General features: G+C 37.9%; 2 protein-coding genes and 1 long non-coding RNA gene across 3 annotated transcripts; all 3 read left to right on the top strand.

Moving 5' to 3' along the window:
- The first annotated feature begins 11,799 nt into the window (after positions 1-11,799).
- Positions 11,800-14,799, top strand: LOC137008037 (uncharacterized). The gene is made up of 3 exons (XR_010892745.1): positions 11,800-12,079; positions 13,277-13,353; positions 14,466-14,799. It is a non-coding gene; the product is annotated as an uncharacterized lncRNA (long non-coding RNA).
- Positions 14,800-38,474: 23,675 nt separating this feature from the next.
- On the top strand, positions 38,475-78,507 carry cox10 (cytochrome c oxidase assembly factor heme A:farnesyltransferase COX10). Its single transcript, XM_067369310.1, has 7 exons — positions 38,475-38,609; positions 39,859-40,001; positions 40,292-40,580; positions 41,239-41,363; positions 67,178-67,248; positions 74,412-74,644; positions 77,196-78,507. Exons 1-7 carry the CDS (start codon positions 38,555-38,557, stop codon positions 77,618-77,620), a joined length of 1,341 nt encoding a protein of 446 aa, XP_067225411.1. The 5' UTR covers positions 38,475-38,554; the 3' UTR covers positions 77,621-78,507.
- Positions 78,508-83,531: 5,024 nt separating this feature from the next.
- Positions 83,532-103,118, top strand: hs3st3b1b (heparan sulfate (glucosamine) 3-O-sulfotransferase 3B1b). Its single transcript, XM_067369311.1, has 2 exons — positions 83,532-84,393; positions 102,355-103,118. The coding sequence occupies exons 1-2, from the start codon at positions 83,816-83,818 to the stop codon at positions 102,971-102,973; spliced, it is 1,197 nt and encodes a 398-aa protein (XP_067225412.1). The 5' UTR covers positions 83,532-83,815; the 3' UTR covers positions 102,974-103,118.
- The last annotated feature ends 41,061 nt before the right edge of the window (positions 103,119-144,179 follow it).

Raw genomic sequence — 144,179 nt, 5'->3', positions numbered from 1 at the left:
TGTTATTCATGATCTTGTAACATCACGATTAGATTATTGCAACTCTCTTTATTCTGGTCTCCCTCAGTCTTCATTATCACAATTGCAAGTTTGTCAAAATGCAGCTGCAAGACTTCTGACTGGGTCTAAAAAGAGGGACCACATCTCCCCTATTTCAGCATCCCTTCACTGGCTTCCCATTAAATTTAGAGTTGATTTTAAGATCCTTATGTTTGTTTATAAGGCGTTGTCTGGCCGTGCACCAAGATATATAAGTGATCCTCTTGTACCATACTGTCCCGCTAGGGCACTTGGATCTTCTACTCACTTGCTCTAAACTGTGCCTCGTTGTCGCTATAAATCAAAGGGTGATCGGGCCTTTACTGTGGCTGGACCCAAGCTTTGGAATGGTCTCCCCTATCATGTGAAGTCTGCTCCTTCATTGGACATTTTTAAATCTTCTCTTCAATCGTATTTTTATTCTTTAGCATTTGGAAACCTGTAATTATTCTTGTGTAGATCTGTTTTGTATTTTGTACAGCGCTTTGGAACAATCTATATTGTGTTTAAATGTGCATTATAAATAAATGTTGTTGTTGTTGTTTGAACACATTCGACCACATGAGCATTTACACTACGAAAGCAATCCATTCTAATGTGTTTTCGACTACCTCTGGAAGTGGTCGAAAGTGGACAAGCTCAAAACGTTTTACACCCCATTTACACCTGTATTTAGCATCTACTTGTGATCCGATCAACCAAAACACATCTTAATACCAGGTGGAAACAGGGCCTTACATTTGTTACAAAAGACTTCTATTTCAAATTAATTTTGGAAAAAAAAAAAAGTTTTTACTCCCTCAATAGCCATATAACTTTAGAACTCTATACAGTGCATGCAAGAATGTAAGGGCAAACAAGAAGAGGATTCTTTGCTGAACCTAAGGCATTTCCAAGAGCCATTAAAGAAGCTTTATTTGTAGGAGTGCAGGCCTGAAATGTACTCCACTTACAATCTCTTGGTGATCTTTTCCATTTTCTCTTCTCTCTTTTTTTTCAGATACAGAGATACAGAGTGAGCATGAACGAGAGAGAGAGAGAGAGCTGGAACGAGATGGAGAACATCCCTATAATTACAAGTGAGGTTCATTTGAGTGCAGTATGCATTTACAGTATATGTATATCACTCTGTAGATGGGATTACCCTCATAGCCCTGCATCCAATTAGATAAACTGCCTTTAATAATTCAACCTAACCCACCGTTCCAGAATAATGAGTGAGATAATGCTGCAGTATCTCAGACACAGATGTAATTTATTGCTGAGAGAGCAGCATTTATGGAGAATGTGATTTTCTACAGGCATAATGAGAGTTCGGGAGTTCACCACAAATGTTATGGACTTGATTCCTTTGGATGTGCAAAATGTTGCCGTGAGCTTCGTAAGTGCATTTAGATTAGATTGTTTTTAAAATTGGTTTATTGCAATAAGGTAATTGCTCAGATGAATCTGCTTAATAAAAAATAACCTTTTTCCTGATATTATTATTCTGTTGGAACATTTATGATCATGATTGTTAACAAAGTAGTTCGCTCTGTCCATAAGGACTTGCACAAAATATTTTGGCATGACAAAGGAAACTATAATGACTTGTGTGGTAATGATACAGTAGTGAGGGAGCACTTTGTATCACTTTAATATCAGAAAATCTGTTTTTCCATTTTCTTTACATCTTTTCATCTTTTTCTCTCTCTTTCCCAGTGTCCTTGACTGTCTGACTCCTCCTGTAAACAGCGCAGGAATCACATCTTGGCATTCCTGAAACAACACTGGATTTGATTTTACAACCCAATTAAAGTCGAGCTGTAAATCAGTGGGTCAGTAGAGCCTTTTCCCCTTCACCCACCTCCCCCTCCCCCCACCCCCTTTCGTTTACCACCTTCAGCAGAATTTAGTATCCCCGAAGGCTGTGAACCAATATCAGGACAGCTTATAAAAGCAACAGGGCTGAGAATAGAGGCAGGACTGATGAGGGCGTTTACAGGGCAGCCAAGGATGCCACCCTTGAGGTTCCTAAATCACAAAGCTGTGATGGCTAGCAAGTGGCTGTGTGGCTCTCGTCCATGAAGACTGGAACGCTTTCTGTCTTCAGCACTAAATCCTGGATGAGTCTGTGTGCTTTCGGCTAGATCTAGAAACTTAATAAGCAATATCTATAGTTGTAAAGGTCACTTTAAATATTACTATATGATAAATATGTTACAAAAGTTTTCTGTTTCAAATAAATGCTGTTCTTTTGAAAATTCAGCTTTGCCATTGCATAAAATAAGTTATGTTTTAAATGATACTAAAATAGAAAACAGTTCTTTTAAAATTGTAATAATATTTAACAATATTACTGTGAATATTACCCCCCTCCCTCACAAATAATTAGAAATGGACAAATTGTCCCTGTCCCCAGTATTTGAAATTCTTGCACTGCTCTGCTGCACTTCATTGCACAGCACTCTGTTGTTAGGAAGACAAAGTTACACTTTCAGTCTGCCTCAGCGGTCTAACAGCGCTCATCAAAATGATTGAGATGACCAGTCAAATCAAAGTAGGCAGGGTTTACATTCTCTTTTAGCTCATGCGCCATCTTCACACAGACGAGCGCGTCAATCTATCACTTAATGCCGTTGTAGAGACTCTATTCTTTCCAGTAAAATCACAAAACAAAATGCACACAAACTTGCTCTTGATATACAATTATTGATGAACATCTTTGATTTTAATGAGGGGGGAAAAAAAAACTATACGAGGGCAGATTAGAACCCAGGAACCTTTGACACGATTAACAAAAATTCTACCATTAGACCACAAGGGAAGTCAAATGCTAGTATTACTGATATAGTAAAGTTTATATTTTAATGCAAATTAACACAAATATTATTTGCAAATAGTTCCAAAATGATTATTTCCCAAATAGAATTAGACCTAAAAATTTCCTTCACTTTTTTGTTTCTTTATGCTTTATAAAATATATATATGTTAGTGTACATTTACCAACATTTATCCTGTTTTCTCTTTGTGCAGTGCTTAAACTACAATTAAACTGGAGAATGGTAAAGCAATTTTTTTTCTAAGCTTTTGGCTACATAAATCCTATTCGGGGCAAGACCATGGTCATGGTGGGATTCAACAGGCAGTGATACTCATGTGGCTTACGGATGTACAGTTTCTTCCAGCACACATCCGCTGGCAGATTAAACCATCTCGCTGTGTGGCAGTTGTTTTTTACACAACATCCGTCGCTAAGACAGTAATTGCCTGCTGTAATAAATCAAAGCTGTTACAGGCGAGTGTCATTTTTCATTAACGCAACAACAGGTCAATGCAGGCTCACGGCTATTAGTCAGAAATTTCTTCTAATGGCATATCAATAACTCTGTGACACCTAGCACACTGACTGACTGCATGATCTAAATTCCCCTTTTTTTGGCTTATAAAAGCCAGAATGAGACTCATTTCATTTTAAGAAGAGGCGTGATGTGCATTAAAGCTTTTGAAATGAAAATTTCTTCCTGGCATTCACTTAATTGCTTAGTTTATGTAACAGAAACAGAGGGTGGAATTTAAATAGCTTGAAGTCTATTTGGGCACACTGTCTTTTATACAAAAAGGCAGCACATTCAACTGAAATTTGCTTATTTTCATGTGGCCATTAATCTTTCTCTTGTCATACACACACTCATATGCACAAACACCCATTATGAATACGCATCTGGCAATATGCCGTTAGTGACAAATGCGAGGAACACCTCGGATAGACAGTGCGACAAAGTCAATTTGCCTCTAAGAGACATTTGAGAGAAATTAGGCCAGTGCAGTCATTCTGCCCTGAGTGTTTGTCTTCAGACCCCAATGAATAAAACCTTGCAGCGCTTTTTGTTCTTGGTCTTTGTCATGTCATTAGAAGCATTACAGATGGAGTAATGAGGAAAGGCAGCCCTTCAGTTTAACCTACTAAGCCAAGAAACTGCTTTGAGCCTTGGCGAATGATATGCACAGGCCTAAGATATCAAATCAGGTTAGTTTTGTCACTATGTTGTTGCTTAGTTTTGCAATAAGTGACGTGACTGGTAGCGATTAATGTGCTAATGATACATTTGGAGGCTGCTAAACATCACATGTGATGCCATTCACTATGGAAAGTTGGATAAATTTCTTTTTTTTTTTTTTTTTCTTGTCTATTTTCTGTGTACCTTCATCTTGAAATACTTTTTACGTGAGTAGCATTTTGGCTGCGCCACAGTTTTGGCATTTGCTTGTCTTAATTTAACTCTTGATTTAATGTCTTTCACAGGCTTAGCTAAGTATAACCATCAGGTCTTACACGTAAAGCTCTGAGATCAGCAAATTTGATCACTGTTATTTCTGACTTAAGTGGACAACGATTGATTGAGGTCTCTTGGGAACAGGAAGAATAACATTGTTTTTTGCACACCATGGCTTAGGCCTCAATCAAGCAACAATTTGCACTTGGCACACCAGGTGAGCTGATTTCACAGACAAATAATGACGACTGTGATTAGGGACAGAGTTGAATTTAAAGCAGTCTGTCTCTATGAACTCTTGGTTTGAATATGACTCCACATTCCTTAAGCTTGAGCTCTGAAGTGCTCCTCTCTGACCATAGCTCTGCAGCAGAGAGATCTCTACACCTGCGTGCTGCGTACTTGTGACATGTTGACGCAGCTGTGGTTTCGGTGGAGTATTTTAGATGGCAGACACACCGCAGTGAGCTTGCACCTGTGGGATTGTGGGTAGATGTTCAATCTGAGTTCAGAGCCTTTGACAGCTGGTCTATTCTCTACTATATTCGCTCCTTGGTTACGGTGTCAAAAGCTGTTGTTGTCAAATGCCAGGGTTTATACTGATGTTTAAAAGGTGAACGGAATAATTCCCCCTCCCCCATTTAAAAACTTTTACACCTAAAGAAATGAATAGCTCTTTTGACAAATGATTACACGAAAATGATTCATCAATACATTTGAATGCAAATTGTTCCTTGATTTACAGTTTTCTCTTTTTGGCGAAAGAGATGGTGGAAATTAGCTAGACAAACATAAACATAAACTTACTGAATGCACATTATAAGCGACCGGTAAAAAACGTCGAGGCGCTGAGCGCTCAGAGTGAAATAGACGCTCAGCGCCTCGTCGTTTTTTACCGGTCGCTTATAATGTGCATTTAGTAAGTTGGCACGCTGCTGCCATTTTCAAAACGCGGCACTCCCATTGAAAACAATTGGAAAAATATGCTAGCCTCAGGGAAAAAAGGCTTTGGTGGACACATGGTCTTACAGTACATACATTTTTTCTGTTAACTTGTGTAATATATGAACTGTAAAGCAGATTAAATCATTTTTATTGCTGTTTTATGGTTTACAGTGAATTGTTATCAGGGTGTTGTAAAATAGGATATAACGTTACACAGAAAGGTTTTTTCACACTAAAATTATGCTTATTGTTTATGTCTTGTGGATATTCTATTGAAAGTATTTTAATGTTATTGGCCCCATTCAGTTCAATTGCAAGTGCCTTGCTGTAGCCTCAATTTTTGCATTTTTTTTAAAGAAAATGACAAATGGAAAATATTTTTTATGACACAAATGCTGTAGATTAAGATTAACTTGTACTGAACCCAGATTGTTTCTTAAAAAAAAAAAAAAGGAGAATAAAAATGATCCAAAGGGATTGGCTGAATGAGCATCAACAAGTGTTCACTGATTTAGAGGTATATTTTCCCTGAAAAGCTATTAAGTAAAATTTTTCTGATCTCAGAACAGTGAAAAAAAAAAAAAAAAGCAGTACAGGAGGGGAGGTCAGCCCTGAACCCAACAGGAACAAGGCTGATAATGCTGGAACATAAATCACCAGAGCTTTCTGCAGGCTCTCTCATTCAACACATATGCCTCTAGTCACTGAGGTCTCCTGGGACGTTGTGATTCGTTCCTCAGCTGTGGCTCCTTACCTGCTGGGTGGCAAGGCTCTTTAGTAAATCGTATTGGGCTGATGAGTCATTAGTGGGTGCTTTTCCTCTGTTGTCGGCATTATGGGATATTAAACATAGCTATGGCCCTCGGTGGGTGGAGACGCTGGGCACAACACATTACATTCGCCTGTCGTTATGTGCTGTAATGACCCTGCAGCGCTGTGGAGTTTTATGGTGTGGTGATATGAGGCAAAGCGTAGAGGCAGTCAAGGCAGTAATGTAGTTTGATGTGGGCAAGAATGCTGGGATATAAAGGGTTTTCCAGATATTGAGAATAAAACTGATAATTATTATTTTACCATAAATGGGTTGCATGCAAAATTAAATAATCTGAAACAAAAATTAATTTAAAACATGGTGGGAATCTTTTCAAATTTAGAGATAAGCCATTTGTTTTTATTTTATTTTTTATTGATGCTGATGGTATATTACTTTTCTCTCTCTCTCTCATACACACACACACACACACACACACACACACACACACACACACACACACACACACACACACACACACACACACACACACACAGAAGGTTGATTAATGACTAATACAATTTTTGAAATGCATATTTTTTTCAAATAGACACTTTTCTTTTGAATTTTCTATTAATCAAAATCCCCCCCCCCCCCAAAAAAATGGATCAGGATTTCCACAAAAATATTAAGCAGCACAACTTATAATATTTAAATATAATATTTAAAAAATTACCAACCACAAACTTTTGACCATTTACAGTGATAAGAAATATAGTAACATTCAAAGAAAGAAAGAAAAAAATAAATACATATATATATATATATATATATATATATATATATATATATATATATATATATATATATATATATATATATATATATTTCAGTATAGTCCAAAAGTTTGGAACCACTAAGATTTTTAATGTTTTTGAAAGAAGTTTCGTCTGCTCACCAAGGCTACATTTATTTAATTAAAAATACAGTAAAAAGCAGTAATATTGTGAAATATTATTACAATTTAAAATAACTGTGTACTATTTAAATATATTTGACAAAGTCATTTATTCATGTGATGCAAAGCTGAATTTTCAGCATCGTTACTCCAGTCTTCAGTGTCACATGATCCTTCAGAAATCATTCTAATATGCTGATCTGCTGCTCAAGAAACATTTATGATTATTTTCAATGTTGAAAACAGTTGTGTACTTTTTTTTTTCAGGATTCCTTGATGAATAGAAAGTTCAAAAGAACAGCATTTATCTGAAATACAAAGCTTATACACTACCGTTCAAAAGTTTGGGGTCAGTAAGAATTTTTATTTTAATTTTTTTGAAAAGAAATTAAAGAAATTAATCCTTTTATTCAGCAAGGATGCATTAAATCAATCAAAAGTGGCAGTAAAGACATTTATAATGTTACAAAAGATTATATTTCAGATAAACACTGTTCTTTTGAACTTTCTATTCATCAAATAATCCTGAAAAAAAATATTGTACACAAATATTTTGTACAATTGTACACATTAAATATTTCTTGAGCAGCAGATCAGCATATTAGAATGATTTCTGAAGGATCATGTGACACTGAAGACTGGAGTAACGATGCTGAAAATTCAGCTTTGCCATCACAGGAATAAATTACTTTGAATAAATAGAAAACAGTTATTTTAAATTGTAATAATATTTCACAATATTACTGTTTTTACTGTATTTTTAATTAAATAAATGTAGCCTTGGTGAGCAGATGAAACTTTTTATAAAAACATTAAAAATCTTAGTGGTTCCAAACTTTTGGACTGTACTATATATATATATATATATATAAAACCAAAAATTATTCAGACATTTTTGATATATTTTTACTAGTGGGTGCAGGACACTATAGTTCATTTATATGTAAGTGAGGATAGCAAAATTAACTGTGACATATTTTACCCAAAAATTCCATACAGTGGACTACCAGTAAAATTGATAACAATTTGGAACCAAAAATTATTCAGACACTTTGACCTGACCATGTTTTGCTTAAGTGTTATCTGACATACTTAAGATTATTTTTTTCTGATACAGTTTAACTCTGAGATCTTGTAATATTTTATTACCATTTTTTAAACTATAGTGAATAAACTGTATTAATGAATGAAATGTTCAAGGTGTTAGAATAAATTTTGGTGTGACTGTATTGATTAATCCTTGTAGTCTTTAAGTACACTCAATAGGAAAGAAATTGACAGTGCACTATATTGTTTAAGGATGCCATCTGTTACCAGGCCAGGGCTTTGTGTTTACAGCAATACGGAACAAAAGTGTTTATGCGTTCGTCAATAATGCAGATCTGGGGTCAAGGAGTAATTGGCCCCTAATAAGCCAGATGAGTATCTTTGCAACATTTTTTCCCCCTCTGAGGATTAAACAGGCATTTTGGTTTAAACTGCACACTTTATACAGCTGTGTCACGTCTATATCAAGGAATGCTTCTGGCTAAATCACGTAAGATTGAAAAGCCTTTCCCATGTTTATAAAATCAAAAATATAAATTGTGCATGAAATATCAGCCCTGGAGTAAGAATTATATATTGTGCACTCAACACTTTTGTTTTATTGCTGTTATTTTTGATGACACGGCAAATTCACCACAAAGCCACCTCAAACTTAATTAACTCCTATTGTGACAGTCTATCCACGGCAACAGGAGGAAATTAAACACAACACCAGTAAAATTTGAGACTCCTTATGCTTTATTTTTAGGCAATGCCATTTTTGTTTGGTCAAAACAGAATTCCTCCTCTCTGAACTTTACCACAGATGCCAGTCTGGAGCACGAGAGAGAGGTCAGACACAAAAATGACAAAACCCTCTGGTAACACTGTGCTTTTTCTTTTCTATTATTATAAGTGTTTAGATGTAAACAGAGACTCATTTTACTGCAAAGTAAATGGTACAGTGACTACTTGAAAACTCATGCTTACGATAAATGATATCATAGAAATCCCATAAACTATAACTGAGCAACTTCTGCATGATACGGATTTCCTTTGGGGATGCATACGGATGTGTTTGTGACAGGCATTAACACTGTCCATTTAAGACTATAGTCAACTGTTCTTCATCCTGGAGGTAAATGTGGTGTAGCATACATGCAAATACCCACTAGGGACATTTTAAACCCCCCTCTGTTGCTGGGACGCTTGCCAGCAATGTCACACACAAAGACAGAGCTGTCCTCCTTGACCACGCCAACCTCTTTAACACATCTTCCCAAGGACATATCTTCAAAAACAATGTGATTCTCCCTTCCTCTGAATTTCTCTGTGTATCTCCCATTCTCTCTTTATCTACTCTGATATTGTGCTCCTCAAACACAGCGAATGAAGATTAATGTGTTTGCTTTAATTAATATGCGCTAGCTGATTAGGAACAGGGAGGTACAGTCTTGTTCTTGAGCTGGGGTTTTGAGGGAAGGCGAGGGACGTGTGTGTGCGTGTGTTAGAGGCAGACAGGTGGTGTTGATGGGGATGCCTGATTCAGTGTGCACCTTATTTGCATACACTTGCAGACAACCATCTGTGCTAATAGCCTCTGAGATGTCTCTATTAGGCTCTGAGCCACGTGTCAGTGCCAGGAGAACCGCACCCATGTTGTGCCAATGTTAAACCGGAGCCAATGTAGGTACCATCTGATGCCACCTAGTGATTGGTGGAGCTATGAGGAAAAGAATCATATAATGTTTCAATAAAATAGGGTATTGGAACTTTAAATTGATTCTCAAACCTGTATGACTGCATCCTAATTCACAAGCTTATACTTAGTATGCAAGATGGTTTAAGGTATGATGGTAAAGTACATACTTTTAAGTTATAATTTAATAATGTTTACTTTTATTATAAAACGTAATACATATTTATATAATATACAGTGTGGATGAGATTTTGAAAGAAATCTCTTATGCACACCTAGGCTGTACAGTTCTGTTTTTTAATATATTCATATAATATTTTAATATGTATATTTTTTTAAATTAAAATTTTATGTTTAATTTCCCGAAGTCACGTGATCCTTCATAAATCATTCTACTATGCTGATTTGGTGTACATGTCTTCTTATAATGGTTGTATTGCTCACTATATTTGTGGAAACTGTGCTGTGATACTTTTTTCAAGATTTCTGGATTTTTATATATATATATATATATATATATATATATATATATATATATATATATATATATATATATATATATATACTTCCCTTGTCTGCATATTATATATATATATATATATATATATATATATATATATAATATGCAGACAAGGGAAGTGCCGAAGGGGAGTCATTTCCATATACTAAATTAGATGGTTATTATGCAAATTGGGATTCAGTCTATTTCTCATTTTAGAAATAACTTTTTGTAGTTGTGTTGGACTGGACAGGAAGCCTCTGCCAGACCTCAAATAGGCCTTTTTATCCTTTGCTTCTGGCCAAACATGGGAAAAATACCAGTTTCGCCAGAATGTTCTTTGTTTCAGTTCATCAAACAGTAATTAAATAACGTTCATCTCCAGAGCTCATAGTATGCATGTCCGTTTTGGTCACATGCATTTCACAAAAACGCAGTCAGGCCAAGTGAAAATTCTCCAAGCCACACCAAACTCAAGCAAATTATTCTTATATTTTACACAAATTCCTCCATTTTCGCAAGCAATTTCTCAGTCATCAACAGTGACATGCTGACAGCTTATGTGAAACCGTTCAAAGGTCGCATCTGAGTGTTTGCGTTCCCAGCTGTGCACTGGCAGGCATCTTTCACCTGAGCAAAATCATAGAAATTGTCCAATTAGGTCCAATTATCAACCTGTAAAAATAGAGTAAGCTATGAACAAACATCCAAATAAATATTGAATCCTGCCCAGGAAATGAAGGCTATTAGCTGTAATGATGTTTTGAACGCACCAGGAGTCCATCCGTGTATGACAGTGAGAAGTGTTGTTTGAAATAAGCCTGTATTAGTCAGATGTCCTTGGATGGAGATTAAACTCTAGAAGGACATTTGTGTTCTATAAAACATTTTGGACATACAACAGACTCTTAAAGGGATAGTTCACCCGTCATTTCGGTCCAAACCTGTATGACTTTTTCTTCTATGGAATGCGAAAGAAGATATTTTATATGGTGTGTCTATTTACACCAAATGCAAAATAACCGCCTTGTTGGCAGATGCTATTTACACTCACTCCGCCCACCAATAGTCTGATTGAGCCAGACAAAATTAAAAACAAAATCCCATTGATAACAAGATCAGTGGTGTGAAGCGCAATGCGGGTGGCATTAACTTTTGATGCCACTGACCCAAATTTTCCAAACTCATTCTTTTTCCCATTGCAAATTCGCTCAAAGAGGATTTAATTTAAAATAAAAATGAAGAAAATATTTGAAAAGTGAAAATAAAGTGGATAACTTGTAAAGAATTGTGGGAATAAAGTGTTTAAGAGTGGGTGCAGGGATGGACTTTAGGAACAGAGTAATGTCCCGTGAGGCGGCATCGATTTATGATTTTGATAAATAAAATCATATGCACTGAATATGTTGTTATTATTGCATTTTTTATAATATACTAATACACTGAGGTGCATATAGTATCTGCCACTATTTGCACTAATATAAATAACATCTAACCACTATTTATGCTTAGTTCAAAGAAAACACTTCTATTTTCACTTAGTGTAAATAGCATCTATCGCTAGCTGCACTTTGTGCATATACACTCTAAAAACTCCTGGGTTATTTCTTTAACCCATTTTCTGGGTTATTTGTGTTGGGTTAAAATTATGGGTTATTTTTTCAGAGAGTAACCATTTTCTGGGTTATAGGGCTAATATTTTGACCCAATTCCTGGGTTGTTTAGGTTTCTGGGTTATTTTTCAAAGAGTAACCCATGTTCTGGGTTAACGCCCCTTCCCCCCGCCCTCGCTGTTGTTCTGGAATTTTCTCACAACAGTCGTTTGAAACAACCGTCACTTGAACTTGAACGCACTCGATCCGTTTTGGCCTGGGCTTCTTCGGTGCAACTTCATCGCGTGTTCAAGGTAAGCAAGTATTTTCAGTGTCAATGTAACGTAAACTTTTCTGTGTCCATGTCCCCGTTGCTAGTTTAGCACCATCTGTTGAAAAAATGACCATGGCTTACCGTGGTAATTCTGTGGTTAGCACGTAGCCGCCCACGGATATCGCGACAACATCTAACTAGTTTAAAGTCCGTGTAAAGTCAAAATAAATATGTGTTTTGAGTTTGTCAGACTAAATAAGAAAGTGTTATTAACCACCCAGCCAAATTTGAATGATTAAAAATAACGATAAGTTCATGAAATTAGGTGTCAAAATGGTTGTGCTTTTTACACATCGAGAAACGTATGATCTATTTAATGTGTTTAGAAGAAAATGACTGAATTCACTTTACACGGTCTTTAAATTCTATTTTTCATAAACTGTGCTGTACTTATCTCATTGTTATAATACTGGTAATAATACGATAAGCACAGTGCAGCTAGTGGCGACTTCATGCCGCGTTAAGGGGGTCGAACACCGGACGAGAAGCGCCGCGCTGCGCCGCGTCTAGGACAACTCAAGGTATCGCGTACTTTCTCAGTTTATGGCCAGCAATATTGTTATGTTTTAGGACATTATGAAATTAAGATAATGTCAGTAGTATGTTATGATTGTACTGTATAATTAAATACAACCGTTGCTGAGTCTGCAGTCTGAACACTTTACCTCAGAGCGTCCGTTAACTGAATGAATTGAGAATATCACCTGAAAATCCAATAACATCAGCAATTTTCATTCAAGCAGCTGATTTCTGTAAATTAATGTAAAACTAAATTTATATTGCAGCACATGGTGAAGTCAGTATATACATTAACGACGATTTGAGACAAATAAGTGTAAATTTAATATAAATCGATGTACATGGCGCTCTGTGGCGCTGCAGGATTTTGAACAAGGTCCCGAACCGTTGCTGGGCGCCGCGGACAGACGCCGAATGGCGCCGCCGGTGTGTGTACACTCATAGAGAATAATGTGTTTGAATTTTAAATACGCTTCTCTTCCGGTGTGCGACCCCCTTTAGCCGCGGCTAGAGCGACGAGGCTACACAATAGTTATGTTAACCAGCTGCGCTGTGCTTATCATATTATACAGTGCCCTACTGTCTTAAGTAGTGAGAGTTAAAGAAGCGTTTCAAGTCTTCAAATTGTTGCTAACCTCTATTGCTATGTTTTCTTCAGGTCATTATAAATGGACAGCTTTGTCGCTGATAAGCTAACTGAGTGGCGGATGTCTGGGCTGATAGAGAATTTTAGAGGTGAGCGTTTTACTCTTTTAAGGGATAATTCACCCAAAAATGAAAATATGATGTTTATCTGCTTACCCCCAGGGCATCCAAGATGTAGGTGACTTTGTTTCTTCAGTCGAACACAAATGATGATTTTCAACTCCAACCGTTGCAGTCTGTCAGTCTTATAATGCGAGTGAATGGTAACACAATTTATAAGAGTCAAAAAATATGCTTAGACAAATTCAAACTGAACCCTGCGGCGCGTGACGACACATTGATGTCCTAAGACAAGAAACGATCGGTTTGTGTGAGAAACCTAAGCGATTGCTGAACGCAGTTGGACATAGTGGTGTTTTAGAGGTAAAAAATTATATAAATACTGTTCGGTTTCTCGCACAAACCGATCGTTTCGTGTCATAGGACATCAATGTGTCGTCACAAGCCGCAGGGTTTAATTTGGATTTGTCTAAGCATATTTTTTGACTCTTATAAATTGTGTTACCATTCATTCGCATTATAAGACTGACAGACTGCAACGGTTGGAGTTAAAAATCATCATTTGTGTTCTACTGAAGAAACAAAGTCACCTACATCTTGGATGCCCTGGGGGTAAGCAGATAAACATCAAATTTTCATTTTTGGGTGAACTATCCCTTTAACTGCCCTCATATCATCTCTCTATACCTAAATATTTTTCTTGAATATGGCTTAAATGTGTCAGTGTAAGATTTTGTGACAGTCACAACTTCTTTGACAGTGGGGAATGCATCTCTATAATAACCCTTATAGTTAAAAGATACTTGTGCCTTGTCTTTAAGCTGTTATGCATAATAATGGGCCAGATATTCACCTTTGCATTAATGTCATTATTACACTTGTTAATGAAAGAAAAGATGGACAGTATAGACTGTCATTCACACAAAATGGGTAATGCTGCAAAAGAACCACATTAGTTAACTAGCAAATTGGGCCACGTTTTTTTTTTTTTTTTTTTTAAACAAAACAAAAAAAAAAAACCAACAGCATTCCCTTAAGAGTGATTATTTATTAGCTTGATAATCAAAGAGTGTCTGGTGAGTGGTTCACAATTGTCTCGACTTATTAACAATACTCATGTTGTCTTGTTTTCTGTCTTTCAGGTGAAGACATAGATGAGGAGGCATTTCTTCTCTTAGATGAGGACACTATCAAAAATCTTGTCCCTCAAGTTCAATCCAGTTATTGAATGTTGTCAAATGTTTGAGAGAAAATGAGTTGTTTATTTTTCTATTTTTTCTAATGTCTAATGTTATTACAGTGTGACCTAAGATAAATAGGTCCAAGTGTGTAGAGTTTAATTTAATTTAATGCAATAAAAATGTAAAAGTGCTTGAAGTGTGTAAGTTTCTGAAGTTTTATTTTCTGAAATAAGGCATACTGGCATAGTAACCCAAGTTAGGTTATTTTTGACCTTTGACCTTTGGTTAAAAAGGGACCTACTAATTTCTGGGATATTTCAACCCAGATATTGGGGTTGTTCTTTTGACCCAAAAGTTGGGTTATATTAACTACAATTTTGGGTTATTTTAACCCAAAATTTGGGTCAGGTATTTAACCCAGAAGTTGGGTCAAAAAGAATAACCCATTTTTCTGGGTTGAAATAACCCAGAAATTAGTTGGTCCCTTTTTAACCCAGGATTTGGGTCAAAAATAACCCATTATGGGTTATTTTTGACCCAGGAGTTTTTAGTGTGTAGCCACTGCCATATTTTAAATCATCTCCTAATGTTTTATTGTTCATTTTGTTCGCAACATTGTTTTTCATTGTATGAACAAAAACATTCTACAAAATATTTTCCTTTGTGTGCCACAGATGAAATATTGAAATATAATATTTGATGAAATATAATATTTGAATGACAGTTTTGCAGATTCTTCTTGGTTTTACAATCCACATTAATTTTATAGCTCTATATTCCAACTCAGTGCTAATAAGTGCTTATTTTTTTTGTTTGTGTTTTTGTTTCATGAGACACAACTTTGAGCCAAAATTGATAGATGAGCTATGTAAGAGAAACTTCTGAGCAGTTGTATTTTTCAGCAAAGATATTTTAGATTTTTATGACTTCTTGCAACACCAGTACTTCTTGGTTCATCTTACTTAGACAGATATGATGGACGACCTTCTCAGTGACTCTTAATTTGTCAAAACTGCACTCACATTGTTTGACATTTCTCATTCACATTAACGTTCATGTTTGTATTCCACAGGATTACATCAGGTTTCCTGCAAATGGAGTGTACTACACCCATATCAGACCTATAAACATATAATTGAACAGGGCAAAATTAATGATTCATAGGGCGGTGGACAGAAATGGGTAAAGCCATTATGTAAAGAGAGGGCAAAATAGAGATGTGTAGAGAAATGAGGGAAGCCTGCCAAAATCAGCACTTTATCTAAAAATGGAGTCTTTGCACTTACTCTCAAATTTCCATCAGCTTTGTGAAAAACGGCTTTTCTGCTGGAGCAACATTAGAGTTTCAATACTTTGAAAATTTGAGAATCTGTATTTGGGCTTGTCAGGACTGCTTTGAACCCTGGAGAGCGGCATAATGATGTCTCCTAACTTTTGCGAGAAGAAGACCAGAGGGACACAGAAAAACGCCATATCCTTCTGAGATCACTGATATGATGTGATGTGACACCGGGAGTATCTGTGACTGTTTTCGCCAATCTGATGGGTTTTGTTGGAAAACATTTTGCACATTTTTAAAAGACGGACACCAAGAAATGTGTTGCAGGATGACTGACTCATTGTTTTGATTGGGTTTCTGGGGAGAGTCACGTTGATTAAAGGATCCAAAAAGAATTTGACTTTGAACTTTGTCTGTCCTGTGATTGGTGACAGTCTGTCCAAAGAGAATATCGGAGTCAGTATTTGTTATGCTAAATGTGAATCTTATCAGATCATAATATGAAATTCGTTGTACAAATATTTCTCTTCTGGATCATTTTCATTTCTCACCCAGACTCAATGTAGAAACTGGGGATTTATTTGTGTTTGCAATGAGCGATACATACCTGCCTCTTCCATGTGGACCACCAAACAATAATCACCAGAGCAGTGTTGTTTTAGTATCATTTATATAGTACTGTTATATTTTGAATTGGCTTTTATTATTATATTTTCAGTATTCATTTTGATAGTTTCATTTTGAGTAATCTTGGTTTGTGTTTTTGTAATTTTAGTTTTTTAAATATTACTATTTCGATTTTTTTCAGTTCTAGGGCGTCCACTTTAGGTGTTCTACTAACTCTCATTAGAGTATTAGTAGACTTTCTGATCAATATCTGCTAACACTTTGTTTTGATGGTCCTCCAAAAGTTTTGGTTTGTGGTAGCAAACGTCATCCATCTTCTTTATTCACTTACGTTCTCACACATTACATCAGGACACAACTCTTACACAGTTCAGACTTGACTTCACTCATGAACACAACAGTTGCAAAATTACTTGTAGTTAAAACTTACTTGTCTAAAGTGGACCATTGAAATACAGTGTTGCCCCCCCCCCCCCCCCCATCAAAACAATGGGAATGCAATCAATGATTTCAATGATATTTTTAGCCCCTTCTTTTGCTCTATTTGATTTATTAGCAAGCACAGCATAATTCCTTTATAGTGAAACAAACTTGAAAATAAATGAGAGGCCAGTGGCAATATGTAAGTAAGACTGCAATATGTTATTTAATTTTTAAGAGAACAAACATCAGTCAGTGATAATTAAGATGCACAACTAAATCTCAAAATGAGGGTTGTTTATATTATTAGATCTTTAGCATAAACCTTTCTTGATGATTTCTCTCCTGCTTCCTCAACTGGTGCTCATATTTCTCCTTCATTCCATAATTTTCTGAAGTATTTCCCCCTTTTCCTTCTCTCTTTGTCTTCCACTTTCATTTGCAGAAGGGGACAGAATGAAAAATGATGGTCAGACACAGAGAGGACACAGGAGAGACAGTCAGCTAAAAGCAATTTCCTGTCAAAATCTGTCTGTCAGTTACAGTCAGCTGAAGGGCAAGTCGACAATAAATCATTAACATTAAACAGACAAGTGGCACTCTGATTAATCCTTTCATCCTCTTCACAGGCAGAATGAAAAGCAGAGTTTCAGTCTTCTCCAAAATGCAAAGAGGGATTTCAAGAAGTTTCAGCAATATACTCTAAATGAAGGTATGTTGTATAACAGCCAGGCAACTTTTATTATGAGCAATGAAAGTGAAAGTCGGTGTTGAATGCTAATTATCATATTGCTGTACACGTTGCACAACATGCTGGGATTTACTGAATGAAGGCACAAATCCTGTGTTCTAAGATATGTTATAAATTTACTGAACATAAAATTATCATAGCATGAGAAGTAGTTAGTTTTAGACCCAAGTAATGTCTTTGTCACCCTTAAAGGTGCCCTAGAACTTTTAAAAAAAAGATGTAATATAAGTCTAAGGTGTCCCCTTAATGTGTCTGTGAAGTTTCAGCTCAAAATACCCCATAGATTTTTTTTAATTCATTTTTTTAACTGCCTATTTTGGGGCATCATTATAAATGAGCCGATTCAGGGCTACTGGCCCTTTAATTCTCGTGCTCCATGCCCACGGAGCTCGCGCTTGCCTTGAACAGTGCATAAACAAAATATACACAGCTAATATAACCCTCAAATGGATCTTTACAAAGTGTTCGTCATGCATGCGGCATGCATGCGTCGGATTATGTGAGTATTGTATACTGTTATATTGTTTACATTTGATTCTGCATGAGTTTGAGGCTGTGCTCCGTTGCTAACGGCTAATACTACACTGTTGGAGAGATTTATAAAGAATGAAGTTGTGTTTATGAATTATACAGACTGCAAGTGTTTAAAAATGAAAATAATGACGGCTCTAGTCTCCGTGAATACAGTAAGGAACGATGGTAACTTTAACCACATTTAACAGTACATTAGCAACATGCTAACGAAACATTTAGAAAGACAAATTACAAATATCACTAAAAATATCATGATATCATGGATCATGTCAGTTATTATTGCTCCATCTGCCATTTTTCGCTATTGTTCTTGCTTGCTTACCTAGTCTGTTGATTCACCTGTGCAGATCCAGACATTTATACTGGCTGCCCTTGTCTAATGCCTTTCATAATGTTGGGAACATGGGCTGGCATATGCAAATATTGGAGCGTACACCCCGAGTTAGAGACTCACTGTATGTCATTTCCATGTACTGAACTCTTGTTATTTGACTATGCCAAGATAAATTAAATTTTTCATTTGAGGGCGCCTTTAATAAAATGGTGATTTTGGTTTGTCTTCACATTTCTCAACTTTCTTAACTGTATGTGACAGTTACAATAATACAACAATAACATTTTGACAAGAGAAAAAATATTTTTAATTATTAACCCATTTTCATGACTAAAAATGTAACGTTTAGTTGTATATGTAGCTGATATTTTATTTTATTTTAGGGGTATTTTAGAGGTCTAGGAGTATGATTCTCTCTTGTGGTGTGAGAGGTTCCGAGTTCCCGGACGAGCCCCCAATTTCATGTGAAATGAGAGAGTGGAAGCAGGGAATCTTTTGAGGGTTTTAATGACAAACCCCCCAAAAAAACAAATAAATAAATAAATACAGCAATCAAATAAATAGGGACATTTTCTTCGGGAGTTGAACTGTCCAAAATATCAAACAAAACATTCTTAATTTAAAGGTGCCCTAGAATTAAAAATTGAATTTATATTGGCATAGTTAAATAACAAGAGTTCAGTACATGGAAAAGACATACGCTGAGTTTCAAACTCCATTGTTTCCTCCTTCTTATATAAATCTCATTTGTTTAAAAGACCTCCGAAGAACAGGCGAACCTCAACATAACACCGACTGTTACGTAACAGTCAGGGTGTACGCCCCCAATATTTGCATATGCCAGCCCATGATTGAAGCATTACACAAGAGCAGTTAGTATTACACAAGGGCAAAACGTCTGGATGTGCACTGCTGAATAATCAGACTAGGTAAGTAAGCAAGGAAAACAGTGAAAAATGGCAGATGGAGCAATAATAACTGACATGATCCATGATATCATGATATTTTTAGTGATATTTGTAAATTGTCTTTCTAAATGTTTCGTTAGAATGTTGCTTATGTACTGCTAAATGTGGTTAAAGTTACCATCGTTTCTTACTGTATTCACGGAGACAAGAGCCGTCGCTATTTTCATTATTAAACACTTGCAGTCTGTATAATTCATAAACACAACTTCATTCTTTATAAATCTCTCCAACAGTGTAGTGTTAGCCAGTTAGCCACAGAGCATAGCCTCAAACTCATTCAATATCAAATGTAAACACCCAAATAAATACAATACTCACATAATCCGACGCATACATTCAGTATGCATGATGAAAACTTTGTAAAGATCCATTTTGAGGGTTATATTAGCTGTGTAAACTTTGTTTATGCACTGTTTAAGGCAAGCGCAAGCTTTGGGGGTGGAGATTGCGCGATTTAAAGGGGCCACAACCTGAAAACGTCTCGTTTCTAATTATGCCCCAAAATAGGCAATTAATTTTTTTTTTTTCAATAGGGTCAAAACACCAAACAATTTTCTACTTACAATTTGTAATGCTTTTTCAGAGAACAAACAAAGATCATCGTACTCTTAACAGTCAAAATTTGTATAAACAGTGACATCAGGGCTTTTAAGGTGTGCCTGGAATCGAATGCACCAATCCAGATGGGTCTGTCATTAGCCTGCAGGAGCCAATTAGTGCCGTCTCTGGGCACAAACACTTCTAAAAACAAAAGAGATTAAGAAACAAGAGAATACGAAACAAAGGGTTGTAACTATTTTATTTTATAGTTTAGTTTAGTTTAGTTTAGTTTAGTTTAGTTACAGTACAGCTGTCTTCTGCCACAATTTACTGTACACTGCATACATAGGTTGTGTTCTCAATTTTCATGCAAAAAAATGCTGTCTGAAGGCAGCTTCCTAGGTTTTGAGACAGCCATAATCTGAAATCTGTACTATTCTGTGTGTGCGTGTGTGTGTGTGTGTGTGTGTGTGTGTGTGTGTGTGTGTGTGTGTGTGCTTAAATGAGAAACTTCACAGGCACTTGAATCCCTTTGTCCGTTCCCCAGCCTCTGAGGTCTATAATGAGAGAGAATAAACACGGCTTTATCGCCAGGGAGGATTTAAACAGACAAGCGCGGGAGGAGAGCTTAACAGTTTCAAGGACAAGAGGTGTTTAATTTTTCAGCTGATAATCATCCACCCATTTAGCATATGTCATGCAGTCCGCTAATCATCAATCACCTTTTAATGAACTACACCGCATTTCCTGCACTATTCAATCGTCGTTTGTTTCAGAAAGCGTCTTTTATAATGGCCATCTCTTTATTGTTTTTGTGAATCATTATGTTAGCGTGTGTGTCTGTGTATGTGCATTCATATATGTGTGTGTTTATTGTTCGCATGCAAACCCAAGGAGAACAGGCTTACCAAGTGTTGAGATTAATTAGACATTGTGGTTTTCTGATGCCCTCCAAAAGGACATCTTACATCTCTATAGCTCTCTCTGTTTACTGAAGAAGAATAAGCAATTTGGCCTCACAAAAAAAAAAAAAAATGGAGGGCTTATTGTTTCTCTCTCACCTAGACCACACACTAGAGCAAAAACAATTAAGCATGACTGAATAATTACAGTGAGGGAGACTAGAGAAATCTGTTTAAAAATCCTTCTTGTCTCCGTTCCTTTACCCATGTGCTGACATTTTTCTCTGGTCAAAGGTCAGATTGTAATAAAAAATGTTCATTGACCTTCTGATGTGTCCAAAGAACCGTATGGCACCATAGTAATCGTATCCACTTTATGGCGCCAAGACCCATAGAGGAGAAACAGGCTTTTAAAAACTGAAATCCCCCTCCTCTCCACACCAACCCATATGGCGCTCCTATTTTATTTGCCTGCTCACTTCTTGATATATGAAAGGTATTAAACATGACACCTGTGCTGAATGAGTAGTCCTCCATGGTGACATTTAGCCAAAGTTTAACCACATTTCAGTTTATTCCCTGTTGTTGTTTATAGCAGATGTGAGGCATAGATTACCTTGAGGTTCAAGCCCACCCACGCAGAACAATATATGCACATTAGTCACATCTTTCAGTCCAACCTAAACTCTGACCATCCAGCAACAATTATTAACAAAAACAAAGAAGAACAACGACGCTCAAGAGATGTTCTTCAAAAATAGGAACCTAAAAAATGTTACTTTTTATAGATGGTTTTTAGAAATGAATTAATATTCTGTATTTATATTATATTTATATTCTGTATTAATATTTTTTTTGTTCCTTTGCAGGTTTTGTGAAGCCCTCAACCACCTGACTGTATTTTGGTATGGAATTGCCATTTCTACACAAGTCAATTAATTCTCATCCTGCAAATTTTTTTTTTCCATTTAATATCCTTTTTTAAAATATTTCAGAGTACTAAAGTAAAATGTTTTGCAAATGCCATTTGATGCTAAATTTAAAAATGAATAATTGATGGTTTTGCTGTTCCAGACTGGTTTGTATTGGTTTGGGGCTGAGCTGGTGGTCTTTTCTTCAGATTTTGGTAAGATTTTTTGATGGTTTTGAAAAAGTATCTTATGCTCACCAAAGCTGCATTTATTTGTAATACTGGGAAATGTTAATACATAAGTCCCATGGTCCTTCAGAAATCCTTCTAATGTGCTGATTTGGTGCTGAAGGAACATTTCATATTATTATCAATGTTGAAAACAGTTGTGCTGCTGAATATTTTGTGGAAACCGTGATACATTTTCTTAGGATTTTGAAGAGAAAGTTAAAAAAAAACACACATTTATTTGTAATAGGAATCTTTTGTATAAATGTCTTTACTGCCACATTTGATAAATTGAATGCATCTTTGCTGAATAAATGTATAATTTTTTCAAACATACTGACCCCGATATATACACAGTATGTTAGTTTTCAAAAAGGTTACATAACATGTAGCAGAGATGGTATTGATTCTGAAATGTAATTATTGATTCTGGTTGGGGCGCCTTTTTTGAAAAGTAGACTGATGTAAGAAGCAGCAAATCTCCTGTGGAGAATCTGACACAGGTCTTCCCTGAGGCCTCTCTTGGATTTCCATGGGAACTCTAGCTGTCAGAACCCTAAATATGAAGTGTCTCGGAGCCACAGATGAGATTCTCACATGGTGCTGTCAACAGAAATCCACCCTCAATCTTCACAATATCTCCCCTATAGCCCTACCAAACTAGGGCTTCCTCTGATATCGGCTGAATACCTTGAAAATAAAATTCACTCGTGTCACACAGGCAAGGAAAGACACAGTCCTCTTTTTTGAACACTCAAAGCTCTCTGCCAGATGCTTGTGGTCTCCAGTTTCATTGCAAAGAGTCTTAACATGAGGAGGGAATCACTTCTCTGTACACCTTCAGCCATGGCAATACGATTGGGAATGAAAGCTCTTCAACAAAGAGTTTGATAATACTCAAAGAAAGCTATTGTTTTCTAGACTTCAGACAAGGCATTCTGTTACATGATGCATTGTGTCAGTATGCGTTGAAATGGGGCATACCGCTTTAGGGTTTGTTTAGGCACCGTGCCACGTTCTCAGTCTGTGTCTTAAAAAGCAGTGCACGCTATCAATGTTATTCATTCATTCTCCCATCCTCTTGAAAAGCTTTTAAGAAGGAAGCCAGTTTGGAAGACAGCCTGCCCGCACAATACTTGGAAGATTCCAGCTCGTCTTTGGAGGAAGGGTTCAGGGGCCAGTGTGGAGGGCTTCCGCTAAGATTTTCAACCACAGCAATGTAAGGTTCCCTGTTTCCTTTTCACCAGCACCACGTTGACCTTTTAATTAGCTCTCTGATTGGACCGTAGTAAACTCGCTTGGATCAATTCAATGAAGTCGGCAGGATTTCTTGAGGGGCCCTATTGTGGTTACATAAGCTAAAAAGGCTCAGGTAATTAGAAGAGTAGTAGAATAAAGTACTTTGTCAATACTTGGACAAGTACAAGAGAATTTAATCAATATGAACTGCATACAGTGTCAAAAATGCATACAGTACACTCTTAATTAAAAATAAAGGTTCTTTATTGGCATCTGGTTCCATGAAAAACTTCTTAACAGCCATGGAACCTTACACAAAAGTTTCTGTATAGCTTCTTTAGATTATTAAAATATTCTTCACACTAAGAAAAACATAGCCGTTTTTCCACCGTTGGGCTGAACAGTTGGTTTCTACAGTTACGGTTCATTTTCCACTATGGGGCTGATAATGGCCACTCTTTGGAATTTAATACAAAATCGTCTGTCGTTACCTTGGTAATGCAACAGTTTACTGATGATATGAGATGTAAATCATGACCGAATTATGTCGGATGATCAGATATTTTAGACGGTTAGACAACCGTGCTGAGAATTCCGGTTTGTAATCGTGCCATTCCGTACCAGGCTCAAGTGGAAACACAACTGGAACCGTTCCTTACCATTCAAAGAACCGTTCAGCCCAACGGTGGAAAAGCGGCTATGATTCTTTTAAGAACTGCTCACTGAAAGGTTCTTTGGGGAACCAAATATGGTTCTACTATGGCGCCCCTGTGAAAACCTTCCTTGTGGAACCTTTATTGTTAAAAGTTTATGCTAAGATTCCGATCAGCAGTCAGAGGAACTGGAAAATAAAACCTCTGTGATGATGTCTGAGACTTTTTCAGTCACTTTAAACTGGTGAGTACGTCTCAAGGAATGATTGATACCATCACTCAGGGCAAAAGCAAAAAATATACAAACTTTGGTAGCATGAGAACAGCATTCCTGGAGCTGGATAAATCATACAGAGACATGCAGATGACAGACAGACCTTGTCCAGCAGGCAGAAGCTGAATCAGAGCATGAAAAATGCATAAAACTGCTCTGACTCCATCTCCTGGGACCAAAGAGACAGAGTAGACGCTCCCCTTGGAGAGTGATTTCCCATACACACCAGTGATGTGTGTCCACGTGGACCACACAGACAGCTAAAAAGCTTGGTTGATTCAAGGGCCTATTTCATTGTAGCTCACTGACTTCGTAGCATAGGTGTAGAAACATGTTCAGATACCCTCATACAACATCCACATGAAGTATGAGTGGACTTTGCAAATGTAATTTTAACTGAAAAAAGCATTATGTTTAGAAAAACATATACAGTATTGCATATGATATATAGCATATACTGTTCCACAATTCTTGAATAAATGTTTTGGCAAAAAAAGAGAAAAAATTAATTTTGTTTTCAACATTTGGCAAAAATGAAGAGACATCTCATCAAATACAAGTATGGTGTGCCACAGGGCTCAGTGTTAGGTCTTCTGCTTTCCTCCTTATATATGCTTCCCCCGATGTCACAATTTATCCTTACAGAGAATGATTGCCTTACAATATTCAGACAGTTAAAATACAGCATGGGTAGGGCATTTAAGAATGCAGATGCCCACAGGTGTCTACCAGGCCCGCCTGGCAGTCGTTTGTAATTTAAGAGTCACAGCATGCTTCCATTTCTGTTTAAATCAAATTAATCCAACATCTATTTATAGGTGCTTCCCTTAATGAACATGCTGGTGGATCCAAGAACCACATTGGTAGTGAGAAAAATAAAAAGACAGAAGAACATGAAATCTCCTTAATATCACAATTATATCTCCTATATAGACAGCAATGAAATTCAATAGAGAAATAGGACTTTTGCTGAAGATTATATTGCTGTGATTAGATTCGCAAAGATCTTTAAGGCATGTGTCAAAACTCAGATATCTCCAAATAAATTCTTGTCAAATTTTTCCAATGCCATAATATTATTATAATTCTACTATTACTCTATGACAACAACAGTCTAATTTATTTCTATTTTTATCTCTCCTTAGGAATTATAAGAGAAACATCAGAGATGAAGTCGATGCTTAAATGAAACAACTGTGCACTCCATTATGTCTCCTGAGCAATGAAAGACCAGCCTTTGACTGATAAAATGTTCCGCTGGGAAAGTCTAAGTGGGAAAATGAGAAGTATGATTGTAGATGGCATGCAGATTAAGACGGAGACAAAGAAAGAATGAAAGATGCTAATGTTGACCTCAATCCTCAGAACTACAACTGATGCCAGAATGTGCTATATCACTTCAAAGACTATTGCAGAAGTGCTTTCTCCAACAATTATCCCTCTCACTCAACGTCTATCTTTTGGTGTCATCATTGTTATTCAAGCGCAGTCTTGGAATGCAATGGTTTTTGTGGATGAACGATTTTACTACTGATCAAAGTCTGCCAGAAACATCTGGGCCAGCATAGCAAAGCTGCTTTAATGGCAAACTGCTTTTGAGGATATGAAACAATATTTTGACTTTTTACATCATACTGTTTTATTTGACTCTAAACTACTCTTGCATAGTTTGAACATTTTAAAATGCCATCAAAATGTTCCTCCTTAACAGGAGAATAATGGTTGTTCCAACCAGTACAAGCTAGTTTATGGCCAGGGGCCTTGTAAGTAAGGGCACCTATTCATTCAAATACCTGAGCTCTTACACCTTCTGTGTTCACACATTTTACTCAGGCTTGTTTAATATTCTTAAGTTGTAGATAAACACTTGGCATAAGGAAGCTTTTCACTTCACTTGAGAAAGTAGCGCCTAATTCCGAACAAACAGACAGACATGCACCCAGGTTGTTTCAAATGCTGACCTCTGACCTCTCTAGCGTACAAGTAGACTGAGCCATATTGCCACACATGGGCTATTTGACTCCTCTGAAAGGCTAGTTTTCTGACAGCTTGTGTTTATTATAACAAGTGCTGGAATTCAGTCTAATGAAGGTTTTTATTATCTATAATAAGGTCAACTGGAGCCAAAGCACCATGAGTGGAGCGTTTAAGAGAGGACAACCAGCGGAAGATTGACAAGAGCTGCTGGCACTTTTGTCTGTTGTTCTAACGTCTCATAGTGATGGTAAGATGACAGTGTTCTCTCACAGTTTACTTGTAGCTTATCATAGAGTGTGATTGTGAATAGATTTTTGACAGTTAACTTGATTCATCAACTGTTGTCCATATGTTTGCATGACACATTTTTTGGAAGCTCATATAACCATGAATGGTGCTTTAAACATTAGGATTTAACATTTAACATTTGCCAAAATCCTGTGATTTCAGTAAACAAGGCTTCGTTACGTCATAACTGTTTCGAAATTTCAATAGCCCATCACTAGAAATTGTTGAAAAAAAGTTTTATCGCTGTATAATATTAAGGTTAAACCACTGTACTCACATGAACTGTTTTAAATATGCTTTTAGTACTTTTCTGGGCATTGAAAAACGAAATGATCTTGCTCTCAATGCCTCAATGAGCCATTGGATTTGATCAAAAATATCTTAATTTGTGTTCTGAAGATGAACGAAGGTCTTACAGGTGTGGAACGACATGAGGGTGAGTAATTAATGACTGAATTTTGATTTTTTTGGCTGAACTAACCCTTTAAGATTTTATTGAAATGTAATTGTAACGATAATGACCATTTTAAAGGGAAAATAATCTCGAAACAACATATTCACCTTGTCATGCAAACATATGGGCGACAGGCGTACATCACATTAGAACTTAATACAATGGGTAGCTGTAGCCAGGTCTTTATAGAGGCATTGACTCGAGGGTCTATTCTAGATGGATGAAATCTGGCCCACAGCATTTTTCATTCTTCAAAGAGACTGCAGCAACACCAGCTTTAGTCCTCTAGTCGTGAACACCGGGGAGTAAGCATGCTGCCACACTGATATCCATTATAGTTAAAGAGAGAGATAGTTAGCACATGGGAGAAACGGAAAGGGAGAGTGAGAAAGAAACAGAGAGCCATAAAGTCTGATTTCAGCCACCTGTGCTCCTGTGCTCAGCTCATTCTTTGTGTGACACGCTGTGCGCAGATAATTTCACTTATGCAAATGTTTTTTGTTAAAAGGAAATTATTGGGCATGCTTCAGAGAAATGAGCTAAAGAACAAAATGAAGGAGAGGAGAATATAGAGAAGTTTAAATGAGAAAAAGTTGGATGAATTATGAAAGTCTTTTGCATATCCACCTTTTCCCCATTATGCCAAACCGGTGGACTGGTAATTAAAGTCATGCACTGATGGGATTGGTGCGTTCTGTGCCACCGTGCTCCTTTATTGCACTCTGTCATTTTGGCACATTTGAGACAGGAAGGGGGTTGTGGAACTAGACTGGAAAAATGAGCATAGGTCTAACGAAAAAGAGGGCAGTAAATAACGTAGACCACCAACGCTGGTGGGTTTCTTGATAAATGGGGATTTTTCTACTCTTGGTTCAGGTAGAACCTTGTCTGTGATGATTATTTAGACATTCCAGGAAAGTGAGGATTTTTTTTTTCTGTGATCTTTGGGAAGTTTATATTATAGGATAGAGACATGTTTGTTTTGTGTGCATTACATAGTGTACGAACAAGGCCAGACAAGATGAACTAGTGAATTGTTTTCCATGTTTTTTGTCCAAAAAACAAAAGAGCTTTACTCTTGATAGTCCCTCCCCTACTGAAATTTCATTGGTCAAAAATTGGGTCAAAATAAAGTCAATTTTGATTTCATGTGTACTTTAAAATCTGAAAAAAGTATCAGTAAAAATATTTTGAACATCCTACAAGCCTACAATCTGATTTATTATTGATAACTGACTGTTATTCTAGGTTGAACATGTACTGGGTTGTTAAATCATGTGATTTCAAGGCAGTATCATTGCAACTATGTTCTTTTTTCGAAAGAAATGGTATCTGTGAGGATTTCCAGTCAGGATTTAGACTGTAGCATAGTACTGAGACTGCTCTCATTAGAGTTACAAATTATTTGCTCTTACCATTAGATCATGGTTGTATCTCTCTTAGTGCTGCATTCAACACTATCGACCACAACATTCTTTTAAATAGACTCGAAAATTAAGTTGGCATAAGTGGAATTGCATTGGCACGGTTCAAATCATACTTATCTGACCGTTATCAGTTTGTAGCTGTAAACAAAGAGATGTCATATCGATCACAAGTTCAGTATGAAGTACTGCAAGGCTCAGTACTAGGACCATTGCTTTTCACTCTGTACATGCTGCCCTTTGGGGATATCATTAGGAAGCATGGGGTTAGTTTTCACTGTTACGCTGATGATACTCAGCTCTATATTTCTTTGCGCCCTGGCGAAACTTACCAATTCACAAAATGAAAGGAATGCATAGCTGATATATAAAATTGGAAGACAAGTAATTTCCTACTACTAAATTCTGAAAAAAAGAGAGAGATTCTAATTATTGAACCAAAAATTTATTTAAGCTGGACAATGACACCATTTTCTCTAAGAGCTGCTGTGCAGCCAAAATTATTTGCCATTTATCACTGTAAAGCTGCTTTGACACAATCTGCATTGTAAAAAGCACTATATAAATGAATATGACTATACCTGGCTTGACTAGTGTCAGTATAAAAGGGTTACAGAGATGTTAGCTAGAAAGGTCTATTTAATATGCCTGCAAACCATCAGTGTAAGACACCACCTCTTTAATGTATCACAGCTGCTGGGAATCACTCCTCACACACGACAGACAGTGACCTTGGTGTCTCATTAGAACGTTCGTTCAGTGTTCTTGTTCAGTGTGTCTGATGATTAACAGTCCTGCTGGGGCCCTCCTGTCCATTGTGTCCAACAGCCAAACAGCATGAAGGACCAGGGACAGTGAGATGAACCATTTCAATGTGACACCAACACACCTGCAGTTAGCGAATGTTTTATTTAATAGAATAATTTACTCAGAAATAAAAATTCTGCCATTATTTACTACACCCTCACTTTGTTCCAAACATGTATAACAATATTTGAAGACAAAAGGACAGACTTTGTATTGTGATTTTCTGTTTGTTCATCACTCAAAGCTATAGTATGACTTCAGAAGATTTGTACTATATAGAGCACAAGTCATTTGAAACATTTTTATGGTGCTTTTTGTTATTTTGGAGCTTGACAGCCTCAGTCCTTCTCCACTTTCATTATATTGAAAAGAGTGGCAAGGATATAATTTGCACATCTCTCCTTTTGTGTTCCACAGAATAATTTAAGTCATACAGGTTTGAAACGACAAGATGGTGAGTAAATGTTCATAGAATTTCCATTTTGGCTGAACTATCCCTTTTATTTGAGCAGCTATCATTCATGATTGGAGACTCAATGCCCAAACCCGGGTCCGTGGGGTAAAGTTGGCCTGTGATGACCTTAGATTTGGCCTGTCATCGAAGCCTTGGGGTGGGGATTTATGTTTTAAAACTTTTTATTTTTTATGTTTGCAATGAAATAGATTACAAGTCTGATTTTTGGCCCTTAGTAGTAAAATGTTTGGGCACCTCTACTGGTCTACTGGCCACCTCTACTTTCATGTTAGTGACTTTGGAAAGACGATATTATTTACCACATGACTTGTGCTGTTTTAAATCTGGCACACAGACTTGAAACATCTGCTTGTTTTTTGATATTGAAATTCTTAAGCAAAAAAGACTGCACAACATCTACACAATCGAGTTGAGTTTCACATCCCAAATCAATATAAAGTACTTCAGATGCCTGACCGTGTAATATATACAGTTACGGAGATGAAAACAGATGTTTCCGTCAGCCAGACTAAGATAAGGATTTGTTCCTTGTCTGTTTTTATTGATAGGAAATTTGAAAATTGCTTTATATTTTTAAAACAGCGATAAATGTTAGATAGGTTTGGAGTTGCGTTTGAATGATTTTTAATGTGCTTTCATGACTAGCAGATACTTTCTCCTGTCTATGTATTTGTATTATATTTTATCTGTTTTCATTCACTTACTACTATGTCTGTCATTCTGTGCGTGCGCCCTAGGCTCAACAACAGGTCATTTCCCAGGACAAGGCACAGGAGGAATCCACTTTGCTATAACATAAACAGGATTATTTTAAATCAAATTTCACAGCATTCTGAAGCAGAGCTGCACGAAAGCGTGCTCAGTGCTTTGAAAGGCAGAGGGAGAGAGAGCGAGAGAGATATTGAAAGAGTAAGTGGGAGAAATGTACTTTTATCTCTGCACAGGAATAAAGATGCGGCCCACTTTGCAAATTGACTTCGAAGGCCACAGTTCTGCAGTATTTCTGCACCCACCCGCCCCACACTTTGAGAAATATACAGCTGAAGTCTGATTCTGCAAGGATGCTTCATGATTTACGATGTAGAGAGATGTGTTCCCATCTGGGACTCCAGCCACTGCCGGACAGGAGATTTACGGGTGCAATGACACCACTGATTACTTTTGGACGCTGAGGAGAAATGGACACAGTTTGTTTTCACCCTTTAAGACCTGGACTGAGCATTGTAGAGTCCCTGAGCCTAGATTTGGGTCTTTGTCCGCTAGCAGCATCACTGGAGTTCGCTTATGGACACACACATGCTAACTTGGACAAGCTCAAGTCGATAAATAACATACACAGACTGATGGGAAACCCATAATGTATCTCCGTCGACGAGAAATGCAGAGACATTGTCATGACCCCAGAAACCACACTTGCTCTAGGAGCCGCTTGACTCCATCTGTCTCATTTTGACAAATTTGTGAGTCTTCCTGTGCGTTCCAAGGAGGCCAAACCGTGGACTTCCAAAGTTCAGCCAAACCCAATACAGTCTGAAAGCAAATGCTCGGGTTCAACTGACCTCACACTGGACTAAATGGCTTGATAGTTTTGTATTATGACTTCTGACAAATGAAATGCCTTCTTTTTCATTTACCAACAACAAGAGCCTCAAATCCATTAAGCAAGAAAAACGCAAAATGAAAGACAATGCTGCCTAACACTCTAACTCAGTCAATAAATCAGGCAGAAACAATAAGCGGAAACCATAAATGCAGACTGGATTGAAGTCATTTTTCCTCACATGGAAATTCTCAAGACATTTTCAATTTCATGCACAGCACAGAAACCATACTAAAGACATTTGTGTAATATAAGCAGGGAGAAACTCTTTTGATGATCGCGACAGGTCTGCGTTCCACCCAGCCTTACGCAAACAATGTGCCTGCCTGTCTGTCTGCCTGCCATGCATCCTCAAAGGGACATGAAGTGTCTCATATACATTTGACACAAAGAGTGGGTTATGTGACATAAACCAGATGGACTCTTCAGTAGGACCCGACATCGCGGTTTCTCAAAGACCACAGGCTTACTTGATTGCTCCACCCAGGGCCTGCTCACTGGCAACTGGGAGGCGACTCACTTTCATTCGTCTTCTCACAAGTTTGGGTGAAAAGCTTTTGGGAAGCTTTGTAAGATTGATGATCCATGGCCAATTACTGGCTTAGCCCCTCAGTCTCACAAAGAAAGCATGAGCTCGGACGTAAACACATGGGACAAAGATGCAGGGGCTGGGAATACCTGTGTCATGACAATATGTAAGTGTTTCTCCTAAAAAATCTGTCTGGACTGGAGTATCATCACTCTCACATAAAATCTGAATATTCTTCAAAACACATACAAAGGCTACTTCATATATGGTGACAGAAACCTGATTGTGATGCCATATTTGATGTAGCATGTGCAGGCATGCATTGAACAATATTTTGATTTGATTTGAGAGTGAATACAGGCTTAAATCTAGACCAGTCAAGTCACATAGATTAATTTCACGCTACCTTTACAGTACTTTTTCAAACGTTTGGGGTCAAAAAGAGTTTATTTTTTATTTTTATTATTATTAAAGAAATTAGTACTTTTATTCAGAAAGGACACATTAAATTGTATGGATGCTTGTTTCCACCACTGAATAAAACATAAAAAAGGTTTTTCTCATGCAATTGCAAATTATAAAGTTTGAATTGTGAGATATAAACTCACAATTGCGAGTTATAAAGTCAGAATTGTGATTTATAGTCAGAATTGCGTGATATAAAGTCACAATTGCGTGTTATAAAGTCAGAATTGTGATATATAAAGTCGAGTTTATATATCGCAATTGTGACTTTATAACACAATTGCAAGTTATAAGGTCAGAATTGTAAGTTATAAAGTCAGAATTGTGAGATATAAACTTGCAATTCTGAGGGAAAAATTGGACTTTAAAACTTGACTTCCTTTCTCAGAATTGTGAGAAAATGACAGAATTGTGAGTTTATATCTCGCAATTGTGAGTTTACAACGCACAATTGAGGGTTTTAACTCACAATTTTGACTTTATTTCTCACAATTGTGAGTTTATACAGTATCTCACAATTCTGACATTATAACTCGCAACTGCGAGTTTATAGCTCGCAATTCTGAGAAAAAAAGTTGTGGAAGTTTAGTTGTGGAAACAAGCTTCCGTAAAATTGATCAAGTGACAATAATGTTACAAAAGATTTCAAATATATGCTGTTCTTTTTTTCTTTTTCTTTTTTTAAACATTGTATTCATCAAAGAATCCTGAAACACAGAAGTCAACATTTGAAGTGGATCAAAAAAGTTAATCAAAGTTGTCCTAAGATCTAAGTTGTCCTAAGGAGAAGGTTTGAGGACGACTTTGATGAAAAGTTTTGATCTACTTCAAATGTTGACTTCAATATTTTTATCACGGTTTCGACAAAAGAATATTAAGCAGCACAACTTTTGAACTTTGATTTCTGAAAATCATGTGACAATGAATTCTGGAGTAATGGCTGCTGACAATTCTGCTTTACCATGACAGGAATATATTGCATTTTAAAATATAATCTAATAGAAAACATTAATTTTAAATTGTAACAATATTTCACAATATTACAGTTTTGATGTATTTTAACAAATGCAGCTTCGATGAGCAAAAACTTCTTTCAAAAACATAAAAAAATCTTGCCGACCCCAAACTTTTGAATAGCGTGTCCTTTTTGGATCTTCAAAGTTTTGGGCTTTATCTTTGGGTGAACTATCCCTTTAACATTTCATTTTATCTATAGATGAGACTTCAAGAGTATCTCTTAAAATAATCTCATTCCACAGCCTGATCCTGGTATTTCTGGATGGAGCCATCCCGAGTGAAGAAAGGAGGGGCCGGTGCATCTGACGCCCCATGGTTGACGAGCACCAGGGCGCCAGGCAAAAGCTTGTTAGACAAACTCTGACAACAAGACGCTGCCCTTGAAAATCAATTATAAACACAGGAGCTTCCCTGCATCTGTTTCTGCTCGCAGTTTTGTAGGGCTCTCTGTCTTGGATTTCGGTTTTATCCTCCCTCTCTCTGGGCAGCTTCCACAGTGGTTCAAACAGCCATCCCTGAAGGATTAGTGCGAGTTTTTAAACCCACAGGGACAAAGGGTGTAAATCATGAAGGGGTGAGCTAGAGTGATGACAGGTCATGGCATCCACTACTTATTGGGATGAGCAGTTTATGGGAGCAGTTGGGGTGTTTTTCATTGCATCTGCTTTGCCTGGCCTCCTGTTCCCAACAAGTAAACAATCGTAAAAAATGACTTTGACTGGTTAAAAAAGGGTGCAGACAAGTTTGCGCAGAGGACTTATGGGTTCCCACTCTTTAAGGTCCTCTAATGGCCCTTTAGGGCTCGGCTTACACAACCTGGGGCCCGTGGTTACTCTCAATTGTTTCAGCATGTCACCATTCCATTACACCAACAAATACCAAGTCCTGTGCTGATATTAACAAAAAAAGCTTAGTTCACTTCAGAATTAAAATTTCCTGATAATTTACTCACCCCCATGCCATCCAAGATGTTTTTGTCTGTCTCTCTTCAGTCGAAAAGAAATTAAGGTTTTTGAAGAAAACATTCCAGGATTTTTCTCCATATAGTTGACTTCAACAGTTACCAATGGGTTGAAATGTGTCCAAATTGCAGTTTCATTGCAGCTTCAAAGGGCTCTACATGATCCCAGCTGAGAAATAAGGGTCTTATCTAGTGAAACGATCTGTCATTTTCTAAAAAAAATAAAATGTATATACTTTTTAACCACAAATGTTAATGTTGCACTAGCTCTGCGATATGCCACACATTGCGTAATCATGTTGGAAATGTCACACGTGACGAAGGTGGAAGTACCGCAGTAGGGTGAAAAACTCGTTGTTCCGACATCGTTGTTTTACCTTTTTTATAAAGGCCATTTGACTTAGTCTTTGGACGTTCGCTTTGTAGACACTGGATCGGTATTTCCGCCTATACGTCACGCGTGACCTTTCCAACATGATTACGTAATGCGCGCCGCATCACAGAGCTAGTGTAAGATGAGCATTTGTGGTTAAAAAGTATATACATTTTATTTTTTTAGAAAATGACAGATCGTTTCACTAGATGAGACCGTTATTCCTCGGCTAGGATCATGTAGAGCCCTTTGAAGCTGCACTGAAACTGCAATTTGGACCTTCAATCCATTGATAAATGTTAAAGTCCACTATATATAGAAAAATAGTAGTAGGCATAGTTATTTGTTGCCTGGCAAGTCCAGAATGATTTATCTTCTACAAGATATATCAGTCTGGTCAGTCCGCCCTCTGTCGCGCCGAGTCAACTCCAAACCGTACCGTGCAATCAGATTCGTTTATTTCAGTGACGCAAACAGCGTCACTCTAGTGCGGCGAAAGTCTCTTCAATATCAACAAAGATTGCGCAGGGGAGATCCAAGAGTTTGTTCTATTCAGCCCTGAATTCAGTTTTAAATGACTTAATAATAAAATAATTATTTACTTTTCGCTGTTGACTCTCTTGTCGCTTTGCTAACGTCATATCCGTCCTTCTCTGATTGGTTTACTCCGCTTCCTGTTTGCTCGGATTTGCTCCACCATAGAAATCGAATTGATTCAATGGCCGACCAGACTCATCCGCTGGTACAGTGGTGAGGCTGGATTTTCCAGGCAAAGTTATTTGTTCAAACATGGGCACATTTTTATAAAGAGAATCTTACATCATATCGTATATCTATTCCATCAACGCATGACCCCGACAGAAACCCATCAATATATTTCAGTCACAGTCCCTTTGTTCATCTGTCTTCTTTTCTTTCTCCTTGTTTTGAAAGAATACAGTCTATCTCAAGATGCTACATTCTGCCATGATAAAAGACCACCACAGTGGATGAGACCTCTGTTTGTGTGTCCTGAAAAGCGCTGTGTGTTAAGCAGATCCATCCAATCAGCCTGCATTGTTCTGAAGCCCTTCAGACCATCTGCCTCTCAGGTTGGTCAATGCTGAAAACCTTGTGGTGAGCAGGATGTGGAGGCATGTCTAGCTTTATGACCTCTCTATATCTTTAGTCTTTACCCTGTGGAGCATCTAATTCAATTGTCATACACCTCTATATGACAATAGTCATTGTAGGTGTCTATTCTGAAGGCTGAGGGCAGCACTTAGAAGAAGTCTAAAAGAAGAAAGGGTGTAAGCATTCTTGATTAGCATCCTTGGTTACAAATGTCACTTGAGGACACAGTGAGAATCATTACCACATGTTTACCATACTTGTCCTGTGTCATTGTGAAGGCAATTCACGGTCATTTTTTTTTTTTTTTTTTTTACATAAATTCCAGTCTCTTCTTATAAATGATGAATATTTCTTGCTGATAATGTGCAAGTGTCCAATCAGATTTGTCACTATGGACATCTGTTATACTAAACAAACAATTTCCTGATCTTATTTTCTCATCCTCATTTTTCCATTCAGTGCATTGTCAACAAGCACACAAATTATGTTATTCTTGGGGAATCAGATTACATGAATTGCTGCAAATTGTGGAGCAAAACAATGAACTCGGCTGAATGACTTTTTTTTTTTGTATCAGGAAAGGTCAAATAAGTTTATCACAGAGACACTTAGTGGTCTGATATTATTTTAAATATGTTTTTTTTTTTATTCATTATTATTTATTCATTATTAAACATCAACGTTGGTCTGATTGGCTGTGAACTTTTTTATGACCCTGATTTGAATATTAGTTCAATATAAGATGCATTTTGTCTATTTAGTATAAGATATGCATGTACACACAAGCACATGATCTAAATCACATATAAAATAACATTCTAATGTTAAAGCCCCCCTGAAATTAAAATCTAAGTTTTTTTAGCTTTTAGTATGTATATGTTAGCCTTAATGTTATGAATAAGCTGGTTTGTTCCAAAACAATGACAAAATTCGCATTTAGGAGATCTAAGCATTCAAAACTTACAGACTCTCACTTCCACTAAAACGGATCACGGATTTTTATGACATCGCATCGCACTTCAGTTTCTCATCAAATATTCGGTCCAATCAAATGCTCTCTAGAATCTGAATCTCAATCTATTGGCTATTTTTAAAAAGGGCCGAGGCTGTTCGATATGTCCCGCCTGTCATCCTGTTTCAGTTGAAATTACGTCAACACATTGAATAATGTTGCGCGTTCCAAGACACTTCAGCGGGCCTTTAAAAAATAGTACACACACAAACACAACAGACTGTACTATTGTAAAGTGCTCCAAGCTCATATAGTCTACCATATACACAAAATATACACAAAACCTACCAACACAATAGCGTGCATCTCAAATCAAACCAGTCTCAAAAAGTTCACAGGGTCAAAGCTGCAATCCCATCTTGTTACACAACTCCTGTCTGTGGGAGAATAAAGCTCATGATCTGTGGCTGTTAGACATACCGCTGGGCATTGCTGACATTCATCAGTGCAGCATCTGGATAGGGGGTGAGATTAGATCATGTAATCTGCTAGGAGAGGATGGGAGGGCTGCCCAGGAAGCAGCCATAATGAATGAGATGAATCAAGGAAATGGGTTTGGATGCGGGGTTTCAACCATCAGACCTTTAATACTGGAGGAAGATATCCAAGATAATCAAAGAACGTCTGAGTGTATTTACTGATAAAATGGAAATGTATCTTCTTAGTAGATCTTTAATAGACATTATGAACCGTACTGTATTTCTGTTGCTTCTACAAAGGAAGCTGAATCATGTCAGATATCAAAAGCTATTGGTATTTGGAAATTATGAATCACACACAACATGTGCAATAAGATAGAAGCCCATTGCAGTTCTGGCCAAGAGTGTAATCTCAAACAAATAATGGAGCAGGCGGAGAGGCTGTACGATGGATAGGGAAGGGAAAAGAGGCACAGACCCTGAATTAGGACCATTTAGAGTTAAACAAATCCCATTTGTGCAACAGATTTAATGATACATTTAAAATGATTTAAATTGTATTTATTATCAGGTGGCAGAGATTTCATATTTGGGCCCTGTAGTGCAATGCTATATATATATATATATATATATATATATATATATATATATATATATATATATATATATATATATATATATATATATATATATATATATATATATATAAAATATATATAATATATATAAATAAATAAAAAAATATACAGAAGACCTGAGCTAATTGTAACACATTTTACTTTTTTGGGGTTGAACTTATTTTTAAAGTTATTTCTATAAGCTATAAACACATACTGTAGAGTTTTTAAATATTTCCTCGTTATTGTTATAAAAAATAACAACAAAAAATAATTAAATTAATTTACAATAATACAAGGCCAAATAATTCCCACACTGCTGTCAGTTACGCACCTAAAACCAAATTAATATTTTTAAACATTTATTTAGGTCTTTTACTTAATTTGGTTTATTTTAATTATTAATAACCGTTCAGATAGTTTTCTAGGAATGTCAGATACCTGTTACAGTCGACGGACACTGTAGCCTACACTGCTTTTTTATTATTGTTTTAACGAATTACAATTACAGTCAGAGGGGTACATTAAATAAACTTCATTAAACAGTCATAAAACAAATACATAAAATAAAAAGTTAAATAATATGAAAATGTTTACAAATAGAAGCACGTTTTACAGCTTTCGTATTTTTTAAACAAAACATTAGGTATTGTATTTAGGTATTGTTGTAATTCTGATGTCAAAATTAAAAACAAAGGCTTATTTCCCCCAAATTTAGATTTATGAATGAAACTACTACATGCGCGTGACACACAGGACACACGTCAGAGGAAACACATTGCTTACGAAAGCGAGGTCAAGATGGCGCGCTGCAGCATGTGAAGGGGACACAGCGGTAGCCGGTCGTTCGCCTGAAGAACATGTACAAAACACCATGTAGTAGACTGACGGGAATCTGGAAATGCCTTCCACATGGTATTAATAACTATACTATGTTAATGAATCATGTGTGATCTTTCGCTTTTTCCGGGGTGATGTTTTAAAAGAATGCTAGCCGGTTAGCTTAACCGCTGTAGCGCTACTGCAGCAGCATGACCTTAAAATAATAACACAGTTTACATGACATGAACACGTTTTTAAGGAATTCCATTAGTTACATCCACTGACATTGATGTATAAGTATTTTTCTGCAGTATATTCTGCTTGCGGCAAATCATCATTTGACTTACATTGCCCTTTATGTGAGAGATTTATTTATGTGAGTGTATATATATATATATATATATATATATATATATATATATATATATATTATTTGAATATCGCCCCTGTTTATATATGAGGAACTGATGTATTGTGTCCTGAGTGCTGCAGGAGTCATGTGGTGTGATGATACCATTTGTTGTTTGTCATTACGTCACTGGGAGGTTGTCAGATATATGTAGATGAAGATTAAATTCATGATTAAGACATAATGATACACTGGATTGATAAAGATAAACCATATCTTATACAATACAGTTGTTAAAATGAAATGGTCTGACTCCAAACCATTTTTTTTTTTTACTTTAGAAATGACTTAAAGGGTTAGTTCACCCAAAAATGAAAATAATGTCATTAATTACTCACCCTCATGCCGTTCCACACCCGTAAGACTTTAATTAATCCTCGGAACACAAATTAAGATATTTTTGTTGAAATCCGATGACGCAGTGAGGCCTGCATAGCCAGCAAAGACATTTCCTTTCTCAAGATCCATTAATGTACTAAAAACATATTTAAATTAGTTCATATGAGTACAGTGGTTCAATATTAATATTATAAAGTGACGAGAATATTTTTGGTGCGCCAAAAAAACAAAATAATGACTTATTTAGTGATGGCTGATTTCAAAACACTGCTTCAGGAAGCTTTGGAGCGTTATGAATCATGATTCGGATCGCGTGTCAAACCGCCAAACTGCTGAAATCACATGACTTTGACGCTCCGAACCGCTGATTCATAATGCTCCGAAGCATCATAAAGCAGTGTTTTGAAATTATACTAAGTGTTTTGACTATACAAGTCGTTATTTAGTTTTTTTGGCGCACCAAAAATATTCTTGTTGCTTTATAATATTAATATTGAACCACTGTACTCACAACTGATTTTTTCACCTTTTTTGAAGGAAAAAGACTTAATGTATCTTTAATGTTCTTTTATGTACATTCTTCTCTTTTTGAAGGTTTGGTAGGTGTCAACGTGCAGCGGAAGCTCATTGCAAATGCATCTAGGAGTCACATGAGTGCCAGGAGTCTGATTCAGCTCTGCAGGAAGAATCAAGCAGAATGGTTCACGTTTCAGCATCTCTGCTTTCTGAAGAGACAGGTATAACCTATGAAGTGCAGCCCTTATGCATGCATAATCAGAAACACACTGGCCAAGACAATTTGCTCAAATATATCTTTCTAGACATTTAAAAATATTATCTCATCCTTCCATAATACCATTGCAGGAGGATTATTATTTCTTTGTAATATTGTTTGCTTTCCTTTTAAATGTTTGCAAATCAAATTAGGGATATACAAAATTACCTGTATCTTAATCAGAATTAAGTGATTCAATTTAAAATCTATCAAATTTATGTATTCAGCCTTATTTTATATTTCTTCCCACAGTATGTGAAGAGCAGCGGTGTTCTCTGCCAGAGAGCGAGACCCAAGCAGGAGCCTGTTGCTTCTGCACTGGATGATCGAGATGATTCCGTGGTCAGACAGGTTCAGAAGATCCCAGCCTTAAAGCCTGAGCCAGGCACTGTTGAGCCACCATGTGACTCAAAGAACATCCAGGTTGAACCAGAGGCGACCAAAGCTGCCCGCTTGGAGGCTCGGCAGTGGAAAGAGTTGAGGGTTGAATACAATGATTTACCAGGGATTTACGCACGGCTCTCCAAAATTAAATTAACAGGTATATGTTTTTATCTTTTGTTTGTTTGATATATTATATATCATATAGCAATATAAGATGCGTATTGTTAGTTGAATATATGACTTTTGCAGTAATCAAAGCTAAACTGCTGATCTTGAAGTTCATAGAAAGTTCAATTTGTGATACTTAATATAAAAAAGTCAGTGCTGACTTGCCTAATGATTATTTTTACTAACTTTAATTGCTTTCTTATGGTTAATCATGCAATCAGTTTAAAAAATAGTCTTATTCCATTAAGTACTTTGACAGTTTTCATCCTTTTAAATTTTCTCATTTTTTAGAAATGATAATATTACATTTGTGGTGAGAATTCCACTTATATACTCTTCATAATTAACTTTTTGAGATTTGTACTTCTGAAAATTTTTTTAGAGAGAGCAAGTATGTATATCGGTGTCTAATACCCTAATGGCATCTAACCAACACTGTTCTACCTGTTTTTAACCTGATTCCTTATTTATTAGTTAGAAGGTCAATTACACACTTCTTTTTCTTTTCTTTTCTTTTTCTTTTTATTTATTTATTTATTCAATTTCTGATTCAGTTATTTTATTTACATTTCTTTTTTATTTACATTATTTTCATTACATTTTTTTGAAACTCAAGTAACCGTTTCAACCGTTCTTTTTGTCCGTAGCTCTTGTGGTTACTACGGCAGCTGCTGGCTATGCCATGGCTCCAGTGCCCTTTGACCTTGTCACTTTTTTGATGGCTTCGGTCGGAACAGGTCTCTCTTCATGCACAGCCAATTCCATCAATCAGGTCAGTCACCCTGTGCACATTCATGAAATAACTGCACACTCAGCAGAACGTGACTGGACCAAACACATCTTATAAAGCCCAGTGACCTGACATCCAGTTGGAACATGCTAGCAAATGTATTAGACCACTTCATTGCGTGTGTGTGTGTGTGTATTTAAAGGTGCACATGTCTGATCTTGAGTACCTTTAAATCTGAAATTTATTGTACATGTTGATACTGTGACCATGACCATGTAATTGGACATTGTGAGATTACTGGCACCTGTTAAGGCACATTAACATAAATGTTATCTGGGTCAATCTCAGGTTGCATTTCAGGTTACATTTCACTCCTGAAATGTGTGTGGGGGAAAAAGATTTATGTTTTGCCAAAATAAAATATTGTCTCCTGTTAGGATCTTTAAGGTTTTTTTGTATTGTACAATTATTTTAAGCACAATCCTTGATTTTACTAGCTTTAATTAAAGCATTGCAGAACACTTTTTTTACTGTAATAGATTTAAAAAATTGCATAATGAATTGTCATTCAATATTGAAACACAGTATAGTAATGAGAATTTGGAGAATTTAAAATGTGCTTAATTGTCCTTAAAATATCTTACAGTGCATTCTAATGCATTTATTAATCCTAAAAATACACATACCTCATGCAAAATGTTATTATTATTATTGCTGTCGGAGTGAAATGTGACCTGGACAATTTTTTTCATGAGGTTCACCCAGTTGCTGCTGACAGTTTACTGTCAGTTTTGTCAGTGGACTGGATTTTATTGAATTGAACGGAGTACTGTGAAGAATTTTTTTTCTCGGAACTCTAGATATCTCTGTTGACCACTAGTATTGCAAATTTGGTGACCAGAGTTTGGCTAGATGTGATGATGCAGACCACACAAATTCAGTTGTAGGTGCTTAGAAATGTATTACCCGCTAGTTTTGGTACTTAACCTCGACTCTGCACAAGCATTCCAGCCAGAGCAATTGCCTACTTGGCGGTCTGTTGATTTTTCTATTGTTTTGCTTGTGTACAGCTAGATGGATGAAGTCTCATTGCAGCGTTGGCTTGACTTCAGGGAGTCCCGCAATGCCCAGCAGAGTTTCATTGTGTGTTACACAAACACGGGACACAAACACTCGATATGGGCTCTCACAGTGCACTTTGTCATTCGTTTGGTGAGAGAGAGAGAGAGAGAGAGAGAGAGAGAGAAAAGAAATCAGTGCTTAAGTGAGCCAATTGTAGAGTCTTTTGCATTCCACTCCTGCTGTGTATCTAAAAAAATGCATTAGGCCAGATTAGCTGTGCTGCTCTGATGCTTTTCAGATGAAAGCATTTGCAGCGCTAGAATGAGAAGAAACAGAGAGCGAGAGACGCACGTTGTATACACTCTGGTTTGCTCCATCTGTAATCAGCTTTCTGCTCGAAGCAGAGCACGTTCTGTGCAGTAAGGCTATTCATGACTCAAGAGTATTAGCCAAATTGAAGGCTGTTACATCAACCCATTTCAACGCCCGCAGCTCCTTGACCAAAACACAGGTGTGGCCTGTAATTTGTTGAAGGTCACGATCACGATCTCTTGTTTTTAACAGGAAGATCCTATACTAGGCCTTTTTTAATCTTTAGTGGTGTCTCTGCAGTGCGTTTACTCATTACTGTGTTGTTAGATTAGCCTGACCTCATTGTGTCACAGCCTGGTGGCCTTTCATACCTGTGGACTAGATGGTGTGGAAACGAACAAGCAAATATTTGCTCCTTTTTTTCTGTGATATGCCTATGTCTCATAGGTGTTTCTGAAAGAAGTCTCACCAAGCCTGCTTTTATTTGGTCAAACAGTAATATCGTGAAATACTACAGTTTAAAGTAACTTTTTTAAAAAATTTTTATATATATATATATAAATATACTTTAAAATATAGTTTATTCTTGTGATGTGAAACCTGAATATTCAGCACTGCAGCGATAACTCCAGTCTTCGTTGTCACATGATTTCATGATTCTTTAGAAATCATTCTAATATGCAAATTTGTTGCTCAAGAAACTTTTGTCATCAATGTTGAAAACTTCATATTTTTAGCTTAATGTTTTTCTTGAATTGTTTTTTGTTATTATATAAAAGTCTTTACTGTCTCTTTTGATCAATTTAATGGATCTTTGCTAAAAAAGATACATTTTAAAAAATGACTGCCTTCAGACTTTTGACTTGTAGTGTATTTAAGTATTTTAAGTATTAGTTTTTAAAAGTATTTGTCATAAAATGAAGCCTAATTAAAAATGAACTTATATATATGTGTATATATGTAATATTTTATTTGACAGAAATTGTTTTCTTGTTTATTTAATCTCTGTAAAATCATAAATAGTCATGAATTTGGAAGTTTTGATTCTTTATTTAAAAGGTGTCAGAACCCTGTTGATCAGCACACTGCACATTTAAACTGATGCTAAATTAGTAATTCATAGATGAGTTAAAAACAATGGGGAAAATCTTGGATAGGCATGAAAGGTTTAAAGAAATCTCACAGCAAAGAAGCCAACTCATTCTCGAAGTCATTTTTGAAGTTATATAGATGGGGAAAAGGTTGATTAGGTATAATTTACTTTTTTGCATAGTTCAAAATTAGGGCTCACCTGGTCTTTAAGTGTGTTTAACAATGAAACTGATACAAGGTCCAAGAGGCTGAAGAGGCTGAGGTAATGGCCGAATATGGCGCAAGTGAAGGCACACAGATGGGCGCTCTGTAAATTTGTTGCGTTTGATGTGCCGTCTTTGAAGTTCTAATTGAGCAGGAACAGTGAGGAGGGATGGAGTACTTAAAACAGGTCCATCAATCTCATGTGCTTTTATATGCCAAAAAGCATGTTGGAACACAGGTATCAGATGTTAGTTTTATAATTGAAGTGGAACATGGGTATTTCTAATGCATACTTTGGTTTGCTCGGGTCTCTGCTGTCTAGATGGCCTTGTGACTTCCGCAAGTGTTTCTGAAGGTTCAGTCTGAGACTAATAGGCTTTCTCTGGCTTCAGAGGACATTTAATCCATAGGCCATGGAGCAGGCTTTCTTGTGGCAAGCGGTTGGCATTTGCACGAAGTCTTCACTCCACACTTTACAGTATGGAAAGAGACTATGTCTGGCCCCTCTGTCTCGCCTCCTACTCAAAGCTGTCATTTAGTTTCGCATCCGCTGATGAGTACATGTGTAGAAATTGAATTGCATCCATAGTAGTGCGTCATAGTAGCCTGTAAGGGTGAGCGGCCTGACCAAAATCTTATATCACTTGATCACATCAATATTATAATATAATTATATTATAATAACACAGAACAAAGTTAAAAATGAAAGACTCAATATTTCTTAAATTTCAACTCTGAATTCTGATTGGATGACTTGCCTTTTCAAAAAAGGCACTAAAATTGTCTATAAGTAGTTTGATACAACATTGCAGGTTTTGTTTGCCAACTGTACACAATCAAACTCCACTTTCCATTGTGCATAATACTTCCTTAACACATTTGTGTCTTTTCTTTGATGCATTTCGCTTTGTATTTTCACATTACTCCATGTTTCATTGTTACCTTTGCATATAAATAATGTTTAAAGCTGTCCAGTTCAGCAACACCTTTATTAGCTGACACATTCATAGGGTTATTCCACCCAAAACATATGCAGAAATTCTGTAAATCAGACCCTGTAGAAAACGGCACTAGTGACACCAAGGTCATGGAAAACACTGGTAAAACATCACATTGTAGTTGCATTCAATAAGAAATAAACGTAATGCAGAGTGTATTGTTTTATTTGTAAGTGTGGATTAAATTGCAAGTTTTGGATGTTAATTACACTGGGTACCTGATGGCAGATTTATTTACGCTGTTCAAATACAGTGCAACAGTATAAGAGATATTGTATGCAGGCTGTCTCATTGTTCCTGAAGCCTCAAGCACTTTTTGAAGTCTGTGTGCATGCAGAAACTGTGACGTGATTGTCATAATATCTGCTAGCTGCTTGTACAAAGACGAATTCCTGGTGTGTATACCCTACTGACACAGCTTTGCCTTACACTTGGCTAATGAAAGTCATTCTGATTTTATTGCATTTATTTGGGGTGCCGTCTATGCGATGAATGCGGTTTTCACACCCAGCTTTTTTTGTCGTTTCATAGTAAAACAGAGCAACTGGTTGAACGCCACAAATCATGTGCCATGTGGTCATTGTAGTAACTCTCTGATCTCATTCTCCTAGTCCTGACTCATCTTGTGTAATGTGACAGGTCTTGGGCACACCCATACCTGGCGGTAACTGATCCCCGCTCTTAACTCATCCTTTTGGTTTTTATAACTCCACAGAGGAAAATAAAAGAAGAATGACGTCCTTAGATGTGGTGCCAGTTTTTTTTTTCCTTCATTATAAAACATCGCTGCCACCCCCGTGCGGTTTGCTGTGATCAAAGATGATCCTTTTAAAGCTTGTAGAGTCCACTAAACATACGACAAACAAATCAAAGTTAAGGTGGATCCCGTTAAGCCTGGCTGTCTGTGGATTGAACATCAAACACCAAGCAGCTGATTTTTGGTATCTCAGAGGCCAGTCGAGTTCGTCTCTGTTTGTGTTTACTTGTGACCATGATGAGATTTACTTTGAGATGAGAAAGACAGGCCTGGGAATCAGTGGCTGTAGCTTTTAGCCTTTGGTTCCTTGGAGTATTTCCTGAAGTCACATTGCAATTTTGTGGTTTCTTATTTCAGTGTAACCTTGTTTGGAAACTGTCAGGAATGCTGTAAAAACCCAGAATCCCCTAACAATGGCCAGCCAAAGTTGATACTGCATTCCGCCAAGGGACACAATGTTCAGTTGTATCTCTATATGTCACATACAGTTACGTCTTTTGTGATTTTGGGTTTAGACCTTTCAATAATAACTAGGAAGAAAGTGTTTTTAAACATTTTTATGAGATGCATCCCCTGTTCTTCAATGGATGGGCAAACAGGTTGTCATTTCCATTATATTTACATATACAGTAGCGATGTTCGCTATCACGTACACAGCGTATAGGGAGCAGTGGTACTGACCACGCATTTTACAAGGTATTTGTCAGTGATGCTCAGGATCTGTTGCACACCAAATCCTCCGCCATCGTCTTTTCAGTCAACTCTCCTTACTCTCATCAGGTGATGGTGAAATCTGACTCCTGCTGCACTGTGCTACGACTCTGCAGCTCATGCCGTATGGAGCAGAGCAGACTCTTTTAGATTAAAATTGTAGTGTCTGTTGACCAACTGAACTTATTTCTATAAAAAAGCAAAACGACAGTGGGGGCGGTACCGCGGTGGCCAGGTAATGCAATCTGTGTACAGCCGAACACTGTGTAACCCTGGTGTAACAGACTACCGCAGCAAGCCTAATACACTACACTGTTCAGAAGTTTGGGGTATGTAATTTTTTTTTATTTATTTTTTTTAATGCTCACCAAGGCTACATTTATCTGATCAAAAATTACTGTAAAAATAGTAGTATTGTGAAATATTGTTGTAATTTTAAAATAACTTTTTTTTTTTTTATTGTAATGTTTTAAAATCTGTGATGGCAAAGCTAAATATTTGTCACATGATCCTTCAATAATCATTCTAAAATGCAGATTTGCTACTAATTATCATCATTGTCAAAAACATGTTAAGTGCTCCCTAATATGTTTTGTGGAAACCATGATACTTTTTTTTTTTTTTCAGGATTCTTGCATTAAGGGCCGTTTCATAGTCAACGCATCTGTACGCATACGTGTCCCCGAGGCTACGCATCGTTACGGTTCGGCCGCCATTATGCGTCGTGCGTAGCCAAATGTGTTGTCCTAGTTTTTGATACGCGACGCGCCGATGCATGCAATACTATGCGTTGTCGGTGGGGGCGACATTGCAAGTATAGTACATTAATTCAGGTATGTTGTGTTTACAGAAGAAGGTTTGAATACAATGGCGGGCGAAGAGGAAAAATTATGCGTCTATCTCTGCGTTACCTTTGTTGCCGCCGATGTAAAATCAGCAACAGAATACACTCCTCTTCAGTTGCCATTTTGATCTGAATATCACCCGACTCTACTACCCCCTGTTGCGTGAGCGGTGTATTGCATACACGCATCTCCCCTGACGCTTGCGTCCACTGTTTAGACTATGAAAGGGAGCGCGTCGCTCGCGTTGCTTGCTCGCGTTTCTCGCGTTGACTATGTAACGGCCCTAACACAGAACACTCTTAATCTGCTATTGTCAAAATGTAGCTTTGGGGTCAACCTAAATAGAGATTCATGGGTTTTCTGTTGATTGCTATGAAAACTTTAGCCTGAATTCCACTTAATTTGATAATTGAGTCCAAAGAGGCTTTTCTCCCAAGCTAAAGGTTAAAAATCAGCAGTCGCGTGAAGGGGCCACAGCAAAGAAAATACTTTTTGCCCATCCTCTTGCCAACGAGGACACAGTCAAATTTTTCCCACCGCCTTTTTTGTGAGGTGTCAACTCAGTGTTGTTTTTGTAAATCCTGTCCTGGTATTTTAGAGGTGGTTTTGTGTCATATCCTCTGTTGAGATAGACGGGTCTGAGTGTGCGGTGGGTCGTCAGAGGATGACAGCAAGAACAGCGTCTGACAAGACGAAAAAAAAACACATTTAGTTTCCTGACCCCCTTCTCTAGGCCTCAGCTTGCTTTTGTTGCCCGTCTTCTTTTAGGTATGTGCAAAAATACCTATTAACGTTAACTAGTGGGTGGGTTGTTTGTCTTAAGTAACCCTGAATAATTGCAAAGATTTAAGTTCAGGTCCAAACGTTTCTTAAAGTAATAACAAAAATGTTTTACCAGTAATAAGCCTACTTTCTTGTAGGGTATGATGATTCATTTGTACCCAAAAGTAGTGTAGTACTTAAACTATCTACAGAAACATGAATCGCGACAGGATGGTTAAGAATTATCCTGACACTCTACAGTTAATGATAGTTAATAATCTCATCTCTTTGTTGAAGATCTGAGCAGAATGAAACCTTAGTGTAATTATACTTGATTATTTAACAATCTTAATAGCCCCATCCCATCACAGTAGCTTAAATTTTGATTTTGGACCTTTTTGCAATGATGTTAATCATCTCAAAAACATTTAAATATGCATTTATAGTTAATTCTGGAGTTTCCACGTTGAAATGATCTTGGAAATTCCCTGCTGATATAAAATGATCTAAACCTTCAGGAGGTTCTGTACCTTCTACTTCATTTGATGAGCTCTCAAGAGATATTCACATGCAAATTTGAATCCGTGACTCCGAGAAGCAGCATATCAAATCACCCTTTGAAGTAATTTATGGCTCTGTAAAACATTAATTTCTGTTGTGTTCTGCATTTGATTGCTCAACATCCCTGTTTCTGCTTCCCTTAATAATGTTAATTGTAATAGTTCTCACATAATTTCTGATTTTGAAAAGAAAGAAAAAAACTATACTTTGGCTTGTCATTGTGTTATGTTTTTGTACCTATTCAGACTGATTGTGTCTTCTCTATGGATGCCTGCTATGAATTTTTAATGCCTTATCTATAAAGAAAAACGTCCTGGATAAGGGACGACCTAACGTCTTTGGATCAACAAGAGCAGAACTCATCACAAGAAAACCAAGTAATCACATCTCCATATATGACAGCACAGAATGTTTTTCCACATAGATAGGGGAAACACTATCCCATGAGGCTTCTTGTTCTGACTGTAGGCAACTCACCCTTAATCTTGTGTGGCATAGACAGTAGAGTGATTGTCGCCTGCTTGTAGTTTCCATGCATTTTTAAAATCCATATTTGCATGCGTAGGGTGGCTGCTTCAAAATCAATGTACTGTAACCGAGTGAGAGAGAAAATTGGAAGAAAATACTGGAACATAAAACATGATCTTTAAGAAGAATGAACGGCTTTATGTTTTGATGACTCATTAAATCTAACAATGATTTAGTCTTAGAATTGTTTTGCATATTGAAATTGCTTTAGAAACACATCTTATAAATCTGTATGCATTTGGTCCCTCAGCAAAGCAGCTTTGTTTTGAAATAGAAATCTTTTGCATTGCAACATTATAAATGTCTTTACTGTCACTTTTGATCAATTTAATGCATCCATACTCAAATCTTACTGAAAACAAACCTTTAAATGGTAGTGTATATTTATGACCCATATATGTAACTCATGCTGGCAAAATGAGTCGGAATGTGCACAGGCTAATTACGAGCCGCAGGCAAAACAATTTTTGTCGAATTTGAGGTTTTCACAAAAATGAGATCATTAAGCCATCATCTACCGACCCCAATGCTCCAAATAGCAATTGAACATCTAAAAATATATTTATTTGTACGTTTTCTAAGAGAAGTACTTATCCTTTGTCCATGAAAAACGTTGTTTTTCTCTGCTAGCTTCTGGACGACTGGTGCTGAACCAATGAAATGTGATTTTCAAACTCATGCTGATGTAAACAATGATCTCGCTCGCACTGACTGACACCTCAGACAGTGAGTGATCCCGATATACACAGAATTACAGTATTTCAAAATGACTTGGCGAGTATTCACGCGAACACTTATATTTTGAGTGAATGTTTGACATTCACTCAACATTATATTAGATCCGTGCAGCACAGTAGGTCTTAATATATAGGCTGTCTGTTTCATTAATGTTAATCAGACAATTGTGATATCATGGGGGGGAAAAGTTGAATATTTTTCCTATAGATATGGGTTTTGAGTTTGACTTGGTGTGTGCCAATTTTGCTGGTGTTACCAGGAATTTTAAGGTATGGTTACTCGATTTTTCTCAAAATTGACTTTTGACTTCTATCAACAAACAAATCATACATCATAATAGAGAATGTGAAAATAACAATAACTCACTTTTGAAAATTTGCTCATTGTGACTCATTTTGCCAGCCACGGGTCACGTATATAAATTTGTGTAAATATATTACATTTATTTAATATGTATTTAAACCATTACTACTTGAAGTCTATCTCATGTTAGCTGACAGCATCTTTCAAATCTTAATTTGGGCCACATGTCTAAAGTTTTGGGATATCTGTGTGTCGTAACCCCTCCCTCTCCTGACCCATCTGTTAAAGCTCTGGCATTCTTGACAGCTCTTTCTGTCCCTCAGGATCTGTGTTACCATCGTTCTTCACATTAGGGGTCTTACGCTGCTTTTCAGAACCTCTGGAGGAACCATAAGTTGTAACCAGATGCCCCCTAAGACATCACACCAGCCCGTCTCATTTTGAAGCACCCCATCCTGCAGTTTTATCTGTTGCCCCATGAGATGCAGTGACAGATGATACTTTTTCAAACGGGTTGCAAATTCCACCGGCATGACGACATTGTGGGTCTGTAGTTTTACTGCCAATGCATCCTCAAAGCAAGACCGGCTGGCATTAGAGCGGCTCTTTAAAGACGTCCTGTCCAATCCTTTTTCCTTTTTAATGTTTTTGCCTTTTTCTTGCATGGTAAGACTCGAAAACGTTAATGACAACTCTGTTAAGCTTGCCCAAAAAGTGCTTAGGGGTTCATGCTGTACTTTATCAATTATTTATGGATCTTTTATTTTCATCGGTAATCACATTAGTTCCATCGTTCAATGTGACCAACTCCTTGAAAGTGTGTTTTTGCCATCCTGGGGAATGAGACCACCTTTTTTTTTTTAGAGGTGAAAACGTGTCTGAGGAAGGAATTAACACCAAGGTCATCCCTCCATTTAATAGATGCTAAAATTAAGAGCCTGTTTTAACACTTCTTCTTTAACAATAGGGATGAGTCACCTCCGCTTTCATTTCTGCCGTAAGCTTTGAATCCATTGAGGAGGGTGGCGTGAAAAGACAGACTCTTAATCAGTGGGTGATCTCTGATCAGATGGCACGGTGGCACACAGGCTGTTCAATGGCCTATTTCACGGTGTTCAGGATAAGAATGAATATTTAAACAGAGGCAGTTGTTTAATAGTTAATTTCCCCAGTCTCTGCAATCCACAGGGTGTCAATCTATGTCAAACTGTACACTATGGAATATTACGCCACGGGCTCCATATGGACACAAGTGCTTGAGCTGTGGCATTGTTCTAGTAAATGTCAGCTACAAAACATGGTATTATCACATGGAATTTGATACCTTAATTTGTTCTCCAGTTAGGTTGGGTTTCATTTTCTTTTGCATATTGAAATTAGAGAAGCATATGAAGGATATTCCATTGATTTTCTGGTGTTAATAGCAACCAGGCTGTTTACTGAAGAGTTTACGAGATGAAGATTTTGCATCTCTTTCTTTCTTTGAATATACACGAGTTACCATGGATGCACCAATACCATTTTCACCAATATAACGGTACTGATATATGCGTCAATATACATTGCTGTCAAGCACTAAATAACCTGTGATAACCCTCCAGAAACCCCTGTAGCTTTCCAAGAATAGCTTTTCTCTCCCCAAAAAGCACATGAATAAAATATCATGTAATGTTACAGATCACGCCTTGGCAATATCGACATTGCACGTCATACGTACTGCAGCCCGTTTATTGTGAGTTAGGGGTTGCTTAAAGTTCTTGCAGATGCCAAATCAATTCCATGTCACGGCAATACGAATTAATTTAGGTCTTCAGAATCACAGTTTTTTTGGAAAGGATAATCTGCTCTAATGCTGTCAGTTTTTATATTCTTTGACCTTATTTGAAGTCTAAAGTCGTGGTCAGGCCAAAAAAATTAGTATTGTGCAATAACTATTGCCTTTCACCTTCAGGCATGTTACATTTGTACAGGGTTTGTCTTGCAATCTGATGAAGTGCTAGTCATAGTGGGTTTTGTTGTCTTGAGCAATAGACAATTTGTGGTCCTTTTGGTCAGCCTTGGGCTACTGTGTATTTATTCAGACTTTCAAGCGTTCTGGTGCTCTTGTGGTTTATGTCTTTTCTCATGGTCCTTGTGTTTGTGGTTCGGGCATTCACCCTTGCGAGACTTGTTTGCATGTCTGAGGCTTCATTGACTTCACATGTCACCAGCCACACAGGTAGAGTCAAAACCAGACAGGATCTTGACAAAGGAAAGACAACAAACCTTCCCCAGGGGTTTCGCTCCTTGAGGTGGAGCCATGCATCGTCGGCGCATTTGATCAAAAGGGGTTTTCACACAGCGCCGGCACCCTCGCACGCGAGATGTCTCACCCCTCACCTCATCGCTTTATCATCCTTTTATTTACCACAATCCTCTCAGAAGAGTACACATCAACACAGAGGAGAGCTTGGCAGGCGGATCATGTACATATTAGCAGAGGTTACAGGTCTAGACATGGTGCTGCTATTGCATGGTCTGTGTTGACCAATTAATCACCATTCAGTGGGTTTCAGTAAATTCAGGGGAAACTCCCATATAAGGCAGTCTCTGGTGATTAGGAATACCACAAATGCGGAGGCAGATCCTTGGGCAGATTTGTTATGCAATTCTTGATGCTACACTCATAAAAATAAAGGTTCCAAAAGAGTGTTTTCGTAGCAATGCCATAGAAGCACTATTTTTGGTTCCCCGAAGAACATTTCCATTAACGGCTCCATGGATGTTAAAAGTTCATGTAACCATAGATGCCTATAAAGAACGTTTATTTTTAAGAGTGTAAGGAGAGCTTTGACCATCCTTGATCAACTCCTCAACATCTTTGATTGTGTTTTGTACTTTTGAGGCTAAAGTTAATGAATGCTATATGTCATAATAAAATTTCAGTTTAGTTCCCTCTTAGACTCCCTGTTTTCCATGTTTCCTAGTACATTCATTGACATTTTCGGGTGAATAATTCAGTGCAAAATCTCAATGTTAATAGCACACACTCATGTTGGATATGAAGACTGTTCATTTCTATTTGATCACTTTTTTTTTTTTTTTTTAAATATTCTTTCTTCCAAATTGGGTAAGAAGATCCAGCCATTAATCCCCTCTGCATCCTTGTATGCCTGGTTGACAAGTTTTGGATGTTGAAAACCCCTCAAAACCCATCTGTGCCTGAATGAACTACATCTTCTTCTTTGTGGACTAATAGGAGAGCAGATAGTGGACACGTCTAAATTAGCTGCTGCTATTTTCGTGATTTCCATTTGCTTCCAATGTTCTTGCTTAGAACAAAATGATTTTAAAAATTAGGTGTTTCATTTGTAGTCCGCATGCTGGTCTGAGCACCCAAACAACATTGTAATTTAATTTAATAGTGGGCAGCGAAAAGATTGGAGGAAATTGAAATTAAGGGCTAGTGACGTCTGTCATTTGAGGAATAATGTAATCTTAGCGGTCATTTTCTTGTTTACATCAGTGGAGCATTTATATGATTTGAGTATACTAGTGTCCTTGGTGTGAGAGGTTTATTAATGAAATTGTTACCTGTCTTTTCTGATAAACATTATTTAAAGTGATATAAGATTATTAGCAGGCAATGCAGACTTTTTAGGGTGTAAACATAATGCATGAATTTGGTGCTTCAGTATTTAGTTTTTATGGTAATATAATATTTTATGGTATTTTATGGTAATTTTCTTTGTCTCAACAAGGATATAAGGTTGTTTACATATTTGTGTTACTATGTATTGCGCATAGTACTTTTTAGCAGTATTGTCTGCCAAATCTAGTGACCTTCAGAGATATTTTTTTCACCCATTTCAAAGGAGTTCTAGTTAAAACTAGATGTTTACTAAGTCTACTTTTATTTGAACCCAGATGGAGGTAGCAGCCAACAGCATTAGGAACACTTTGCTTAGTACTGGGATGCGTAACTAATTAACAAAAGCAGCCCTGTTAGCACCATGCTCACAAGCTAGTGTTGAATGCTAATTTTAACTCGCAAGAGTTGGTTGCATGCAGAGAACTACCAATACCACAAAATTGCAATTTAATGACAACTAGGCATCTACAAAGTGTGGGATTGCACCTTGCCCCATTAGCAAAACCTAGGATGTCAGTGGAGCTGTTAAAGGGACTGTTAGGCACACATTTGCTATAGATGTTATAGAACTACTACATGCCCAATTGAACTGCCAAAAGTAAATTGAAATTTGTCTTGACTTATAACAACTCATCCAAGTGTCACCGTGGCATTAGTGTGCATAGCAGGAGTAGCTTTGTTTGGTCTGGAAACCTGATTAAAAACAATTACCTTTTAAAAATATTACTTTTCATTTATTAATGGCTGCATTTTTCTGCACTTTTTTCAGCATATTGAAGAGCTGTTTTTGTGATTACTGTTTAAAATGATTCTGTTCTTGAAGTCTAAGGTTGCAGCCAGCTTACATACTTGGTCATAATTGCACACTTTGTTGTCAGTTACAGTTGTTGGTTTATTGTTTTGCACACTTCTTTTCAAAAGCAAGATTTTTGAATAATTGTGGGTCTCAACTTAAAGCAGTAGTTTTCCTGCTCATCTTCTTGACCCTTTCTTGGTAGCAAACCACTGAATTATCCTGCTTCAAACAACACTTGACTCATTTTAAAGGTGGTACATCCTTTTAACCCATTTAAAGAGTTTGCAAATGCACACTCTTAGGGTTTGAATTGATCAAAAGCCACCTGTATATGATTCAGTCTCCCTCCTCAGCTTGACATCCACTGTTAAAGCTCAATTTGCTTCTTTGTGCAGGTGATTTGTTGACATCCAATGTTTTGTCACGAAACGGTGTCACTTTTGACTGGCTTGAGTGGTATAATTGTTGATTACTGTCCGTGTAAGTGGCTTAAAAGGTGTGGTAGTGATTTTTCAGCGGAAGAGGCCATTGCTAGACTGTTTTTACTGCATGACTCACCTGCGGGCCTGTCTTTGTGGTGATACTTTGTGACTCCAGACAAGCTCTGAGTCAATGTCTGTTTCTCACATGCCACTCTAAACTATTATTAGCTAAGGGGAAAAAGCTTTTTAATAGAAACAAGGAAATATGTCACATTCAATGTACACACAGATAGCTAGGTATTTACTACTCAACATTCCTTCTTGACCATCTTAAAAGATACATGTACTCAATTATTAAAGAGGTTATTAGACTGCAGAGTTTTAAAGTCTGATGTTTTGAATGTTAATATTTACAATTGTCAGTCATGTTATAAATTATATCTTTTTCAGGCTGGTTTAGCTAATGTGTAGTATGTGCAATAGTTGTCATTATCAAAAAGATGGCTTTATTTTATTCTTACAGCTGCCATATTGAGTGTTACAATTCTCCAATAAATCTGCAATTAGACCATCCCTTCCTCCTTTTCTAATTGTTATTATAGCTTTAAAATACACTTCTTTTTCATATTTTTACTATTATTATTATTATTTTATTTTCAGATCGCTTCTATATTCTTTGTTAATTTTATATGCAACCAGACTGTGCTCTTATTTAGAGATTTGAAACGAAATCCCCTCAAGAAAATTTTCTCATCTCTTGTTCTCTTTTTTCCAGCTCTTCGCTAACTTGTGCATGTGCTAATTCCTTCCTGTGATCTTTGCAGATGTGACTTCGCGAAGCTTCTTTGGGATTATTGTATGACAGTGAGCAGGATCGGCTTCATCTCACTGTGTTTGGAGGACTTTTTTTTCCAACTACATGTCAAATGCAGATGTATTCGCCCTCTTTAGTGTGATGCATTGGCTGTTGCATTTTTCCTTTCTCATGTCTTTCATTTGAAGTAAAGGCAGTGTTCTTGTATTTATCATCTTTCTGCATCTTATTCACAGATGACACTTAAGAACTTAACATCTTTTACCATATTTTCCTTTTTCATGTTTTATATCTAAGAATTCATTTGGTAACTGTTTCTTTGAGTGTAATTCTTTGAAATCCTTCCACCACTTTCTTCGTTCCAAAGCCGAGAGGCTTCAGAGTGCTGAGCCATTTCTATTATTTTGCTCGTTTTGAAGGGTTTTCTGTCTTTTATCTGTTGTTTCACTTAATCCGGGGAACACAAAAGCACTATAACAGCCAGCTGTCATTGGTTTCAGGACGTTGCTCTCAGTACAGGCAGGTGATGAAAGCATTTTCGGGTTTCTCCATCTATCGAGGGGATCGGCCATGCTGTGCTTTTCCTCACATCTCTGGAATCTTCCCAATGGCACTTTTTCAACATGTTCCTCATTGATTTCATGACAGTGGTGTACTATAAAACAGCCTGTTTGATGAATATTAAATCATTACATCAGGGCTACAAGGCTGGAATCAAAGTCCAGGTTTGTAGTGTGCATCAGTTGGCTAACCATCGTGAAAGTCTTTTTGAGCATGTTCTGCAACACACCAAATTGAGTCCTTGATTATGATGCCAGTTCTGCTTATGATTTGCAGATTAACCATGTCCTGTGTGATGCTGAACTTTTGAGGTTTATGGAGCATAAATTCCAGTCCCTTAACCACTAGACCTATTAATTGAGTCCCAAAATAAGCCTCAAAGGTGGCTAACCTCAGAACGTGTGGGAGATGCACAATGCCACCAAGCATCCTGGCAGCTGATTTCTTTCATACGCCATATTGACTATTGCCATTTTTCACATCTTTTTTGATTCTTACGGTCCACTGTCTTATAGCTGGTCCCGTTTCCTTCCATTGTTCCAGAGTGAAGCATCATTCTGTCATCCCCGCTAATCTGCTTTCTCTCTGACAAGAACCATTTTGCTTCTTTTAATGGCGACAGATGGTTGACGACTTACTCAGAGGACTTGACAGCAGAGCTAACAGCCTGACATTGCTTTCGACAAGCCTGACTAGGGGATGAGAAGAAGAGCGGAAAGGGTCTTGAGGGCCGAAGGCATGAAGCGAGAGCAGACAGAGGTTGACAGGAACTTTGCACGTAGTCAAGCTCTTCAAAACCATCCTGCTTCCATCTGTTTTTCAGGCATGAATAATTCAAACGCTTCTCCAGTGGTGCCTTGATGGTTTAAGAATTGGTCCGAATAGATGAGCGCCCTTTTTCTTTTTCATGTTTTTGTTTTTTATATACAGAGGTTAATCTGAGGCCCCCATTAAAACAAGACTTGCATCTTTAACTCAGTCCATGCCCCATCTGTCAGAAGCCTTCGGGGTAATAACAGGGTTGGTTTCCATGGATGCTGCTGCTCGGCACCCTGTCATACGGGTTTGAAAAACCACAATTAGTGTCTGCTTTGTAATTACCAACTTTAATGCTGGAGAGGATGGCGATCAAATCCAAGTATGTTGGAGCTAGAGCCCTTCAGACAATCATCCATGTAAAAACCTCCAGTTTCTTATATATATCCTTGCTACAGACCGGTTTTGACAGAATACATATGTTCTTCTCTCAATATTTGGTCTTCAACATGTTCTTGTCTTCTTGCAGTGTCTACATGCATTAAATAGGATTGGAATGGCAGTCTTGAGCAGCTCAGCTGTCATCTTATCCCAGCAAATTATAGTGTAACTAGTAAATTTGAGACTAGTGTGCTGGATATCTTGGATACTAGTGATTCACAATGTATTGGTCAGATATATTGATAAATCAAATTTTTATTTATTTATTTTATTTTATATATTATATATATTTATATAATTTTATTTTAATTTATTATTTATTTATTTGAATAATGTATTTTTTTTTATTTAATTAAACCTAAAACCATTTTAGCATTTAAAAGGATTAATCATAGTTTGTTTTTTTTAGTTTGTTTTTTTAGAAAAAATAGGATTGCATTTTAAAGTCTTCATTTTATTGGTGTTGACCATATTTTTAATATCGGTGCATCCTCATTAGATACCTTCACCAGAGATTATTTTAAAAGTTTAAAACTCTAAATCAACTCTAATCAATAGTTGTTCTTGTCTGCAATCAACTCTTTCCTTCATCTTCCCTTCTTGGTGTCCTTTTTAAATTTTGCAGACAGACAGAAGTGTAGGGATGTGAAAAAGAGTCCTAATTATGGAATGCAAACACCGTTTGGGGTCTGGGTGTTCACGGCAGCCTGTGGTTTCGCAAAGATAGATGCAGTTTTAGCAGAGAAAACAGATCTTATGACCCATGTCCAGACATGTCTAAGCGCTTACCACAAACTGCTGATAAAGAAAAGAGAATAAAACAGGCAGATTAGACATTGAAAAGAGTTTCTATAGGTGAAATAGCACTAGGAATGTGTGTATGCCTTGCGTGTTATGCCTGTATCTGTCTTGCACAAAAACTCTCCTCCTCAAAATCTAACATCCCTGCCTCATGGATCATGTAGATGGGAGAGGGTGCTGACATGAACATTTTTGATAAGAAAACCACTTCTTTCAGATGTCCATTGTTGAGATGGCTTAATGAAGAATGTTTAGCCTTATGTCACATCTTTGTCAACTTGGTATGTTAAAAGTTCAAGCAAACCGTGTCCATCTGAAGTGAGACAGCCTCTCAAGAAGTAAACTTAGACGTCCGTTGGCAAGAATGTTTGGAGGAAAAGTGCATTTTCGCCACAGGTTGTTGATGGCGACAAATTCAACACAATGGAATTGAGGCGGTAGGAAATGGAGTTCAACCTCTATAAAGACATAAACTATAGGTCTGTATGTAAACACTTAGTAAGCAAGCATTTTAGGGTCATGCATTTGTGAGGCTGCTTTTCTCATGTGCCTTCTGCTGTCACACACAGCTGGAGGCACCAGATATAATCTAAACACACACTCATGTGTTCTTGTATAAACACATGCTTACTTGACGTCCTTACAGATGCTGATATTAAACGACTCAGTTGCACAAACAGTTCATGGTCTTAATGGTAATCTGGGAATGTCAACATTTAATCTTAACCAATGTATCACAGGTAAAATACACGTATGGCTAGCCGGCCCTATCAAAGCGAAACCTGGCCTTTTGGCGCATTGAGTATTTTTGCGTTCTTAGTAAAAATAAGTGTATGACTCAAATGTGTCTTTGTTTAGTTTGCCAGAGACTTAAATTGTGCTTTGATTATTGGGGTCAAGATAAATGAGGGTTCTTAGTAGAAATCTCTGTTCATAAACATGCCTATGCATGGCTGTTACTTCAGGGAAGTTTCTTCATTTAACATCATGAACAAGGAACTTGGCGTAACTCTCAAATATTGCTCAAATCACCAAATTTAAAAAGGCTGCCTAAACTTTTTTTAGGCCAGTTATTATTTTGATTGTTCCTTATGTGCCAGATCTTTTGAAGAAAGGCTTGTTTTGGCTTGGTTTTAAATGACTTGATTAACTTATAATTGCCTCATTTTTTTTCAGGGAGGTCTTGTTGTTTTTGTTGTAGCACAAAATACAAGACCAATAATGAAATTGTTTGAATTTCAATCCATCACAGTTGTCTTATTTCACCGCAACCAGTATCATCAGCTATTCAGGCTCTTTCTCTGTAACTTGAAGCCCCATCGCAGAAGGAGGCGCTGTGGTGTGGGATCACGACAGCGAACTACGGGCTCACCTTAGTGATGTTCTGGGTTATGTGAACTGACACTGGGCCAAAGATGATGAACTAGCTCATCATTCCCACGGGAGATTCTCGGCTTAGCCTCCGTCTCCAACTCCCAACCGACATAGACGGCGCTCATCCATCTTATGTCATCACCATGAAATACCTTTTAATGTTGTTGTAATAACTGGAACGAACGTTGCAAAAACATCTGCGAATGGTAGTGCTGGAACCAAACCAAGATGCTTTGGAGAAAGAAGGGCTGCAGTGCAGATCATGGCACTTTTCTTGGGTGTGAGTTGCTAACATGACCAAAATGCAAGTCTTTATCGTTCGATTAAACTGATGTTGCATAGATTTCCATATGCTATTTTATCATTTCTTCTTCAGGACCTCATCCCTAAGCATTCCCAGCCTCCCTATCCTATTTTGCCCTCTGGCAAAAGAACTAAATACATTGATTTGCACTGAGGCAGCGCTAGTGTAGAGCAGAACATTCATAATTGGCTGATTAGCATGTGGACAGTTTAGCACTCAACTCTGCTTTGCACGGGCCATTAATCAAGTCTGTCGCTGTGCCAGCTGACTTACTGCCAGGTTCCTTGCAGTGCTCCAAGCTGGAGAGGCCAAATGATCACAGCTTGGATACCAGTCTGGAAGAGAAGGACCTGCATCCTTGCTCTTGCGTGGAGATGGCAGGGAGTAGGGATATTAAATAGGGCTCAGGATGAGCCTAGACTCAATAGACTGCAGATATTTGAATCTAGGATTGTCAAATTCATTCAATCAGGATGCGTGCATTCAATTACTTTTTGGTTCAAACTAAAATTACATTTTTTTTTTTTTTTTTTTTTTGTCATATTTACTTTATTAATAAATGTTTGTTTTAGTATAATGATTTTTCTGTGCATTCTATCCCAAAATGGGGATGCACAATATACCACAATATGCAATATAACATATTGGATATTGAATTTATATTGCCTTTAACATAATCTAACTCTTTAAAAAAAAAAAAATTTAATAACACTGTTAAATGCAATTTAACAATTAAACAAATTTGTCATTATACTATTTGTTGTGATGCCTAAATTCACTTGAAGCATTTAAAACTATTTTATTTTAGTATATTTTATAGTTTGTTTTTTTACACAAAATAGTACATAATTTTAATTATTGGCCATTTATTAGTCATTGCAAAATAAAATAATTATCTTACTGGTATACGCCAAATATGTCAAATATGAATATCATAGCTCAACTATGCAAAACCCTGGTATAGCTTAATTTTAACTATGAATTTTAATTTATAACCGTTGACCTTGCCCTGATTTGGTTGTGAAACACAATTTAAGATTATCAAAATGTGTTTCCATTAGCTTTGCACTCATATTGAGATCCTCTTATATATGTTTGTGATCCTCATGAGGTTGAGTAATCCTCATGTGATCCTCATACAAATTTGAGTAGTGAAGAAATTGTTCAGAGGTTTGTAGTGAAGGCATTCTTTTCCCTGCTATAGATTAACACAAAATTATGCCTAATAAATGCTTGACAATGAAAAAAAATATGTTGACCCCAAAGCAACATAAACATCCCTGTCTGTAGGATTGGTGAATGTGATTTCACCAAGTACAACGTTCCTGGATCTGTATCTTTGTTGATCCTTGAACAACATTCCAATCAGATTTGAGGGAAAGTTTACAGTTTGTCAAGTTTAGGCTTACAACCAGTGTTAGGTGCTTCTACATCAGTGTTATTCACCTATCATTTCACTAATTTTAGGGATAAATTATGGGTAGCGTTAGGTTTAAAGGTGGGCATAGGATTAGGACTAAATTTTCAGACAGGAATATTGTTCCAGAATCATCAGATCAAATATGTTGATCCAGGAACATGTCTGTCTTGGCAAATTCAGGGTGAACCTGTAGGATTCATCCATTTACATCATTTCTTGAGATGTGTCAGGAAGGTAAGACTGAACTAAACTCATGCAGCTGATCTGTTGAATAATTGTAATCATGAATGAAGAATTCAGAGGTCTTTTCTGTTGGAGATGATGCTTTTTGCCTACCAAATTTTGCTCTCCTTCACTGAATTTCACAAAAACAAGGAAATGCAGTTTATAATTGTAATTTAGTAGACTGTGATCCAGTCTTGCACCTTTTTAAAGCATAATCTTAGTGCAGGCACTCTGTATAATTACTGCATGGCTGAGCATAGTGGTCTGGCGAACAGTTTCTGCAGGGCCCCGGCAAAATTCACGAAGCTCAGGTTGAACTTGAACCTCAGTGATTCAGCGGTCGCTGTCACTAAAGAGGAATTTCTCTTTCATAAGCTCTTGAGATAATTCGCAGCTGATGTTTTCTGCTGCCGTTCTTTAGAAATTTGTCAGGTAATTTTGTTAAATCGATGGATTATTACCTCTTCAACTCCTGAACTCTGGTTCTGCACCTGGACTTTGACAGCATGAGGAATTATCTTTGAATGCATGTACTTACAATGTACACAGCGCTGATTGAGAATCTGGATTGTACTTTTTGTTTGCAAAGGTGGAGGAAAAAAGTTGAAGTTGCTGAGTTAGGTGTTTGAGCAGGTGGTGTTTACTTTGACCAATTTCTACTGATCAACGCCGACGTCTTTCTCATATACAGCAGCTGTGTTGTAAATGTGTATTTACTTGGGCTCCATGCACATGCATTTCTCTCTGTGAGAATATTTAGGCTGGATTTTGTGTGTTTGTTTGCATGTTTATGTAAGTGTGTTTGTCCTCGGATGCACTTCCCTTCAGTAAACACTTGTCACTGTTGCAGTACGTTTCTCATCAGCGTTAGTTAGTACGGTCTCATAGTCCAGGCAGCGTTTGTTTGCTGTGCGTGTCATTTTGTCCTGCCTTGCTGCTGCAGTCACAGCGCTTTTCACTGTGAGTGAACCCAGAGCCCTGTCACTGCGAGTACAGTGAACTCTGCAGTATCACTCTTGTGCTGATGTAGCAGTTTTATAAATATACTGAGACTCTGTGATGTTGATAAGAACGGAATGAGGATTAAAGGGTTAGCTCACCCAAAAATGAAATTTCTGTCATTAATTACTCACCCTCATATTTTTACAAACCCACAAGACCTTCGTTCATCTTTGGAACACAAATTAAGATATTTTTGATGAAATCCAAGAGATTTTTTTCTCAAATAGAAAGCAACGAAATTACCACATTCAAGGTCCAGAGAAGTAGTAAAGACATGTTTAAAACATGACTACAGCGGTTCAAACTTAATATTATGAAGCGACAAGAACACTTTTTGTGCGGCAAAACAAAAAATGACAACTGTATTTAGCAATTTTTTCTCTTCTCTGTCAGACTCCTACACAGTTGATGCAGTGAACTTACATCCGGCCAATAATGAGCCGGTGTTTGGAGACAAACACAGAAGCTCTGCACTGCGTCAACTGCATAGGCTTACGTTGACTATTTTAACAATGTCTTTACTACTTCTCTGGACCTTGAATGTTGTCATTTCGTTGCTTTCTATGGGAGATTTAAAAAAAAAACTCGGATTTCATCAAAAATATCTATAATTTGAGTTCCGAAGATTTGGGTTTGGAACGACATGAGAGTACAGAAATGACAAAAATGTAATTTTTGGGTGAACTAACCCCTTAAATGCAATGGTTCCTTTATACACACACGTAGTGCAATGGAATCTTGCTGTAACATATCACTTTGCAGTGATTTGGTCTAGTGAAAAGTTTGGACACCTTATGCATTCAGCAAAAAATGTACTCTTATATTTTGAATCAAGATATGAGACCACTATAAGGGTTTCTGTGATACTGTCAATACTGTAAATGATACTGAAATATTTTTGTACTTGGTTGTCCTATCGCTCAAAAACGTATTGGACTAAAATGCCATTTTCAGAATTTAGAAGCAGAATTTGGCAGCCTCTGCCATGGTCAGGCCTCTGATCACATAGTCAAAAAAAAATTAGTTCCCTGCCCTCTGCCTTCCTCCCTCTTTTATCCCCTTCTTTGCCCTCTCATTTGGCCTTCTTGTCCAAAGAATAATTGATTGGTGGCGCTTTCCCTGGCAGTCTATCTGCTCTATACCAACACTGCAAATTCTCACTCACTTTATTTATTTATTTTACTTTTTTAAAAAGTTTTTTACATTTTATAGTTATTTTTTATTAATTTAATTTGCATGTATTTTTTTAAATTAAATTTTACCCAAATATACACTGCCCATCAAAAGTTTGAGGACAGTAGGATTAAAAAAACATAATACTCTTATTCACAAGGGCAAATTAAATTGATCAAAAGATACAGCAAAGTTATTTAAAATGTTTCGAAGAAATGCAGTTCTTTTGAACTTTCTATTCATCAAAGAGTCCTAAAAAACATGGTTTTCATAAAAATATTAAGCAGCAAAACTGTTTCAACTTTGATAAGAACTAAGAACTGTTTCTTGAGCACTAAACCAACATATTAGAATGATTTCTGAAGGATCATGTGACACTGAAGACCGGAGTAAGGATGCTGAAAATTCAGCTTTGCATCACAGGACTAATTTACATTTTATATATTATTATATTTTATATATATTATACATTTTACATAAGTCATTTTATTTTACATTATAATAATAATTCACACTTTTACTGTTTTTACTGAAACAATAAAATAGTCTTATATATACAGGAACTTAGATATTGAGATGTGACAGCCCGTACTTCATATTCATTTACACTTGTACTCACTTTCCTTTTTTAAAGGCGTGATCTTCACCAACAGTAAATGTACTGAAGCAGAAGTGGCAGGGGTCTTGGGGTGTTGAAATGCATGATGTACCAGTCTGAGAGGGGAAAAAATGTATAAAGATAGACTGAAATAAGTCAATTCCACAGAACTAAGTGGTTCTGACAAGCACCGAAAACATCTTGAACACTCAAAACCCTGGTTGCTTTTTCAGTGTCGCGGAATACGGTTTGTCGGTTTGCTTACTCTTATGATTGCTCCAAAGCTAGTGTTCAATCCCAGTCCGCATTTATACTGACTATTGGGAGACTTTTAAAGTAAACTTTGTCCTTTTGCAGGTTAACAAGACATTTGAAATCTCACAGGTCTAAAATGTGCAGTCGTAGCCAAGATAAACTCCGCAACAATCGTGTTAGCGTCCGGCTAATACTTCGGAGACTATCCCAGCACCAGAAATTCGCTCCAGTTCTCTCTGTGGCGACCATCTGACGCACTTCCTGACCCAGGAAATAGAATTAACACCTCGGCCCTAAAACTGCAGGGACCTCGGCTACGGTCACATCTGTGCCCTTCCCCATCCGGCATCTCGAGTGCAATAACACTAACGGCCGAGAGAATAAATTTGAGACTCAGCAGACCCTCCACTCAACTTTATACAACACACTTTGGGCTTCAACTTCCTCTGCACTGTATCAGGCTACTTCATCACTTTGGATGACATTGGTCCGAGTTTGAAAACGCTGCCAAAAATAGCTGAAACAAAATGAAATAACATCAATCTTCCATGACGGCTTTTAGACACGTTTGTCACCGAGTTCGTTTTTTTACCTCCTTGAGATGTTTTATTGACCTGTCTGTTTGTCGTACATTAGTCAAAATATGAGGTTCTTTTGTTTTTTCGTCCTTATCCTTATGTTAAGATGCCTGCTGGGAAGTATCATGTAATAGATGGATGTTATTATTTGTTGCAAATAGCACTAGCAGGGTTCCTCTTTAAACTCGAGGGGATGCTTAGAAAGGCCAAACAGACACGCACCGTCACAGATAATATGTATTTCCCCCCGTTGTCCATCCACAGTGGTACAGTCCTGTCCTCTAAGGTATCTAACAAAATATAAATGTATTCTGCGTGAAATGTATTACCTACCACAAGAACATTTTTAAGCGTGGCCTCTTTTCCAATGTCAAATGGACAGTAAATTAAGAGAGGAAAAGAGAAATGGATTATCTGTTTATTAGTTATTTTATGGGGGCCATATTTTAGAAGAAATGGATCCTGAAATTCTTCAGTTGAAAAGTAAGCTATCTGTTTTCTTCATTAGGTGCATGTGCTGTCTCTCACAGACTGAATAACCGGTTCCTGGGTTTAAACACCCCATGTGTTTGTGTTTTAGTCTCACATTGTAGATTCCCAGAGGTGAGTTTTGTGCAGACTCCCTAGCAGAAAGCCATAAAACACGATTTTTTTTTTTTTTTTACCTTAACCGTCCCCGTTGCACCTAAGCAACCTCTGTCGTTCTGTCTCAAACACATGCGTTCATATCGATCCATTTAAGGGTTTGAATTTCATGCGTGAGTTTGGATATCTTGAGCAGATGTTTCAGAGCAATTCTTTCAGAAATGTGTTTGAGGTTTTTCATATGCTTCAAAGAGAAAAGTGCAAACAACTATTGGCTGTGCTGATACTACAGCAGTGTGATTGAGAATGTGATTTATTTATTTTTTATTTTTTTTCAATTCTTTTTTTTTTTTTTTTTTTTCCCACAAAACCATTCCATTACAAAAGTTAGGGGTCAGTAAGATTTTTCTTTAAAGATATTAATACTTTTTTTCAGCAAGGGTGCTGAATAAAATTGATGAAAAACTAAAGACTTTTATTTTGTTACTGTTATATTTCAAATCAGCATTTAGACTGATCTGAAGGATCATTTGACTCTAAAGACAGGAGTAATGATGCTGAAAATTCAGCTTTGTCGTCATAGGAATAAATTACAATTTAAAAACAATTAAAACTGGAAACAGTTATTTTAAATTGTAATACTATTTCACAATATTTCCATTTTACTGTGTTTCTAATCACATAAATGCAGCCTCTGTGAGCAAGAAAGTTACTTAAAAAAATAATTCCGAAATTTTGAATGGTAGTGTATACAGTGTTTTTCTCTGCCAAAATAAAAAAAAAAGTGTAATACTATCGCTATGTAATATTTGATATCTATATATCTGTATATTGTGTATCTTTAGTGTAATGTGATTGAGAGATTGTGATGTTTTACTTTTTTTTCTCTCTGTCTTCTGTATTGGACTGCATTTTTTTTGTGTAATTTATATTTGAGGTCATTCTGAACTTGGTTTCAAATAGAAATAATCAAGTGTGTGTGTGTGTGTGTCTCGTAATAATGCCCCAGTACATTTCACAATATCACAAAAATATTAATGTGGAAAAAAAAAAAAAAATACAAAAAATATTGTTTCTTCTGTCTAAGGCGTGTTAGAATAACTGTTTAATTTAGCCTGGAAAGGATCTGGATTGGAAAATAGAGCGATATGCACATTTACATTTACGATTGTTCGTATGCGTTAAAGGGAAATGTATGCGTTAATGTATCTTTCATATATTAATTTCATCCTTTTTTCCCCCAACAGTACTTCGAGGTGCCCTTTGACTCAAACATGAATCGTACCAAAAACAGACCTCTCGTCAGAGGACAGATCAGGTAAGACCCTTCAACACTTATATCTCACTCTTGGGCAGTTTTAAAAATTAGTGAGCATCCTACCTAGACTGCATTTTCAGGCTTTGTATGTAGATTCAAAAATGCTTGTGTTTTCCAAAAATGTTGTCTAGGTAGGCAGCTTATTCATTTTTAAAACACATCCTAGATATGTGTAAAAAGCCACTGCAGAATAAAGTGGCTTCCTTGCTTTCATTATGTACGTCATTTGCTCTCTACATTGTTCTCATAGCCCAGTGTTTGTGTATAGCTGAGCCTGCTGTATCAGAAACTATACGCCATTGTCTAATATCTGTAGCGCTGGCCAGCCGCTTGCGCACCTGTCCTGTGTAACCTGATCCAGGTGTGTGTAGGTGTGCCTCTTTCTGTTCTTCCCGTCTCACTCCACTGCTGACAAAGGATGGTCCAGTATGGTCATCCATCCACCAACAGACTAATCGTATAGTGAGGTTGACTAATTTATTTTTCATTTAGCTTTGGGTGCTTTAAAGTGGAGGCATTTACAGTTGCAACTTCTTCATGCTGTTAGACTAGCATGCTAAACTGTTTCAGAGAAGTTGTTTTTTTTTTCTTCATTAGACTGATTGATATTATTAGGCTAAAAGACAATGAATAGAGTGCTGCACTGATTACATTTTTGTAGGCCAATTCGGAGATTAGCATCGCCCTGGTTCCTTTGACAGAAACCCTATAAGATTTTTTTCATTGGCTTTTGGATTATTTTAGAAAATAAGCTCCGTGACTAACAAAAGTTTGATTCTTACATGTTTTCTTCATCATGATAATTTTTATATATGAACACACATTTTATGAATTTTGAAGCCTAAATACAATCAACAGAAGTTAAAAAACTAAATGTAGGCTATAAATGAACTACACCACGGTTGCATGACTTTGGTACCACCATTAAGTTTCCGACAACTCTTTGAGTCTTTAATTGAAATCATTTTTCCTGAAAGATTGAGTTAGAATACGTTGCAAGAGCGTGATTATAAATGAGGATATGAAAGCGGACTAGTGATCAGTGACTAGTGAGTTTACCTGTTTGGCATAGTAATATTAAATGTCTGTGGTGACCATTTATTAACCTCTGTAGTGCCATTTTGCCACTTGTTAGTAACCACCTTTATAAAGACAAGTCAATCATTATATATTCTTATATATTATAAAATCATATATTGTAAAATCACAAGAGGGCATCACTGATGTATTTTATGTTGTAGAATAAAACTTGAAAATATCTTGAGCTTGTGTTCACCTCAGATCATTTTTCAGGCATTTAACCAAAAACCTATTAAAAAATAAAAAACAAAAAACAAAAAAACATGTTGACTCATTGAAAATGGAACCAGTAGTGCTAAAATGCTAACTTGTTTCCAGGGTTTTGCATACATGAATATGTCATCCCTGCAGGACTCACTCTATGGGGCATCTTGTAGGCTGGACTTGAACCTGCATAGCCCCATAGTGCAACATCTGTAATGGCTGCACTATAGCTCTGATTAAAGGGGACCTATAATGCACCTTTTGACAAGTCTCTGGTATCCCCAGAATGTGTCCGTGAAGTTTCAGCTCAAAATACCCCACAGATCATTTATTATAGCTTTGACCCTATTTGGGTGTGAGCAAAAACATGCTGTTTTTGTGTGTCCCTTTAAATGCAAATGAGCTGCTGCTCCCACCCGGCCTGCTTTCCAGAAGAGAGCAGAGCTTTAACAGCTCCTGCTTCGGTTGCTCAACAACTACAAAGATGGAGAATCTCACGCAGCCAAATTGATGATTGTCAGTAATGTATTCAGCCTTACATTGTTCAAATCGAAGTCGGACACTGATGGAGAGACACAGGAAGAAGTTACAACTTTTAGAATGCAACTGGATGTTTCTGAATAGTTATAAATTAGTGGATAAATTTATGTAGTTGCTGTGGAGTTGATTCAACTCATCGACTAGCATGTGCCATCATGTTAATCCTTTGTGCAAATCCAGCATTGAATTGACCCTCGTTTGTGAAGCAGTCCGGCGTAAAATGACGGCATGGCAACAACACTCTACTACAACAACTCTTCCTCTTCTCTAAAGCAGCCCAAAATGGCCTCACCCCCTTTGTTGCGTGTTTCCGGGGGCAGGGTTTATGTAAATTTTGGGGTTAGTAATGTCACCAACCCTGGAAGAAGTTTATTTGTAGTCCCTACCAGCCGGTTGTTGTAGTCCTTAAAAAGCAATTTCTGTAAAAGAAAAATCTCCCTTAGCATTAAACTTTGAGCATTGTAACTACAGATGTTGTTTATGCTCAAACAGCAACATTACACACTAACTGAAGTTAAAAATTTGAAATCATAATCAAGGACCCCTTTAAAATAGTCAATCATGAAGCATTCTGTGTCCATCTCAGGCATCTTTACACACGTTTTTGAGCAAGATAACACACATTTGACAGCCATTACTTCTTTTTAATTGGGTGTGTTAGTGGAATTTAACTGAACGGGACCCCTGCCCTCTCTCACTCCCTCGAGGGTCACTTTCCAACAACAAAAGGGGCAGATCTGTTGACATGAGGGTATAAGGAATGACTCGAGCAGTCGCAGTAATCCAAACAGTCCAAACCAAAACCCCGGCTTATCCCATTGTGGTGTGTGCATCTCAAACACACACTCACAGACGAAGATATCATAAGCGACGTTGCCCAGCTTATGATGCCATTTATTATCTATGTACCAATAAATCACAGTAAGCACAATAAGACTAGAAATCATTGTGTTGATTCATTGTATAGAAAAATAATGTAGAACTACATTTTCTTTAAAATATGCTACTGAGGCTTCTGGAGTCTGGCGTTTTACTTCCACATCTGAAAAATGCCAAATCGGAAGTGACGTAATGGGAGGGAGTGCTCTCAATATAAACAATAGGAAAACTATGGATTGCAATGACAGTTCGGACGCTGAGGAAATTGTAAATGTTTTTTCATACTCGTATGATGAACCACAGCCATAATTAGCCTGCTATGCAGCCAAGAGAGCAGGGACGGGCCAGGATTAGACAGAATAATGGCAGAAGAGACGAATTGAGTTGTATTGAGAACCAGTGGAGAACACAGCAGGAGACCAGTGTTAGCTTATAGATATACACATTAGCTAATGATATGTAACACTGAGCTCAGATCACAATATTGTACAGATTATCATCATGTATCAGGCAATAGCAAAGCTAGCATTGGTCATCTAGGAGTATTGATTACTAATAACACAAACTAATAAACTTTGATCAGGCATAGCCTGTCACACTCGTTAGCCTAATATCCGTCAACACTAACGTTACGTGATATAGCGGTTTCTCATCACGACTGATTTTGGGAGTTAGCAAGAAAAAAAATAAAGACTTACGGTGCGGAGTTGGATCTCCGTGACCATCATGTCTCCCACCGGTGGCCGAACAAACAGTAATTTTACTGTGTGTTTCATGTTATCCTTTATTATTAATTATGTGTTATGAGTTTATTCCGTGCCGATCACTGATAGTGTGAGGATTCATATGACGTTGTGAGTATGTAGTTGAGTGGACTTGAATGTACATACATGGCATGAATGAAATTGGAGTTACATTACCAGCACATAATTCAAAACTGTTTTGTGTGAGTGTGAGACAGTATGCATTTGTGAACATAATTTGTATTTATCACGTGTGTAAATTTATTCATTTAATATCATCATTTACAGTAGTATTACAATGTTGAACTCATCATATTGCTGGGATGATAATCCTCCGGTCTAAAATGAACGCGTTTGTCGAAGCAGATGCAGAAGTGAAGTCCAGTATCTTCACCTGCACAAAACACACCCCAGCACGGAAGATAGCAGCGTCCTTTTTCTTGTTTGTAAACCTTTGGACTCGATGTCCTGACAGGCTGAAGTTTGTGCAACCTCGACAAACACAATAACTTACCATGACGATGATAAATTGATATACAAAAACTACCGAAAACACGACCGCTGTTACTGAATACCAACCTACTCTGCACCGAGCTCGGCGAACAACTCCCCCTCGTGACGTAAAATGACGCGACGCTGAAAAAAAAAGTTTTTATCAGAGACCGTCACTTTATCTACTAAATTTGTGCCCTTATGTCCTGCAAAACATTTTTAAATCCTGCAGTACCTTTTCATATGGTATTTTCGTACAAGGTTACATATTCATCTCGATTTTTTTTTTTTTTTTTTTTAAACCTGCAATATGCCCTTTAAGCTGTTCTTGTGTGATCTATGTTTGCAGGCTATTGTTATGTCATGCATTATCTTGGTTTGGAAAACGTAAAGCTGTGCAATTGACTCCCTTTCAAACACAACATTCCTCAACTTAAATCCAGGCTCGTTTTCTAAAACCGTTTTGGAGCAGAAGATAAAGAGGTGAGCAGATAAATGGTGCTCTATTTCAAACTTCTGGAAACATGCCCCCAGAGCTGCTTAATTGCTGTGCGATTTAACCTCGCAGTAGCACAGCACTAATTCAGCTGCGCTGTAGGAGGTCTATGCAGGTGGATTAAAGAGCGGCATTTTTATGAAAGTAGATGAATGTGATTTGACATGCATCAAATGCACTATTTTTCTGTTACTCCAACAATGAAATTGCTTTCCTGAATGTTTACCATATGTCACAAATTCAGAATGACTGTCAGTGACAGGAGGAATTTATCTTTTGTTTATCATAACTACTTATCTTCACCTGACACCCTTGTAGACACTCTAGACCTGAACACAAATGCACAGCATGCCAATAGTAGAATGACCTACCAAAACGTGTCATTACATGCATTAGACGTGTCCTAGCGCAACCTGTTTATGCCCACACATCCACTCATACGTCTCTCAGTATGTTATTACACGGACTTGAGATGACACTGTCCTCTTTGATGTTTGCGTGCTTGTGACTGTCACATACTTATGATGTCAGCCTGAAAGCAGAGATGTGCATGAGAGAAAGAAAAGCAGAATCTCACAGCTGTGATTCTCAAGATCGCTGTGTGGAGTTTTTGTATATTTTTTAAATTATTTATCAGAAGGCTTTTTTCCATCTGTATTTATAGATCTGTATATCTGTATATTTATCGATCTTGAGAATGACATTCTGTTGAAAACAGTTAAGTACAATTTTTTTTTTCAGGATTATTTTTTGAATAGAAAGTTCAAAAGAACACAACTGTTTTTAACATTGATAATAAAGTTTTTTGAGCAGCAAATCAGCATATTAGAATGATTTCTGAAGGATCATGTGACACTGAAGACTGGAGTAATGATGCTGAAAATTCAGCTTTGCCAACACAAATTGCATTTTAAAACAGAAAACAATATTACTGTTTTTGCTGTATTTTGGATCAAATAAAAGAAGCCTTGGTGAGCAGAAGAGACTTCTTTTAAAAACATTTAAAAGTTCAAAAACTTTTGACCGTAGCGACACACAAGTTCACTCAAAATGTCAGTTCTGAAAATCATTTTACTCATCCTCATGACGTGTGACTTTTTTTTAATTCCTTTTGACAAGCAGTTATGCTGAATGCTTGCACTATTTCCACAAAATGAAAATGGAAAGTGATTCAGACTGTGAAGCAACAAAAACAAAACTGAAACTGATGTGCTATATTCCAAGTTTTCAGAAACCATACAATAGCTTGCTTGATGAACGGACCATAATTGACTTATTAACTTCAAATTTTCCCCTCTGTCATAGCATGTTTGTCAGTAATGATTCAGGCACACTTTTATGGAACTTTAATGGTGTGTTTTGCGGAAAGCACTACCCATTTTTACTGAAATGCTTGTTGCACATAATAAAGGAAATGATACAGTTGGGAACGGCATGAGGGCGAGTAAATAACCACAGTTTGTGTTTGAGTAATCAACTCTAGACTCAGTTATTGTTGTCATGATTTGGACCTTGTCTGGGATTCTTTTGTTTTAAGTGGCCCATCACATGAATAAAACCTTTGTAACACTAGATAAATTCAATAATGAACGAACTTGAAATATCTAGTTTATTATGGTGCATTAGAATAGCACTTTTTATTCATGTAGGAAATGCCAGTGGCTTTGCTCCTAACATTAGTCAGCCTTATCCCTCAAACAACTGATCTCACCCGTTAACTTATGGTACTCATATAGATTTTAAAACCCTTCCACCACATAAAACAGCCATAACAATGATAATAACATTAAAATGGAATCTCCTGCTGTTGGGCGGAAAATTTGCCCTCTTTTCCTCTCTGCTTTGGTCTTTGTCTCAATATTCCTCTAATTTATGGAGCAGTTAGCTGTGAATTTGAACCAGACGCCTCTGCAGGATTGGAAATGACTGCTTTTAATAAACCTTAGAGGAAGTGGTTGTCCAATGGGGCACAGAGAATAGCGTCTGTGGCCAGGAGAGGTTTAATCTGTAGCAGAGACCCACAAGCCTTTGTTTTGATGTGACTCATAGAACCACACTAAAGTTTATCTCACAAACTGATGTTATATACTGTATGCACTTTATTCCTGCTTCTTTTTTAGTCCACTCTTGTATGTGTACTGCATCAGTGCTTGCTAGTTTACTTTAAAGGGTCATACATAAGGAATTAAATCATTCCTTGATCTTTTGAAATAAAAAAGTTAAGGGTACTATGAAAACAAATTATATTAAAACTTACTGACATCAGATAATATTAAAGGATTAGTTCACTTCAGAATGAAAATTTCCTGATAATTTACTAACCCCATTTCCTCAAAAACCTTAATTTATTTTCGACTGAAGAAAGAAAGACATAAATATCTTGGATGACATGGTAAATTATCAGGAAATTTTCATGAAGTAATCCTTCAACACAGGACTTCCTATTTTTACAGTCAACATGTTTTGCTGTTCATTTTACTTTATAATCTGGCTCAAATTATGTGTCATACTTGTTGAATGTCCTGTTTCACTTCAGATCAAATTCTGTTTTGCGAAAACAATGCCTATTGTTTTGGTTTTGAAAAATAAATTATGACTGTATTTCACACACAAACTTTCATTAATAGTATAAGTGGACCTCAGGGAAAATAAAAGTATGATCTCTTTAATCCCTACGTAGGAATTGTATTTTGGTTGTTCTGAATTTGTCCTCCATTTCTTTCTTTCAGCCCTCTGCATGCTGTGTCATTCGCCTTGGCGTGTGGGATCCCAGGTGTGACACTGTTGACCCTGGGCGTGAATCCCCTGACAGGCTTCCTGGGCGCCCTGAACATCTTCCTGTACACGTGCTGCTACACTCCTCTGAAACGCCTCAGCATCACCAACACCTGGGTGGGTGCTGTGGTGGGCGCCATCCCACCTGTAATGGGCTGGACAGCAGCCACCGGCTCTCTTGATCTAGGTACAAAATCCTCTTACACGCATACAGTAGTGACTGCAATTCCTGCTGGAATGACTTGGATTAAGCAAATATACTTCTGTTTAAATAGTCTTAGGGGAGACTATTTAAACTGAATAAATAGTCCCCCCTAAGACTACTTAAAAGGAATAGGTTTGGTTTCACACTCAATTTGATTCTATCGAACCCCGGTTCATTTGTGTGCACAAATGTGCACGGCACATGATAAAAAATAGGATGCGGGTCAATATACTGTTTTATATTCATTTGGAGAGAGAGCGGTTAATCAGGTGCACCATTATGTGGTCGGATAATTTTCTTCTCTTAACTGTTATCAAAAAAAACTATTTTTTGGCTGAACTATTCATTTAAGCTTAACATTCACTGATTCTCATAGACCTTTTTTGACCTTTATGGCACTCTGGGCATGGACGATATTGTGAGTGTTATTGTATACCCTATCATTTGATATCTTCTCTATTGCCACATGTTAGTGTTTCAACAGGAACTTATTATCAGGCTCACATTGAGATGTGTCCTTGGTCTTAAACGCTTTTCTTGTGATAGTTTCAGTGCTAATACAGTTCGGGGTTGTGTAGCCATTCCAGAGTAGTGAAACTTCATGTTCCAGAGGGCACTTCTGACTTTTACTGACTTCTCTCCCAGACCCAAGGTCCCTGTCCACTTAAGAGTGTTGTAGTTACATATACATCCAGCATCCTGTGTTTTTTTTCTCCAAATACGTCTAGCGCTTGGATCAAGTGTTTGTGGAAGACAGCAGGGGGTCTTTGGCCTGTTTTGCAAACTATTAAAAGTATGCTGTTGTGGCAACCGTGAGATCTGTTTTCTCAGGAGCGAACGTCTGAAGTGTTTGTATGCATAGTTTTGAGAACTCTGCATCTCTTGTAGTAGTACCGTTTCAGTGACCTTTTCAAGCCTGTGTATATTAGAATGTACAAACTTAAATATTGTCCTGACCCCATCTAGGGTGAAGCTGCAACATGAATTGGAATGAAACAACTATGACTTCTTTCAATATTTTATTTATTTAATATTTTGGTTTATTTATTAGAACTGTCTCTCTGAGAAATTATCTTTAATATCAAGGGCGTAGATTTGGTTTCAACTTTGGGGGGGTTGGACATTGGTATGGTTGTATTGTATTGGGGGGGGTTGTAACTGATGGCTTTGAATATTGGGGGGTCCCCCCATCCCCCCCACAAACTACGCCTCTGTTTAATATATTTTAATATATTTAGTGGTAGTGTTAAAGAGGGACTAGTTGACCTCATTGATCAACTAGAGAACTTGTCAACCATCTTGACTGTATTAGGGCTCTATGAAATCCATTTTATTTTTCCCAAATTATGTATTTTTCATTTTAATTTTTCTGGATTATGTTTTAATAGTTTAATGAAATTTTAATAATCAAATAAAAAAGGATGTCTGATCAATTGAATTCATGAAACATCACCAATTCAATAATTGATTAAAATTTTAACAATAATATAGTTCAAAAATATAGGATCTTGTGTGATATTTCTCAAAACATGTTTTAATAAACTGTATTATTATTATTATTATTATTATTATTAGTTTGGAGAAGTATATTCTACTGTACAATAGTATTTTCTGGCATAATTTCATAAGGATCAAACTTTTATTTTGGCAGGTTGTAGTGAAGACCTTTGATTTTCTGTGTGTCTGATTTTAATAATGATTAATTGTGCAGCCCTGCATTTGATTTATTCATCCACATTTTGTCCAATTCTGTGACATTCTGAGTTATACAATACATTTTTATGACAGGATTTTGTGATTCTGTCCCCATTTATTGCATCACGGAAATAGGGCCCTACTGTGTGAATAGTCTTTAACTTTTTTAAACTCAAAGTTATAGCGTGAATAGCTGCATATTTATTTATTTATTTATTGTAATTTATGCAGCATAAACTGAATTGGAAAAGGTACTTTAACATTGTCAAAATTACATTAAGTACAAAACTACCCCTCAACCACACACCAGTCTCATATTTGGAGTCTCTGGTGTCATTCCTGTTTACTCAAAGCAATTTGTCAGGTTTTCTTGACCAGTTTCTTCCTTAAAATCCCCAGGTTCGAGAACGTTCAAAAACACACAGAGCTTAAAAAGATGACCCAAGTGTTTGAGGTCTCTGTCATGCGGCCCTGCGCTGTGTTTCCCAGAGGATTTAGCTACAAGTGTGTTTTCTAAGATCACACACACACAAAGGCAGCCCTACGTGTCATGCTTCACTGCCTCTGCACGGGCCGCTGTTTGTGCGGTGTCACCTTTCCACTCTGCCAGGTTCTGAATGCAGGTGGTGTTTGTTTCCTCCATAGTAGGATGTGAAGGAACTCAAGTCTTTTCATTGATAGAACGGAGAGTTCTGTCGTTCTTTGACTTGTGTAGTCTCTCCACGCACTCTCATTTCCTGCTTTCACACATGCACTTCCTCCACCAATGGTGTTTTAAATTATCTGGATGATCTTGTTTGTTTATTCACTATTTCTCTTCCTCTCTCTGTCTCTCCAGGAGCACTCTTACTGGGAGGTTTCCTGTTCTCTTGGCAGTTTCCTCATTTTAATGCATTGAGCTGGAACCTGAGAGAGGACTACTCGCGTGGCGGGTACCGAATGATGTCCGTCACCCATCCCAGCCTTTGTAAACGCGTGGCCCTCCGCCACAGCGTAGGCCTGATTGGCCTCTCAGCATTAGGCCCCGTGCTGGACGTCACCACATGGACGTTCCCTTTAGTCTCCCTGCCGATTAACCTTTACATCAGCTTCCTGGCCTTCAGGTTCTATCGCCATGGCGACAGGCAGAACGCCCGCAAGCTGTTTTTCTGTAGTCTTTGGCACCTGCCCATGCTGCTGCTGCTGGCCCTCACCTGCAAGAAGAGCCGCGTGTCGCAGGACGAGGCAGCTGTAGCTCCCAGCACGCCGTCTCTGCCTCTGTAGAGCAAATGCAATCCTCTGCCATATTCATACTGACTAGAAAGTTGCTGTCAGCCCCCAAAATTAATTATCTTGGTGCTAAAAGACACCAAAAGTTGTGTATCTTGGAGAGGGAAGTCACAGCCTCTTTCCATTGTTATAAAAGTTTCCTTCAGGGAAAAATAACATTGATGTACGTGTAAATGCGCAGCAGTGATTTAAAAATCCCTGAAGTCACTCAGGTAACTTGGACGCAAATCAATGTTATGTGTGTGTAAATACGTATATTTATTTGACGCAGCCCCCCTGTTGTCTGTACACTCATAAACTGTAAATTTCTGTAGACTGATTTGTGTCTATGTGCAAAATGGATAAGGGAAATTAAAGAACCACAAATACATTTCGCCAAGAATTTGCAATTAACGTCGCCATTACTGTGGATATTTTGGGTCGATGCGGATAATGGAGAACGGTTTGTCTTAATGCACCTAGCAAATCATTTCCAAGTTTTGCCTCATCTGATTACTTGCTAAATGACTTGCTAAAAACCACTGAGTCCTTGCTAGCCCAGAAGTCTTTATTCTACATAAAACTGTTCATCTGAGTCTGAGTTTAGATGTTGAAAGGCTGATCGTTTTAGAGAGCTCTTGGGTATCAGCTCCATCAAAGATCCTTTATTGTTTCAGAACTAGTCAAATAAACTCCGTCAACTCAGTTGAGCTCCCAGAACTGAATAACTGTTGATTCATTACGGAATGTAACCGTGCAGAATATCTTTGACTGCAGCCTTGCATTTTGTTACTACTGTACATTGTTACGCCTTCACATTTTAGCCACATCTGATCTCACTGTACCAATGACTTGTGTAAGACACAAAAAGAAATGAAAGTTCTTATTAATAAAATGTGCTGTGATCAAGCTTGTGTTTGAGTTTTGATTGAAATCATTGAAATGCAATATACTGTAATGTCACTATGCTGCCAGTAGAAGCACTTTTACATTTACTTTCTCCTTTTATTTATTTATTTATTTATATATACACACCGATCAAGGTTTCCCAGCACAACATTGCCCAAATAGTCACACTGCCTCCGCCGGCTTGCCTTCTTCCCATAGTGCATCCTGGTGCTATGTGTTCCCCAGGTAAAAGATGCACACGTACACGTAAAAGGAAACGTGATTCATCAGACCAGGCCACCTTCTTCCATTGCTCCGAGGTCCAGTTCTGATGCTCACGTGCCCACTGTTGGCGCTTTCGGTGGTGGACAGGGGTCAGCACGGGCACCCTGACTGGTCTGCAGCTCTACAGAACCCCTATACGCAACAAACAGCGATGCACTGTGTATTTTGACACCTTTCTATCAGAACCAGCATTAACTTCTTGAGAAATTTGAGCTACAGTAGCCCAGCCTTCGCTCCCCACGAGCCTTGGCCGCTCATGACCCTGTCGGCGGTTTACCACTGTTCCTTCCTTGCACCACTTTTGATAGATACTGACCACTGCAGACCGGGAACACCCCACAAGAGCTGCAGTTTTGGAGATGCTCTGACCCAGTCGTCTAGCCATCACAATTTGGCCCTTGTCAGACTCGCTCAAATCCTTACGCTTGCCCATTTTTCCTGCTTCTAACACATCAAATTTGAGGACAAAATGTTCACTTGCTGCCTAGTATATCCCACACACTAACAGGTGCCGTGATGAAGAGATAATGAGTGTTATTCACTTCACCTGTCAGTGCTCATAATGTTATGCATGATCATGATCAGGGATTATATAAAATAAATTATTTTATATAATATATATGTATTACTATTCAAAGGTTTTTGATTTGAAAAGATTTCTTATGCTCACCAAAGCTGCATTTCTTTCATCCAAAATACAGTAAATCAATAATGTTCTGAAATATTGTTACAATTTAAAATAACTTTTCTATTTTAACACATTTTTAAATGTAACTTATTCCATCACTCCAATCTTCAGTGTCACATGATCCTTCAGAAATCAGACTTTTCTTTTCATTGTTGAAAACAGTTGTGCTGCTTAATGTTTTTTGTCAAAACCATGATAATTTATTCAGGGTTCTTTGATGAATAGAAAGTAAAAAATATATATATTTATTTGAATATATACATTTATATCGTATATATAAATTTTATGTAAAAAGAAAAAGTTTCGTCTCAAAAGAAAAAAAATCTCGCCGACCCCCAACGTTTGTTGTATAAGTATTTGCTATGTCAATAATATTTGTATTTTATATCTTGACAGGTATTCTGCTGACTTTAGTTCACCATACAATGGCTAAGTTGAATTAGAAGAATCCCACTGCATCTCCAGACAGGCCTGGAAACAATGGCTGGCTGCTCCGGACACATTTGGCTAAGATATCAGCCTATATAATCTCCTAAGCATCGACCTCTGCACCTGTCCGGCTGCAACACTCGATACTACTCCGCTGTTTCTTTCCCAGTTGTCCTCTATGATTCCACTTCTCTCAGCACCTCCATTAGATGCCCACATATACTGTATGCTGAGATTTAGTCAGGGCGGCAGGGCGAGGCATTCCTCCCCTCGTAAAGATCTGGTCTGGATGCGGCCAGTGCGTTTCACATCAGAGGCAGTGGAGGGATGGAGGGGGCAGAAAAAGGGAGTGAAACAGCTGTTCCCAACATGTCAATAGATTAAATGGCAGCTCCAGCCCTCCTGGGGTCCATGGACTCTCCCACCATGATTTTACAGCTTCCGCTCTATAGGGTTGTCGTGGCGGACACCCTGTGTGGGACGAAGTCCACAGACTATCCAGTATCGGGATAGACGGCCTGCACGCTTTTATAGGGTATCGCTGTGGTCATTTGCATTAGCTTGTAAATATTACATATGAAAGTTGTTTAATTTTCCTGTTTAAATGCTTTATTTCCTCCTCTATCAGGCCAGGCTTGACGAATGCATCATAAATGGAGTAATCCTCTTCTCAAGAAAAATATTGTTTGACTCCGAGTGTCACGGAGAGAGTTTCTCACAGTGCGTTCATTCATTATGAGCTCTGTGAACCCTGAGGAGGTGAGCACATTTCCCATAATGATCTTTGGCTCTCTGTGGTTTTTCTCATCCAGCTTGGATTCTCATTACAGATTTAACAGCCTCCCAGACCTTCATTTGTTACAACAGCAACAGGTGGATTTCTCCTCTCTTTTCATTTACAGGCAACAAAATGCTTTGAAATCTTACACTGAAATGCGGGATGATTTAATTTTGAGTTGTTAAAGGAGATATATGGTTTAGTTTATGAAATGAAAGTTTAAAATTGTGTCTTTCTGAACTCTCAACTCTTGAGTGACAGCTATAAACAGTATTTTTCTAAAATACTCTTTAACTGCCGTTTAAGCATGTTAGGCAGAATGACAAACATTTTTGGCAGACGTTGGGCAGCAGTGCATCAAGTATTCCTGGCACGAAGTGTGCAAGAAAAACAGTATAGTGAAAGGCTTTTGAAATTGATTTATACCTACTCGCCACTTGCTTGAAATCAGTCATGTTTCTTGGGCAAAATATTCCCTAAGCTTCTTTAAACTTGCACAGATATATTTGTCTTAAGGGAGTCACTCGGTCTCGAACCCACAGTGACATCAATCTCAGAAACGTGGTCTAGTTCGTACGTTATATTTGTGAAAGGCGACAGAAGAGTCTTGAGGTCTGTGCTAGAGTCAATAGTGATGTTGAAAGAATGCTGATTTCAAAAAATTATTATTATTCAATATCAGTTTAACTTCTTCAACTTAGGTAATTTTGTCTTGTTTCATCTGATATACATTTACATTACATTCATGTATGCATTTTGTCGGTTGATGACCTTGACATTGCAAGCGGCGTGCCCTTCTGTTGGAGCTTCAGGAATTTTTGGAGACATAAAATCGAATGTAAAAAGCAGAATTTTCCAGACTTTTTCCAGTTTTGTTGGCACCGTTCAGTGGTAATTCGTTGTTGAGAAAAAGGTCTAGACTTTATTTATTTTTCTGACCCTGTGTTCTTTTTACTAAGAATATACTGACAAATGCATTTTTTCCCCCCCTCAACTTTTGTCCATGCAGGGCCTAATTCATCGCTCAAAACTTGTTTGATTCAAATAGATGCCTCAAACACAATTTTGCCTCAAACACAAAATTGCTGACATCTGTAATTGTTTAGAGTCAGAAATACTTTCTGAACATTCAGGAATAACACAAAATGCATATGACATTATATACTATTTATAAAATCTATATAATTAAGCATCTTTGTGTTCTCTCTCAAGATTCTCTCTCTCTCTCTGCATATATATATATATATATATATATATATACACACACACGCTGGGTTCCCAAGATATTGTAAAACCTGCAAGGACATTTTTAAACTCTGATTTCCAATCCTCAAAAACTCCATAGGAATGTTCTGTAATCAATTATAAATCTTTCTAGTTATGTTCGAAATATTTAGTCCGCTAGAAATTGTATACAGTAATCATGAACAACTGGGAAAAAGTAATGTCAGATGGCGTGGAAACGCGGAAAGTGCTGCGTTGTATAGTATAACACTCTTCTTCTCTTTTGAGGGAGTGTAAATAACAAGCTGCATGTTTACAAACCTGGTTAATAGCGAACTGAAGCGGCGCTTGTTTTGTTATTCAAAACGTCTCAAAAACGGACATATCCATTAACAGCATGACTGCAAAATATATAGACTACTGCAGGGAAGCACAACGTCCAGCATTATTTAAATATGGGTTAAAGTTTATTTTATTTTATTTATTGAACCCCTTACTTTAACATGTTCTTACAAAAGACAATGTAAATGCATATTACATAAAATAATGATGATAAAATAATTATTTGATTAGTTTAATAAAGTTTTAGTAAGTTTATTTGATTTAATTTAAAATTTCATCACAAACGCTAAAAAGTTTGCCTTTTTTTTTTGCAAAATTCGAAAGCGTTCTTTAGAATGAAGACATTTGGGGGGGTGGGGGGTTGGGGGGACGTTACTTTTTTGGGGACTTGAATCAGTTCACATTTCTCTGCAGATACACATTTAAAATGATAATATATTAAACTTCTGATTCCCATTACTGCGATTAAATTTAGCAGATTTTCTTGTTGCATTGCACATGTGGAAGTCGTTTGAATATTCATCGGGATGCTTTGTTTTTTTGTTTTTTTTTTTAAAGCTAAATGAACGTAGAACTATTAAAAACATTTTTAAAAATTGTTCATTTTACGTTTGTTTGATCCAGTTGAATAATAATCATTTTAAATTGATGAATTAGTTATTATCAAATTTGAGTAGGCTAGATAAGAAGTAGGCCTACATTGTAAAATAAATAAATAAAAAGTTAAACAAAGATTATTGGAGTATTTGCAAGAAAATACTATGTCGAGTCTATAAGGTTTTATTCACTGAAAATTGTTTCTATACCGTATTTTTATTTAGTGATCAGTGCGCCCCCACACATAGGTACACTATATATTTGTGTATTTTAAATATATTAAATTAAATATACAGTATATATAGAACAATGCTAAATTTATCAAATACATGCAGGCTTAGTTTGTAGGCTACGAAAACGTTGTAGGTCTTTTTTTTTTCTTCTAATCCTGGTTCCTTTCTAAACCGTTCAGTTGCGTAAAATTTGTAACACTTTGGAAACTCCCAAAAAACGGGAATAAAAGGATTCCAGACTAATGTTTCTCTATCCAATAAGAGCGTTTAATCGGCTCGCGACCAAGTGTCTTGTCTACAACCCCCGCCTATATCACCCTCTGATTGGCAGGCGACTTTAAACAACCACGCCTTTATTCAAATTAGTGCGCAGCGGTAGGCTCGCCCTGCTGTCAATCACAAGCACCAGCGCTCTATAAGGTCTACTCTCTCCAAAGCGCTCAGACACTCGAGGATGCGGCCGGGAGCAGCTTCTGCGGCTGGGAATCAAGTGCACCGGTCATTCTCATCAGTTTTCTCATTTTCTGTCGCAGATATGAACGAGAACAGCTGACTAAAATCGCTTTCCTAGATGTGCCGTCCACTTTGGGCTAGTTTGTTTCGCGTCTGAGGATTTTATTGTGGACTCCAATGGCGTTTAAAGACTTTTGAGAAGGATTCCTGAGCCTGGACCTGGACCTGGACAGAACTGTACCTACCTGTCAATATGTCCAGCTGGAGTGTGATGGTCTGCGTTCACAGGGCTTATGGAATATAGCCTGTTCTGTCACCATTTTTACGCGCTCTCCGTCAGTCCGGTGAAGAAGAAACTCGGGCTCCTCTTCATCATGCTGCTCCTCTGGGTCTACATGCTGTACTCCTGCGTGGGCTACTGTGCCACTATGCCACCAGGTTTAGTTGTGGACAATAATAATAATAATCGAGCGAAGGAGACGGATTTCCTCGGGAAATATGTTGAGGCAGAAAGTGGCCGGCCGGACCTGATGATGTCCAAGCTCCTGTCCAGACCGCAGAGCTCGTGGACGGACGTAGAGTCAGATTATGATGAGCCTACGGTCAGGAGAGCGCCCAGAGACTTCTCTAAAGATGAAGTGGACGTGGACCGAGCCGAGGAGTGGGACGACGGGCGGAGAGTTTCTTCGCTGTCAAGTTTCTCCAACGGCTCGGGCAATAAGAAGCTGCCTCAGGCGATCATCATCGGCGTGAAGAAGGGCGGAACGCGCGCGCTGCTGGAGTTTCTGCGCGTGCATCCAGATATTCGCGCGGTCGGAGCGGAGCCGCACTTCTTCGACCGTAACTATGACAACGGACTGGATTGGTACAGGTAAGCGCGTGAATAATAAATATACTAACTTATACATCCTATACGTCCTTTGACTTATATTGTTCTTCAGTCGAGTAGAGCATAATAACTAGACTACATATTGACGACTGACCTATAACGTTACCTTTTCCAAGTAGCTTTTGTTTTTATTATACATTCTTTAAATTTTTATTTAAAGCATTTATAGGTCCTATTTCTATTTGTGTACCTCAGAAGCTTTTCTGTGATTTTTTTTTTTTTTTTTTTTTTTTAAGCAATATTTGTGTTTGCATTTTCTCACGAGAAGAACGAGATTTGCGCTGAAGGCTAAATTTCAAGCTCATTAATTTTAACTTGCGTTTAATTTAGTCCTAAGTAAAATTATATCGACGAATCTACATTAATAACTTGCCCATTTTCGATAACTTTAAATTTAATTACTACGAAAATTCAGAGATGAAACTCTGAAAACCTTGTTAAGTCGTTAACCTAAATAAAACTTGTAAAATATTGAGATACGGAATGCAACTTTTTAATTGTAGTTTCTATAGATATATAAGAAATCATAGATATTCAAAATGAGAAAACGGCGTACACGGCTTTAGAATTCATACATTATATATATATATATATATATATATATATATATATATATATATATATATATATATATATATATATATTAGTTTGACTTCTGCATATTGCTTATCATTAATAGGCAACATTAATTAAACAAACAAACATATTATATAGGCGCCTTTTTCACTTTTTTTTTTTTTTTTAAGAATGCATCTTGTCCTCCGTCATGCTTTGGCCTTTTTGTTGTATCTGTCATTCATTAGCCTGTGTAATTTTACCCTTTGGCTTGATCTCAAGCCTTCCTTTTAAAACATCAGTTAGCCTATAGCTACTCCATGTTTCCTAGTACTTCATTCAAATTTAAATATGATGTAAAATGCATGTCCTGTAGCCTATGGTTTGCATTTAGCCATCTAGAAACTCAGAGTTGCAGTAGCGGTAGATTTCAGATTCCAGTTCAAACATTTACTTTGGTTTCACTGTTCCTGCTACCGTCGAACTGTTCGACTCGGAGTTTGGAGGGGTGAAAGATTGAACACGGTCCTTTAAATACACATTAATTCAGACGGATACTGTTCAAATAAACACAATAGTCCAGTAATGATACATTTTTGTGATTGTAATATCTTGACTCGTGTCCGATCGCATGATGACGCAGTGGTCTCTGTCGGACACAATGGATCATTGCAGGTTAACGGACCCCCTGCTTTTCAGTTCACTTTTATGACTTTTCTTTTTTTTTATTATTATTTTTTTTTAATCATACTCTACAATTTTCTTAAATAGCCTATGGACACAACAGAATTAAAGCAAATAGCCTATAAAAGCATGTAAAGTGAAATTTATTTAATGCCTCGGTTTTAACCTAAATCAAATTACTTTGCATTGCAGTTTTGGCAACTTTTTTTTTTTTCCTGACAACCCATGGGTGGAAATGGCTGAAATTATGAACTGTTGATTTGATAAATAATAAGAGCATTTTTAATAGTGTGATACCATAATTTTCGTTGCGCAAGTGTAGTGACAGTCTCAGTTAAAATAAAAACCATACATGTCAGAGTAATTTGACAGCGGGATCAATAAAATTAAAAGCTTGTGATTACTCTAGTTAATAATGTGTCAAAGTCTTGTATTCCGTGCGGCTGTGTTTTTCTCTTTGTTTCTTACAAATCGTAAAATTTCGGCTTGTATTTGAAAAAGCATTTCAATTAAGAATTACGCAGTGCTGTTTTGGACATTATTATTATTTGACCCATTTCGTTTTATCAACTGAAGTGCCAGAACACAGCGAGAGCTCGTAAACTCGAATTCGAGACATTTGTTTCAGATCAACTTTTTTTTTTTTTTTTTGTTACTTATATGTTGCAGTTATTTAAATGTGATGACATTTTGATTAACATTAATAATGTTCTACAGTAAAATGTAATGAAATAAATGTATAGCTGAAGAGAGAAAGGGGGATTTATTGCTCCAGAGTCTGTCCCTGTTTACCCCAGACACAGAGCGGAAAGAAACACTCAATAAGTTGATAAAACAGTCCTGGACTGCACGCCTGTCTCTCTAAATGGATTTGCAAAGGTTTGAGGGGGTGAAAGCCCAGTGCTTTTAAATATATGCAACATTTCAGGGCCCCTATAACAAAAAAACAGGACGGATGAAAGAATGGGCGTTGTAGTGAATGCTCGGTAGTCCAGCTTAGATGAAAAGGGAATTATATTCATGCATGTTGAGAGAAAAAGATTTATTTGATTAATTATTTAAATGCGGGGCCTCACTTTAGTCTAATGCAAATTCAAGCTGGTCCAGCAGAATCAGTCAAGACTGTCCCTAAAATGTTCAGATTCTTTAAACAACCTTCATTTTCTAAACTGAATTAATTGATTGCATGGATTTTGCTATTAACATTTTTAAAACACATGTAGAAAGAGAAAATAAGATGTGTTAATTTCAACTTTGATTATTCCTAGTAAAGTTGTACCAAAAAAGTAAGTCAAAATGAGTGATTTTTTCTTTTCTTTTTTTGGCAAAAAGAGCACCAGAGTGGTTATTATTATTATTTTTTTTTTTTTCAGCTTTTTTTTTTTTTTTTAACCTTCAAAAAGTAAACTTGTCTAGTCAGTGGATGTGGGATTTGAAACCAGAGGATTTTCCTCTAAAATGCTTTTTTAAATCCTATTTTTCCTTTTCGGAATTTTGAAAAATGCTTTAAATGAAGAGCAGAGCCTTCACTATGTTATATCGTTGATTGAAAGTAACTTTTCAAAAGCCACTGTTGAGTGAACCCAACCGATAAATTACATATAAAAATCCAGAAGATATAAACACTGGGTGTTGAAGGGTATAATGCTTGTTTTCCACTCATACGAGAAAGTTTTCTGTCTCAAGTTTTACAGGATTCACATGCCATTGCAGCTGGTCTGAGTTGGACATGCGATGCCACAGCGAAATTCTATATCTGGCCACTGCTGTTTGGGCTGAAGATAGAGGGCACAAACAAATGCAGACTTGCTTTTCTGCTCTCACTTTTTCTTGCTCTTTTCTGTCTCCGACGTCTCCATGTGACCTGATCTAAAACAGTGTTGGAGAGTTTGTGCAGACAGACAGAGCGCTTGAAGTGAACCCTCTGCGCTGACATGTCCGTTTGGTCTTTTCTTGTCTTTTTAAAGAAGTGATATGTTCAAAGTGTTTTTTTATTAGAATTGTTTTTCTCAAGGGACTGAACATGACTCTGATATTCAGGTTTAGAGTGTCCAATACTTGGCGAAGTGATTTGCTTTGTAATGGAAAAGAGAGTTCATAGTGCAGAAACCATGCATTTTAAAGTAAAGTCATGCAAGTCATTTTTAATAAGGTGGTTTTACTGTGATTGTTTTATCTTTGTTCATCAGGAAGTCATGATTGACCTTTTTAGACCTTTCTGTACTACACAGAGTCAGAGAAAGACATGGCAGATGAGCTTTTGTTCCTCGATACTGGTTAGACCTGTTCAGGCTGTACTGTAAGTATATAGTGTATGATTCATAGACATTCAAGGATTATCTGCAGGCACTTCACATTTTCTACTGTGTATTTGTTATGATCTTCTCCCAAGAACGTCTGGTTAATGTAAAGTTTATAGCCACTGCCAGTTCATTTGTCAGAGATATTACAGTATGAATATCTGAAGTCGTAGTGGGTTGAATTGTTGAGTAATAACTTTGGCAATTCTCCTTTTGCAGTTTTCAGTTTCAACTACTTTTCTGATTTGTGGGACCTTGCAAAATCTGCTGGTTTTGCTGCTTTTACAGATTTTTTTTTTTCCCTTTCTTTTTTTGTGGAGACTCTGATGATTTAATAAGCAGTTAAGTTGGCTTCTCAAAAATCCCACCCACCCAGACAGACGTTGTGGAGGCCATGGTGCTGCATTTGACTTGGTGTTACATAATTTGCAAATCTACCAGAGCAGTTTTTGGTAGTCAACCTACAGTACTTTTCATAAAACTGGTAATGTTTAGTCTCCAATTCTTTTATGCATCTTTCCAGTCTGTGTTTGAAGGTCAGGTTTTCTTTCCTTTCTTTCCTAAAAAGCTATGGAGTAGGAAAATGCAGTTCACTCTTTAGTTTGCAATCCCAGAGTCCATCCTGAGATTAAGGGTGTGTTTTCTGAATAGCCGCCATTAGACAACATGGTCCGTAACTGCCGACCATCAAAAGGAAAAGTGCAGCATTGTAAGAGTGAAATGCTCCACAGAAAATCCCGTTCCGCTTTTGGACCAGGGAACGTTCTCGGAAGCATGTCACTTGAAAGTGCTTGGAGGGCTACGACCCCCTGCCACCTTCTCCAGATGAGCAGTTCCATCCGTGGAATGGCTAGTTCTGGAAGGTTGCCTCTGTTTTTGTAACTACACTCCATGGGGTGTTCACACCACCATGTAGGTGACCCATACGGACGCTGTGGCCAGTGACCCCCTCCTTCCAGCTTGTACAAAGCAGGGACCGCATTGTCTAAGTGGTGCCGGATGAGATCAAACCAAATTTTGGTTGAACACATGGGATCTGTTGGTAAACAGTGAGCGGTAGTTGACTGCTAGGGCTGGGTATTGAAACAGATTTCCTGATTCCTTTTGATTTCGATTCTGATTCACAATCGCTTTTAAATCTAGTCTTAAAACATTTTACTTCAGGATAGCTTTAACTTGACTACTAGTTTCATTCAGTTTATTTTTTTATATATTTTTATATATATTTTGTTGTTTTGTCAGTTTAAAAGAGTCATTTGTTTGTGAATCGGCTTACATTGTTGTATGTTATTGCGTGCAGCCCATGAGGACAAATGTGTTTTCTTGCCACACTGACACAAGGTAAAAGGTCATTCTGAGGATTTAGGAATCAACGTTGAGATTGTTCAAATGAAGATTGCAAATAATTAGAAAATCTTTTTTACCCTACTGTTTTGTCAACTTTGTTGTAGTATGATTTATGTGCAGTATGATGGTTGGTGACTGCTGTAGCAGAAACTTGCACCTTTTATCCTTCAGATAAGCACAAAGTAATGACTCAAGCCAGCTTAGACCCTGTGGGACTGTGTATTGATTAGTTTACGCTGTGGCGGGCACTGTGTGGTGTGAGGTTAAAGGTCTTTGTGGCTCTGGTTATCTATGAATCAGTTGAGCAACATTGCCTCTGTAAAGACCATCTGCACTGCAGGTGAGACCCGATCAACCCCTCATCCTTCCAACACACACACTTCATTATTAGACCCTAAGACCAATGGGAATTAAATGCAAGAGCAAATCGTAAACATTTGTTTCAGCTTAAAAAACAAACAAACTGTATATTATATAATTTATTTTTTGTAATAAAATAAATTATTGTAAAAGTTTTGTTGTTGCCTGCAATCAATTTGGTGATTGCTGTAAACTAAAACTATAAACTGATCCCAGGTCCCAAGATTAAGGAGCAGCATCCATGGAAGTTGTTCAGTCTCATGGTAGAATAGACTTCCTCCACTCAGCTGGATCTGAACCTTGACCGGTCATCCATTCAGCAGTCAGCAGGTTGACATCCTCTATTGAGAGCCTGCGCAGAGCTGACTGAGGACATTCAAAGGACTGCCTCCAAATGATGCTTTAGTGTTGGCTAAACTGCTCAGCATCCTTTAGACCAAAGGATTACTCTGCTTTTGTGTTCGGCCTCAGCTTTGGAACTCATCTCTTACACTTCAGAGAAGTAAACCACTTGCAATGCCTATTTCGGTCCTGCTTAGTGCTTACCTTCTCTTCGTTTTTCTTCGTATGATGTGTGTAATTGTAGAAGAGCGTACATAATGACCCTTTCGTACGTGTCTTCTCTCCATGTATCCCATATTAGAGCCGGGCCCCACATTGAGCTTTGGTTCCCCTGTCAGAGGCGGGGCTGTTGTAGGCCTCAGTGCCCACATAAGGCCACCCCCAACCGGGTACACTGGTCAGCAAAGAGAGGAAGAGAGAGAAAGTGGGCCCCTACTTGAGCTGGCATGGCTTTACCAGTGGGGTAGACCAAGCAGGGAGGGTCTTAGTCTGGAGAAAGGGGCTTTCATTCATCAAATTACCACTGGCTAATTGTGAAAGGGATGACCTGGGGAGAGGCAGACAGTAGAGGCCCACTGTGGTGGTCTGCCATTGAGAAACTACAGTCTCCTCCAGAGAAAAGCAAAATAACATGGCCGCCCTCAGCAGGAACCTCCTGCTGAAGGATAAAATAGAGGCAGACAGGAACTTGATGTCAAACGCTTGTGTTTCTACCCCCCTACTGAAATAGTGTCTCTCATACACACTAGCGTTGTCAAAAATACCGATGTCGGTACTGAAATTTTTAAAATGTGACGCTTTGAGCACTGTTGAGCAGATTCGTAAACACCTCTGATTGGCCACTGTGTTCACGTGCTCACCAGTATGTCTATGATTGGCTATAATGATCAATGCGTGGGAGCCTTTGAAGGCACATGAAAGTGTTTGAAAGCGGGAGCTTTTGAAAGCAGGTGTCTAGCAGCGGACTGGTGTGTCAAAATTTTTTTGAAGCATTAATCATTGTAGCCAATCACAGACATATCTGATGAGCATGTGCACAAAATGGCCAATCAGAGGTGTTTACGAATCTGCTCAACAGCACTTAAAGCCTCACATTTTTTATATTTCAGTACCGACTTGGTCAGTACTTTTGACAACACTAATACACGCATACAAACACCCAACATAAGCAACAAATGACCAATAAGGTAAGGGGACTTGTTTATAACTGTTCATTTGACTTTTTTTCTTCCTAGTGTTGGGAAATTGTTTACATATACTTTCTCTTGTTGATTGGATAGCTAAAAATGAAGAAAAAAGAGGAATATCCAAGATAAAACCCATTCCCCCTTTTACATTTTATTTTATTTTAGTGGCCTGTTATGTACAGACCCACCCTCTGAGCTTGCCTTGAATTGGACTCTTTTTAAACGAGGTGAAAATTTGGATGTCAGATGTCAGAATAATGCTAGCCTTTCTCCTTCAACAAAGTAAATGCTCATTCATTGTAGGTAAATAAACCGCATTTACAGGAGCCTGGGGGCTACAGCGCATGGCTGTCTGTATGGTCCGGTAATTGTTGGCCCATGTCTCCCACAAGGTCCGTCTCCTCCCAAGTGCACATCATCAGAACTCATTTTCTTAAAGTTTGACACCCCGAGGAGGATAATTAGGGGTAAAAAAAATGTAGAAAGGAACTTGATGTGATTTATTATAAACACTGATTGTAGATATTTACTATGAGGCACTATGTTTGTTTGTGTGCGTCTCTGTCTGTCTCTCTGTGAAAAAAGTGAAAAGTAGAGGATCAGGCAGAAGTAGAGACCCCCTGAGGTTTCCATTAACCTCAGCGAGAAAAGAGCAGACAATTAAAGGAACACACACACTGCTGATGTGCCCAGAGGAGCACAGCATGAGCTGAGCACCAGGGCAACAAAGCCAGTTTCTCCCTGTAGCCCAAGAACTGTCACTACTTTTATCCTCACACTTTCTCATGTTAGCTTTTTGCATTGCTTTCTTTCTCTCTCACTCTTCTAGGAAAAGGACAAGCTAGAGAATAAGTAAGAACCGGTAAAACTCTGTATGTCATCTTTTTTTATATAGTGATTTTACTTTTTCTTCATTGTCAGTAATGAACAGATTTAGTCTTGTGTCATTCTCAACTTCATACAGGCTGTGCATATATTATATTATATGATATGATATGATATGATATGATATGATATTATATGATATTATATGATATTATATGATATTATATTATATTATATTATATTATATTATATTATATTATATTATATTATATTATATTATATTATATTATATTATATTATATTATATTATATTATATTATATATATTTCTGCTATTAGTTTTTATTTATCAGTACTTTTTGATATTGGATATATGTTGCCTGATTTTGGATAGTCAATTATTACAAGTTTAGATTACCTTTTCTGTCAGTTATTCTTTAAAAATACTAATAATTTAATAACACTTAAATCTTTAGAAAATATATAGTATATAATAATTGTAATTAAAAAAAAAATCTAATTTATTAATTTATTGGTCATAAGTCATGAGATGAAAATAATTATCATCTTATATATTGATCAGAATTTTAATATCATTGCATCCTTGATTTCATCATTACTCCATAGTACTATGTTTTTATATCAGAAACCAATAGGAATATCTTTAGTTGAAGTCAAACCAGGATCAGGAATGAAAACATTTTTTTACTATTTGAAAACAAAAGTTATTCTGTCACTTTTATTTCTTAGTTTCATAGCCCTTTTCTCAAATGTCTCTTCAAATCTGCATTATTTGGTTGAATGGCTTGTCCTCTTGGCACATTGACTTCAGATCTTGTTTCTTGTGGGACTATAAGGCCTTCTGGAACACAGACAGCAGAGAGAATGGAGAGCAAAAACATTTGTCATCGTATTCGCAATACATCAACATGCCTGCTGAAATAGCAACCCCTGAAATCAAATTACACCTGTGACATCCGCACTCGGCTGATTACTTTCAGCCGAAGCGTTTGACAGTGATCTCTTTGTGCTTCACGCCAGTTATATTGTCTTCAACGGGTGCTGAGATACCAGAGCAGACTGTAACTAGGCTATCGTCCAAAAAACGTTCGCAGAGTTGCCTTAGGAGAGAGCTGTACGCTCTTGTTAGTCTCCTTGTCTTATATATGCAGTTTAATTGTCAGCTCTGGTGCTATCACCACATAATTTAGCTAATTGTGGGTTTGCAATGAAGAATACTAGTCTGGAGGAATTTGTAAACCATTAACCCGAAGCGTCAAAGTAATGCAGCTGTGCTGTAAGCCTCTGATGTAACGGCTTGACAGACTTTGAGGAAATTCCCAGCTCTTTAAAGCTCACCTGTCTTCAAAAGCTCCTCAGCTGGAGGGAGACCGTGTGCCAAGCAAAACAGGATGTAATAGGTGCATGCATGTGTGTTCTTGTGTCTGAGCATGATGGCTTTGAAAAGTGGGGAAAAAAGTATTTTTGAAGTCTCCGTGCCAATTTTACAACAATTGAGTGAGATACTCTATATGCTGTCATATGAGATGATCTTTTTGGCATTCCAGCAGGACTTTTTACTGTCCAGCATCAATGAAACATTTAGATTTGCATACATCAATGATGTGCCAGTTAATTAAAACAAGTGGCAGATATAAATGATGAAACTTTTTAAATTCTAATACCCCCTGTCCCCTGTTTACTATTTCAAGACAGGCGCTTTGGCCTTGTAGCTTTGCTAATAGCCTTTATAGCTTGGTAAACAAGCTAAAACCTCATCATGGCTAGTTACACTAAACACCACTAACAGTCTAGAGACTCTTTGTGTCACTCAGTGGGAATGTAAATGAAGTGTGGGACTGAGTCCGTTAACACCCTCTACAAACACCCAAAGTAAACAAGCTTATCACTACGGATTAGCAAGAGCAAGATAAACACTGTGGTACTGACTTGATCACTGCTAATGACTCAAGGGTAGATTCAATGGGAATGTTAGTGTTTGGGGAATTACTGCAAGTGTACATTTAATTTTATTTATTTATTTATTTATTTATTTTTATTTTACAGGATTTCCACTTATTACCTAAGAGTTTGTAAAACCCTTGTTTAATATCAGCATAAATCCTTATCATTTCTTGTTGTGTGTGTGTGTGTGTGTGTGTGTGTATATATATATATATATATATATATATATATATATATATATATATATATATATATATATATATATATATATATATATATATATATATATATATATATATATATATATATTATATTATATATATATATAATATATATTATATTATATATTATATATATAATATATATATATATATATATATATATATAATATATATATAATATATATATATATATAATATATATATAATATATATATAATATATATGTATATGTATATATGTGTGTGTGTCACAGTCAGGCGATTTTGGCAGCTACTGTATGATACCTACTGGATTAAATTTGGGTATTAGAAATTCAGGTTTCTTTTTTGGGTCAGCACAGACCCCCTGTTCTGTTATATCAAACATCAAAACTATTTTTTACAGATGGTGTAGGGAGAGTTCTACCATTTTTCTATGTTCTGAATTTATTTTGTATTTATCAAAATGTTTTCCCTGTTTTTTTTTGTTTTGTTTTTTTTTTGTTTTTTTTGTCTTCTTTCAATGCAAAGTCATTTACAAAATAAGAATTTATGCTAATATTATCCAAAACATCACATTTTGCAGGACATTGTGTGCTAAATTATTACTTAAGTGATCAAATTTGTGATTTTCACCAGAAAGACATTAAAATGGGCAAACAAATCTCAATAAGCCTCGTTTGCATTAAAATTACCCAGAACAATTTGTCACAGGAACTTTTTTTTTAACAAGGACCTTTTGCTGTCTGCGTTTCAATAGCGGTCTAAAGTACCATGAAGATTAGTCCGGTGACGTAGGATTGTGCATGACTTTCCCGTTCCCGTTGGATTTCATCCTCCGCATATAAGCTTAAAACCTGAACCTCATCGTCGGTTCATTGGTCATATTTTTAAATTCTAATGTTGATTTGAATAGCAAACAACTCTTACTGCACACACCACAACATACTTTTAAAAATGGTGGTTGAAATAAAATGCTGCTTTGAGTCAACCAATCAAAATGCTGCATGAACCAATCAGCATGTTCAGCACCCAAGTCCCACCCCTGAAAGTTCCTGAACTTTAAAAAGGAACTACCTCGCAAGCAGGTATTTTTTGAGGGGAGAATTTTTACCCGGAACTTTTAGACCCTAGTTCCTGCGCTCGAAACCAAGTAGCACCCCAAAGTCTCTAGTTCCTGGGGAAAGTTCCTGCGGTGGAAACGGGGCTATAGACTTGTTTTGTAGAACAGACCTGTGCTACATCTAGAGATCCGAATATCATAGAGACTTGGGATTGGACTCAGGCCAGGTGAGCAGTGACAAATTCATCCTAGTTACGTTTTTAGATATGACCCTATGACCAGAATCAAACGGCTCTGTAAAATGCACACCTGAGTGAGAAGGAGAAAAGTGCACTATATTACCCCGTCTCATCCCTACATCTTTTATTCAGAGCTGATGGCAGCCTCTTCTTGCACAGCCTTGTCACTAACGCACAGTAATTCCACTCAGCTGGCAGAACTGTATGGCTGTAACTTAATGTGCAGACCGGACAGCAGAAAACACACCCTACTGTTGTTTTAAAGAGATTTTGGTAGGTGTTGAATGGCAGCAAATAAAGCTGAAACGGAGTCTGGGCAGATTGCAACGTACAGAGCCCGAGGTCTCTGTGATTTATGCGTGTTCTGCCCTTCTCAGAGGCTGCTGTGGTTTTGAATGAGTTTGAGAGCGAGAGAGAGAAAGAAAAGAAGAAAGAAAATGGGCCTGAAATTGTGGTTGGCACAAGTCAAGCCTAGACCTCAGTATGATTGCTGAGTAGATACCCTCTCTCACGATATTCACTTTATGTCGAATGTCTTTATATATACAGCACTGCAGGGAGACTTAAATATATTTTTCTGCCCTTGACACTCTAAAGCAGACCAGTCTTCTTCCCAAAACCAAAGCCCCCTGCTCAGAGAGAGAAAATATACAGATTAAACATCTCAATGTTTCTCTTTAGTGTTGGGCGGCCAACTGTTCAGTTTTATTCAGATGTTTTTCGCCTTGAAAGCACTGATAAAGTAGTTTTCAGAAAGTCTGAGCCCAGCCCAGCCATAATAATTTAATGAGAAACTAGATCAGCATTAAGGTATAACCCTCTTTAGAGACGACTCTAACGGAAGAGCCTGTCTATTCTCGGAGAAAGGCAGGTCAGAAGTGTCTGCAATCCTCCCCGTTCCTTCATTATTTATCTATCGGAGCAGTCACTCCACGTGAGAGAGGCTTTCTCCGTCCATTGAATGTGGATCCAGTGTCGTGATCCGTCAGCGAGAATGTCAGAAACTGAAGCTAAGACACACCAACACCTTAGACAGGCCCGACGGAGACGGCCATTTACACCTCTTTATGTTCATGTCAGGGTTACATGGCAAAGATCAGAGGCTGAGGAGAAACCTGAGGAAGAGCTAGACGGAGAACGAGAAAGGTTAGGTGAGGAAAAGGTAAAGTATAGCCATTAGAAGCAGGGATATTCATAAAACGCTCGTGCATATGCTATCTACAGGCTCTTGGCTCCAGCGTTGCAGGTTAAGAGGAGATCTCTGGCAATTTTCACTCAGGAAACCAACCGTCAGGAGGCTCTAAGTGGCTGTGTACCTCTTAAAATACAGCGGTAACTTAAAGCTGCTGCACACATGCTCATCCTGGCTCTGTCTCTCGCTATTTTTCTCTTTCTTTTCTCCCCTCGCTACCCTATTACCATTCTCTCGGTGCTTGTGCTATAAAACCCAGCTTTGCTCCATAGATTTACGGCTGCAGTTTTGCTCTGCGGTTAAATATAATGTCAAGGCTCCAGACTCCGCGGGGTGTATTTCAAAACTACAGCCTTGCTCAGGTCTCTATGACGACAAAGCACAGAAAATATTGTCTGTATGGAGCGACCTGGGAGGTGCCTGGATTTACCAGATGTAGCCACACGGCCTCCATTGAAGACAGAATCCATATTTCCCGGCATGCTCTCCAGACACGGTAAAGAAGTGACCCTGATCTCACTGAGTAATGTTCCAGTGGTCGCTTGATGTCAAAATTAGCTGCTTCAAACTAGAGCTACGGAACTTTGAGACGGTCAAAAACACTGTTGAGTCATAAAATGATTCAGCCTAAAGAGAGACAGTCGCTTATCACTATCGGCTCAGTCTCATTCGTTCCTGAAGCGATGGCGGTCTTTCTCCTTAACAAGCCCTCTGTTTCTAGTATTAGCCATCGTCTGTTCATGCATGAATGTCACGTTTGTTGTTTTCCATCCTCCACTTCTAATTGTCTAAAGTGCAAGGGGTAAGAGTGGCAGGGCTGGAAAGCTAGTGCTGTAGCCTTTGGGTGAAGTGTCACTCTAAACGCTCAGATCCTTGAGACACTGGTGGTCTGGGGTTAGAACACTGCAATCAGTAGTCTGATTATGAAACGGAGTGTGTGAACTCCTGGTTGCAAAGCAGATAACATTTTATATATATATATATATATAAAATATACTCACCCACATGCTGTTCTAAAACTTCCTTTTTTTTCACTTGGACCACAAAAAATATATATATCCACAAACACATCTGTTGTAGTTCATATAATCTTATATCGTTCACATTTCAAATATTCTTTTATGGTACTTTTATGGTAGATTTTTTTTTTTTTGTGTGTGCTCAAAATCATCCATCCAGTATCACTTTCTTTGTATGAGAATCATGAACATCTTTCTGAACTTCTTTCTCACACACTTTCATTCTTGTGCACAGGCAAACTCTCACACTACCATTCTGGCACAAGCACTGCCATTTTAGATCATTGTAACTGCTTTGCGGCTCTGGACTTTATCTTTCTAGCATACCAAGCCCAAGCAGCTGAGCTGTTAAACTCATTGGCAATTAATTTAAGTTTATTTGACTGCAGAGACTTTATTACACTGCAGCTTACTCAAACAGCTCTTCAGCTCACCACCACTGCAACAGCGACGAGTTCTTACGCTTAGGGGATGTCTATCAAAGATGCACGCACAGGTGTTCCAAAGTTGTCTGTTTTGACTTGCTCTTCAGAACCAAAGTACAGGTACGGCTGTGTTTCTCTGATCCCTCCAAGACTTTAAAGCCCTGGATATAAAACATGCTTCTAGTCTATATCAGTTATACAAAGGAAATACGCACAGCAAAAGAACAAAAACGCTGGCCAGAATATAACCATAACAATGCCAGAGTTGAAAGACAGATATACTACAATCCTTGTCACTTGAAAGCAATGAGATCATAGATAAAGCAGGCTTAGGGGCTTTTTCGGGGCTACTGTGTCTATCTTAAGCAAAACAGGCAATTCTTAACAAACCAAATTCGACAGAAGACAAAAACATTGTTATAAAAACTCCCTTCTGTGTTTTTTGTTCTCTCTTGTGCTTTAGTCTGTCATTTTCTCCTTTTGTCAATTTATCTCTGCTGGATAAAAAGTCTTTCAACGTGGCCCTCAGGGCCATTCTGATCCTAGAAGAAAGAGAACTTTCTGACTTATCGTTCTCTCCTTAAATAAATCCTCGACAGTACACTCCTAAAGTTGATCCAGAACAGCGATGTCCATCAGGCCAAGTGCAGAATAGTCATAGGCATGAATTAGGACAGAAAACCCAAGCAGCAGGAGCAATCTTTGACCTTGCCTTATCACTTGAGAGGACTGACCCTTTTTATCAGTAGAATCATTTCGAGCACTCATATCCACTTTCTAATCCCCGTTTTAATAATTGATACGCAGCGTATCTTTACCTGCTCCAGTGGCAGCGTGCGCTGTATGCCGGCGAGGCACTTGAGGCACACGTTCTGCTCAAGAGCTCTCCACAGCCTCCTCTCTCCTCACCCTGAGAGAGCTGGAGAAGTGCTTTCCACTCATCCTTCAATGGCCACCCTCCCCCTTTCCTCTCTGGCCTCTCCACGGCCCTTGCTCTTTCAGATCATTGAAGGACAATGCTAGGTTTTCAAAGAAAAGGGGAAAAAAGAGGGCCCCGGTGTCAAAGCATTGCCTGTTTGCTGGCGGAATGTCTAAAAAGAAGCACCTCATAAATCAAAACAGGCAAGAAAGGCTATTGTTCTTCGGAGAGCTTGCCTACTTGTCTTCCTTAACTCTCTCCCTCCCTCCCTTCTTCTTTTGCCCTCTTCCAAAGTAAAAGAAGTGAGGTGAGGGGATCGTTGCAGGCTTTTAAGTTTTTTTTGTGTCTTGTAACTTTTTCTTCTCGGGTCCAAATCCGAGATTGTTTCCATCTTCCTCCCCCCTGCCCCCAATAGCGGCAGCTGTTTAAAATTGTAGCAAGGTAGTTTTGTCCTTTTGCGTCATCATTAGTGGTTAGAAAGTAAGTCTAGATTGCACCAACCAAACCATCCAAATTCTGACGTGAAACGTCAAATCACAGTTTACTCAGCATCATGCTTTGCCAATATTAGTTTTGATCGTAAAAAAGTTATATGTATATGGGGGACCAAAATGGCAAAAATAATAAATAACAATATTTATGAACTTATTTAATTAATTTACATGCTAATAGTTTATTTATTTGTTGTTTGTAACTAAACATTTAGTTTTAGTCCTTTATACGTGTGTGTGTGTGTGTGTGCGCACTTTGCATTTGTGACATTTGTGTTTTTTGTTTTTTCTTTCCTCCCCAGCACAGTAGTTGTGGGTGGTTTATTTAACAGTAAAAGCCTGCATTATCTATCGCCTCATTAGCACCACACATGCACACATACAGCTGGTTTGCTCCTATTGTGCAATAATTAGTAAATACATTTTTGTTTAAAAAAAAAAAAAAAAAAAACATACTTGGAGGCTAAATATTAGTCAAACCAACACATTCATATTTTCTTCACACTAGAAATAAACAGTTAAACCCTGCAGATGAGGGTGTGAGAGTGCGTCATTGCATAAAAAGGCACTAACATAATCTGTTTTCATTTCACAGAGATTAATGAGGTTTTTTTTTCCCTGTGTTCTTTCCCTCAAACTCTCACTCCAGTGTTCTGACAGAGCAGTAATCAAACTGATATTATCATAATTGGATCTGTGGCCAGCTCTTTAGAGAAGCCATGTAACCACACAAATCTGCCAACAGTTTTCCATCATATAAATCAGCACGTTACCTCCTGCAGCTTTAGGCTGTTCTGGCTTTCTGAATTGAGCGCTGCCTGATTTTCACTTGCAAAACAGGGATTTTTCGCACATAGTTTAAGCTGTGATCTTCAAAAATCCTTTAGCGCACAGAGAGTTGGTGCTTTGCAGGTGCTGTGCAGCAAAAAAACAGCAGAATGCAGCAAAAATCTAGGTCTACAACAGCACCATAAAGTTTTGAAATGTATGTCCGCATTTGAAACGCTCTCCGTGGGTTTTGTTTATCATAACACCTCTCTCTGCTCTGGTGCTTAGGGGTTCTCACCTCTAACTAGTGAACCAATGTTAAAAATAGTCAGGCTTGTACTGAAGACTGCCTAGAGATAGAATAAACCATGATCCACTGAAGTGTGTGTGAGATATCCCTCAACAAATTGTTTGCAGACTCTTGAATTGCTCGTAGCCTTGTTTCCGCAAGGTGTAAACACGCAAAACAGGATTACACTAGATGCTGACAGTGCACTTCACAATACAGCAGTAAATTAGCCCTGGTGCTAACAACAGGGCTCGATACTCCAGAGACAACAGACCAACAAGAGCTTTATCTGTGTGCACACTGATACCCTAAAGAGGCTCATTCTGGGTCTGTTGACATCTAATTGTGGCTGAAATTCACACTTTGTTATCTTGAATTATCTTCACCCATTAAGTTAGTTGCTTTGTTATTTTCTTTGGTTTGTTTCTCATCACATATGAAATTTTCAGTCAGCGGAAGCTGAACTTTCTTCAGTTTCCATATATCTTAACACGTCAATGTTTCTGAGAGTGTGTGCCAATGAAATGGGATACACACCCCCATGTGTCCATCAAAGTCCTCTGTTATCACCTCCTCCAGTATAATCCACTCTTCCTGATCTGGCAGGGTTGTGAAACTCAAGCCTGTTTGGCGTTAACATGCATGTTCACTTTTCATTTAAAAATGTCCCTTGATTGCGGTCCTGCATGTACCCTATCTATTTCACCCTGTTACCGGCTTCTTTCTCTCTTTAAACAAGGCTGAAGAACTTTCATGTGGAATGTTTTTGCTTTGCTTAGTGTATGGTCATTTGTGTTACCAAGTATAAATCATTGTTTAGATCTGGGTGGTCAGCAGTATAATGCCATCGCTGAGGTCATATATTGGAGGACTATTGGAATCAGACTCAGAATGTGCTTTAAAGCAAGGCTGGATATGTATGGAGTGGATTAACCAATTTGCACCAATCTGTAACCTTATTTTTTGAGTGCCTTACTAGTTAAAGGATTTTTTCACTTCAGAATTAAAATTTCCTGATAATTTTTATTTTTCTTTAGAAAATGACAAGTCGTTTCGCTAGATAAGACCCTTATTCCACAGGTAGGATCTTGTAGAGCTGCAACGAAACTGTAATTTGGACCTTGAACCCGTTGTACCCTGTTAGTCCCCTATATGGAGAAAAATCCTGCAATGTTTTCCTGAAAAACCTTAATTTCTTTTTGCCTGAAGAAAGAAAGACAAACATCTTGGATGACATGGGAAAATTTACGAATCCTTTAACATGGCATTAGAAAAGCTGTTTAATGTAAAGACAGATTTAATGGAAACATTTTATTCCAATCTGCTGTTCACCAAGAAGAGACAAATTGATAATCAAACATATGTTTTATTGTTTTTCTTGTTGTAGTAGTATTAGTAGTAGTCTGTATCAATATTTGTTTTACAAATGCAATATTGGTTGATTTATAGCTGTAGGCATAATCAGGAACATGATTTTAAGAAGGAACATAACCCAAAAGATCTCCTGGATAACATTTCTCCGAAGCTTCTGAAAGATTTTGTATTGTATTAGAAAGCTATTGGGCAGCCATTTAACATGGTTTGTGCATCTGTGTCGTTTGAATGCATGTTTTGTTTAGCCACCGATGCTAATCACATTTGACCCAAAATCATGGCCTTGAATTGGCTCATTGATTGAGGAGCGCCACATGCTCCATCTGTTTGATTGCGTTATGCAAAATTTTTTTTTCATTATACCTCCATCTTAACCCCCTTTCCTTTCTCTCTCTCCATAGGGACCTGATGCCTAAGACCCTGGAGGGCCAGATCACCATGGAGAAAACACCAAGCTACTTCGTGACCCGCGAGGCTCCGGCCCGAATCTACGCCATGTCCCGCCACACCAAGCTGATCGTGGTGGTCCGGGACCCCGTCACACGAGCCATCTCTGACTACACACAGACGTTGTCCAAGAAGCCCGACATTCCTACTTTTGAGAGCCTGACGTTCAAAAACAGGACTACTGGGTTGATCGACACCTCGTGGAGCGCCATTCAGATCGGCATCTACGCCAAACACCTGGACAACTGGCTGCAGTTCTTCCCCATGAGCCAGATCCTGTTTGTGAGCGGAGAGAGGCTGATCAGCGACCCTGCCGGAGAGCTGGGCCGCGTACAGGACTTCTTGGGGCTCAAGAGGATCATAACAGACAAACACTTCTACTTCAACCAGACCAAGGGCTTCCCTTGTCTCAAAAAGGCAGAGGGCAGCAGCAAGCCCCATTGCCTGGGTAAAACCAAAGGGCGGACCCACCCAAACATTGACCCTGAGGTCGTGCAGAGACTTCGAGACTTCTACAGGCCTTTCAACATGAAGTTCTACCAGATGACTGGGCATAACTTTGGTTGGGATTAATCGTGAATGGAGGACCCGTTGTTTTCTTTTTTTTTTTCTGTGTATTTGAAATGGCAAAAAGACATTGAGATGATTGCTATATATATGTAAAATGTACAGAAATCTATTTTATAATAATTTATTTTTAATTTCTAAGCAATTAATTCACTAAGCTGCCTAACCATACTGTACATAACGTCCGGCCCAACTCAAGTCTCACCACACACATTCCACGTGATTTTGATTTGCTGTGCTTGTTTTCATTCACAATGAATTTAATGGTGCTTCCGAATTTGAAAATGGTTTGACAGACAAAAAAAAAAAAACAGTTTGTTACGGGTATCGTGCATTTACAAACCAACAGCGTCATTTGTGATTCGTTAAGTTCTGAATGTCCATATCTACCTTCGCGACAGAGGGTAATGAACTATATTTCTCTCTCTGATCGCATTTCGTGTTTCATTACACTCCATATTGGCCTGGGTCCTACTACGTTCGGGTGATAAGCAAGATAGCTGATTCGATGTGTCCCTTTACTCAATAACATGACGATCAATAACCCTAATTGCTACTTACGGTGTCACTCATGTTTAGAGTCGACCGCTGGCCTTTCACTCGCAGGTTCCTGTAATGAATGACCAATCCATCGATGGCTAAATCGTATCTCGGACAACAGCAAGGCAGCATGTCGACATTATGTTAATCGCATAACACATCTGAACTGATCGATTGGGTTTCTCCAGCCTCAGAAATGGCTTGCTGCCCTGTCTGAAAGGTTCAAAGGTCAAGATAGCATTGAAAGGAACTGGATTTGTTTAAAAAGCAAGAGCCAAATGACATGTCATGCACCTCATAGATGGCAGGCCCATATTTTTATTAAGAAGCTTTACCCAAATGTGACTCATACTAGAAAATAAAGGGTAACGTTTCTCATTCATCCCATCGAAACGCGTTTTCCACTACATCTCAGTTCTCCTCTTCTTGCCAAATTTTAACAAGCTTGCATTGAGATGCCTCATTGTTCATCTTTTTCTCATGCAAGCCTCCATGTGCTTTTGTTTGTCTTTCTACTTGAAAGCAAGGAGAAACAGTCGGTTGCTCTTTATCTGTGAAATTCATCCTGTGACCGCTGAGATGGCGGCTGCCTCGAAGGCAAGATGAATGGCTGGGCTTTAGTGCAGCTCTGGTTACTGTTCATTCAGAGCACCTGATTCAGGATCAGCTCTCGATGTCAGGTTAAGGTGTAGGGTTTGAAGGGTGCATGAAGCCAACATTTCACTTTTTAGGCCTCAGCTTTAACATCAGGCTGAGATGCTATACCTGGACCAGAATGCAAGGGGTGAGGTCACCGGGAGGTTCTAAAGCAGAATTTAGCATTACGAATGTACTGAAACTTCGCCTTTTTCACCCCTATTTAATATACTGGAAAATGAAATGCAGAGGGAGATGTTTGCCTAATTGTTTTTTTATAGATGGATGCATTTGAAAAGAAAACAAACAAAATGAAAGCGTTCCCTATCAGCTCACTGATTTTTGTTTTGTTTTAAAACATGCTGTGCCTCGAACCAGTCCTGTGCTATGCTAAGCCAACTTCCTTTCGTTTAGAGAGGGGACTGTAATATTTATCAGCTGTGAGAACACAGCCGTACGATTCTTGTTGGCCTTCGAGTCTGAATTAAGCGGTGGAATCTGAGGGACGTTTCCCAGGGCATTTTTCCTACTTTATTCAATTCATCAAGTAATCAAATGTTCTGAGGAGGCAAAAGGGAAACAATGTGAAATTTCTCTTACAACTGTAATCAAATCATCAAAGCGTGTTTCTTGCATTCACATTGCATTTAAAAGCAAATCAGTTGGATTATGGAAGTGAAATAGGGTCAAGCAAATTGACATCAAATGCTCACCCATGGGGCCTCCTGTGATTTTTACCAGTGCAATTGTTTTTTTGCTTATTTTTGGTTCAGAAATGACTGTCCCAGGATGTCAAAGAGGAGCTTTATTGTTCAGGCATTGTCTGGTTAAAGTTTGTCACTGATTACATGTGAACTGCATATGAATTCTGATCTGTCAAAAGTTGTTATGAGTAAAGTTTCATATCTTCGCTCATGGTCAGGCAGTGTGCGCTGATGCATCTGTTTATTGGTTGAGTTTTATTCAACCTCATAGAGATATCCAGATGTTAGAAATGTTTGTCTTACTCTGAGTATAACACAAATAAATAGACTAGAAATGAGCTTTATGTACAAATGATGAGGAAGACATGTAAACCAAGTATTTTGTGGTATCAAAAATTAATTTTACACAATGAAAGAGAAAAATGGAACAGATGTTTCTAGATAATTAAATACTGAACATTCATACTTTTGCTTTGTATGAAGAATAAAATAAAATATATATTTTACCAAACTAATTGACTCTGTCTTGACTCTGATATTAAATATGTCTTCTTGTAGTGTGAGACATGAATAATTGACTATATGACTATGAGAATGTGTTTCTGACAGAATTTTTTTTGGGGGGGGGGTCAATCTAAAAAATAAAACATTTTCTGACTTCAAAAATGTTTGTTTTTTTTGTTTTGTTTTGTTTTTTTGTGAAGCTCCCCCTACAGGTTCCTTCAGTCACATTTCAAGGTAGGAAGGCATCAAGGCACGTCCGAATCCAATGTTAGCTTCACTTCCTGTCTCATGAGAGACCTTCATCTGATCGATTTTTTAAGGAAGCATAGATGTATCCTTAGCTGCCTTTGATATCCCGCAATCCTGTGCTTTCCATTCTGTGACAGTTGAGCTAGAAAAATAAAGATGGCGTCCGGAAGTTGCGTTTGCTGCTCAGTTTGTGTATAAACGTACGATTTTGATCAACATATTTCAATTTTGATATCATTTCTAGCGAGAAATTACTACTGTAATAAATATTTGTTTAGTTCTCACCAAAGCTCGCGCTGTATTGCTGTAGATGTAGATCATTAAACTGTTACGCTGCCTCAGAAGTCTGTCCGAAATCAATTTCGTGAGGTGCATTCATGCACAAACACTGCCGTACAAGTCATTCTCTTATAAGGCAGCGAGGCATGACAGCTATAAAAGTATTTATGAAGGTAAAAAAGTTACTTAGTTCTGCTTTAAGTTTTGAATTTGGGCAGTCCATTTTTTCCTTTCATATAAACCTTTATTTTCATTTGACAAATATCTAAGAATCTAAGATGGTCTCAATACCATCTCTCTTTTTTAATTTTTATTATTATTATTTTTTTTTTTATGAATATCTTTCACATGGCTAATGGTGTCAAAATGAAGTGAGCACATCCCCATGTTCACGTTTTAATAGCCTCTTCTTCATCTGAATGTTGACCTTGAACGCTCCTTTCCACACCTTTTTGTATTCAGTTACCGCTTTGATTCAGTCCAGTAAAAGATTTGTCAGAAGATTCAAACCGGTATCTTTTCTTTTTGAACTAAAGAACCTGCTAATAAGGGTCATTCGTTTGTGAATCGGTCAACACTGGGCACTCCGTATATTTTCGATTCACTAAACAGAACCGACTCTTAAGAGTCATTCATTTGGGAATCAGACACTGGTCGCTCTCATAGGTCGTTCTGTATGTTTTTGATTCACTAAATGAACCGGCTGATAAGTGTTCATGAATCTGACTACCCTGGTCGTGTTAGCTATGTTGTTTTTGCTTGTATAATCCGCGAGGAAATTTTATTAGAAATGCGTTTCTTGACATTATTTTGTGGTGTAAGATGTTTTCATTGCCTCACATTCAGTAGAGACAACGAATTCAAAACTCAGGTAAGATATGATTTCTTTTGCCGTGATGCTGAAGATTCATTAAAGCGGAACGCAGTTTTTCTTAATATGGCTTGTTTTGTGATCCATTTTACTGTTTGAATTCATTTTGTGGTTTAAATGTGCTGTGACATTTTGTACTAAGTGAACTGTATCTTTTTCCTCTGCAATTACTGTGATTTTGTTTTTAATTATTATTTTTTTTATTTTATTGATCGATCGATTGATTGATTGTAGCCATATAGTATGTTTTCTGTTTTTCTAAAATGTAAATACACATTTGAAATGACGCAAACACACCTCTTAATAAGAGCAAGAATCTCAGGAAGTTGATTTTACCAGGCTGTAGCATTAAAAGGTCTACTGTATTGTAGTTTTTTTTCCAAATGATTCAGACTAGGATTTGGGTATCATCTAGTAGTTCAGCACCTAGTACAGCTTCTTTCTCCATATTGCCTCATATATAGAGGAGACAGTCAGTGGATACATTCCTGTAGCCCACCCACTGACCCTCTAATGAAAGGAGATCTCTGTCCATGTACCTGTGGTGAGATCCTCCACCAGCACACTGCTGTGTTTATTGCTGGTCAGAGCCACCAGGCTATCAAACAAGACTGCAGTTCTTCTTTTTCGGGCAGTGCAGTCTCTGGGGACAGGTGATTTGCACCTGGGTTAGAAAGTGTGGTGGAGCAGCATCTGCCATGGACACTAAAGCCTCACAAAGCCCTATATGGGTCACCTGAGGATGTATGAGGGATCTTTTTTTCGTTATGCTGGTGGTGCAGGTTGCCTCAAACTACTTTATTTCCAAAAAAAGTTTGTCCTTGAAATGTATGTGCTATATAGGCAGACTGAAAAGTTCAGAAGTGGGAAACCTTATTGTACATATTACTGGTCAGCTTTTGCCATCAAAAGCTATGTTTCCATCCAAGTTGAATATTTAATTTGTGAATTAAGCAACATTTACTTGTTCAAGACAACGAACCGTCACATTCAGACAGTTCTGGGAACTCTTAGTAGCCAATAATCTGAGCAAATTATTCAGTCACATGACTTGACTTCTTTGATGCATATTTAAAAAATAATGATAATAATAATAGCATCTGGGATGATAAAGGTCAAAGTAATCATTCTTTTTTTTGTTGTTGGTATCCAAATGCTTGTATAAAAAGTTAAAAACAATAAGTTTAAAGACCGTTACCTTTTTTATTGTTTTAAGATTGTTTACAGCCCTTTATTTTTGGATCAAATACTTGCTCTATTCCCATAGTGTCCATTGCCACCGTCTGTGTTTCCAGCTTTTTTTTTTCCACTCTAAGGGCCGGCTGACACTCTGTAGGGTTGACATGAACTGAAAATACAGCTGGCCCCAGGGACCCCCTGTGGGGCTGAGGTGTTACCCGATCTTAGAGATCCTTGGCTGGAATAGAGCAAAGCCGAGCCTTGGGTGACTCCTCCGTCCTCCCGGGACCAAAGCGTTCTAGGGAACGGAGACGAGAACAAAACCCATATGCTGTACTGTAAACAACAGGGAGTCTGTGGCCCACACGTCAGCACTTCCATGTTGTTATTGTGCATCTACAACAATTGTGATTTAATCCTAAAACCGCTCGCCCACTTATTGTTGCGCTAATTGCTAGGTGGAAGGATTGTGAATATTTAACTCAAATCATTCCTGCTAGAACTTGTCACGCATTTAGCTAATTGACATCCTCCGTTAGAGATAGCTGAAAATGACGCCATGAGGGAATGAACTTGGCCTTGTGAAGAGCAAAACATGTCTCAGCTTTCCATTTTTCTGCATTGTTCCATAATTGTTTTCCTTTCATCAAGATAACAGACAACACCGGCATGTCTGAGACTGGATAATTGCTCCTCGCCAGCCGAAGTGTAGACTCTGTGATTCCGGTTAGTCTGTTTACACCATTCTGACTTTACTGGCCTGCATCCAAAACCTCATTCTGTTGGCATGGCCCAAACCGATAAATGATGATCCTGATTAGGCCTCTCCCTTCAAGACATGAGGGCTCGGAGCCAGTACACCTTCAGAGGAAGTGTTTATGCTGCTGCTGTTAAGCTCTGGGCACTGAATGGTATCCAGTAATTGCTACTTTACTCTTAACACCGATGACTTGCTGTCGTCACAGCAGCCGCGGGGCTGTTGTGGGTATGGCTGCTGTTGTTTTCAAGGTTTGGATGGGTGCAAACACCTGGCCTTTTCTTGACACGCGAAGACTGTGGCTGCTTTGTAGCATATTTGATCTGGCTGCTTCAGACTAAAACTATTGTTGAAGGTCCACTGCAGAGGAAAATATGGGGAGGAATCAACTCAGCCCCCTTGATACTGGGAATGTAACTGACTTTGTCTTTGTGTACACATGTGTCAAGGATGGACAAAAGAAAACTGTCTGTAAATTTGGAAAGACCACACCAGGGTTGTGCACCATTCAAAATTGAATTGAGAATGCCTTTTAAATTCCAAATAATTTCTAAATTTAATTTGAATTGCAATTTTAATCCAAGGAAGTAAAATTAAAATGAACTAAAATGTTAGGTGGTGTGTTCGAGTCCAACAGGAAAGTTTGCATTTACGTCTTGCGAAGTCGTAATTATGACGATGGATGGATGGACACTTAATTTCTCAGAATGTATCACGTGATGAATTTCTCTGAAATACAATTCAGTAAATTCTTCTTCCTGTCATTCAAATTTGAAGGTGCGGCTAATTCAGTTCTAGACCTTGTGGCTGCATTTGTCAAAATTGAAATGTGCTAAATGTCTTTGAAATTCCATTAGAAGTTTGTGTGTTTTGTGATTCAAACTTAGAAGTAAAGGAACTACTCTCTCAATGTGACATTCAACACCCTCACAGGTGTTTCCTTAGATTTGGCTGTCTCAGAATGTGTGTTAACATTTAATATTTTTGCGTGCTTCCTTTCAGAGGATAGAATCTACACCAGGTCATTTTGCCAACCATGCAGATTAAACAGCTCTTACTTATATAAAAATATCAAATCTCAATCACAGTCCATGTACAGTATATGGGGCTATTGAGAACCATTTGGCCAAACTGATTGACAGATAACAGTGTATGTTACCTGTGCAGGATCTCACTGAGGTTTAGGATAGGGTAACTATTGCAAGAAGCAGCATGCTGGATCATGCAGCTGTCTTTTATATGGTGGCGTTGGTTTTAGTGCAGACATAAGAGAGGAAATAAAAACATATGGCACGGTATGTAAGAATGTAGGGACAGATGGACAAAGAAAAAAGAGAGTTTGGAATTTGATTTTCAATAGAGACCCCGGACTTTGAGCATGAACCTAACTGCTGAACTGAGAGATGCTCTTACTATTTTTCTGTACTCTTATTGGGAACTAGACACATAACTTGATTAGCTTTAAGTGTGTTTGGTTAGGGTTTGAGCTAAACTGCAGGAAAGTGGACCTCAAGAGCCAGAGTTGAGATCCCGTCGAAATTGTATGTAATAGCATACTATTCTTAGTATTCCTGCATAATGTAGTACTATGCAAAGTATATGCACATTTTTTGTTGGAAATGAATATCATGGATCAATATTGTTGCTATTCTGTACTTGTGTCTTTAATCTGTGTATTTTAATATTTACTGCCTGTTTTCTTCCGTTGCAAGTGCCTTACGGCAACCACAATATTGGTTGAGGGATGAATCAAAATTATTTTCTGTATGCTGTCAGTTGAACCTTTACATAAATTAGAGTATTCCTTCAAGACATTTTGTCTAAAAGGAGTGCTTGATTATGATTTCACTTTTTTTACTTTAGTTAGTGTGTAATGTTGCTGTTCGAGCATAAACAACATCTGAAAAGTTATGATGCTCAAAGTTCAATGCAAAGGGAGATATTTTCTCTTACAGAAATCGCTGTTTAAAGACTACAACAAGCAGCTGGTAGGGACTACAGCGAGCTTCTTCCTGGGTTGGTGACATCACTAACCATAACATTTACATAAACCCCGCCCCCGAGAACACGTAACAAAGGGGTGAGGCCATGTTTGGCTGCTTTAGAGAAGAGGAAGAGTTGTTGTAGAAGAGTGTTGTTGTCATGCTGTCATTTTACACCGGACTGCTTCACAAACGAGGGTCGATTCAATGCTGGATTTGCACAAAAGATTAACATGACGACACATCCACAGCACTCCACAGCAAATACCTAAACAGGGCTCAACGCTAAGGATTTTTTCTGCTGGCCCGGTCGGGCCAGTGGTTCAAATTTTTACTTGCCCCACCAACATTTTCACTGGCCTACAACAAAAAATTAATAAAAGTAAAAGACAAGAAAATGGGCCCATAAAATAAGCATAGCTACTGTTTTCGTTATCTTTGTTACATTTAACCTCAATAAATAGGGTTATGACACCAAAAGCTACTAGATTAACTTATGTTTTAAATGTTGTTAGACAAATAAACAGTAAGTAATAAAATAGTAACAAATAATCAAATTACGAGTAATAGCATAAATAAATACAACACAACAAACATAAATGAAATAAATGGTGCTTTTCAAGTTTTCTCATGTAGGTTTAAACGGGAGATTTTCAGTTACAGAAATTGTAATCTAATGTATAACTATAGAATAGATTAAACTTTATTAAAAGTTTATCAGTCAAGAGCAGTTACAGATGCATAAAAATGTTTTTAATGTTGAAAATATAAAACGTTAAATACTGTTATTTGAAATTATAAAAAAAAAAGACACTTTAAAGTAAAAAAATTAAATTAAACCCGCCAGTAGGTGGCAGTGAATCACTGTTAATGAGCAAATCATTGAGATTCAACCGATTCATTCAAACGGCTGATTCATTCAGGAAGTGTTGCTCAGAGACGCAAAACAATTCTGTGGACTTTGGAACTATTTTCGTTGGCGAAATACAGCGAAACAGACGATTTGGTGTCTAAAATGTAAGTCACTTGATATTAAGTTCTTGTTCATTAAACTGTACGCTGAATAAAATCAATATCATTTGTAATCATGCTAATATTTGGAGAAAAACGGCGCTTTTTGTGTAATATTGGTTAACATAGATATTAAATTATATAAATATAAAATATATACTGGGGCATTTTTGCCCCTTATCTTGAATTCTGGGGAATTCTAAATGTATTTTAATAAACTAAATCACGCAGTGAATTCGTGCACACTAAATATGCACGCGCACTAGTCTAACCTACTAGACTACGTCACGTAGTGCATGTGTGCATTCAATGGGTGTGTTTTTGTTTGTTTTTTGTAAAGTGAGGGACATACTCGATAATATCATATAATTAAATATACAATTACGATATAATAAACTACATATAACGTACACCCTACAGCACTGGCCCGATCGGGCAAGTGACCGTTCCATCTACTCAGTCCTTATTGTCGAGCCCTGATAAATTTATCCACTAACCATTCAGAAATTTCCGGTTTGCATTCTAAAATATGTAACTTCTGCCTGAGTCTCTCCATCAGTGTCTGACACCGGTTTGAACAATGTAAGGCTGAACACTGTTACTGACAATCCTCATTTTGGCTGCGTGAGATTCTCCAGCTTTGTTGTTGTTGAGCAACCAAAGCATGAGCTGTTAAAGCTCCACCCTCTTTTGGAAAGTGGGCCGGGAGCAGTAGCTCATTTGCATTTAAAGGGACACACACAAAAACGGTGTGTTTTTGCTCACACCCAAATAGGGGCAAATTTGACAAGCTATAATAAATGATCTGTGGGGTATTTTGAGCTGAAACATCATGGACACATTCTGGGGACACCAGAGACTTCTATTACATCTTGTAAAAGGGGCATTATAGGTCCTCTTTAAAAAAGTACAACAATTATTTTATTTTCAAGATGATAATTGAACCACTCACATGCATTGTGATGAGGTCATGTGACAAAAAATCTAGTATACTACATTTTAAAATGTTTATCATCGCATAGTGCTTACTGCTTAACTCACTATCTTTAAAAACAGTAGTAGGCAGTATACATGTGTATACTGTGCATAATCTATTCCATTCATAGCCAGAGAGATTCTGTATGTGCACATACACAATTATCTTATTAGATTAAGATGGCATACTTAAACACATGTCAAATACAAGTTTAATTTTGTATCCTAATCGCGAACATCAATAGCAACGAGTGGCGGTCATAACAAAAGACGATTGAAGATAGTGAAATGACCAGCTGTGCTCGTGTGTGTGCATGTGTGTTTTGATTGCTTTTGGACCCCCTGTGGAAACACTTAAACGTGGTCAGACACACTGACTGACGTCCATCAATAATTCAGAGTGCAGGAACATTTTGGTTGTGTGTGCGCACGGCAATGGGACAATTGACTTGTGTCCCCGCAGGAAGTCTCTCTTGCACAGACGAATGGATGAGTCTAATTTGCTGTCTGATGAGACTCTAGTCATTCTTAAAGGCCGGAGGCTCAGCAAAGCCCTAATGAGCAGATCGAGTGGACTGTGTGCTTCATATTCGCACGTGTGTGTGCGCGTTCAATGGTAAAAACGTTCATAGGTATTAGACAGTCTATCGAGCACATTATCGCCGCTGATGCATTTCAGTCTGTGCATGTGTGATAGGTAAGGAAACCCCGCCGTTCCATTAGTTCATTGTCCATTATTGTTCCTGATTTCACTTGTACTCATTCTCAGTAATGGTGATCACATTATAAGATGTGGTTGACTTTTTTACACTTTCTAAAGAAAATGTGAGTGGTGTTTACACATGAAAAATGGGTTGCCTTCATGTTCATGTGGGTGTTGTGGGTAATCCTAGGTTGATCTGAATAGTTGCACTGCTATGGTACAATGTCAGGTTAATTATTTATGAGATTTTAGAGATTTTACACTTTAAAATTTACACTACCATTCAAATATTTGAGGTTAATAAGATTTTTTGTAACAAATTAATACTTATATTCAGCATTAAATCGGTCAAAAGTGACAGTAAAGACATTTATAATGTTACAAAAGATTTGTTTTCATACAGTCATCAAAAAATACTAAATAAAAGTATCACGATTTACACAAATATTAAGCCGTACAACTGTTTGCCATCACAGGAATACAATACATTTTAAAAGATATTAAAATAGATAATAGTTATTTTAAATTATAATATTTTAGGGTTTTACTGTTTTGTATTTTTTGCAGTAAATGCAGCTTTGGTGAGCATACGAGACTCATTTCTTAACATAAAAAAATCTTACCAACCCCAAACATTTGAATGACAGTGTTTCTGTATTGTTTCATATTGTAGGCTATATTTAATTGTGAAAAAAAGAAGAAATAAAAATACTGTAAATCTGTTTTGAATGAGATGCATCATAAAATTTCATAGTTTTACCCCTGTTCAGATTATAGGGTTTTAAAAAACACTAACCGTAAGTATTAGCTATAGCTATGGAGGAGACTCTACAAAAATTGTGAAAAATAAAACTGTTCTCTTAGTGTATTAGAATAGAATATCTAATGATGAAATCAGAATAATTTTTGTTCACATTTGCAGCATAAATGCAAAAGAAACAATGGTTGTAAACTATCATTTTCAGTCACTCTCCTTTATGTTCACTCTCATTGTATGGCTCTTTGTTCCTGCATTTTAATGCAGAACATCCCCCAATCCTTTGTAGGATAGAAAGAAATGTGGTGTACAGTTTCTCCAGGTGATTGTGAGGTTATGCATTTTTACTGGAATGTTTTTTTTTTTTTTCCTTCCGTTTTCAACTTATAACTATTACATCAATAGATGGTTGAGAGTGTGAGTTTTAAGGTCATTGCATTAGTGTAATAAATTTATTCATATATTCTTGTGCCCACAGGGCTGGTCACCCCCCTTTAATAAGCGACTGACATGGGACTACTGGGATTGGCAGACGAGACGTTTCACTGCTGGAAATGGGGTCCAAGAACCTGTGTTTGGGTATGTCTGGATATATATATATATATATATATATGTGTGTGTGTCTGTGTGTATGTGTCTCCCAACGCTCCCCATCCTGGGACCATGGCATGGCTGTGTGCCATCAAAATGCCATTTCAGGACAGAATGAAGTCGATATATTACCTCCAGCCATTTAACATCTGCATCTCCCACCTGGCCTTTATTGACCAAACCACCTAAAGCAATAAGGGGACAGTTTGCTGATGTTTACAGGCTGGGTGAGATTGTGTATTCAGTCATGTGTAGGTGTGTGAATATTACAGAAATGACACGTCATCACTCAACCAAAACCAGTTCAGGCATGCATCATTACATACCTGCCATAACTATAGCACACGGCCAAAGTCACTTTAGATATGCATAAACATTTATGATAAGAGTCCGTGCTGGCAGGCTTCCATTCATGCAAAAAATTGGACATTTTTGAATCTTCCAAGTTCCAAGCATAAATACCCTGGTAGATTTTAATAATTTATTACAGTTGTAAGATACAGAAAAGATTGGATGTTGTTTAGAATGGAAATGTATAGAATTCCTTAACCATATTTCATCTGGCTGATGTAAGCAGTATGTGATGCAGTATTGGGATTTTGGAGGTGAGGAATCCCAAATAGAGGGCTTATGTGATATTTATATATTTTTTTAGGGGTGTGATGAGACGGGTATCTCACGAGACGAGACGAGACAAGATTTTTACACACTATTTTTAAGAAATCATCAATGGCGAAATACATGACTAGAAAAAATATTCTGCAGGTGTATTTGAAATTTTTTAACTAATCATCTTATAATGAATGTCATTCAGTTCTACTTTCTGAGTATGAATTATCATATGCAGTAAAAGACAACAGTACTCAAGTACTGTAAAAGGTTTTGCCACTAACTCAACTGACTGACTTCTCTTCTGTATGATTTCAGTCTCTTCAGACCTCAGAACTGTACATGATTTATGAGCTTCTACAACCTTTGACCTCCTAACTGAACTCCTCTCCACTGAACTCCTCTTATTTCTGATCATAGAAATAAAACAGTATAAATAAAAATGGAAACACTTTACAATAAGGTCTCATTTATTAACATTAACATATTAACCAACATCAACTAACAATGAGCAATATATTTGCTACAGTATTTATTAATCTTTATGTTAGTTAATAAAAAAATAGTAATTCATTGTTAGTTCATGATAGTTCACAGTGCATTAACTGATGTTAACAAATGAAACCTTACTGTTTGTGCTTAAGATTAAGAGAAAACTGTAATTCATTTTTTATGGTAACACTTTACAGTAAGTGCAACCACAATCACACTCTCTCAATATTTAAAGTGCAAATAAGACCAACCTTTTCTTTGATACAGAGCTAAGACATGGTTACAACTACACTGCCCAGCCTAAAATAGCTTTCATATTGAGAGATATTTGCATTCATCAGCGAGCCGCTTTTAAAATGTGGAGTATTGAAATGCGCGCGCGCGTTTACTTTCACTTTCAGCGATCGCGCGTACTCTTTAAAAATGGAGCGGCGGCGACCGTTATCCAACTGAATTAAATGTTTTAAACACAAAGCAAAAGGACAGTGGAGGTGTAATGTAAACGTAGCGGTGGCATATTCTTTCCTAATCATCCTAACACTCTGTCATGGCAACATCACGTGACTACTTTTCGCCTCGACGAGTATATTTTAAAATGTAATTGAGTGAGTTCAGACCTCAAAACTGTCATTAAAGAGCTCATGAGGCTTGTGAAATGGCAAAAAGAAGAGAAAAACTTGATTTGTAGAAGAGTGTGGAGAGGCTCTGGGTGGCCTCATCCCTCATGTTGTGTCTCTCACTGAGGGATTAGTCTCACCAGGAACCATGTGATGTGTGTGTGTGTGTGTGTGCGTACTGACAGCTGGACTCACACTCCAAACTATGATCAGACACTAACGCAGGGAGTTAGTAAACACTATACATGGCCGTTTTGGCCTAATGGTTAGAGAGTCGGACTTGTAACCCGAAAGTTGTGGGTTCGAGTCTCATTACTGGCAGGAAATGTAGGTGGGGGGAGTGAATGAACAGCGCTCTCTTCCTCTCTCATTACCCACAACTGAGTGTTACACACTGGTTGCAGTAGAGAAAGCTCAGAGTCGGACATTTATTGACAGAGAACCAGAACAACCATACATGTAGCCAAAATAAACCAGTTATACAATAACAAAGAACGGACAGGGAGTGCTAGGAGTCAAACTTAAAGGGAGTGCTGACGATGACAACAGGTGCAGGGAATCCAGGGAGAAGCAGGAAGATAGATGAGGAAGTGCAAACAGGTGAGGAACAGGGAGGATTCTGGGAAACGGAGTCCGGGACAGGGGTGGATGTAACACTGAGGTGCCCTTAAACAGCAAAAATGGCTGCCCACTGCTCCTGGTGTGTGTTAACAGTGGTCCTGTCCCAAATGGCGCACTTCATGTGGACTTTCGGTCTCATGGACTTAAATTGCGCGTGCTTGCCGAGTCTATGAGTCCGTAGGCCGTCCCATTCAGCATTTTAACGCTCTGAAGTGTGCTCAGCAGCACCCCCTTTGTACTCTTGAAGCGGTCTTCCGCACTTTAACTACCCAGGAATCCTTGCGAAATGCCAATCAGACAACGGATGGGAGGAGATTTCGCTCAAGAGCAATTGATGACATGGCTGAGAAGAAAATATTTAAGTGTAGGTATCATTACGGTTTTTATGACCTAGGTGTACATTTTACCAGTTGTTACCTACAGTTTATACAAACATTATTGCCATCGACCAGTGGTTGATATCCCAAACATAATAATAGCGCGTTGAATAATACGATCGCATTATGATTCATTAAATAAATAGAACCGAATGTCAGGGCTTTACTGACTCATATGTAAACCTAGTATATTTAAACCTGTAAATTCATCTGAAACTCACGCACATGTTTATTATGTGTTAAAATTGTAATCTTAGTTCAAATGGAACATTATGTATTATTACAACTGTATACATTATTTAAATAAGCATGTATATACTGTCTATGCCCAGGTGGCATAAGCAAAAGAAGGCTGTGTAGTTGACATGGAGATAATATTTTGCAAAAGAAAAGAAACCTGTTCTTGATGCTAAATATTATAATATTTGTATAAGATATTTTTGATATACAACAACAACAATAGACAGCATATTCCCCAAACCTGCAGCTCCTGTCAAAAAACAACCATACCGTTATTTCCGGCGTGATTGAGTCTGTCCCAAAAATACCTCTCAATGCACCCTCATGGACTTGCGCCAAGGGCCCTATAGGTCTGCACTACATGACGTCGCCAAAGTGTGGACTCTGAGGAAGTCCACAAGTCCGGAGTGTGCCATTTGGGACAGGGCCAGTGTGTGTGTTCAATACTCACACACTCAATACTCACTCAATACTTGTACTTGGATGGGTGAAATGCAGAGTGACTATAGGGACTATATTTACAAGTACAGAGTTAATATGCACCACAACGAAGTATTAAAGTCACCATGAAACGAAGTTGAGATTGAAAGTTACTTAAAGGATTAGTTCACTTTCAAATGAAAATTACTCCAAGCTTTACTCATCCTCAAGCCATCCTAGGTGTATATGACTTTCTTATTTCTGATGAACACAATCAGAGTTATATTAATCCTGATGGCAGTGAATGGGACCAACGCTGAAAGAAAGCTGAAGAAACTGCATCCATCCAAAGCAAAATATATATTTATATCAGAATATATCAGGTATAGTCAGGCTTACGTGATAGTTATATTTTTCTTAACTGATGATTTAAAATATGCTCCCCCTCTTTTGATCACATAGAAATTTCATTTGGATGAAGCTCAGTCAGATCACTTTTTTCCAGTTGGATATTTTTCCATTTTCATTGAGTCTGAATTTTAACAGATTATTTGTATTCGTGTAAACATAGCTATTGTGTGTGAGATTCCTGTCTTCACTGTCTTCCCTTTCAGTAGCATCTCTCATTGTGCAAAATTTCTTGCTTAGTAGTATTTTGTGGCTCACTCTCGCATCATAACCCGAGGCGTTTTTTTTAAGCGGGTGAAGTGTCAGTAGATGCACTTTATCCAGGCTCATAAAGCACATCTTAGGTGTAGACCTGACATGCTTTTACACCTACCATTTTAAATATGAAAACAGAGGCTTTATGGGTCTCTCAAAAGAGGAGGCCACAGAGAGAGAGGCTGTTGATTTTTTTTCTGTGTTGCTGAGTGCAATATAAACCTGCATAAAATGTGGCCTATAAAACCAGCCATAAGAAAAAATGCTTGACCATGCATACTTAACTCTGTCGGTAGGGTTCAGCGAAATGGATTCACAGGCTTCAGGGCTTCGGGGAAACGGAATGAGAGGAACAAACCGCTCAAAAACACCCTTGAAAACGTGTTCTTCTTTACCCAACTGGGTTTAGAAGAGAGAAATATAACTTTATAAACTAAGTTTTAGCTTAAAAGCCCTCACATTTTAAATTTTATATAAATGAAATATGAAATTGTTCATGAAAATGGCCTAACAGAAGTTAACGGCACTCTTCCAAAAACTACCTACACTAACCGGTTTCTGTGACTTTTCCAGTTGTGCTTTCTTTCATATTTTAAATAAATAAATAGATCATTTAAATTAAATAACTCATGATTTTTCCATGTCTCTTTAAGATTTCTTATATTTCCATGTCTTTTCTTGGAAGTCTTAAAAATCCCTTTTTAATTCCAGGATTAATGGCGACTCCAATTGCCAGATTCTCTGTTTAAACGAAATGTCTGCAGTAATCATGTCTTGGTTTTTCCGATTACGTCGGTTTGCAGTGGAGTGGGTGGGCTAATGGTGATGAGGAAGATGTGAGGAAGGCAGATGAGGGTTTGTGTTGTAATTAGAAAGACTCATTGTGAGTTATCGGCTGATCTCCAATGCTGCTCTGCGCCATGATTCTGGAGTTTGAGGAGTGAAATTACAATAGCGGCAAATTGCAGGCCTTGTCTTTCTCCCACACAATCTTTTCCACTGAGATAACAGGAGAAATCGATAATGTTGCTATGCTAATATTGGCTTTGCTCCAGAGATTAATGTCAGTTGATTAGCACTGAAAACTTACCAGCCTTCTCTCGCTAACTCTCACTCTTTCTCTGTCTCTCTTTCAGTGCTGGAGTAGCTGACAAATTTTAACTATATATACACAGATCAGGCATAACATTATGACCACTGAGAGGTGAAGTGAATAAAACTAATTATCTCTTCATAACGGCACCTGTTAGTGTGTGGGATATACTAGGCAGCAAGTGAACATTTTGTCCTCAAATTTGATGTGTTAGAAGCAGGAAAAATGGGCAAGCGTAAGGATTTGAGCAAGTTGGACAAGGGCCAAATTGTTATGGCTTGACGACTGGGTCAGAGCATCTCCAAAACTGCAGCTCTTGTGGGGTGTTCCCAGTCTGCAGTGGTCAGTAGCTATTAAAAGTGCTCCAAGGAAGGAACAGTGGTGAACCGGCGACAGGGTCATGAGCGGCCAAGGCTCATTGATTCACTTGGGGAGCGAAGGCTGGGCCGTGCGGTCCGATCCAACAAACAAGCTACTATAGCTCAAATTGCTCAAGAAGTTAATGCTGGTTCTGATAGAAAGGTGTCAGAAAACACAGTGCATCACAGTTTGTTGCGTATGGGGCTGCATAGCTGCAGACCAGTCAGGGTGCCTGTGCTGACCCCTGTCCACCACCGAAAGCACCAACAGTGGGCATGTGAACATCAGAACTGGACCTCGGAGCAATGGAAGAAGGTGGCCTGGTCTGATGAACCACGTTTTCTTTTACATCATGTGGATGGCCGGGTGCGTGTGCGTCACTTACCTGGGGAACACATGGCACCAGGATGCACTATGGGAAGAGGGCAAGCCGGCGGAGGCAGTGTGATGCTTTGGGCAATGTTCTGCTGGGAAACCTTGGGTTCATCCATGTGGATGTTACTTTGACACATACCACCTACTAAGCATTGTGGCAGACCATGTACACCCTTTCATGGAATCAGTATTGCTTAGTGGCTGTGGTCTCTTTCAGCAGGATAATGCATCCTGCCACAAAGCAAAAATGGTTCAGGAATGGTTTGAGGAGCACAACAATGAGTTTGAGGTGTTGACTTGGCCTACAAATTTCCCAGATCTCAATCCAATCGAGCATCTGTGGGATGTGCTGAACAAACAAGTCCGATCCATGGAGGACCCACCTCGCAACTTACAGGACTTAAAGGATCTGCTGCTAACAACTTGGTGCAGATACCACAGCACACCTTCAGGGATCTAGTGGAGTCCATGCCTCAATGAGTTAGGGCTTTTTTGTCAGCTAAACATTTTTTTTTTCTCTAAAATGAATTGGAATATAAAAATATATATATATTTTTTTTTTTCAGTTTGCTTGGTTTTCAGCTGAATGTGTATTATGAAACCCACTCTTATGAGAAGTTGAAATGATTTGCACGAGATGGCAAAACAAAAATGTCACTACTTTAATAAGCTACTTCACAGCAATGGTCTCCCCGTGTACATTTTCACTTGTAATGGATGTCTTTTGAGGGAAGAGAAAAGTATAGAGAGTGAAAGTTGTGATTTGGTTTTCAGAAAGACACTGAAAATGGTTTTATGAGGAAAAAGCAGCTGAGTTTGATTTAGAGTTTCATATTAAAAGCAAAAATGAGCTGCTCTTCTAAATCATAAAAATGATCTTCATCTACAGTAAGTGCTCAGTTGGAGCCATTTTCAGTATGATAAATGATGTATTTATGATTTGTCAAGAGATGGGGGGGGGGGGTTCTCTGCTCTTGGGTTCAGGAAAATTAAGAGCATGTTCTGCCTTTCTGTGAAGAAAAAAAAAATGACGACAAAGAAGATATATGGCTGTTACAGGTGCGAACCCTTCCAGTAAACCTGAAGAATCTATCCTTTCATCCATAGGAATTTAACTGAGCAACCTAAACCTAGCATATTTTTTCCCCCCATTTGATGAGCAGGAGAACAGGAAGCAGATGTCTTCATGACAGCTGAACTGAATGATTCTAGTTACCAGAGCAGACTGGTGCCACATAACCATTTGGCTGGATCTTGATGATCTGATATGTTGTTCCGACTAATGCACGGTAAAGCTGCTCAGAGAAAAAGACACTTCTATGCCTCAGGGAACCAAAGACAGAAGCAGAACAAATCCAACTAGGGATGCAGTTTCACAAACACACATATTACGTTATGTCTAGTTGAAAACTTCCATTCGGTTTCTGTTAGGATACGTGTTCCGATCCATAGTGCCCTGGAAGTAGACTTCAAAGTGGATAATAGGCCATCTTAATTGAAAAATATGTATATATATGAAAATAAGGATCTTGTGAAGCTGAATGCAGTGTGTCTGCTGAAGGGAAACTAAACAAACGCAGATGTGTTTCAGTGACCCGGTTGCCTCTCCTCAGGGCTCAAGGCCTTGTCCATCATCAGCGCAGAGAGAAGTGTAAGGTGTGCAAGTGGGCGTGTGTTTCCGACAGAGAGAGTGAGAGGAGAATATGAAACCGTAAAACTGCCTGTGCAGACTGTTGTACGTGAAGTGAGAGAAAAGTGTAGAGCAGAGATGTGAAAAGATGGAGAAAGAGCCTCTCTTTTAACCATGAAAATTTCATGATGCTAAATCTAGGCAGACTTTTAGTGTCGGCCAGGATTACAGCGCAGCGCTGAGCACACATGAATAATTGAGCCTGGAGTCTCAGAATCTCTAAATATGTGGATGCAAAAGACACGCAGAAGATCAGCACAAAGGAACAAAGACATAAAAATGAACCATTAAATACAGCCATTCAACAAACAATTCAATACTTATTTACTCCTTTAAAGGGATAGTTCACCCAAAAAGGAAAATTCTGTTATCATTTACTCACCCTCATGTCTTTAAACCTGTATGACTTTCTTTCTTTTAGGGGTTATTTATAGCAGAATGCCCAAGCCGTTTTTTCCATTCATTAAAAGTGAATAGTTGCCATGGCTGTCAAAGATTTTCAAGGCAAAATGCTCAATTCCTTTCTCACAAAAAGCTGTCAGATGGTTTTAGAAGATGACACAAGTCGTATAGACCAGTTTATTTTTCTGAAGCTTGAGCTTTCTGATAAGAGCAGCATAAACTATTTTTGGTAGAATTTTGTAATTTATCACTCACCCATCGTTCATCTTTGGAACACAAATTTATATCTTTTTGATGAAGTCTGAGAGCTTTCTGTCCCCGCCACAGAGATCTAACGCAACTACCCCTTTTAAGGTCTAGAAAGGTACGAAAAACGTCATTATAGTACTCCATGTGACTCCAGTGGATTAACTTCTATTTTATGAAGCGCCGCAAGTGCTTTTTTTGCCCAGAAAACATCATTTACCACTTGCAAAAATATCTATCTGCAACGCGCATTCACAAGAGCTTCACAACGCATGTGTGTTGTGTTCAGACTCGCACGTCAACTCAACCCACATGTGTGAGTGTTCACAAGAGCATCACGACGCATGCGTTTTGTGTTCACAAATCTTTACAAATCTTGTTTCGAATCAGTGGTTACATCATAAGTGTTTAAAAATTTCAATGGTTCACCACTGGGGGGCGTGACTTTGGCAGTTTGATGCACGCTCTGAAACACTGATTTGAAACCAAAGATTCGTAAAGCTTCGAAGCTTCACAAAGCAGTGTTTTGAAATCGCCCATCACTAGATATTGTTGAATAAAGTTATTTTGTTTTGTTTATAGGCACACAAAAAGTATTCTCGTCGCTTCATAAGATTAAGGTTGAACCACTGTAGTCACATGAATTGTTTTAAATATGTCTTTATATTTATATGTCTTTTATATTTTCTTTAGATTTTATACTAGCTTTCTGGGCATTGAAAGTGTTAATTATCTTGCTGGCAATGGAGGCCTCACTCAGACATCGGATTTTATCAAAAAATATCTTAATTTGTGTTCCGAAGATGAATGAAGGTCTTATGGGTGTGGAACGATATGAGGGTGAGTAATTAATGACATTATTTTCATTTTTGGGTGAACTAACCCTTTAATGTTACTTAATGAAATTGTTCATGTTCATGTTCACAGTGCATTAACTAATGTTAACAAATATAACTTTTGATATTAACAATGAATTATTAAATGTTGAGATTAACATTAGCTAAGATTAAAGGTACCCTAGAACTTTTTTTAAAAAGATGTAATATAAGTCTAAGGTGTCTCCTGAATGTGTCTGTGAAGTTTCAGCTCAAAATACCCCATAGATTTTTTTTATTTCATTTTTTTAACTGCCTATTTTGGGGCATATTTATAAATGAGCCGATTCAGGGCGTGTGGCCCTTTAAATCTGGTGCTCCACGGCCCAAAAGCTTGCGCTTGCCTTAAACAACATAAAAAAAGTTCAAACAGCTAATATAACCCTCAAAATGGATCTTTACAAAGTTTTCGTCATGCAGCATGTCTAATCGCGTAAGTACAGTGTTTATTTAGATGTTTACATTGATTCTGAATGAGGCTATGCTCCGTGGCTAACGGCTAATGCTACACTGTTGGAGAGATTTATAAAGATAAAGTTGTGTTTATGCATTATACAGACTGCAAGTATTTAAAAATGAATATAGCGACGGCTCTTGTCTCTGTGAATACAGTAAGAAACGATGGTAACTTTAACCACATTTAACAGTACATTAGCAACATGCTAACAAAACATTTAGAAAGACAGTTTACAAATATCACTAAAAATATCATGTTATCATGAATCATGTCAGTTATTATTGCTCCATCTGCCATTTTTTACTATTGTCCTTGCTTGCTTACCTAGTCTGTTGATTCAGCTGTGCACATCCAGACGTTCTGCCCTTGTCTAATGCCTTTCATCCAGACGTTAACACTGGCTGCCCTTGTGTAATGCCTCAATCATGGGCTGGCATATGCAAATATCGGGGCGTACACCCTGACTGTTACGTAATAGTCTGTGTTATGTTGAGATTCGCCTGTTCTTCGGAGGTCTTTTAAACAAATGAGATTTATATAAGAAGGAGGAAACAATGGAGTTTGAGACTCACTGTATGTCATTTCCATGTACTCTTGTTGCCGAGGTAAATTAAATTTTTGAATCTAGGGCACCTTTAATAAATCGTCGCTGCCCGATGAAAATCAGGTATGTCCAAAACGTTTACTTTTCAGGAAGTGAAAAAAAAAACACTGTATTTCAAAAGCAGTTGAATGTAACGTTGTCATACTTGGTACGGCATCTTTACATGTAACCATATTCTTGCCAGTGTAATGATATAATCCACATTTGACCAAAATTGAGTTTAAATGGACATACGTGCATATTTTACAATAACGGTGGTCGATACGCGTTCTTCCGATCATTAATTAGAATGGCCAAGTCGCGTTTCATATTGACAGATGAATACGCTCAGTTTATTAAATAGCCTACGTCTTAGTTTATTAAATATGCTTATGTGGCAACCAGGGCGGACGAGAGCCGTGAGGGAACGGCGCGAGGCCGGTGACGTTAGTGATAATGAGCATCACCTGGGAGGCGCACCGGCCTTGAGTCCCTCACGGAGGAGCTCCGGGAGCATAAAAGGAGGAGCGACTACAGTGAAGGACGAGAGAGGACCAGGCCTGGACTTTATTGTATGTTTTATTAAGTTTGTGTGGCCGGCAGACGTCCGCGAGGGTCTGCCGGCATTACTTTCGTTTTGTTCTTTGTTTATTTTGAATTAAAGTTTTGTTTGAATGTTCGCCGGTTCCCGCCTCCTTCTTCCCATATATACGAACTACATTACAGCTTAGTTTATTTAATATTAATTATAAATTTATTAAATGTCTCTTGCAAACTATGAAGGGACAATGAATCAATACACTGACAATGCTAGACAGATACTTTGTTTGCACAGTCCTACCGTAATTTTGTCACTCCTAGACGTACGTCTGGCGTCAGGGGGGAAACGTTTACCTCGATAAAGGAAAGTCATTGTCTCACCAGGCTATGTTTATTTGGCAATGTAACCTCACAGTGTTATTCGGCTATCCAGTGCTGAGCTTCGATGAAAACTTCAGGAGACCGGCGAGATGCTTCCACAGGGCGGGAGATACGCGGCGTGATTGACAGCTTTGACACCAAATGGATATACGCGAAAATCAGATGACATGATTTCACAACTTTTCATTGGCCATTTAGGCTACGTTCACACTGCAGGGCTTAATGCTCAATTCCGATTTTTTGAAAAAATTCGATTTTTTTGCAAGGCCGTTCACATTTTCAATTAAATGCGACCTTTTGTGATCTCCTGTGTGAACGTGAAATTACCCAAAAGTGACCCGCATGCGCAGAAGAGTACGCAACGGTCAACGACGTCACTCGTTGTTTGCGGAAGTAGACGGCCACCTCGTTTGTTCCATGCTTTAACCTCCTTGTATTTGGCTCGGAGGCTTTTTATTTTTCGCTGGCATTGGAGCCAGGATCATCTGTAACCACGCTCGGCCATTTTGCTGGAAATGTTTTCGTAAACCGCCCGGTTCCGATAAGAGCCCTCGAGTTTGGCCTGAATAGAGCTGTCACCCCAAATATTAATTAAATCTGTGACCTCGCTACCCTTCCATTGACTGGTCTCAGCAGCATCGTCCGCCATGGTTGTTGTTTATCTTCTCGTTCCCGCCTACTTCAACGCACAATTATGACATTTGTAGCGTATCAATGACGTACGGGTCGGATACATGTGGTCTGGCCGTTCAGACGGAGGTCGCATTTCAAAAGATCGGATACGTATCGGATTCAGGACCACATACCCAAGTGGCCTGGGTCACATTTGAAAAGATCGGATCTGTGTCGTTCAGACTGTCATGAAAAGATCAGATACAGGTCGCATAGGGGCAAAAAAATCGGAATTGGGTCGTTTCAGCCTGCAGTGTGAACGTAGCCTTAGATATGTGAAGCATACTGTATACGGAAATGAACCTGGACATTCAATCCGTCGAAAAATCTCAAAATCGGCAAAATGGACATACATGGTTTACATCAGACAGCGACGAAATGCTTTAGAAGTATTGTTTATGGTAGTTCATGTTAACTAATGTAGTTAAATATCTAGTTCAGTCATGAAACTCTAGATGGCACAGGCTGATAGGTCCAACACATGCAGCTTGTAAGCAATCACATCGTTACCCCAGGGCACAAGCTGATTGGCCTCTGCTGATCCTACATCCAATTAGATTGCTTGCTCAACATTTAAATAGTCTGGTTCATTGTTTGCTGTAGGCTAGTCCTGCACTAGTTCCTCTGTTACCCTCCACCTCCCCCAGCTCCACCTGCCTAGATCTGCTACCAGATTTATGTATGTCTATTTAATGCAGCAGCAGCAGCACATCCTACATGTTCAAAGCAGTTTGTCTGTGTATCTGTTAGCAGTAGCAAGTCCATACTTGCTCTGCAGCAGCAATAATCAATAGCAGCAGTGTAGCAAATCTAGTCCACCAAGACCAACAAAATTAACATTGCCATATTCAATTACATTCTAAAATTATTCAGAGAGTTGTCACGATTGAACTAATGTTAAATGATTCCTTATTGTAAAGTGTTACCAAAAATATTTTTGTGGCAACAGCATTAACAAAGGAAGGATATCCAGATGGAGAACCACAGCCTATATTTTCACATGTAGTATCTGTTTTGAAAAGAAGGACACTGGGTTACATTCCCTCCACGCTGGCAGACTGAAGCACCCACTAACAGTGTAACAGTGTAACAGGTGGCTAAAAGAAATCACTGCTAATGGCTTTAACAGCTAAGCTAATATTTAACATGCCACAAACATTACCTCAACCCTGGGCCACCTCGATGAACTAGGTGAAACACACTCTCTCTCTTTCACACACACACACACACACACACACACACACACACACACACACACACACACACACACACACACACACACACACACACACACACACACACACACACACACACACACACACACACTCCTGCTGTCAGTAACGTGAGGGGTGTTGACCCAGCCATAGCTGTCATTTAAGGTTTAGAATTCCACTGGCCTTCCCAGCCCCCCTCATCTACTGGCTAGCCCTGTCCAGCGATCGACCTGGACCCCAGCAGTGTGTGACAACAGGTGCAGAGACACCAGCTTTCTCTCTCTTCTCACACAGTCATCTTTTTTCAAAGACATTCTTCCCATGTTTCAACTCCCACTGGCCTTGAAGATAATGTTGTCTCTTCTGGACTCCTGAGAAAAAGTCAGGGAGGAAGGGATAGCAACAAACTGGGCATTTTGTTTTGAATTTTCCTCATTCATAGTCTGAAGACCTTGGAATAAAATGAAACTTTTGTTAGTCTAGATAATAGCTTGCATCATTCCTGATCTTGTTTCTTCCTCTTTTCCTCATTATTATGTCTGCTATCCTTGAAAAGGTATAAAATATTTAGGTTTCACTTTATTTTACAGTGCTGTAGTTACATTGTACTTACTCAAATAAGTACTGAGTAATATTAATTAACTACATGTACTTACTTAGGGTAACGGTTAGAGTTTGTTTTTTGCTTAGTTACTTGTAATTATGCATAATTTACTGTTATTACTATAGTAAGTATAGTAATGTGTAACTATGTCACCTTAAAATATAGTGTTACCAATATTTCTAATATATTTATTTAAAAAAAACAACGAAATATTTAAATATTTTATTTTTCCTGTATAAATATCTCAAAGTCCTTGACATATCATCTGTATCTATTTTGAGAAGCACAGCATAACATACAGTATTAAATCTTATTTTCATAGATTTGAATCTTAAATGAGTGTATTCTGTCATACTGCACTGCCATTTTTCACATGTTTTTAAATTAAGACTAATTACAAAATATTCCAGTACAATAAGACAAAATGCACTGGTCCCACTTTATATTTTGTGTCTTTAACTACTATGTAAATAGTAATATTTTGTGGGTGGTTTCTATGCGGATGCTAAGGTTATCAGAGTGGATTTTAGCATGTTGCTGCTAGAGAATTCTTGGTCTTGTAGGGTGTTCTGCAGGGTTGCATATTGGTGGGGCCAATATGTCGGGCAGATTGCAACAATAAAAGTGATGCTTGTCTTAATGAGCATTACTAAAATGAATCGTTTGGGTCCTATACTATAGGAGACTATAGCCATATTAATAGACTTTATAGCAGTTAATATAGTTTAGAATTATAACACAGACCCAGTCATGGCATGAGCACACATGTCTGTAGTCCTAACCATCTGTTCATGTGATTGTACTCATTTCCAACTGATTGTGCAATGGGCTAGTGGTTCTTTAGCGTGTCTTCTCTTCTTCTCATCTTTTGATTTCCATAAGACTTCATTTCACATCCTTATGAAAGTCATTTGAAACCTTTTGTTTTTCAGGGCCCCTTAAGACAGAGGAGGCATTTATGACAAAACTTAGGCCCTTCTCCCCAGCGATGTAGCCGTCTGAGGTCAGATGGTTCTCATCTGTTTGATGTGCTCATGTGAGTCGGAGGGCGTGTTTTCCGCTGTGCTTATTTGCATGTAATTGACTTTTTTCCATTTGTTGTGAAATGCATGAAATCTGCTCTGTGATTTCTCAGATTGGTATATGTAATAGCGTGACAACATGACAAGGGAATTCATGTTCTGTGTCTCATAAATACCCCGCTCACATAGAAATTAGTTATTCCATTAATGTAACTGAAACTCCATTCTAATCTGGTATGATGTGCTTGACGTTCACAATTTCAAAGCTATACTGCACAACCAGAGACTGTACAGTCTGCGGCCTACATTGGCAGCAAATTTATAAGGCATCTTAATGACCGTTTTTTCCAATACAGTTGTCAGTTAGCATGTTGCCAAGTGTTAAAAATACATTAGTAGACAATTAGGCTAATAGAATATTCGATAAAATAGTCAGTTTGGCTAAATTAGTAGACATGATGCCTTAAAATGATGTCTTGGTAGGCAGCTCAATAGGTTTTGGAAGAGATCTTAAGTATCTTACTATGGAAGCTTGTTTCATTTACATTTACATTTACATTTAGTCATTTAGCAGACGCTTTTATCCAAAGCGACTTACAAATGAGAGTAGTAGAATCAATTAAATCAACATGAGAACAACAGTGTATAAGTGCTGAGTGAAGTCACAGTTATGTCAGTAAAGTGCTCATAGCGAATTTTTTTTTTTTTTTTTTTTTTTTTTTTTTTAAATAAATAAATACACAGATAGGAGAAGAATATTAGTCAAGGTAAGTGCTACTTCTACTGGGTCAAGTGCTGACGAAAAAGATACGTCTTTAGCATTTTTTTGAAAATGGCTAGAGACTCGGCTGCTCGGATAGAGCGTGGTAGGTCATTCCACCAGCCAGGAACAGTCCCGGAGAAGGTCCGTGAGAGTGATTTTGTGCCCCTATGTGATGGCACCACAAGGCGCCGTTCACTTGCAGAACGCAGGTTTCTGGAGGGCGCGTAAGTCTGAAGTAGTGAGTTAAGGTATAGCGGTGCAGAGCCAGCTGTCGTTCTGTAAGCAAACATCAGAGCCTTGAATTGTTTCCAGCATGAAATAAAAAAAGTAATTGTGACTTTTTTTTTCTCGCAATTGCGAGTTTATGTCTCTCAATTCTGACTTTTATATCAGAATTGCGAGTTATAAAGTCAGAATTGCAAGTTATAAAGTCAGAATTGTGAGTTATTTAAATTTGCAAATTGCGTGTTATAATGTCCAATTGTGAGGGGAAAAGACTGACTTTTTTCTCAGAATCTCACAATTCTGACTTTATATCTCACAATACTGAAAAAAGTGAGAATTGTGAGATATAAATTCTGAATTGCATGATAAAAACTCGCAATTGCGAGAAAACAATTTTGACTGAATTGATTTTATAACGCGCGATTCTGACTTCTGACGATTCTGATTGTGAGATAAAAAGTCACAATTACCCTTTTTTATTTTTATTTTTTATTTAGTGCCAGAAACAGGCTTTCATAAATAACACACACACACACACACAAAAAAAAAAAAACATAATGTAATGAATGCTTTTGTTACTTTCATAATTTAGAATAAATTCGAATGGTATTTAAGAACTAAGTGTACTCAGATAAAGCAGAGAAGATAAAGCAGAGAAATAAATGCATTTATATAATAATTCATAAATAATGTATATGCTGTTAATTTAACATTAATTAAATGGGATTATTTAGAGAGAAAAAAAATATGATTGTCTGTCACAATGATTGTCTTTTGAATTGAGGGCTTTTCTCAGCAAATATTTATGATCAATTCAATTATTTTATCTGCATATGTCATTAATTTGATTTAAAAAAAAAAAAAAAATGTAATCAAAAATGTAATCAGTGATGCCCCTTAAAACATAAACTTAACTCCAGTAGGAACTTCTTTGATTATAAGAGGATTCTTGTTTGATCTAATTAGAATTGGTTCCAAAATATAACCAAATTTCAATAGCATTCCTTTAGTGTCAGATTTACTCTTACATTGGGAATATACAACAAAAGTGTTATTTAGACATTTTCAAATTGAGTTTAGACAGGTGAAGCAGGTTGAATAAACATTGCGGAGACGTTTTTCAGTCTGTCTGGAGTTGCTCGCCGTCTCTGGAGTCCTGCAGGGTTTATTGGTGTTAACTGATCAATTCCCAACTGGAACCCTGTTGTTTGCTAGACGCAGTCTGTTCTCTGCATGGTCTAACACATACACACACACTCTCACTCTCTTTATTGGCTCGCTCACACTTACACGCTCAATCACCCGCTTGCAAACACGTGTGGACTTGCTACTTTGCACATGTTGTTGTTGCAGGGCCTACCCAGTAACTGATATCAGTGCCCATCCTGACCTCAAGGGGCGGTGCGACTCGTGCCCTGGGTGCCCCATCAGGCCCCGAACAGCTTGAAGGGTAAATGACTGATCAATAGATTATTTATCATTTGCATATAAAACAAAAACAATGGCACAAGAAGAGGCGTGTGTGGAGAATGCCTGCATTTACATAATCATTCTTCAGGAGCTCAAGGGGTCTGGACGGGCTGTCAGCATCGCACATGACAGCTTCTGTTTGGATGTATAGCACTATTGTATAAGAATCACCTCAACATGTTTGGGTCATATGCTACAAACCATCCATCTGCAGAACATGCATTGTTCATGTGGAGAACTGGTTTAATAATCAATATCCTCTTTCTCAAAGTTGGCATCCCTCCAGAATGCGTTTTCCCTCTGGAAGTTAATTCTTTGACTGGTAGGAATTTGTTGAGATGTGTTGTTTGCTCATGTTAACCTCATGCTGTTGGACAGAAGAACTTGTAGCAGATCTGATTAGATGAGTAACTGTTAATCTGTCCTGCTCAGAGACCTCAAGCCACATTCATTAAAATCCCAAGCAGGTAATTCATACCAAACCTCTGGTCAGAAAAGCTGATCTTGATGCATATTGGGTTTTTGGGTCACGAGACACACAAGAGCCAATGCCATTTCACAATCAAAGCTACGTAACACGTAACACTTCTTCTGGTGGCAATTTTTGAATGTATGGATCTGAGATGGTGATTGCTTTTGGGTCTGTCCCACACACAAATCAATCTTTTGATCTCAAAACACATTGAATATTTGTACTTTATAAATAAATTGTGTCTGTAGTCGTATATTTCTGTTATATCCTGTGTTTTATATTATATATTATACAAATGGGTAGGTTTAGGGGTAAGGCTGTGTGCCCAAACATGTCTAAATAGTGTAAATAAAAAAATAAATAATAATAATTGTAAATAAAATTAATTCCCTGGCCAATTCCCATGACCAAAGGTTTCTCATTGAAAGCAATAAAGTACCCTGCACATCGAAAAATGATGCTAAAGGGGTTCCTAGTGCGTTAAAAAATGACTGATCAGGCGTCAATATGTGACGAGTTGGGAGTGAATGTATTCATGTATCAGCTATTTTACAGCAGCTCATTCAAAGAGACCTGTTTTTGAACAGATAAACTGTTCCAAAGTAGGTTAGCATAGGTTGTTTAGATTAAAAGATAAATAAATAAGGTAAATAAACAAGCAGAATCCTCTTGTTCCTAAAATTGAGCAAAGTAAGGCAAGTGTTCATGCCCTTGGGTAACTCCTCACAGTGGCTGTGATGACTGGAAAGTGAAGCGTCTCATCTAAAACACCATATGCTGAATATGTTTCCCACTTCATCAGTTCACAGCTCTGCCTGGGTGGTGTGGACTCTGTGAAGAGCTCTCCAGAGAGAAACTGAGAGACGACGGCTTGATGCCACTCTGCTGACACTCTGTGAAAACTGCCTAATGGACAGAAAAATATGGACCAAAGAATCCCAACAAGGAAGACACACAGGTTACAAAAGTTAGTGTTGTTTCTGCTGATTTATTTAAAATTTCCCCAATGGACTTTTTTCACAATAGATTCTGAAAGCTTAAAGGGTTAGTTTACACAAAAATGAAAATTCTGTCATTTATTACTCACCCTCATGTCATTCCAAACCCGTAAGACCTTCGTTCATCTTCAGAACACAAATTAAGATATTTTTGATGAAATCCTATTTGACCCCTCTGTAGACAGCAATTTAATTACCAATTTCAAGGCCCAGAAAGGCAGTAAAGACATCATTAAAATAGTCCACGTGACTACAGTGGTTCAACCTTAATTTTATGAAACGATGAGAATACTTTTTTGTGCGTTTCCAGGTTCTACGTCAGAATGCCGACTCATCTTACGGGTTTGGAACGACAGGAAGGTGAGTAATTAACCCTCTGGAGAAGTTTTGACATGCCCTGACATTTTTGCTTTTTTTATTTGTACACTGTATTCAACACAAACTAGGCTACCATAATATATGAGGAACATGTATGTACATGTTTGTGTTTTTGAAGGAATAACGTTTATGCGTGGTTATTGAAAAAACTAAAAACTTAAGTCACTGAAATAAGGCCAAAAAAAGTATATTAAATCTGTGTTCATAAGACTTCTGGGTATTGGAGGTTATAGACTAGAGTTTTTGCTTCAGAATTATGTAAAAATTGTGCTGCCTACTCCTTCATATAAAACAATATATTGATTTTGTTTTTGTAAGTCACTTTTTGTCAAGAAACACAGTATGCGTGGAGGCGCGGATCATCATGAATAATGGGGCCATTTATACCTGAGAAGACAAAAGAATCACATAATAATGACCTGAAATGACTTGCATATTAATGACAGAATTATCATTTTTCGATTATCATTTTTGAACTAACCCATGTTAGTAACTTGTTTGAATGAGATTTCACATTAATATATTATTTTACAGTAGCAATATTAACTTTGGTGTTTTTATGGAAAGTATGGTTATGATGGGTTACTAGGCGAAGTAAAATCAACACCATTGTCTTGATCATTTTCGTCGCCTCTTCTTTTGCATACCCTTACACCCTGAGCCAGCAGTAAAAGTGTAAATCATGATGACCCAGCCCCTGCACTTCTGCGATGAGAGCGTAATGTTGTTCGGAGCGTGGGAGGGCCGTGACTTTGAGCTGTCAGGGGACTAATCCCAGCTAATTACAGAAGCTGCCCCGGCATCAGGGTACATAGTCAACCACTGCAGGGGTCACGCAGCATCAGTCATGTCCCAGGCACACAAAGCTCTGCCCCCTCCTGAGGACCGAACAATGGCTTCTCAACGGCCTCAACACTGACCACCAGAGCAGACAGAGGTCAGAGGTCAGCATCTCCTGAAGGACATTGGTCAGCAAAGAGAAGGCCAAAGGGGGTTGTGGGATGTATAAGCATAAAGGAAGGAGTATAAGAGATGTTAGGATTTTTCTTTTTTTTCTTTCACAAATGCGTATGGTAAAGTCATTGACCAGAAGGAGACATTATTTATTAGGCCTGTTTACTACTGTATATATAATAGCCAATATCCAGCCTGGTTGGTTGCGTTGATACATTTGTATGTAGAGTTTACTTTTAAAATGGCCCAGATGATGACAAGGTTGGTTAGTCTAAACTCATTGTTTGCTTATTTATTTTGTCTTCAATTTGTGTCTTTCTTGCACAGGCATTTCGGATTCTCAGTAGAAGTGATAGAAAGGCATGAACTCTGGGAAAGGCCAGAATATCTGGGCTGAGAATTGATGTTTTCCGCTTAATTGCGGAGCGAATATTTGGTTCTCAGCACTTTTCATTTCTTTAAAACGCCAACAGGAACCAACAGACCATGTACTGAAAGCATCAGTTGAATTTCGAGACATGCATCCTTTAAATTTGTGTTTATTTAGATTTTAATGGCTGTATGTGTTTTTCTGTATGCACAAAGGTTCATTTGTCTTTTCTAGTGCTAAGATGATGGAAAAAACAAGTGTCATGAAGTGTCATGCTTTAATTCAAGTTCATCCCTCCATTCGTAGTGTATTCCTCGGTAATGTCTTAAACAACTGCCCGGTTTCAGTCTCATGGGTTAGCTTTTCCCCCTCCGCCGTTTTGGTCTTGGTTCGAAACAGCAGCACCAGCTGTCTGGGCTCTACGGTTTTTACTGAACCTCTACTGTACATCTTCCTCACTACTAAAATGCGTCCCAGAATCACTTCCTCAATCGAATCAACACATTGCTATTGGCGTACTTCTGCTCTAACCGTAGTTCCCCTTTCAGTTGTTTGCCATGTTTCATTCATTCCCTGTGCTCCAGTGATGGATGGTTCACTGATGCCCATGAATGTACACATCCAATGAAAACGGCATGGAGACCTTTTCTGGAATGCCGGATGTATGGACGTTCTGTTCTAATAGTTATCCATGATTAATACTGCCATAAATGTCTGTATGAAATGATATATTGAAATTTGCACTGATAAAGCCAAAGCTTCCAAGCCCAAGGATTCTTTCCACTGTTCTTTATATCTCAATTCTGGAATATCTCACATATCAAGCTTAGTTTGTTGCAAACCCATAAAAGAATGAATTTCAATAGTACCGTACTGTCTGGGATTGTCAGCATGGTGGACGATTTTCCTCATGTGTGGATTGTTAAATATAGACCTGAAATTAAATCATGATGAAATCAGTATAAAAGTATTACGGACACATTTTTGTTAGCATATTTTAGCAGATCTCTGGTTCTCTACTAGTGAGTTGCGTAGTCAACAATTTTGAATAGCCTTGGTGGAAGTTAGGGCTGTAAAATCGATTAATTGCGATTAATCGCATGTAAAGGCCAGAACACACCAAGCCAACGCTAGTGGCAACGAAAGCGGGGTTGGCTCACGTCAGCAGTGTCTGTGTCCAAAGTTGGCCTGACACATCAAACCAACGCTAAACAGCCGACGGCCAAGTAGCACGTCCGTTCTGCACCTGCGCAAGATTAAATGCCTTTCCATACCAGCAGGTGGCAGTATCTGAACAGCCAGTCAGAATGATCAGATGGCCCGAAGGACCAACGAGCTCCGACGCGGATTCAACATTTCGAAAAAGCCAACGAGGACCAACTTCAGCTGACGGTGTGGAACACACTGAGAAAACCTAGTCGGCCCACGAACAAAAACTGCCCGACGGCCGACCGTCGGCTTGGTGTGTTCCTGCCTTAACATACCAAACCCAAACTTTTGAACGGTAGTGTGTTAGATATTTATGCTTTTTATACAATAAACAACATTGCTTCTGTGTTGGGTTACCACTTAATGTCCAAAGTAAAATCAGAATCCTAAAACAAACCAGTTGAGAACCACTAATCTGACCATTTGGGTTATTGGACGTGTAATTTAATCATTTATAAGCTGTCAACCCCTTGTGTAGTTACTATAATGTCAGATTCTGCACATTGTGCTTTACATTCATCATTTAAACAGACTGTTTGACAAAACTCTGACATTATATACCCGAATGCTTTAAATCCAATGTAGCTTTCATTACCTCTTTGAGTTAATTTTGTATTGACTCTGCATTAAGTCAATTCTTCGCTGTGCCGAAATGTGCCTGCAAGTGCACTCCATCCTTCACTTTAAATAACTCTTGTCAACACAAAGATTTTTTTTCTGTGGTTTCATGCTCACAGATGCTCAATATTGCTGAATCTGGAGTGGAATCCCTGGAGTCCCTTTCATGTTTGAAAGAGCAGCACACAAAAGACACACTCATACTACTAGGATTTTCCATTCCTCCACATGGGAAGTCTAAACACCGCTGTGCAAGCCTCAGATTCACTATAAATATCATAGATCTTTAATTCTACTATTGTTTGGTTTACGATCACATTACTGTCAGTAGACTCACAGGCCACTTCATTTAGATATTTTGACATCACTTAGGCTTTTCCATTTTGTACGCAATTTTTCCAGTTGGTTCCGAGGAGAAGGCTGGAAGTCTGTAATGAATTACGTTTCTTTGATTCATTCTATATTTTTCTCCCAGTATGAGGACTGTGCTAAAATACTTCCTTTTAGTAAAATTTTGCAATGCTTATTTACTTTACGGCAGATTGTAGCGCTAAACTGAACGTGTTCACAACTATATGCACGTTTAATACACAGAGCGTGTGCTCTCTGGATTTGTGAAAAGCAAAGCTTACGCCCCGCTTGTGAAACGCATTTCTTTCTTTTCCCCAATCTCCTGTACATTGGCTGGAGCATTTGGTAAATCGGTTTCAGTTGGCTAATACAAACCATACTGTCGCTGATGCTTCAGGCCTTTTCAAATAAGATTAGTGGACTTCACATATGGTTGTTGATCCTCCGGATTTAAAGAGCAGTTAAAATATTTCCCTTTAATGTGTCTCCATATCCGGCTTGATAAGACCGTAACACCCGAAGACATTAAATACATGCCGTGTATTTAATGTCTTTGGGGCTTACAAGCTTCAGTGAACAGCAAAACACATGAACATAGACAATAATGATACAAAAGCCTTAACAGCATGGAAAATACCCACACAATCACTCCCCTCCTCCCCTTTTTCATTTACAGAATGACAACTAAGCAAGCTGTTGTCTGGCTGTAGCCATGCCTTCATGTCTAATGGAATCTTGTACCAAAGTCCCTTTAAGGCAAGTCAGCTCACTCACTGGGCATCTTGGTAACACCCTCAGGAAGCTATTTTTTATGTAAGCAACAGGCATACAATAACAGCTCATATCTATTGAATGGGGAAAGAATTAAATGTCCAAAATTGTTTGTCAGAATTATGTTTCAATAATGTATTTCAAATCACCAATAAAAATGGGCATGAATTGTGTCTCTTAAAAGGTTGGTTCACCCAAAAATGAATATTCTATCATTAATTACTCACCCTCATGTCCTTCCACACCTGTAAGACCTTTGTTCATCTTCGGAACACAAATTAAGATATTTTTGATAAAATACGATGGCTCGTGATGCCTGCATTGAGAGCAAGTTAATTTAGTCTTTTAAACGCCAAGAAAGCTACTAAAGACATATATAAAACAGTTCATGTGACTACAGTGGTTCAACCTTCATGTTATGAAGCAACAATGAATAATTTTTGTGCGCCAAAAAACAAAATAACGACTTTATTCAATAATATCTAGTGAAGGGTGATTTCAAAACACTGCTTCATGAAGCTTCGAAGCTTTACAAATCTTTTGTTTTGAATCAGTGTTTCGGAGCGTGTATCAATCAATCTCCAACTGCCCAAGTCATGTAATTTCAGTAAACGAGGCTTTGTTACGTCATAAGTGTTTCAAAATCTCAATGTTTCACTTGACTTTGGCAGTTTGATACACGCTCCGAACCACTTATTCGAAAGAAAAGATTCGTATAGCTTTGAATCTTTATGAAATAGTGTTTTGAACTTGCCATTCACTAGATATTGTTGAATAAAGTCGTATTTTTTGTTTTTTGCCGCACAAAAAGTATTCATTGTTGCTTCATAACATTAAGGTTGAACCACTGTAGTCACATGAACTGTTTTAAATATGTTTTTAGTACCTTTCTGGGCTTTTAATGTCTAAATTAACTTGCTCTCAATGCAGGCCTCACAAGCCATCGTATTTTATCAAAAATATATTAGTTTGTGTTCTGAAGATGAACAAAGGTCTTACTGGTGTGGAACGACATGAGGGTGAATAATTAAAGACAGAATTTTTCATTTCATTTTTTGGTGAACTAACTCTTTAAGATCAAATAACACTTAAAAAACATTGATTTTCAGGCTGGTCCAAGTAATGTATGTTCTGGAGTAAAAACCAGTCATGCAAACGGAATATTATTAACTCCTGTACTGACTGCCCAAACTTTTCTTAAAAATCAGTCATTTAATATGATTTAAAGATGAATGGACGGATGAACATTTAGTTAGTTCATTGTTCCTTTTTTTTTTTCCTTGTCTGAGTTGCATTTGTGTGGCCAACATGTGCCAATATTCCATGCTCAAGAAAAATGGGACAAGCTGTTAGCTTCTTCTTTTTTTTTCTTTTTTGGAAATATTGGTTTCTTAGTTTTTCCTCTTTTTAATTTCCCACAGTGAGGGTCAACTTTCAGCAAGTGGTTTCTTGTCAAGAGCAACCATTACACAAGCAGGCAGAAACACAACGTAGGCATGGGACTTTTAAGGCGGGAGAGCCACATCTGAGCAAAAAGTCTGGAAGGCTGATGACAGGAGAGCTGGTGTTGACAAGGAGCATTTCCTGGCCACAGGCGATCACTTCCCCTATCAGAGCCGTTCTTCAAAGAGAATAGGTTTGGAATGAAGAGACCGATATTGTGTCAGTTACATATGTGAAGACAAAAATACAGTACATGCTAATGAGAATGCTAAAAAGCCAGATACACGATGCCTTCAGTGAAATAAACACATAAAACCAAGAGGCAATCATACACTAAAAAGATTGATTTAAGTACAGAACATAAACCCACAGATTTAGACAAGAAAGAGAGACTGGTTACAGTCTAAAAGAATGAACAGACACTGATGGACAGATGGACAAAACAGATGGAACCATGCTTCCCCTCCTTTAGTCTCTTACACGAGCACACCCAATCATCCACATCACACAACATCCACACATGGTTGTATTTTCTCATGAGCATTGCCAAAAAAGCTGGTTCCTTCGGAAGGAAGTAAACCATCTTCTTTTGCTCGAGGCACAACTTTGATAGTTCCGAAATCCGACCACTTGTGTTGTCTTGATATCTTTCAGCAGCATACCAATTCTCTCATCTGTTTCTCTATATGTGGCTGTGATTCTTTGGTTTAGAAAACTTGCTCTTCAGATTTCAATGTGTGCCTCTGACATTTCACCACATCCACTGAACTCGCCAAATTAAAACTGTGTAAATTGTATGCTGCACTCAGAAACCATCTCCATGTAAGGAGTTTCTGCAGAACCTCTCTTGTACAGGTGCAAATGTTTTTATGCTTGCATTTTTATGCAGAACATTATATGTGTAAGTGTGTATGTGTGTGTATGCATGGATAGTGAATGACACCCATTGTCTGTGTTGCTAATTACCCGTCTGAGCCTCTTTAAACCTCTCACAAACTATCTTCCTGTGCCCCTTACAGCAATTTCCTAACTTGCTTCTGAAGTCCATGGCCTCTTGTCGTCTGTACTCGGTGTTATCTAATCTCAAGCAGTAGGGCTTTAAAATCCCTCTGAGTGGGCCAACGCACTTCAGATTACAGTCTGCTATGTCTGTTGTCTGGATTTTCTTCCAAACTTCAGCTTGGACCTGTAAGTACCATTAGCCTCTCCGCTGTCACTCTCAATGGGACAGATAAGACTCACTGTGAGGGTGAAAGCAATGGATGCACAAGGATGGGCTCCACATGTGTCAGTTTCCACCCTTATCCTTCCTGAGACACACTGGCTCTTGCTTGGCTATATTTACCCTTCTCTCCTCCTGTAACAGCCTGAACCAAGGGCCGCTGTCGGTTTCTTGGCATTCACACAAGGGCACCAAGTGATATGGCCTCCTTCAATCTACAAGGTGCGACTGAGCTTAATGCACAGGCTGTCACAGAGTCCTATCTAAAGAGCTTTTAACAGTTTATAAAAAAAGAAAGAAATATGGTTAGAACACACTGTAATTTTCTGGTAGCCATAGTTATATCCACTAAGTCCATAATTTGAAAGCACGGTATAATTTTAATGTATTTAATAGTTTTTTTCCAAAATACAGCACAATATTGTTCACACTTGTTCAACCCTTGTGTTTTTTTGAGGTCTGAATCACCCAAATGGCTCTTCTCAAAGAATATACGTAACATCATTAAGTATTAAGTTGATGACTCATGACTTTTCCAAATCTTCTAAGAACTATAAACAAAATATAAATTTGATAAATGTGACCCTGTACCACAAAACCACTCAGAAGGGTCTTTTTTGTTTTTAAATTGACATTTATACAGCATCTAACAAATCATACACTAATTGATTTATGGTTTGTTAGCATAGGACAATGTTTGGCGGAGACAACTATTTGAAAATCTGGAATCTGAGGGTGCAAAAAAATCTAAATATTGAGAAAATCGCCTTTAAAGTTTTCCAAATGAAGTCCTTAGCAACGCATATTACTTACAAATTTATATATATATATATATATATTTACTGTAGGAAATATACAAAATATATTCATGGAACATGATCTTTACTTAATATTCTAATGATTTTTGGCATAAAAGAAAAATCGATAATTTTGACCCATGTATTGTTGGCTATTGCTACAAATATATACCTGTGCGACTTATGACTGGTTTTGTGGTCCAGGATCATAAATCGCATCCTCCATGAAAAAAATAAATAAAAAATATTTGGGGTCCCCTAGGTATAAAAACCAGTTAATTTTAACATGATGAGATCTTCTTTTTGGTGTACACACTGTAAATTTACAGTTTAGCCATTGTCTACTGTGTATTTTTCTATATGTGTATTTTTGCTGGCATCAAACAACTCAACAGTAGAAACATTAATATAAAAAAACAAGAACACAGTCTTTTGTGATATAAAAGAGTTTAAGGGTGTTTTCACACCTATGGATCGCTTGTTTTGTTCCGAAACAGGGGCTAAATTTGTTACAATGTTGCTTTTTTTTCTTGGTTCGGTTCGCTTTCACATGGCAACATTTCAAAGCGTACCAAAATGCGTTAAGGCAGGTCACATGCGAGTAAAACTGTCCTCTTATTGGTCAGAATTTTCTCTGCGTCATCCATCAAAAATAATGATTGACAAGTTCGCTCCATGAGTTTATTGTGGCTTTATTTGTAACTGTCGAGACACGCGCAAACACTTTATAAATGTAGCCGTCTTTCCCGCTGTTAAATTATACTAATGCTGCGGCAAATTCAAACGCGCTCTCTCTCGGTCCGTCTCTGGTTTCCCAGCGCTGTCTAGTAGTAGGCGAACTGTTGTCAGTGTGTCGAGAGAGACCTTATACATTTTATAATGAAGCAGAGCGGGGAAAAGGCTTCGTTGGGACAGCATTCTCGCACGGAGAAGTGCAAATACACAACAGAGGCGCTCGTTGGTTTTCAGCTATGGTAAATAATGTGCTCACTCACAGAATCAGACACTTCCGCTTTATATCGCATTTCCCGTTATGAATTATGACATAATTTGGTTCGTTGGTCTGTTAACTGGGTCGGATTGCTTTCACATCTCAAGCGAACTGCTCCAGAGTTCGTTTGAAAGTGTACCGAGACCACCTCTTCAAGCAGGTCTCGGTACGCTTGTTTGGTCTGCTTTTGGTGCGCACCCGAGCGTGATTGCTGCTTTCACACCTGCCCAAACGAACCGCACCAAAGGGGGAAACGAACTCTGGTACGATTCAACTGAACTAAATGAGGCAGGTGTGAAAGCACCCGAAGGGTGCATTCACACTTGTCATGTTTGGTTCGATTAAAACGAACCCTGGTGCGATTGCTCTGTTAGTGCGGTTCATTTGAACATAGTTGAACATTTGAACATATGTGAACGCTGCCATCCGAACCCTGGTGTGCACCAAACAAGCGGACCGAGACCGCTGAAAAGATGGGTCTCGGTCCACTTCCAAACGAACTCTGGTGCGGTTCGAATGATATATAAACGCAACACGGACCAAAGACATGTAAACGAACCAAAAACAGGAAGTAGAGACCCTAAAAAGGACAGAATCCTCACGCATGTCGGTTTTTCTTGTCATAGTCGCGAGTTTGCCCATCACAGGCATCAGACGCACGTCTCCATGCAGCAGATCATTTGTGTGCGACGGATGGATTCCCGCTGCTGTTTTTACTACTTTACACATTTTATAAGCTCTTCACGAGTTCCCAGTTGGCCAAAATACCATCATATGCAGGCTACGCACACACAACGAGTGCATTTACCACAGAAAACAGCACTGTTTTGGATGTTCGGTAAGTTCCGTCTCAATATAGGCAATATGTCATAAATCACGTTGTGAATGTATCCCTATGCTTTAAGGTTCGGTATCTTTTGTTTTGGTGATAAACTTGCCAATCTGAACGCTAATCGGACCAGGACTAAATGTTTTTTTTTTTCTTCTTTGGTCCGGACCAAATGAACCAAACGAACCGAACTACAAGTGTGAACGCACCCTAAATCTTAATTAATCTGTCAAATGTGTTTGAATGAATCTTTCAGAATGATATTTAAAATAAGAGTAAAGTCTCTATGTAAATGGGCCATGCTTTTCTATAAAATATGCAAAAAAAACTGTACGTAGTTAAAAGACTACAGTTCTCTTAATGTTGGTGTTCTCCATGCTAAATGTATATTTTCCTTTGTACCTGTGTGATTTCACAGTGAAAGGAAACGCAAGTGCCATCAAACCAAATTGTTTAGATTCATGTAAAATCACATTCTCTTTTTGTTGTAATTGGTAACATGACAGCATTAAAGTACCTAAAATGACCTCAATGTTCATCGTCTCAACGGTTGACAAATGGAAGTGAGTTGGGCATTCTTTTGTGAATTTATACACAAGCAAAAAACCAAGCTTGATGAATTTTTGAGGTTGGCTATCCGTATTTTCATTTCATTTGGAGTCCCACAAACCAAAATTTGGCACATTAAGAAGGCATTGAACAAGACAAATGTCCTGGTAACGAAACGTCTGTTAAATTTTCAACAACCAATGAATCACACCAATAGTGCATCACCAGCCCGTTATTGGCTTATTCTCTGGGAAATTCCTACCTTCCAAGGAAAATGGCACAATGATTTAAATGAATGGAAAAGTACTCATCTGTACCTTCCCCTCTCTCTCTCTCTCTTTCTCTCTCTCTCTCTCTCTCTCTCTCTCTCTCTCTCTCTCTCTCTCTCTCTCTCTCTCGACATGCCTTTTATTTGTGAAGAAGCCAAAAAGTGTAGATCACATGCCAAGAGGAAGTTTAGGCCTGATTGCAACCATGATTAAAGTGTTTGTTTCATACTGCTGAATAAATC

This window comes from Chanodichthys erythropterus, chromosome 19 (assembly GCF_024489055.1).
Source record: "Chanodichthys erythropterus isolate Z2021 chromosome 19, ASM2448905v1, whole genome shotgun sequence".
NCBI classification, from domain to species: Eukaryota; Metazoa; Chordata; class Actinopteri; order Cypriniformes; family Xenocyprididae; genus Chanodichthys; species Chanodichthys erythropterus.
This window is presented reverse-complemented; position numbering and strand designations above follow the sequence as displayed.

Bases quoted from the DNA above. Each gene is read 5' to 3' on its own strand.
- cox10 (XM_067369310.1), top strand. From the start codon at position 38,555: ATGTACAAAACACCATGTAGTAGACTGACGGGAATCTGGAAATGCCTT. The intron at 41,364-67,177 runs GTCAGTCACCCT...TTCCCCCAACAG, and splicing joins CAGCCAATTCCATCAATCAG to TACTTCGAGGTGCCCTTTGA. The intron at 67,249-74,411 runs GTAAGACCCTTC...TCTTTCTTTCAG, and splicing joins CTCGTCAGAGGACAGATCAG to CCCTCTGCATGCTGTGTCAT.
- hs3st3b1b (XM_067369311.1), top strand. From the start codon at position 83,816: ATGGAATATAGCCTGTTCTGTCACCATTTTTACGCGCTCTCCGTCAGT. The intron at 84,394-102,354 runs GTAAGCGCGTGA...CTCTCTCCATAG, and splicing joins AACGGACTGGATTGGTACAG to GGACCTGATGCCTAAGACCC.